This window comes from Styela clava, chromosome 3 (assembly GCF_964204865.1).
Source record: "Styela clava chromosome 3, kaStyClav1.hap1.2, whole genome shotgun sequence".
Classification (NCBI taxonomy): domain Eukaryota; kingdom Metazoa; phylum Chordata; class Ascidiacea; order Stolidobranchia; family Styelidae; genus Styela; species Styela clava.
Genome location: NC_135252.1, coordinates 19,239,582 through 19,342,370, shown reverse-complemented (window position 1 = coordinate 19,342,370; position 102,789 = coordinate 19,239,582). Strand labels below are relative to the sequence as shown.

Here is a 102,789-nt window from a genome sequence, read left to right as displayed (position 1 = left end):
AAAATCACATACTGTACAAACTTGTTCGTTTACTGAATACTAATCCAAGTAACATTTGTTCAATTATTTACGTGATACAATATTTATCATATAAAAAAATAAATTTAAAATTTCTGTTTGATTGTTTTGCTTTAATAAAATAACGATCTCATCACGATCGCAATAACGAGAATATGATAATCAATCTATCCGGATTCGTTGACTATACAATCGTTATTTTTCCATCCAGAAGATGGTCGTGGCTCGGAATACTTTTTTTCGACAATTTGCCAAGCTTTGTGGAGTTTGTTCCACTTTTCTGTAAAATCCTTTAGATTTTTCTAAAGAAATAAGATAACGATAAATCAAAACTTATTTTTATTATAACTAAGTTCAAATTTTAATATTACTTACGTTCTTGAGCCCCTCTTTGGCTTGATGGCATTTCCCCCAAAGATTTCCTTTATCTGCCTTATCGTACTGATTGAACTTTCCTTCGATACCAAAGACGAGAATTTCCAGATCCTATTTAAAATTATCAAGTTGTTGTTTTTAAGAATGCAACATGTTGAATGTAAAAAGGAAAACGATTTTTACCCGATTATTCTCAAACAAAGAAAATGATTCTAAGCAAGTAATTTTCTAACAAGACATTGATCTCGGATGCAATCTCGTCCTTCCTTATTTCATAAATTTAATAAACTATTAGCAGGACCGGTGCAAAAAAAAACGATATAACCACTAGCTACCTACTTATTGGCTTCTTCTTGGTTAGATCATTGGTTTAAAAAGTGTGAAAAATCTTATGGGAATTACGCCAATAAAACTATAAAACATTAACTCGCAAACCTGTCGATCGCGTTTTTTACGATAATCTTCATCCTTTCTCAATGGCGTCGATGTTACTTCTGATTTATGCTTGGCTGTACCCATCTTTGTTCCCTGCATTGACAATTTATATTTGTGAATTGCTATGAACTTCACTTTATAAGCTGGACTCACTAGAAGCTCTTAGTACAAATAAGTCAAGTCATTGAACTTCTTGAATCTTATTATTGTGGATTTTTGTGAACTAGCGAATTTGGTAGTATTATTCTATTTATATAAGCTCGTTCAAGATGACCCAACCTCTCAAGTAAAAGTGTAAAGAGTACTGAGAGAATGTTGCATCGATATGGTTGTGAAATTTATACAATAGATCGTTTGGTCGTTTCATACGAATTTCATGAAGGGTTAGTAACTTCATGAATTTCTAATGGTCAATAAGTCTATATCAAATCCAGCGACTCAGGGACGAACAGTTCGACAATCAGATAAACGACCTAAAATAAGGTGCAAACGGCATGAAGATGAATGAGATGAACCAATAAACCAATGTTTAAGGTATAAATGACTGGTGATTTGTATGATTGCGAAATTGTTTGTTCTAGATAAGCAGACGAGTCTAAACAGGATATCGACAATAACATCAATAGTTCCTAGTAATCCCAAATTGAATCTCAGACGTTTTTATGCTTTCATCATTTGGTGAGGTAAAAAAAAATTGGCTTATTTTGACGGAAATTGTCTCGCCGTGAGGTGAAATTACCGTGTAAGAAGGATCTTGATTTGTTTTTTTTGCGGTGATGTTGTTGAATATTGGTGGCGATTGATTGCTCTTGCTGTCAATAATGAATATAGAATTTATTTAAATATGTTTCCGCAATATTCCTTGCAATTCTGAGCCTCTTTGAGTAATCAGTTGAAAATTTATACAAATACGTAATGACTCAGTGTTTAGACTAGAGCGTTGACTGTTTGAACTAGGTCGTCATCGCAAGTTCTACATCTGGGTTTAAAATCCTACGTTCACAACTAATCCGGTGTGTAATAAATTGAGTATGTAATACCGAACAGGCACGATTCCGTTCTTTTTTCATATCTTCATTTATTAGCAGCTTCTGCTTGTTGTTGTTATATGTTTTACGGTACTCGTAACGTCAGTGGTCTGTTGCGCCATTGATCAACTTTATTTAAAAATCATATACTAACATATTATACATTATTTACAATAAATAATTATACAATTGAATCAATTAAACTATAACTAACTAATGCTAAGGGCTTTGCTGGGAGCAAATGGCGTAAATAAGCGTCATACTAAATATGATATATTACAACAAAGCCTAGCGGTGTTGTACTGACGATGTTTGTAAACTATCTCTATGCCTATGAAAGATCTGTGGTTCAGATTCATTGCCTTTGCAAACCCGGTATTCCAAGCTATATCAAGTGTCTACATAACAAATGGCTCCGTCATATGAATTTAAAAAAAATGGTTACAGTACATTTAAACTCATGTGTATATATCCGCGGGTTCACTCTATATGCGGGTGCTAAAACTCATGGGTTAGGGTTAGTATGGGGTCAAATATTCGCAAAACAAAAAAAAAATTCCATAGGTGCAATAGTATATATGCAAGTGCAATTGTCGAGGGTTCAAATGCACGGGAACCAAAAAAAAAAATAGTTAAACTAGCTGTTACTTTGTATAAGGTTACTTTTTCCCGTAGTTTTTCCGAAATCTTATTTTGATTCAGTTCTGAAGTTTGTACGCGAGCTGCGTTCTTCTTAGTATTTCCAATTTTAGCAGGATTTGCCTATAGATAAATATCATAAGAATCATATTCATAGAAAATGAACGACATGAGCAGACATGGACGCGATAGTCCAGCGTTCAGTACGTGAGTTGATCAGTTTCGGAGATTTTATATATTTAACCAAGGAATAATAGATGTGTTAGACGATACATGTTTTGCACAAAAAAAATTTTCTCCCACAAAAGCTTGGCAGTTTAATACATGCCTGGGGCTGCTCGCACATAGCGACGTTTAGAGCCAAGACGAACAATAGTTCAAGACGAGCAATGTGGATTAAAGAATTAGAAGACATAAAGACGAGGAAACAGGACGCTATTTTTGTTGATGGGTTTCTATTTATTTCAGTAAGAAATTTAATTATAACATACTGAAAATATATTTCATGTGATCTTTCATGGGTGAAAATTTCAAAAAGTATTCTTTTGTTTCTTGAATAGTTAGCCTTCGACGCCGTCTCAAGCGACATGCTTGGATTTGTATGAAAGCTTACGTAATTGTCTAATACGAGAGACTTTGTTGTCGAGTTGGTTTCGCTAAACAAACCGCTAAACCGATAAACAAAACAAAACTTGAAAAAAAAAAAAAATTATCTCATTTACAACGCACTACATAGGGATTTATACTTTGCTTTAATATTTTTCAGTAGCGTAGAAGTGGAGCGCAGAACCAATATGGAGGTAACTAACTTTATTCGCACATCTAGTTGTATAAAAGGACTGAAACCTAAGGGTATATTTTCATGGCTAACACGAACAGTTCTCAAACTCTTAATATAACTAAAATAACGAAATTCGGAATAAAATTATGGCCTAACCCTAACCCGGTACACACACTACGGGAGTACCCATTTTCCGTATCGTTTCTTGTTCCCATTGGTGAAAGTAATTTTGATCTTTTTGGCTTGATACAGTCGTTTTTCAAGATTGGGAGGAAAGGCAAAAAACTGATATATTGATTTAAAGACACTATATTTTCAAATCCATCAGACATGCTTTTGAGATATCAGTCGTGAAGTCATTTTGAAAGCGTTCAGATATCTACGTCTATCAATAATTTCGCCAAAATTTCCTGATAAAAATATTAATTGAATAATTATCAATTAAATATTTCAAAAAGCACGGACTTTACGAATGAGAAGAGGAAGAAATGCGATCAAAGAAAATATAAAATAAATTAATTTCATTGGCACCTTTGTTAGAGTTTCCTTTTCAATTTTTTTCTGAAATTGGGGGTTTACAGAAGTAGATTTGCCATTTGCGCCTTCTGATTTTGCATCCTGAAAAATGAAAAATATCTTGCGCTATTCTTTTGTGAAAGTTAAATACAAAAAATATATTTCATGCGACCCCGATTGAATGAAAATTTCAAGAACTATACTAATATAATACAATACACTATACTGCTTCTAAGCAAATATTCATATTGCAGACTATACTAATTTCATACGTTTTTAGAATCACGAATTACTTACCAAAGCAGCTCTTCGTGCAGCTATTTTTGACTTAGATTGGCTTTGATCAATGTCAATGTCGGATTTTTGTCCATTTACGCCGTGCGCTGATACATGCTGGAAAAAATTTATTTTATTTCCTAAAAGAAAATTTGCCCAACGCAATGTCATACGCATTCACTCGGACGCAAAGGAGACTGATTTCTGAACAAAGTTATGGGTAATTTCTGTAACATTTTTCATACAAATATCACAACCCTTTATAAAAGTAGGATGATAAATTTATGTAAATTTAAAGTAAAAGTAATATAAATTGATGATGGACCATGAAAAAAAAGTAAATATAGATAAGGTGTGATAACATTCTAGGCTACTGTGAGAAGGATATACAGGTTGTCCGTAAACTCTTTTTACAATTTCAATTTTGTTTTGAAGTCAGTTCTCAATATATCTTGACCAGATTTCTTTTTTTTTAGTTATTTATTACATTATTTTTGAGTCAAGGTATTTTTTCAACTATAATATTTTATTAATGCTAATCTGCAAATAGCAATCATTCCTAATATTTATATTGAAATTTTGTAGGATAATTCATAAATCAAGCTAGATTTTACTTTGTACTTATTCTGCAGCTGGTTTTGTCTGTTTATTTTCGAAAAATAAATTATAACCGAATAACTTTTTCAACCAGAAACCTTGAAAAAAAAAAAAAAATAATTGAAATACCTGTTTATCCCTGCATATTCGTATGAATATTGGGTGGCAGCAATTCTGAAATTCAATTTGTTGTTGAAATAGAGTTTCCTTTGAAGCATTCTGAAAGAAATGTATGAGATTTCAATACTCCTTTAAACCTCTCGTACTCAAGACTGGTTAAATTTAACTGAATTTGTAATTTTTGAAGAATTTGGCATTTATATAAGAAAAAAGTCAAATTGTTTTTGTTACCAACAAAAATTAAAAAATCACCTTGTTTTTGTTTAGCCAGTGAGAAACTGATTCACATTTATTCAATAATATACATTTATCTTCTTTGTTCAAATTTCCCTGTGAATCAAGAAAAATGGCGGATTCCTCTGCGTTGAAAACCAAAGTTTCCAGATTTATTCTCATGTCTGCGATGTTTCCGAGCTCAATATCATCCAATTTATATTTTTCAGCCTCTTGCACCTAAGAAGAGTAACACTACAATTTCAAATTTTAAATTATTTTGCTCGATGTGGAATTTTATGCATTGCCATTTAACCACAAAGCTCAAGGAATAAATCAATAATGTTTTATATCAGGTCCAAGGTTCAAGGTTGGCGGGCCCCAAAAACTTTCGAGAAGGTCTCGCGGGCCGCAGTCGTAGCGAACCCAAATATGATCAAAACATCGCAAATTTGATCACTTCACATATATTTAGAAATGAGAAATCACTGTTCCAATCAGTTTTTAAAAAAAACTATAAAAAGACTTTAGTTATTTTAAAATTGCTTTCCGTGGTATTTTCGGTATCTTTTCTCGTGTTTGGTTTTGCAATGACGCTTCAAATAATATTCTTTCGTGATAGATATTACTCGAAAAAAATGTTCGCGACTTGTTTCTTCACAGTTTACGTTTTTTATACTCATTGTATGATGAATTGGTATATTTGACTAATTTTATTACTTGTGGCGTGAGCATGCCTGGTGCTATCGTCAAAGAACAACCATGTCCGTCTAAGTTGGGACCCCGGACCCAGATAAAAAAAAGACTGGATCGCGTGGCGCTAACTCAGTTCTGCGGTTCACAACGGCTGTCACATGGCCGACGCTTGAAAATAGAGTGTTTTCACTAAAATAAAGGCACAAAACGTCTCTACAAATGAGGAGTTTCTTGACGCGAGCTTGAGATGCGAAGTTTAGATGAAAAGCGCAACCCATCTCATCGACTTAGTTCTGTCTGCACCACACAATTCATTCCCCTTGTACCGAACACAGGAGGTCATTCTCACATTGGCACCGTCTTAACGTTTATAGATACAACATTGAAATTCCATGATTTAACAAACATGAATCCCGGCATTTGAATTAGGAAAAGGGCTATTCCCAGTTGGAATAGTTTAAATATAACTCAAAAATGTTCTACCAATGGATAAAAATATCTGCCAATGATTTAATGCACGCTAAAATTGTTTTGTGGGCCGCGGGGCCGCACGGAACGTGTCGGCGGGCCCATGCTGCTCGCGGGCCGCGGTTTGGAACAACCTGTTTTATATATTGAAGCGTTTTAACACTAATATTGGTTAGGTTAGAAAATGTCTCACATCTGTGCTACTTTTTTTTTATAGCAAGGTAATACCAGAGGTTTTGTGGTTTATGATAAACTTCAAACCTCACCATAAGTTCTATTTCTTCCATGGTAAGTTTCAATTTAGCAGCTTCAAGTTGTAAATTGTTTTTGTTCCCAGTAATTTTATCTTTTGCTGTAACAGTTAAAATACTACTGGAATCGATATCAAAGCAGACATCTATACGGGGTACACGTCGTGGGGCAGGAGAAATTCCAGATAAACTGAAGGAGCCCAAGTGTTTGTTGTGCATGGTCGACGTTCTTTCGCCTTGGTAAACCTGTATTATAAATATTGAACAAAATTGTGAATAAATTTTGATATTATGCCACTACATTGTCAAACACACACATATACATACATATATATATATATATATAAATGAGCCTTCTTTTGTGGAGACCACAACGTTACGCCTATCTTGGCCAACTTCTCAAGTACAAAAGATATACATATACCAATAGAAGTAAACGATTTAATTCAATCAATTTGTCAAAGGCTAATTTTAAATTATACCGACTAGAAATGATAACAATACTAACCGAAAAGCTAATTACTGTTTGATTATCAGCAACAGTGGTGACTGTTTTGTAGTGTTTAGAAGGAATTTTCGAATTTTTGGTAACAACCACCGACATGATATCACCGACAACGTTGATGCCGAGTGGCAAAGGCACAATATCATAAAGAGTAAACTCTTTTATCTGAAATAGATAATAAATAATATATTCATCTTTTTACATCGCATATATGACGGCACAATCAAGAAATCAATTATCATTCTAAATTTACGCAATTTCTATTGCTGCAGAGATCTTGAAATTTTAATTTTAGGATTTCACATAGTATTGCTATAGCACACTTTCTGAATTAGTCGTTACCAAATAAGGCAATCGAATTACAAAAATATACAAAATTCTAGACAAGTCTTGTTGATTAGTATTCGACAAATTTGTTTTATATAGTTAATGTTGCTTTACAATGAAGTGGTCCCCAGAATATAAAATATTACTCTGTCCCCATAAAAAAACTTCTAAAAATTTTATAAAAATGCCTCATGTAAATAAGTGCAGTTTTTTCTTTAATTTTTTCATGTCCATAACGCATTCATTAAAATTTTGTATTGAAAATGTAACAAAAACTGTATTTACTTTTGCAGATGCATCTGTGCTAAGATCACCAGCAAGCGGCAGCCCCATGTGCCACAGCTTCATCCGGATTTATGGTTTTATACAATTCTTTGCCATTGAAATACTCTTGGATCATATTACGCAGTTTTGGGATTCGAGTTGATCCACCAACCAATACGACTTCGTCAACCTGAAATTATGATGAATACTAAGAAAATGCAATATATTGAGAGTTTTTAAGCAATATTCGTTCATCACACTTGAGAAAATTTTAAAATGCTTTCGTCTAGTCAATATCTTTAATCATTGAAATCATAAATAGACAGAAATGACCAAAATATATTTAAAAAATATGTGTGTAAAGGGGGGAATAAGACTAACATTTTGTTTTATTAATTTTTCCACCAAAAACTGTTTATTTTTTACTAATCGGTCATGGCATTTGATATTTACTATCTTCTTTTCATGAAATGCTTTCTAAAAATTTACAATACAAAAAGAAGGTATTAAGTTCTAAAGAATCGACCGTCGGTATCTTTGTTTTACTAGACTTTTTCGCCGAGGCCTAATATTCCTGGGCAACATTTCTCGGTTAAAGTTATAGAATTGCTATTGGTCCCTTTAATTTATTTCAGCACCTTTTCTTTATTAAACTTTGCGTCAGATAGTGTAACATCCACTGCTTCGAGCATTTGCTCGAAGTAATCGTAGTTCAATTTTTCAAATTTAGCTCTACTAATAGTTGTTTTGTAATCTTTCCCGTTGTGAAAGCCGTCGACTTGAACTCTATAATGTAAAAGTTTACTTTTTATCTGCATGATGTAGTTCCGCAGAGTATATTAGTGTATCTTCATGATAAATTTTACACAAACGCAAGAATAAAAAACAATGCTGTGATCGACGAAGAATAGCATGACGAGTTAATTGAATACCTTCACCTCAGCTGTGAATTTGGTTAATGATGCAGGCTTAAAAAGATTGCTTCTTAAACTTACTTTGCTATCATATTTACGGATAATTTTCGTTTAGCTGCTTCACATTGAATTCTAAGTCGGCTCATTGCTCTTTTGTTTTCTGATATATCAACTTTATTTTGTTCGTTAAATTCTTCAACAAAGTGTTTTATCATCCTGTCGTCAAAATCTTCCCCTGCAAATTTGTTATGCCTAGTAATTATTGGAGTAACGAGTAGTAAGAGTAAAGTTGAGTTTAAAAAGGAGAAAATATGTATATAGTCTAAACATCTTCATACTTCTAGTAAATGAATAGACTATTAATTCGTAGCTGATGACGTAGTCGATCAATGCAATTCTTAGATGTTTTACCAATAATCAGAAATATTACATTACCTCCCAAGTGGGTATCTCCTCCTGTTGCTTTGACATCAAACACTCGATCTTTTATTGTAATCAGTGTCACATCAAATGTTCCACCACCGAGATCAAAAATCAAAACGTGGCGCTCGTCTTTTTTCTGTAGTCAAAAAAATTGTTACAGATGTTGAAAAAGTAATATATTATTAATAAATTCACATCAATATGCCATATAGTACTGCATTTAACAAGAAATCTAACATGAAACCTTTTGTATTCATTGGAGATGATTATTTTACCTCTCTATCTAATCCATAGGCAATTGCCGCAGCCGTTGGTTCATTTATCATTTGTAAAACATTGAGACCGGCTATTCTTCCAGCTTCTCTTGTAGCCTTACGTTGAGAATCATTGAAATAAGCTGGTACTGTTATAACAGCGTCGGTGAATTTGGAACCCATGTAATTCTCAGCGGATTCTTTTAGCTGCTTTAATATCAGCGCACTAATTTCCTCTGGGTAAAATGTTTTTGCTTTATGTTTGTAATTCACCTAAATATGGGGAATTGTTTAAAGACATTAGTTATTGATTAAGCAAAATAAACATTGACATGATAATGATTGCCGAAGTGGCCTTATAGTGTAATATTAAAAAGCTTTATGTTAAATAAAAAACAAGCGTGCACTTGGTAATATAGTTGAAACTTGAATGTAATTTCATGAGATCAATGCATACCTGTATTTTGAGTCTATTATCTTGATTAATAATCTTGAATCCCCAATATTTTGAATCTTGTTGGACATTTGGATCATCGAATTTTCTGCCGATAAGTCGCTTGATTTCTATGAAAAATATAGGATGATAATGGAATATATAGTTTAAAGAAATAAGTGTTTCAGATATGTGTTTTAAGATAAGTATCAAGTGACATGCACATTTATTTATTGTTTAAATTTTTTAATACTAACTTTAGGAGAATATTTTTTTAATTATTTGTGCCAATCTGTGGAAATTATTTTTTGTCAATTTGCATTCATTCATTTTGGAAGGTTTTTTATTTTTTCCAAATTATATCTGATTTTCAATGAGGTCTAACAATAGCAATACGAGAATGAAATAACTATTAATTCATCGCGATTTTAGAGAAAAGTATATTAATAATTACTTACGATACAAAGTATTTTCAAAATTAAATGGTATTTCTTCCTTTGCCGCCTTCCCAGTCAATACCTCGATGTCGGAATAAGAAACACATGATGGTGTTAATCTGTCTCCTTCGTCGTTTGGAACAATTTCGATCTGAAATCAATAATAGATTAACATAATGATTGTAATACAATTTTAATATTTAGCCAAGTTTTGCTGAATGCTATAACTGAAACCTAAAATGGATTTTATACTAAACAAGGAAACGTTGTTTTGACTGTTTTGTCTGTTTCTCGAAAGAAAACTCGAAAGAAATAGACATGATGTATGATTTAAAATTTTGAAATAAACTACTATACTAACTTTTACTAAAATGGAATACCTACTCTTTCATTCCTAAGGACAGCGACACATGAATATGTTGTCCCAAGATCAATTCCAATAGCCGACATGCCTTCGTAGACTATTTTAGGTCATCTAAACTCTAAAGTATCGTATTTAATTATGTTAAACATAACCAACTTATACAAACACGTTGCAAGTTTCTATCATCTATCGACAAATTCACAGCATGTGCCTGAAGATTCTGAAATTTGTGAACAAATATCTGGTATACCTGAACTCAAATCCTTACATAAATTATGAAAAAGGCTGACAGGCAATTAATTCTACTGCTATCGTTTTCTTGGTAACTCTTTGCTAGGTTATAAACTGATACAATAAAGAAGATTTATAAAAAAAATTCTATTATACTTACTCGACACTCATTTCCTCTTATAATTTATGTAACAATAGCTTTTAGTCGTCCCTTGCGTCATATAGTATATACTATGCGACTCTGTGTATTTGTTCAATAAACAACGCTCGTCCATGCTCGATACAAGTATACCGTGCCGAGTGAAATGCGCAATATGTTAAATCGTGTGTGGCAACATTAAACAAATAAGCTCCTATATTTGTGTATTGATATGAATAAAAAAAGGTTCAAACTTGAATTAATGAAAAATAAAATAATTTAAATTACTTGCAAATTCTTAGTCGTGAAACAACAAGCTTGAACGAAACAAAACTAGTTACCTCCATATTGGTACACACACTTCTGGAGCGCTGAGTTTTGTACATAAATGCATGGACTTAAAATATCATATCGTATTGTCCCCGTATATATATATAAAGTTATCATTCCCCCTTTTGAGGTTTTCTCGAATAGTTAACGAACGTGATACGCCGAATGATTAAAATTTTAGCTTCAATATATGTTATAACGGCAAAATTCGAATTTATTATTGGATATATTTAAGTAATAGGAAGTTTTTCTGAGTAACGGTTTAATCTTCGCTGTTACTTAGAGTTACTTCCACCTGCATTATATCAGTACAAATGATTGGAGCTTTGAATTATCAGTAAGAAAATATAGACACAATACTATTATAGCAAACACTTCCAATCCTTGCCAATGCACATGCATCTGTAATTGTATTATTCTTGACCAGGGATACTGACTTTGGTCACGTCGTCGCCTCACCTTTCCTATTTTTACGTGTAGTTCTACAGCAAAACACTATAAACTATCGCAATCACTGTTATATCTAATCCTTGTATAAATGGTACTAGACTATTTGAGCTTTCACGATAGACTGTTCCGATTCGCTTCAATATTAAACTTCCCTTTTTCTCGCAAAGCGAACTGAAACACTCATTCCAGATAAGCGAAGCATGTCGCATATGAAGCAAAGGTTTTCGTTTTGTGAGTCAGGGTTTCCCTATTGTGTATGTCCCAACACTACAAACAATTCATTCAAGCGATGCGCTCAGGTATTTGGTGACAGCTCTATTTACAGTAACTATCTCTGAGCCGTGCCGTGTTTTTTATTTAACGAGCAAACAGACCTCTGTATGTAAGTCGCTTCGTTTGCACAAATTTATCATTATTTACTTGAGTTGGGATTTAAAATGTAATGTTGCGTTGTACAGCGATCTATTGGTAATTGTAAACGATCTTTCCCGAGTAAGTAATGCTGGACGAAGTGCTCGCAATAATGTGTCGCTATCGAACGCAAATACCTGATCAAACTTTGAAACATAAATGTGAATTCAATTTTGACAAAATCATATTTTATGTATAATATATTCAATTCGAACATTTTAGAATATCTATTGCAAAAATAACATACAAAAATAACACATTATTAGCGCTAAATTTCAAATAATATAAACAAGAATGCAATGCTCAAATAAATGGACAAGAAATCCAAAAAGCAGTAGCTCGGGTATGCAATCTGTTACTGCGAGACTTTTGGTACTAACCGTCACGGTGTCATAAAACAAGTTGCACTAATTAAAAAAATTAAACAACGCATTTTGAATACAATATCAGATCTCACATAAATTTAGGAAATAAAAGTAATAGCCTTCTAGTGAAAAATACAATCTTTAACCACTGAAAATTTTATTCTCGATTCATTTAGGCTACGCTAGCCTTCAAATATGCATACATATGAACAAGATGAAATTCCCAGAAGCCGGCGACGTCTGGGTGGACCTAGATCCGACCGCCAGGATATCTGTTACTCAATCTGTTGAATACAGAAGCGCTCAGAAACTATCACTTTTACACCATGGTCCATAATAGCCAGCAGACTGAGAATAGCATGTTTATCATTAACCCAAAATTATTTTATGTGTGTATTTTAGCGCAACAAGTGTGGTAGACTTGATTTGTGTGAAGTTCAGATTTGCGAACATTGCAATTTTAGCAACAAACCCAGATTTATTGCTATAAATTTGAATTACCAACCAAGAAGTACCAATAAAATATTTCGAGAAAGAACGTATGTTATTCCCAATATTTTTTGAGAACCATAAGTTTCTGATCAGCGTATGTCTTGTCCAACCAATTTCTATGGTGGACCATCTTGCCAGATTTCAGTGTTTGTCAAACGACTTTCATTATTATTGTTTTTAATTACTCTTAACAATCTTATTGTACAGTGGTTTATTATTTCATCTTTAGGGGTTTTATGCGTTTAAACGTGCTGCGTCGTTTGACAGTCCTCATGCCCAATACAACAGAATACAGAAAGTTTAAGACAGTAATAACATGCGCTCCGGAAATGTGTGTACTAATATGGAGGTAATTAATTTTGTTCGCCTATTTTTCATCAATTTTTGTGAAGGGATTGAAACCTATGGGCACGGGGTATATCACTTGGCTAACACAGACAGTCTTTTAACCCGAAATAGAACTTTAATAAGGAAAATATGAATAAAATTATAACTTAACCTTCACATGGTACACATACTACGGGAGTACCCAAGAACATGAAAAACTCTTCTGCCTTTAATTTATGAAACGAAATCATTTTTTCAGGGGTACTTACTTCCTATTACGTCATCAACGGACTGTACTAATTTGCTGTCGACTCATGCTGATGGGTTATTTAAAAAAGATTAGGCCTTGCAAACCCAAATAAAGTCTTCTATTATAGAAGCAGTCAGAAAATGGAGTTATTTGTTACATGGAAGAAAGTTTTGCTTAATTACAGATCAACGGGCCCTGTCTTTCATTTTCCAAAAAAAACATAAAAGCAAAATTAAAAACACTAAATTGTCATTGTGGAAATTGGAACTTAGTTGCTACAATTATACTGTTGTTCATCGAGCCGGGATTGATAATGTAGCCCCTGATACTGTGTCTCGAATAAGTTGCCTTTTTGGCAATCCTGATTTTGACCTCAAAAGTATTCATGAACAACTTGGTCACCCGGGTGCTAGGAGATTGTCACATTTCATCAGATCTAAGAATCTGCCTTTCTCTACTGAAGATGTAAAACACATTTGCTCCAACTGTCAGCAATGTGCGAAGCTAAAGCCGCGATATTTTAAAGGCAATTACAAGCATGAATTAATTAGAGCAACTCGTCCGCTGGAACGAATCAGCATTGATTTCAAGGGTCCCGTTTGCGGTAAAAAGCAGTATATTCTGATAATTGTTGACGAATACAGTCGTTTTCCATTCGCCTATCCTTGTAAAGATATGACTTCTACAACTGTGATACAGTGCCCTTCTTCCTTATTTTCACTGGTGGGATTACCTGAATACGTACATAGCGATAGAGGCCTGTCATTCTTATCAAGAGATGTTACGGAGTTTCTTGCAAGAAGGGGCGTTGCTAACAGCAATTCCACTCCGTACCATCCAACAGGAAATGCTCAGTGTGAAAGGATCAATCAAACGTTATGGAAGACTATAAAGCTACTTTTGGCTTCTCAAAAATTATCAGAGGCTGCCTGGCAAATTGTTTTACCTGATGCCTTGCATAACGTAAGATCTTTATTATGTACGTCTACTAACTCGACTCCACATGAACGGTTGTTTGGTTTTCAACGACGATCGATGCTGGGCCAATTGCTCCCCGATTGGCTACTTTCAACGGGTATTGTGTTGCTTCGAAAATTCGTTCGGACAAAGACCGAACCTCTCTGCGACCTGGTGGATTTATTGGATGCCAATTCCAAATATGCACTGGTACGCCACTCAGATGGAAGACAAACTACAGTTTCTGTGAAAGACTTGGCGCCATGTCCCGACCAATCTAAAGCTAAACCAACCGAGACTCCAAATGATTTGAATGACGCTGGTTTGCCAGAAGCTCAGGATGAATTAAATTCTACTTCGGATGAAAAGTCGGAAACTCCCGTAGAAGATACTGAAAGCCCTCAACGTCGTCGCTCTGGTAGAATATGTAAGAGCCCGGATTGGTACGGAGATAGAATCTCTTAGCTTTATTCTACGAAGTGCTATTTTCATTTTGTAATTTCCGTGCATACTTTATATTCTGTTATATATATACATGATTTTTCTGGGTGGGGTGATTGTGATGAAATTGAATTAGCGCCACCTAATGTGGCCAACGTGGCACCATCGTTAATAGTCTCGTGGCTATGCGAAGGTTTTATTTGGTCAGCGTGCGTCAGGATGGCTACATCTTGTAACTTGTTCTTTTTCTTGTTTTAGTATAGTAGTAATCTTTAAGTTAATAAAAGCCTAGAAAACAGTCTAAATGAGTTTTCCTCGAATGGTTTCACTACAGCCTGTCTTCAAGTAAACATCTGAAACAAACGGCTCGGGTTCCAAATAGCGACGATCATAATGGCGACTTCGTAATAGCAACGTATTCAAGTGAGCGACTGTCAAAACAGCGACTGTCATAATGGCGACCGCCCTAAAACAGCGTCTGTTATGATAATACATGACAAATTCATCAATTGAAAATTCTAGTTTTCACATGAATATTTACCTCTATTGTTTTTCTATGTTCTGGCAATAGCGCTGTGAAGGCAATGTACAATTATGTATATATGCTAAAATATGCCTGAAATTTTCAGGCAATTCTGAACAATTTTTTTCGTATTGCTGAAATGAAAATGTCAACACATGAAAATTGGTATTGCATTATTCAAAATCATCTGCATCATCTATCCCACGATTTATTACCTAATTTAAATAAGGGTACTGCCGTAGTATGTGTACCAGGTTCGGGTCAGGCCATAATTATATCCCGATTTTCTCTATTTTAGTTCCATTACGAGTTCGGTGACCGTCTGTATTAGCCAAGTAAATATACCCCCTGCCCATAGGTTTCAGTCTCGTACCACAACTTGATGTAAAATAGACGAACAAACTTAGTTACCCCCATATTGGTACTTAACAGACTTCTGGAGCGCCTAAAAATATCATAATAGAATTTTTACCTGAAATTCTCATGGATATCACACAATTTTTTATTTTCAATATAAATATAGTTTTAGAAGTAGTAAGCTCTGGTTAAAATTGTTTCTCTATTTTAACAGAAAAATACAAATGACGAGGAAAAAGATTTTTGAGATTTATCTTGAACATTCTTGAGAATTCCTAAATAGATTTCCAAAATTCATTACTTGAATTTATTATGCTGAACATTAAAGACGTTCACATAACAATTTGTAAAATGATTTACATACCGTAACTGGTTATTTCGTTTGAATTTGTAACTATAAATATACGTTTTATTAATTTTAATGAATTTCTATTATAAGCAACTATGTATGTGTGATTAGATATGCCTGGAATAATTAATTGATGATCGTTGATTGCAAAATGAAATGCAAATGATTTCCATTCTCAGTGCTATAAAGCAGGCCCCATTAAATGACTCTACCTAGCCTAGCAAATTGAAATACCGCAATCTGCATTTCCAAATAATCTTTATGTAAATTTTGACTTTAATTTTTGAGGTAAAATATTTGTATATTACGAAGCATTGTATAAGTACAAAATCTATTCGATTGAAACGAGCAATTTTTGAAGTCGATTTAAAATAAAAGACAATTCACTTGTAAGTAGAGGTTACGCGTGACTAACTCTCAATACTTTCTCAATTCCTTTGCGCTAGTGAATCCGTATGCGTATAATGCAAGGATGCCGTAGCGAGAATAAACATGACCATACTATAAAATTTAAGAGTCCTGTTGCACACTAACACAAATTATTTCTGTAACGTTTCGTCTGACGAAAATCAGACTTTCTCAGTCAAAGAGTTACGACAATCACAATAAACTGTTCGTCTGAGGAAATTTGATTTTTGTCAGACGAAACGTTACAGAAGTATATTTGTGTTGGTGAACAGCAGGACCTTTGAACTGCATAGTAAATTCACAGACAATTCTTTATTTTGGGCCTTATCGTGGTATGATTTGCAAATATTTCCAAGAAAGATATTTTATTGGTATTTTGGTTCTGGTGTTATTATTATCATATTAACTGATACCCGACTAAATTTTTAGCTCTGAAAGTTAGACAATGTCACTCAAAAATATTTACTTTTTCATGTACCTTTGGATCATACTGGACGTGATATCTCACTCATATATTTGGCGCTCCTGAAGTATGAGTACCAATATGAAGGTAACTAATTTTGTTGGCCTATTTTACATCAACTTGTGTAAAGGGACTGAAACCTATGGACAGGGAATATTCACTTGAATAACACTGGCAGTCCCCGAGCTCGTAATAGAACTGAAACAGGTAAAATCGGAACTAAATCATGGCCTAACCCTAAACTGGTACTCATACTTTGAGAGTACCGAAAATGTTGCGGTTCATGCAGGAACACGATATTTTTCTGTTTCTGACGACTATTTTCAGCATATTCGATGCTCAACTAAAGCTTTACCGCTACTGGTAAACGAGCATGGTGTGCATATATTTGAGATTTTACATTTGAATGAACATGTATATATATATTTTGTGTGAATTTTATCGAACTCGAAACACTCACCTTTTAGATGATTAAGTAAAGGAAAGTATGAGAGATATCGTAGAGTAGAAGTATCTTTTTGATTGCAATAATTTTGTACAAAAATAGAAAAGGAACTTTTCAAACTAATTTTTTTTTACTCAACCTACTTGTTGTCAGCCCTCTTAGCGGTTGTTAAATAGCCTCACCATCGCATTAGGATTTCCCAAACTTGTGGTAATTACCTCCAAATGGGGGTAATTTGGCATTTTTTGGGGTAATCTGGACATTCACTCTTCAACAAGTTTTTTTGTAATCTACGTAATTTTGACAAGTGTGCGGAAAAGCTGGACATTCATTGCTCGCATCTAGGCAATGAGCCTAGTCATCCAGTCAAACGGTTCGTAGGGACATAAAAAATGGAACCTTGCAACAGAATGTAGGCTAAAATACTAATCTAGCATCTTAAAATCGGATCAGAAGATTCAATAGGTGTTACTATTATCACAATTTCTGGTCAAGATGAATTGGACAACGATATGACTGTTATAGTTTTATGTTGCGGGTGATTGAGCTTTTAGTAATTCGATTTAGGGGTGACGATACTAAAAAGTTTGGGAACCACTGCACCAGACAAACTATATTTGCGCTTTTATTTATACCACGCACCAAAGAAATGTGTAAATCAAAGATCGCTCATATCACTTAGGCTTTATTGAACATTTATTGATTGTAATTGCTTTCTAATACTGGATTTTTTTTTGTATAAAAAAAAACCTTCATTTTTGCCATGTCTATTTGAGTTTAAAAATATCTATTGTATAGATTTGTAGTAATTTTCTCATATTGCTTGACTTATCACATCATTTGAATTGACATATCTTGTGACTTATAATTTTATTCTTGGGCGTTATAATTTTAGCAGTACTGAATACTGAATTGAGGGCGCTCTAGAAGTATGTGTACCAATATGGAGGTAACTAATTTTGTTCGGCAATTTTACATCAAGTTGTGTAAAGGTACTCAAACCTATGAACAGAGGGATATTCACTTGGCTAACACAGACTGTCCCCGAACACATGATAGAGCTAAAATAAGAAAAATCGTGAACAAATTATGGTCTAACCCTAACCTGGTACACATATTACTGGAGTACCCAATTTTTATACAAATTCAATATAGCATTTTGTTTAAAATTATTGTAAAGTTCTAGGCGTGTGTAACGCACTAATTCTGTAGCAATTAAACGCAGTAATCTTTTTGCACACTAAAATTATTTTTATTCTTACAGTCGTGTTTCTTCTTATAACTGAAATATATTTGCTTAAGTTAGACTGATCTAGAATATTATATATATATACAATGACCCGATAAAGAGCTAATATTTGTGTTCTTTTATACGTCTTGCATCATTGAGTTGATAGTTGATAAAACAGAACTGGTCAATGTGATGAAGGTTTGACTAAAAGATCATTTCATTGTATAAATAAGCATCTGAAATATTAAATGTATTCATGTACGTCACGCGTTCCAGAAAGCAATATCAGAATAAATATTTCCGTTAGATAGCGAACAAGATTCAGGTTTATTCAGTCCTGTTGGGCACGCTCTGCTGAGTATCGAACGACTGACTGGAAACAAATAAGGTATTATTGTATTGAGTCCGCCAATAAAGGTTGTGAATAGAAGGTATACATACCCAGTGGTAATAACGTTTAACTAAAAGAAAGGAAATACATTGTAAATTGGTGAGTTGATTAATATTAAATTACGTATTTTAAAGATACATGGACTATTAGAGGCATAGAATTGAGTCCTACAATGCGGAACATTTACGCAGTGGTGTTCCTTCTATGATAATAATGACAGCTAATATGAAGAATGGTGAGGTAGGCCTACATGTTATTATGAAGAATTTCGAAAACAGGAACGTGACAACAATAATAACAATGTCGCTCTCAAAAATAATTTTCACCTCGATGAGTTTACATTCGATATTACATTCATAGTGAACTACTTCGTATTACTGATCATTGTTAGTTATATATTTATATTGATGGAATTCTAACGAAAGTAACTCACTGTACGCTGAATGAATCAGATGTAGGCCCGGGCAAACAATTTAACGATTCAATATCCAATCAGATTTGTAAATATTTTGATGCTCATCTTGTGTCGCTATCATACCTATGAATCTAGAATCTAGATGGTCATATAAACAAGCATTAATGGAGTCTGTCCAAACCATGGGTGAGCACAACTGGGTATGCCAAGTCATTTAGAGGGGCCCTCATCAACACTCAGATTTTCCCTTCAAGTATAAAATACGTATCCTTTATGTTTAAAAATGCGCTCACATGGGTACAAATTCATAATTTTTTTACTCTTGTCACTGTGATAATCTTTCGCCGTTTTGTCCAGTGCATATATTATTATAAGGCTAGGCGAAAACGCATTACCTTGATTAGGAGGGCCCAGTTAGATGTCTGTCGTTGATTATATGGCCCACCGACAAAATGTTACACCCCGGGTTTAAACGATATATTTGTGTTTGGTCACGTTTTCCCAAAATAATGAATAATTTTATTTCGAAAGCTCACAAAACGTGTTTAATTTTTGCATTTCCTACATTAAATTGAAGGCTGCTTTGGAAATGTATTATTGCTATTAATTTTGGTAAAAAGATTCGAAAAATCAATTCTAAAAAATAGTCTTCTTGACATTAGTATTAGCATTAAGTTTTAGCTAAAAGTGATAATAATGAATCATGAATAAAAAACTATATCATAATTGACTAACTGATGTCACTCAGAGACCTTCTAATATGACGTATTTAGGTCATCTTAAATTAAATTTGAATGATAAGTATGTATGCTTGCTGATTGCGCATTGCAATAATGGGTACTCCCGAAGTATGTAAACCAAGATGTCGGATACCGGAATGTAATATGTATATCAGGTTAGGGTTAGACCATAATTTTAGGTGAAAATACTACGTGACTTGGCTAGTCCCCAAACTCGCAATAAAACTAAAATAAGAGAAATTGGAATAAAATTATGGCCTAACCCTAACCTGGTAATCACACTACGTTCCAGTGTCTGCCATCTTGGCTCAAATACTTCAGGAGCGCCCATTATTGTTATAATTCTGTATTACCAACTTCTTTGTATAGTATTGGCTCATTTTCTGAACCAACCGGAGAATCGCCCAGACTGATTTTGTCATTTTATCGGCATTCCGAATAACTTGTCTAAAAAACATAATGTGTGTGATACAAAAATTAGAATAAATAAAATCATTCTCTGGTAAAACATATATTATAGTAGAAAATGCAAAACTATAAGCAATGAGCAAATGCGCTTGCAAAACGTCAATTTCACAATATTCACAAATTATTTTAGCGTTAATAAAGTAAACTGACATAATTAAGCTTCAGAATATCCAGTTTCCAGTAATTGTTTTTTTAAACGAAGAGATTAAATAAGTTTAGTATCTATTTCTCCATTCATTTTTGAAAAAAAGAGGTTAATTATATATCGATAAAAAACTGATCTCTTTGCTTTGTGCTTGTAATATTATCCGTGGAATTGAGAGAAAATAACCTCGAGAAAATGACTTGAGCAAGGTTTTAATACAAAAATAAATAGCGAGTCTATTTATTGGTTGGCTTCATATGCGTAGTTATTATTTTTAGAACCTAGAAATTTTAGCATGAATGAAGACTGCGCAATTGGAATTGATCTAGGAACGAACTTTGTTTGTGTCGGAGCATTCATAAATGGAATGGTAAGTGTGTTAAAGTTTACCACATTAGCATTAATTTATTTTATATTCAAAATACCAAATAGATACTGCGCAACGTACAACACTTTTTACTTGCTATTAAAATTGAAAACAAGAGAACTATTCTCAAATATATGGACACAAAGTTCAAGAACGCCCTAGTACGGATAAGCAATCTGTCACAGTGGACTATTGGCACCAGCCGCCACGATGCCATAATAAAGTGGGAGGCAGCCAACACGATGACATAAAAGCGTATCACGATGTCATAAAAGCGTGTTGGGAACAAATAAAAGTAATATCCTTCTAGCGAAAAATACGATCATCCACCACTGAAAAGTTTCGAATCAATTGGTCCATCAGCGAATAAAAAGATCGATCTTTTCGAGTCCTATAAAACGGAAAATTCTAACAACAACAACAACAACAACAACAACAACCCAATTACAAAACGATTCATATGTCCACTTCATGTACAATAATTCAAATGCATGAAGCAATGGCGCGGTGGTGTGGCTCATCGTGCTAAGCGTTAGGAATATGCTTGCCACCGTTCGAATCCCACGCGGGATGGTTATGTGCTAGAAGATTGCTGGACTCCTCGGCGCCGTAGGATGGTTCATGTAACTGCTGATCAGCTACCCTCACCCCCCCCCCCCCCCCACCATCGAGTCCATGCTTCCGAAAACAAATAACTAACTAATTCCATACCCGTCATGGAATGGTAACCGGACGAGAGGCAGTGGTCCATATGGCTAAGTCGTCAAAGCGGCTTTCCTCTCCCCTGGATAAATATGTAAATCCTATCCTATCCTAAATATTATTCAGGTGAGGATTATTCCAAATGAACATGACAAACGGACAACTCCAGCTTATGTCGCGTTTACTGAAGAAGAACGTTTATTTGGTGAATCTGCGAAACATCAAGCTCCTCTCAATTTGGGTAACACCATATATGGTGAGGACATGTATTTAATTAATCACCTTTAATTAGGTTCAATGAATAAATTAGGAAATAGGAATAGGAATCATCGATGACACCGTCGATGCAACGGTATTTAACAATGCCGTTTAAATAAGTTAAGTCTATGCTTTCGAAAAAAATAACTGGCTAACTAAGCCCATAACCGACTTGGAGGCCGTTGTTCGCCATATGATTGGGCCGTCTTATCGGGTTTTCTCTCATCCGAAATAAATATGTAAATCATATCCTATCCTATTTTAAATATTCTCAGAAGTTTTGCGTTTCGTTTTGCTACAGATGTGAAACGTTTAATTGGAAAAAAGCAAGAAGATAATGGAACGCTAATTCCGATAGATGAAACATGGGGATTTTCAACCGAAATAGATGATAACAACCGAATCCGTATACCGGTAATTTTTGTTTTTTTGTAGCGTATATGCTTGACCAATATAGGAAAATAGTTGTAATATTAGAGCTTTTAGTTGCTGTGACAATGTGCTAAAAGTTACTAAATTTTTTGGAAAATTACTGACCTCTGTCAATGTATTTATAGATCGAATTATTTTAGATATCTTATATCAAGAATGAAATAAAAGTAGAAGAAAAATTATATCCCGAACAAATAACGGCCATGATATTGGGCAGAATGAAAAAAATAGCTGAATCGCACCTCAAAACTGAAGTAAAAAAAGCTGTTATATCCGTCCCTGCAAGCTTTGAGAATGCACAAAGATTGGCTACAATTGACGCAGGAAGAATTGTCGGTTTGGAAGTGCTTGAGTTAATAAACGAACCAACAGCTGCAGCAATTGCTTATTGTTACGACAACGAGGTAGGTTATTGTTTTTATTTAACGCTATTGAGCAACAACAGGTCAGACGGAGACCACGAAAAATTCATCAAACATATCAAACTTGATCTATTCGGGATATACAAAGAGAAATTTCAAACTAATGACATCTTCATAGAAATCTATATTTCGCTATCGAGCGCATTCACTGTATAATTAATATACACTATATATAGCATTGAGTATACTGTATATATATATATTTATACTTTGTAAACATTAGTATCTGATATCTATAGCAGTAATTTTCAACCTTATTTCTTCCATGACACATTTGTATTTTCATGCAAGACAAAAACTACAAGAAAAGCAATAAAAAAAATTTCGCAATATTAAACAACTCCAGTTTAATTATTAGAATGAAAATTACTTCTCAGTAACAAAAAACAGCTATTCATTGCTATCACAATCAAAATTTAACCGTAGTGACACAAATAAAACCAAATTAATCAATAACTCCAGCAATTTTTATTATGTTTGTGGCCCATCTAAAATGCTTCTGTAGCCCAGCGGTGGGCCATGGCCCTGGTTGAGAACCAACCGGTGGTCTAGCTAGAGCCTTGTCCATGAAGTCAAGGACATTGCTTTTGAAAAAGTAGAATTCCTGAAAATGTTATCGGCGGCAATGATGATTTAAATTGTACCTTTTATTGTAAAACTGCTTTTGTTTTATTTTGTATAAAATTTATCTTACACCTTCGTTTCCCATTTTATTTACTAAATACTCTAACTTTTATATACTATATACTGTATTGAATATTTTACTATTAGGTAAAAATGAAGAAACAAATCGTTATTGTTGACTTCGGAGGAGGTTTTCTTGACATAAGTATAGCATTAGTGCACAAAAATGACATTAAAATAACAACAACAGATGGAGATTCAATTATAGGAGGTATGAGCATTATTCTATCACGTGATTCATTAAAATACCATAATAAAACATTTTGTTTGGAACTTGCATGTATGTTACGTTATTCAAGAGTCACGTAACGTGGTCATTATTATCATTGCTCATCATCCTTTTATATGCGGATCTACCAGCCTTAACTTATCGCACGTATCCCCAACATATTGCTAAAATAAACTTATGTTAAAACGATCGATAAGTTATTTCGGTACTCCAGCAGTGTATATACCAGGATAGGGTTAGGGCCTAATTTTATTCAGATTTACCATATTTCAGTCCTATTACGAGTTCGGGGAATGTCTGTGTTAGCCAAGTCAATATACTCCCTGCTCATAGGTTTTAGTCCCTTGACACAACTTTTAAAATGGGAGAACAAAATCAGTTACCTCCATATTGGTACACGTACTTCTGGAGCACCGTTATTTCACCTGACAATTTTTAGTTATCTGATATATATATATATATTATTTCGCTGAATACTTGCAATCGAAGTCTACACTTTCATTTAGGTGAAATGATTGACAACAATATATTTACCCATTACATCAATAAATTGAAAAAGCAAAACATTGACTTGTCAAAAAGCAAAAAGAACAAGACAAGATTGAAAGAAGCTTGCGAAAAAATAAAAAGAAATTTGTCTGCATCTTCCCGAGCTCGGTTAGTTATAAAACAAAGCTTTTATGGGACACGGAATGGATATTTTTGTTATTATTATTTCTTATTTTTATTTTTTTATTTTATTTTTATGTTATTATTTTAACCTTCTGGCGACCGGGAGTAATTTACGTAAGATGTGAGCTGTTCCAAGAAGAACGGTTTTTTGAAGCTGTTCTGCATTAATATTTCCTGGAATATGTTGTACATCTTTTTCAAATTCTTTTCCGATAAGTCCAAGCGCCCCCACCACAACTGGTATTGTTGAAGTTTGGAGTCCCCACATCTTTTGTATCTCGATTTCTAGATCTTTGTATTGTGAGAGTTTTTCAAATATTTTTTTAGAGGTGTTTCTTTCGGATGGTATAGCCACATCAATTAGCAGACAGGATTTTTTTGTGAAATCTTTTACTATAATATGAGGTCGATTTGCTCCTATAGTTTTGTCAGTGTGAACAGTAAAATCCCATAAAATTGTTACATTTTCATTTTCTGTTACCGGTTCAGGCTTGTGATTGTACCACCTGTCTTCTGTAGGTATATGGCAGTGTTTGCAAATTTTCCAGTGCAAATAGGATGCGGTTTTGTTATGCCTTTCTGTATATTCTGTCGGTGCCGAAACTTTACACCCGGATACAATGTGGTCAACGATTTATCAAACGATTGGCATATTCTGAATTTTGGATCAATGTTTAGTTTCATAATTCTATTCTTGTGAGCGTTGGTCGGGAGACTTTGGTCCTGGGCATCAATTATAAATCCTTCCGTTGTGGGTTTCAGATCTGAACTTTTAGCCATTTATGCGTTTGTTGTTCATTTTCATCCAGTGCACATGTTCTAGTGGTATATTTTCCATGCAATGGTTTATCATGCCAAATTCTTAGTCTCTGCATTAGTGGATCTTCTGTTTCGGTCAAATATATTTTCAGTCCTACAGTAGATGCTTTGTAACTTTCCTCAATTTGAACCAGACCTCGTCCACCCTTGCTTCGTGATAAGTACAAACGTTCAGTGTCTGCTCGAGGATGATGTATTTTATTTATCGTCATTAGTTTTCTTGTTTTGGTATCAAATTGTTTGATTTCTTGCTTAGTCCACTTGATGATATTGAAACTGTACGAAACTACTACCCATACTGCAAAACTGTTAATTGCCTTCATGTCTGATTCTATCAGCTTCATGTACTCCAAGGTAACGATATGTTGGATCGCTACCGAGTTCTTTTATCGAGGTTTCTTGATCTAATTGTAAATTTGATTCTCTAAATAATTTACCTTTGCGAAAAGATGCTTTTGCGCATTTCTCGAGGCCAATTTTCATTTTGATGTCATCACTGAATGATTTCACAGTTTTCAATAACATTTCAAGTTGGTTATTATTTTTAGAATACAGCTTCAAATCATCCATATAAAATAAATGAGATATTTTTTGTTTCAAAATTTCGTAGCCACAACCGGTTTCTTTCAGCAAAGGGCTAAGCGGGGCCAAGGCAAGGCAGAACGCAAGAGGTGAATATGAGTCTCCTTGGAAAATTCCGCATGAAATCGAAATGGTGTCACTTTGTATCATTCCGTCATTGTGCCTCAGGATCAAATTTGTTTGCAAATTTTTTATTGTAATTTTGAAAAAAGAGATTAGGATAGGTGACAACTTGTAAATTTCGAATATCTTTAAAAGCCAAGAATGCGGTACACTGTCAAACGCTTTTCTGTAATCAATCCATGCGGTACTCATGTGTTTTTGATAAGTTCTACAATTTTCCAAAATCATTTTATTTACTAGTAATTGGTCTTTGCATCCATAAGATCCACGCCTGCAGCCTTTCTGTTCACTAGGTAACACTCCCTCTTCTTCAGGATGGATGTATGTCCTATTAGTAATTATGAACGTTAGTATTTTGTACATGGTAGGCAAACATGTGATTGGCCGGAAGTTTTGGGCAGATTCTGTTTCTGGGGACTTTGGTAAAAGATAGGTCAAACCCTAAGTTTACCATTTTGGTGTTAGTTCAGGTTGCTTAAGATACTTTCTAAATACCCCTGCCAAATCTTTGTGTAACGCCGAAAAGTACTTCAAATAGAAATTTGGTATTTTGTCTATTCCCGGGTGATTTTCAGTTTAAGGTGCCTCTGATTACACCACATATTTCTTCATCACTAATGTCGCTCCATTGTTGTTCGGGTAAAATGGCGTTTTCAATTTTGATGTCAGTGATCCACGTTGCCTCAGTATTATGGGACTCATTTTTACTCCATATTCCTGCCCAATATGTTTCCAATTCCGATATTGACGGGTAACGTTTTACGTCGATATCACGCTTATTCAATTCTCTATAAAACCAACTGGCATCCTCGTATGTTTTGTTTTGCATGAACTGTTTTTGTCGTTTGGTGTATCGTCGAAGCCTTTGCGCCTTGAGTTGTATTTTCTGCTTTAGAGTTTCTCTGATTACCGCAATATTACTGTGTAACCCATCTAATTTGTACCGATTTGTTATTTTCTTCATTGTTCGTTTATTAAGAACACTACCGTTTTGTATTTCTGATAAGATAGACAAATCTGCTCTCATTAGTTTAATTTGGCTCTCAATTCTTACTTTCCATTTTGCTTTGTAATTATTCCTTGGTCCATTAGGTTTCCTATTTATTGCTCCAACTTTTTCAGTGACCATAGTTGAACATGCATGAATAATGTTTGATATTTCAATAACATCCAGATCAAATTCAAAATCTTGCTTCAAAAGGGCAATAGCTTTGTTGCCTTCTGCTAGCCAGATTTTAGTTTCTTTCGTTAATTGTAATTTTGGCAATTTGAGTCTGTTTCTAAAATCTTGTTCTCTGACAGAAAAATATCTTGATTTTAATTCCTTTAAGAATTGTTCAGTTTCTTCTTTTGGTTTATCTGGTAGAGGAGTTGGTGTTTGAGGTGAGTTTATGCATGGCAGTTGTAATATTTCTTGTACATTGTCACATGGGCCATTTTCGTCATGTACATTGTCATTTTGACTCATATCCCTTGATTCCAAGTATTTCTGTTTGATGGATTTGAGTTCTATATCTGTCATATTTTGGACATTCAAAGATTGGGGTCCTTCAAGCCAATTTGTAAGTGTTTGTTTAGTAATACATTTTGAGGAAGAGCTCACAGCTTTGTAGTACGCTTCCATCACTTGTATATACTCCTCACGTTTCCAACGATGTTTTTTAATTTTTTCTTTTTTCCGATATTTCACGTATGGGGCTCGGTTGAGGAATATCCTTTGTTGAGGGACTTATATCGTGATGTGAGAGTGTGTCAGTAGAAATACTGACAATGTTTTTATTATTATTATTAATATTATTATTATGTTGTTGTTGTTTTTGTTGTATTTTTCTTCTTCTTATCGTTCTGAAAAATACGTTTTTCTTTTCTATCTACTGGATCAATTGCTTTGAAATTTCCAGTAGTTAAACATTGTATTTTTTGATTGAAGGCTATTACTGTTTTTTTTTATTTCTTTAATACTCCATGTCCATATATTTGAGCGTCGCTATCTTGTTTTAAATGTATATACTTTTAAACATTTGGTATATCAATAGAATACCAGAAGACTTGGCTGCTGATTTGGGAGTGGAATCATCGTCTCTAATTCTTACCAGAAGTGATTTTAACCAGCTCAACAAAAGTTTGTTTAAAACATTTGAACGTATTGTCGACAAAGTTATCAAAAGTGTTCCAGATGCTAAAAAACAGGTGAATATAGGAGAAACTACAATAAACTATTGACATAAAAGCACTGCTTACATATTTAGGTACGAAGTTTGTGCACCAGCGCTTGTGCGGCTCACAGTACCGTTTATTAGATATGCGAGGCGCAGGCTTTAATAAAGAGTGACGAAATGTGGAATATTTTTTCTTATCAAAATAAAAGTAGAAAAGTCAGATGTTAGTTTGAATATATATCCCACAAAATTTGAAAATAAATTTGAAAATAATAAAATAGGATTTCTAGCGAAATTTCCCTATTATATTATTTAGATGTTGATTCTGATTTTTTAGTTGCATTGAACAGCTACACCAACGGTCCCCCAAGCATGATAAGATAATTAACAACAACAATTTTAATTTAAAACAAGGGTGTGCAATATTCATTATCGGTGGGCCATATAACCAACTTCAGACATCCAGCTGGGCTACACAAAAAATTTAGCGGGAAGGCACGAGAAAAGAATGCGTCTAAAGATTTAACGCTGCAATAAAAACAAAAACATTATGTATTTCATCCACGTGAGCGTCTTTTTAAACTTAACATAAACCAGTCGGATTAGGATTTATTTTCTGGTGGGGAATAAGTTGAATGTGGCCAAGGACTAAATGGCTTGGCGGGCGGAGTTGTGGCCCGCAGGCCGCTTGTTTTACACTCCTAATTTAAAACAATACATACTAACATAGGTACACTTCTTATCAAATCATCATAACTATATAATATTTTAAATCCATATATATGATAGTACATTGATTTTATAGAATAAATTTCAATTGAATATATAAATTAATTAAATCATTGTTTTCAATTTTATTCAAAATGATAATTTTATCATATTCAAACAATATTTTACATTTTTTTTCTGAATTAAGTGTGTTGATATATTTTAGTTTGACGACATCGTTCTTGTGGGAGGATCAACTCGTATTAGAGAGATCAGAAATATTCTTTCAGATTATTTCAACGTGGTGGAGTTAAACAGAACTATCAACCCGGATGAAGCTGTAGCGTTTGGCGCTACATTATACGCAGCAAGTCTGACTGGTGCTCAAGAGGTTTTTTGTAGTTATTGAACACGGGGTGGACATATGATCCTTTTGTTATCACGTTGTTGTTCCCGTTCTTGATGTTAAAATTTTTTTCTATCGTTATGGAAAATCTCTTTTCTCTTTAATTACTTGACCAATTTCTTTAAAATTTTCAGTGGTGAAAGATTGTATTTTTCGTTTTATCGTTTTTGTTTTCGTAAGGTTTTATTACTTTCATTTATTTCAAAATTTTCTGTGGGATTAATGAGATTTGTTTTCTGTGTGCGATGATGTCACCAAAAATAAAAATTGCCCTCCTTGTGGCGATTTCGTCTTCGCGTCAGCGATTTTGGTTCCGGAAAGTCGTGAACACGGCGGGTACCGGTAGTCTACTGTGACAGACTGTATACCCGTACTACTCCGTGTCAATATATTTAAAAACTGCTCTTTTGTTTTTTATATATGTATGTATATATATTTTGGTCAGTATATCATTTTTCAATAAAAGTGGAAAAAATATACTAAATGTGATTGATTGGTATATTATTTGGTATGTGCTAAAAAGCATGGACTAATTAACAATCATAGGTACTCCTGAAGTATGCGCACCAAGATGGCGCACAACCTAAACTCAGGTTGTGTACCAGGTTAGATTCGATTGTGCGACATCTTGGTGCGCACACTTCAGGAGTACCTATGATTGGTAATTGGTCTATGCTTTTTAGCACATACCAAAAAAATATGTATGCAAGCAATATCGCTTTTGTAATATACAGAACAAACAATCTTACGCATTTATTATTTACGCATTTAGGTATTTGCAGATATACAAGATTTTTTTAACTTTATACTCTTTATTCCAAACTTGAGCTTGTCAAAAGTGATTCATAAAAAATATTTTTTTTATCGTTTGTCGCGGTGCACTTTTATGCATCGTAAAATAATTAACTTTTCACTAAATTGTATATTTTGTTTTATGAACAGAGTCTCAGATACAACATCCATGATCGCGTTATAAACGATGGTGTCAAACAAAATAATGAAGAGGAAATTAAGCGAATGGTAAGAATGATTTATGTGCGACTAATTTTTGTCGCCGACTTTACATCAAGGTAATATATTTTCTTGGCTAACACAGACAGTCCCCGAACTTGTAATAAAACTAAAATAAGGAAAATCGGAATCAAATTATGGCCCATCACTAACCTGGTACACATTCTACGGGAGTACCGATTTATGATATATATTTTCTAGTATATGCTTAAAGTCGTTCAAAATTAATTTAGTATTAAATATCTTGCTTAATTGGACATGAGTAACGGTTTGAAAAATTTCGGTTAAGATAAATTCAAACGGTTGCCTGTAATTTAACAACAAAATATTCAATCTTTTCTTGACTCGCCGTTTTTAACGTGCTTGTAAATAGTTGATCCTTTGCTTTTCCTGCACAATGTATTGCTTATTTTAAGGTGAACAAAAACAAAGAATTCGATGAATATGACGAAACAATAAAAATGCAAAACAACGCCAGGAACAGCTTGGAAAATACAGCATATTCAATAAAGTTAGAAATAAAATCTTCGAATTTATCGGAAGATGACAAAAAATCAGCATTACAGGAGTGCGATGACGCGTTGAAATGTCTGGAAAGCAATAAAGTAAACAATTTTATTATGTGAAATATAACATTTTTGACATTAAATAGAATTATACCAGTTATTTATTGAAAACCTCGATTGGATTATATAGGGATAGGTGATAAAAGTGCAAAATTTTGATGACGTTTGATAAGATTTTTAAAAGAATTTATTTGCTTTATTGGACACCACGCAAAGCGCGTCTGTGGACTAGAGATGTACCGATACCACTTTTTTAGTCGATACCGATACCGATCCGATACCAGCTAAAAACGCCGATACCGATACCGATACGCCGATACTACAAAAAGGCCGATACTACCGATATTCCGATACCAATACTATGTAAATATTACCTAATTAGGTGTGCTGTGTAGGGCAGACGGGTTAAAACAATGGTCTTTGAGCGTTGTTCATAGCACACATTATTTCAGATCGAAAAAGGGATATATCACATAATATGAAATTGATGTTTGGCATCCAGATGCTTTAACTGATTAAGAAACACGCTTGTAATCTCGGTGTTCAATTAGAAAAATCCTGAGCCGGGATGTCCAATTCGAATTTATTGTTAATATCGCGACTTTCGAATATCGTTATTCATGTTTAAAAGAATACCACCCACACATTCTAGCGCCGCCGTCCTACGTTCAAATTAAAACCTTTTTACAAATATTTTATTTTGTGGTTAATCGTAATGATCGCCGCAATAAAACAAAGCCAACATTAAAGAATATCAATCAGCACCGACAAGAAGAAGGCCTACCCATAACCGTCGAGGAGGATTTTTTACTTTAATATTTTATTTATAATATTTTACAATTGCTATCATATATTTTGAGACAATCTAGTCTAACTCTCGGCGGTCATGTCAAAATATCTATAAAGAAATTGTGTAGTTAAACAAAATTAAAATTAATATCTGCGTAGACTGATAATTGTGTCGGAATTTAGTTTATCAATGTTGACGGACTAAATGACAGTCGTAATTGACGACAAGCAGTCAGAATTTATTACCGTGCCAAAAGTGCATGTGCCGTTATTAAGGACCCCAATTCCACTGTATGATTTAAAACTGGGCGCCTTTTGTTATGTGCTGTGTTGATATATTTCTCATAATTACTATGTAATATTAAAAATGTCAATATAAAAATTTGACAGCAAAAATAGCCAAATTAGTTAAGCTAGTTTGGCTGATGAATAGCTAAAAACAGGTGAATCCTATTCCCTCGCGGGGGTGGGGACAAGTATGGCTCATAGCTCACGATCTCTCCAGACAAAAAATAAATTGAAAAGTAGTCTCCAACTTATCTTCTAACACATTCTGGACCAAATCAAAAAGATAAATATATCGGAAATATCGGCCTTAATCTAACCGATACCGATACATGGCCGATACCGAAAAATAACCGATATTGCCTATACCGATACCCGATACCTATACATTGGTACATCTCTACTGCGGACACGACAAATACTGTTTATACACTTACATTGAATTTAACTGAACTATGCTTTGTAGTTTAATTTGGACTTTTTGACAGTAAACAATTTATCAAAACTAATTTCAATGTTCAAGCATGTTGATATTAGCAGCTCAAAATTATGGCGCTCCAGAAGTATTCGTACCCGGCGTTTTCCTTTAGGATACTTTGCCTTATCTAATCCCCACATTGGGCGGTCCAGAAATATTCATACCAATGTGGGGATTAAGTAAGTCAATGTAAAGCAAAGTATTCTAAGGAAAAATGGCCTGGTACGAATGCCTCGCGAGCAAAGTATCCTAAGGCTTAAATGCTCTGGTACGAATACTACGGAAGCAAAATATGCTGAGGGAAATTGCCCTGGTACAAATACTACGGGAGCAAAGTATCCTGAGGGAAAATGCCCTGGAAAGAATATTTCAAGAACAAATATCCTAAGGATTAAATGCCCTTGTACTAAAACTACGGAAACAAAGTATCCTAAGAAAGAATGCCCTGGTACGAATACTACGGGAGTAAAGTATTCTAAGGGAAAATTCCCTACGGGAGCGAGGAGGGTTGGGGAAATGCCCTGGTACGAATACTACGGGATCTCAAAATTATAACATATTTTAGATCGCTACAGTGAAGGACTGCAATAAAAAGCAGGAAGAGTTAACAACAGTAATTCAAAAAAGTGTAAAGGTATGTAGGACGTTTTATACCACCCTTCACTGTGCACCAGCGTTAGGTTTTGTTTATCGGACATGAAATGGACTATGAATCGTTTTGTTAATTATGTTGGGCGCTCCCGTACTATGTGAACTAAGATGGCGGACACCAGAATATTGTATGCGTACCAGGTTAGGCCATAATTTTATTCCAATTTTTCTTATTTTAGTTCTATTACGAGTTCGGGGACTAGCCGAGTGACTCCCGTAGTATTTAGATTTGAAATGATGGCCTAGCCTTAACCTGGTACATATACTACAATCCGGTGTTTGCCCTCTTGGTTCACATACTTCGGGAGTACCAAATATCAAATAGTAAAAGTAAATGTAGTGAAACCATTCGAGGAAAACTCATTTAGACTGTTTTCTAGGCTTTTATTAACTTAAAGATTACTACTATACTAAAACAAGAAAAAGAACAAGTTACAAGATGTAGCAATCCTGACGCACGCTAACCAAATAAAACCTTCGACTATAGCCACGAGACTATTAACGATGGTGCCACGTTGGCCACATTAGGTGGCGCTAATTCGATTTCATCACAATCACCCCACCCAGAAAGATCATGTATATATATATATAACAGAATATAAAGTATGCACGAAAATTACAAAATGAAAATAGCACTTCGTAGAATAAAGCTAAGAGATTCTATCTCCGTACCAATCCGGGCTCTTACGTATTCTACCAGAGCGACGAAGTTGAGGGCTTTCAGTATCTTCTACGGGAGTTTCCGAATTTTCATCCGAAGTAGAATTTAATTCATCCTGAGCTTCTGGCAAATCAGCGTCATTCAAATCATTTGGAGTCTCGGTTGGTTTAGCTTTAGATTGGTCGGGACATGGCGCCAAGTCTTTCACAGAAACTGTAGTTTGTCTTCCATCTGAGTGGCGTACCAGTGCATATTTGGAATTGGCATCCAATAGATCCACCACGTCGCAGAGAGGTTCGGTCTTTGTCCGAACGAATTTTCGAAGCAACACACTACCCCTTGAAAGTAGCCAATTGGGGAGCGATTGGCCCAGCATCGATCGTCGTTGAAAACCAAACAACCGTTCATGTGGAGTCGAGTTAGTAGACGTACATAATAAAGATCTTACGTTATGCAAGGCATCAGGTAAGAAAATTTCCCAGGCAGCCTCTGGTAATTTTTGAGAAGCCAAATATAGCTTTATAGTCTTCCATAACGTTTGATTGATCCTCTCACACTGAGCATTTCCTGTTGGATGGTACGGAGTGGAATTGCTGTTAGCAACGCCCCTTCTTGCAAGAAACTCCGTAACATCTCTTGATAAGAATGACCGGCCTCTATCGCTATGTACGTATTCAGGTAATCCCACCAGTGAAAATAAGGAAGAAAGGCACTGTATCACAGTTGTAGAAGTCATATCTTTACAAGGATAGGCGAATGGAAAACGACTGTATTCGTCAACAATTATCAGAATATACTGCTTTTTACCGCAAACGGGACCCTTGAAATCAATGCTGATTCGTTCCAGCGGACGAGTTGCTCTAATTAATTCATGCTTGTAATTGCCTTTAAAATATCGCGGCTTTAGCTCCGCACATTGCTGACAGTTGGAGCAAATGTGTTTTACATCTTCAGTAGAGAAAGGCAGATTCTTAGATCTGATGAAATGTGACAATCTCCTAACACCCGGGTGACCAAGTTGTTCATGAATACTTTTGAGGTCAAAATCAGGATTGCCAAAAAGGCAACTTATTCGAGACATAGTATCAGGGGCTACATTATCAATCCCGGCTCGATGAACAACAGTATAATTGTAGCAACTAAGTTCCAATTTCCACAATGACAATTTAGTGTTTTTAATTTTGCTTTTATGGTTTTTTTGGAAAATGAAAGACAGGGCCCGTTGATCTGTAATTAAGCAAAACTTTCTTCCATGTAACAAATAACTCCATTTTCTGACTGCTTCTATAATGGAAGTAGCTTCTTTTTCAATTGAAGGGTACTTTATTATTTACTTACTTTTAGATAGTGTACGGGAAGTAAAAGCTACCGGACGACCACACTGATTTAAAATAGCAGCTATTGCGTTATTAGACGCATCACATTCAATGGTGAAAGTCTTGCTTTCGTCTATACTCCCGAAGCAGGCATTTAGTAGATCGCTTTTCAAAATTTCAAAACATCTCATAGCATTGTTTGAAAGTGGAAACCCCGAATTTCTAGACAAGGGAATTATTTTATCAGAAAATTTAGGAATCCATTTGGAATAGTAAGCAAACATTCCAAGGCAACGCTTTAAACTCTTAGAATCACGAGGAGGCTTCATGTCGAGCAACGGTTTGAAATGCTGAGGATCCGGTTTAATAGTGTTATGTGATACTAGATGACCCAACAGTGATAGTTCAGTAGCAGAATAAAAGGATTTATCTTGGTTTAAAGTTAACTCACAATTGGCAGCAGAGAGAAATGCTTTCAGTCGTTCATCGTGTTCTTCCTTGTTCGTACCATAAATAGTGACATTATCCAAGTAAGCCAAAGTTCCCTTCAAGTCGTATTTGGCAATGATAGAGTCAATATACCGCTGAAATGCAGCTACACCATTAGTAACACCAAATGGAAGCCTGCAAAATTGATAAAGGGAGCCAGAAGCTTCAAATGCAGTTAAAGGTCTATCACTTATTGCCAATGGCACTTGGTGGTAGGCCGATTTCAAATCTATAGTAGAAAATACACGTCCTTTAGCTACCTCATTTACTATCTTGTCAATTTTGGGCAATGGGTAGGCGTCTAAATAGGTGTATCGATTTACCGTTTGAGAATAATCAATAACGAGACGTTTCTTATGCCGGGCATCTTTGGTCACAATAACTTGTGCTCTCCATGGGGATCTTGAAGGCTCTATTATACCTTCCCCAAGAAGACGAGATATCTCGCTTTTAATAAATCGACGATCGTCTGAACAATAATTTCTAGACGGAGCTGCTATCGGTTTGCAGTTAGGTTCAATAAACTGAAAAATCTGAATAGGTTCACTAACCTTTGCAGCAGTTAGGTTACAGGTTTTCTCGACATTTAGATCCTCATAAGCGCCATCAAACCGAAATATAACTCTTCTGTGCTTGCTCATGAAGTTATGCCCCAATATAACATCCACACACAAGTTATTTATTACGCCAAAGTTGACATCTTTGTATGTTCGGGAATTAGCCCTAATATCGGCTGTCACAGATCCCAATATACGAGCTTCGGACTTCTTTGATGCTAGTGAAATTTTAGACATCGGTCCTTTTAGAGTAAGCCCAAGAGAAGACGCGAAATTGCTAGCCATATAATTATCAGAAGAACCCGAGTCGAGAAGAGCATCAACTTGCCTGCCAGAGATTATTACAGAAACAAGAGCTAGTTTTAGACTGCTAGGTACAACAGCAGCTAAATGTGGGTTTTCAACTTTGTCACGATTTTCATTAGAAGATCTACATACTCTTGCAAAGTGTCCACGTCGACCACACTTGAAGCAATACACATTTCTGGCTGGGCAATTTTGACGTTTTAAGCGATGCACACCTCTACAATAACCACACCTTTTGACAGCAAAATCGAAGTTTGAAGTTCTCGATGTCACAGCTATAGATTTGAAATTGTCATCACGTCTTTCTTCGGTGTCTGATACAGTTTCAGATGCTTCTTTTTCTGACAATGTGGTCATTAATTGGCCATTGCCATTCGTACATCCTTAATAGGAGTTAGCAAACTTTTCGACTCTCTCTAATGAATCTGCAATCTGAAGAGCTTTGTCAAGTGTTAATACTTCGTTCTCCAACAACCGTTGACGAATTTCGGCGGATTTTAATCCAGTTCGGAAAGCATCTCTTATAGCTTCTTCTCTATACTTATCAGCAGATACGGCTTCGAAGTTGCATTCTTTAGCTAACGAAGACAATTGTTGGAAAAATTCTGTTACGCATTCGCCACTTCTTTGCTTATTCGTCGCCAATTTATGCATGGCAAAAACGTCATTTTTCTTCTTCTTGTACAACTTCTCTAATTTGGCCATAGCAGTGTCATATGTTGTTATTTCTTCAATATAAACAAACACATCAGGAGACATGTAGCCCACAATAATTGCCAATTTGTCAATCACAGGCAATGTTGTTGTCGTCGGAGACGAAGCTCTAGCAGTTTCTGCAGAATTCAAAAAGCTCTTGATCATGCGTTCCCAATGACTGAAAACCTTTTGAGCATATGGCGAATTCGGCGGAGTGTCCAAGACTGGTACACGGATAAACTTTTCCAATTGTTGAGCCATCACGCTTTGTAGTGGTAAAACCGAAGCTAATTTTTAAGTTAATAAAATTGTAGTGTAACCATTCGAGGAAAACTCATTTAGACTGTTTTCTAGGCTTTTATTAACTTAAAGATTACTACTATACTAAAACAAGAAAAAGAACAAGTTACAAGATGTAGCAATTCTGACGCACGCTAACCAAATAAAACCTTCGACTATAGCCACGAGACTATTAACGATGGTGCCACGTTGGCCACATTAGGTGGCGCTAATTCAATTTCATCACAGTAAATAAAAGTTTTCATGCGTAGTGGGGAGGAAAGAGGAGCTTAAAAATAGGCCAAAGGAGAAATCCGTCAAAAAGGTTGAAAAGCACTCAGCTATTACATTCATATTCATGTCAATTTAGAATGGCGTGTAGACCTCTGCACGTCATTCTAAACATAACATTATATTGCAATTGCAGTCAACTAGATTCTAACAATATTTATCTTTACGAAGTAAACTAAGTAAACCACTTTGTTTTAAATTCTTTTTTTCATTCGATTTTCTATTTTTTTAGTTATTTATAGCAACAGATATTTAATTTGTATGAATAAGTTCAAATTTATAAATGGTAATTTTTTTCTAATGTTTTAATTTCATTAAAGGACATTGCATGAAAAATTTCAATAATTGACTAAGTCAATTATATTTTTTTTTACTTATTCAAACAATATTATAAACATATTATATTATTTGTAATCTTTGATAAAATGTTATTTTTATCTGCATTTCAATTTTATATATGAGGAAAATGACTCAGCGAGTACCACACCAGAAGAAATCACAACAGATACAAAAACGCATAAAAATGAAAAGCAGGTTGCATATTATATTTGGTACTCCCGAAGTATGTGAACCAAGCTGGCGGACAGCGGAACGTAGTATATGTACCAGATTAGGGTCAGGCCTTAATTTTATTCCAATTTTCCTTATTTCAGTTCTTGTACGAGTTCCGGAAATAACCAAGTGACTCCAGTAGTATTTGTACCTAGAATTAGGGCCTAGCCCTAACCTAGTACACATTCTACGTTCCGATGACCGCCATCTTAGTTCACATACTTCGGAAGTATATTATATTTTACTCGGAATAAAATCAATACTAATAATATCTTCTTGAGGTAATTTCATTGTTTAGATTCCAAACGTGTCCGAAAACCTCGCCGCAGGAAATTTCGCCGTATACGAAAAGTCGCTAGAGCATTTTGCCGTAAAACAAGTATTTGTGATTAAAACAGTTAGGTTTATAGAGTTATGGTTACGGTATGCTCTTAAATAACGAATCTTTTTTTAAATAAGGCGATTTTTCATAAGGAAATTTTTCCTATGCGGCGAAATTTCCTACGGCGAAATTTCCTGCGTCGAATTTTCCTAGAACCCCTTACACCAGGGATGGGCAACTTCTCTAGTCGGCGGGCCAGATGTGGGGGAATGATGTCCTCGGCAGGCCGGATTATACCAAAATAGAATTCAATATCTTAATCACATATTTATTCGCTAATGCAAAAAAGAAAATTATAAATCGCGTTTAAAGTAAAGTTTAAACTACAAAAAACACATAATGAATTCATCATAATGTACTAAAAGTGTAATAATGTAATATCATAATGTACTGTGGTACAGTCAGCGGGCCGGTCAAAATCTCGTCGCGGCCGGACTCGGCCGCGGGCCGTATGTTGCCCACCGATGCCTTACACAGTACAATTTTCGAAATCGTAATTCACAGTTTGACTTATCGTCTACTAAATTAATATTGTAACATTATTTGAATCCTTGAATGCATGAAAACCAAAAAATACAATCTAGCAAAGTAAATTAATCAGGTATTTATATTATAGGTCTCAACAACGAAACAAATGTTATAGATATAAAAATTAATTTTGAATGATAAAAACCCATCACTCAAAAGTTTTCTTAATAAAAAATTGACTCTAATGAATACAGTCTTGTGGGTAACTCCAACTTTTTGATCGGATAACAAAGAAAAACATTTTAATCGGCTTTAATGTTGATTTCATTACAATGTTAACAAACCACAATATAACATAAAAATACAAATATATAAAGGGAGTACAACACATACAAAAGAAATTTCAAATAAGCAGAACGCAACAATCAAAAATAACGATCAAACTAATATAAAAAAACAATTTTTGATACGATTAATACAATACTTGCAGGATTTCTTACTTACTAATATTCAAATTTGATTTTATAGCTAGAACAATCCGACAGAAAAGAGAGAAAAAGTGACAACACGAATATGAAAGTTGAACAACCAAACTCTTCATCCAAGAACACAAATCCAACTTCAACTGAGGTAAAATTCTAGAATGTTGTCTTCGTAATAAAGTCTCAAACTCAAGCTAACTTTCAACTGTAAGACATTTTCTGGGTTCTATACCTCTCTTTCGATATATTCTATCCGAAATTACTTTACTCAAGAGGCAAAGAGTTTAGTATAGAATTCGAGGCTTTGAAGAACCTCATCAAAAAAGAAACCAAAATAATCTTAAAAAAATGCATTTTTTTCAATTTAAATTGGGAAATAGATAATAATACTCTGATATTAACGCTATTACGATATCTATACACTTACAAACAATGTTTTACATGTCTAGTGCAAATATTGAATCAGTAAAAGAAGAATCTATAAATATTAATATGTTATGTACTTCGTGCAATAAGAAAAAATTGTAAAACATTAATAGAATATCAATTTTACCAAATTGTATTAATTTCCTCTATCAAATCGAACACCTAACAAACTATAATTTAGATGACAGAAAACCTAAAACAACTAAAAGAAGTCGCAAAAGAAAGAAAAATTGAAGCTAAAAAAAAAGAAGAACAACAAAACTTCAAATCTAAGGTAGTGTTTTTATAACAATACAAATTATTATAATTTGTAATTTGAAGCAAAACATAATTATGTGTAAAATAAATAGCGAATTGTTCATGGGAAAGATATTATTAGAGTAATTTGAAACGACTCACCTCAAAGATAAATTTTGATAAATTTGAACAGCTCTCTTCTTCAATAAAGTGAGAACAGAAAACTACTCAAGAATTCATTTATTATTTTTATTTTATTGTATGTTACAATTAATATCAATTTATCAATGATTAAAAAACGAAAAATTTGCACCGAATAACTGTGTTACGTGGTTCTAATAAAACAAAGTAGTACAAGCATCAGAATTTTGTGTTAATATTTTATTAAATTTTGGTATATGGTAGTAAATTGTTTTATACTATTGAAAAGTTTATTAACTACATAATTTACGAGCAAATTTAGGTTCCTTAATTATGCACAATACCTCAAGGAGCTGAATAAAAAAAACTTAAGATACCATAGTGGCAGGGAAACTCGCTGAAAAAGAAGAAAGTCAGAAAATCAAATGGCACGGTCTCTGTTGCATCGAGTCAACATGACATGAGCAAACCAAGTACAGACCGGACAAGTGTAAAACAAAAGCCAACCCAAAAGGTCTTATTTTTCGTGGTTTAAAAGTGTGTTAATATTTTGAATTTTTTCCTGGCTTGCTATCAAAAATTCTTTTTCCAAACGAATATTAAGTTAATATACAGAAAAAAAGTTGGCCTCATAAAAAAAAATCGGGGGTGGCTACGCTACTGGTATGGTTGCATGCTTACGTAGGTTTCATGGGCTCAACGAGAAAAATATTTGCGATTTTATCTACAGTGAGCTTAAGCACAAAACTGGCAACAACATAATAAGCAAAAATAGATTTTAAGTAAATACTAAATGGCTTTATACACAAATTAAGCTAACGCAAGCATAAACGCTTCCGAATTTAAAATTACATCCACACGCAAAACGCATGTGAACTTTAATTTCATTGGATTACTACGACCATTTTAATGAAAATATACAGCATACCGTGTTTTCCCCCAAAATAAGACATACTCTGAAAATAAGACCTAGCCTGAATTTTGAAAATGATTTTAATATAAGCTCTCCCCTTACAATTCAAGACCTGGTCAATAATGTGAAATCATTTTTGACCTAGTCGATAGCAAGAAATCTCTCCTACTTGTTTTGATAGATTGATAATCCATGTTTTGCAGTTTTTTTTTAAATGAATATCAAGTAAATGGATATCAATTTTCATATTTTATATATTTGAAAATCTGGTAATTCTTTACCTAATTTTGTTTTTGATAAATGAAAATATAAGACATCCCCCGAAAATAAGCCCAAGTGTTATTTTTCGGAAGAAATTTGAAATAAGACCCAGTCTTATTTTTGGAGAAACGCAGTATTGATCAAAGTACACTTCTACCCAATTTATTTGGTAATTGAGATTGTCATTATAAATTGTATAAAATTTTATCATGAACCATTTTCTCTTGTATCAAAATTTTATTTACAGCGTTTTGAATGGGAATAAGCTAATAATAAAAAACTCCTTAATTAATTAAAAAATTAACTAATATAAGATTCAACATATGGCAATGAAACACTTATTTGAAAAAAAAAAGATTCCGAATTCAAAAGAACTAAAACATAAAATTTAAGGTTCTCCCGTAGTACACCGGAACGTAGAATGTGTACCAGGTCAGAGTTAGGCCATCATTTTATTTCAATTTAACTTATTTTAGTTGTATTACGAGTTCGGGTACAAGTTCACACTACGGTTCGCATACTACGGGAGTACCAAATTTAATATCAGTAGAATTTATTTGTATGTTTTTTGTTAAATTGTTTTTCTGATATATCAAAAAATGTCAGATTTTATAATATCATTATAATTTATTTTTTTCAGTTTTTAAAATTATTTTAGAAGTCACTAAATATTGTCTGTCATTTGAAGTATTGACTTCAAAAGAAGAATTCAAAAGAACTAAAACCTAAAATTTAAGGTTCTCCCGTAGTATATGCCCCAAGATGGCCGACACCGAAACGTAGTATATATGTGTACCAGGTTAGAGTTAGGTCATAATTTTATTCCAATTTACCTTATTTTAGTTGTATTACGAGTTCGGGTACGAGTTCACACTACGTTTCACATACTACGGGAGTACCAAATTTAATATAAGTAGAATAGTAGAATTTATTTGTATGTTTTGTCATGATGTCATGATGTTAGATTTTGTAATATCATTCATATTAATTTTTTTTCAGTTTTTAAAATTATTCCAGAAGTCACTAAATATTGTCTGTTATTCGAAGTATTGATTTTATTGTTACCAGAAAGGTGAAATAGTCAAGAAAAAGGACGGAAAGGCAAAAAAAGACCAAACACCTTTAAAAGAAGTGGAATTTGAATCGACACGATTGTAGTTTTAACACTTAAAATACAACAGAACGTTTCAAAATTGTATATTAAAACAAATATGATTTGGAAATATTATGTAATCAGTATTGTATGTGCTTATTACTTGAAATATAGAAATAAACGACGTTCAAATGTTTTGTGTTGAAAAGTTCCAGATAACAAAGCATTTAATAAAAAAATTAGTCTTGTATTTTTTTAAATTGTATAATTGTTATAGATTTTTTAAGTTGTTATGTTTTTTAACAATAGAAAAATATTGATCAGTTTTTAAATTAAAATTTGTAAAATTCCCCACTACTTCCAATCAAAGGTCATATATGCTGACAAAGGTGTGAGGGTTGTGTTTTTACGACCACAGAATGATATTTAAAGATCTCCTGTATGTCGGCACTTTCCAATTTGAGATCTTTCATAATATTTTATTTAAATAGACATCAGCATACAGAATAGTAGCAATAATTGGGTTTGTGTCAGAGATTGCATAAATTTCAAAGGGGGCAGCGCGATGGCCGAGCGTAAACGCAACTGCGTTGGAATAGCAGATTAACCATCTTGGGTTCAAGTCTCACGGCACTACCTCATCCAGAGTGTATAAAATGGCCTTTCAAATAATAGTACCTCCTAACGCATCGTTAGATGACAGTGGATGACAGTACACGACCTATTTCGTAGCGAAAGGAACGAGTAAGCTTGTAAAAATAATCCAGGCGTTGCTATGCTTGTGCAATATTTCACTCTTATACAAATTGCAGTTTAGCTAGGAAGTATTTATACAAGCACAAATAGCAAATAGATCGCTATGTACCGCCCAACTTTCGGACCGAGGTAACATCGTTATTCGGTTACAAATCATCCAAAAGATCATACAACTGCATATACTTGATAGAATTACCACAAAACCGACTATAAATAAAACAATGTCTTTAATTTGCTAGCTCTCCTAAATTAACATTAAGGATAGTATGGGCAATTATTGCTACCGCGCGGACTTTATCATTCCTATTTTCCTGTCTAACTTTTAGTGAAATATCCTTCTTTCTGCTCAATTATGCCTTAAAATGCATAAACCTGTCCGGATAAGCCCTGTTGTGGCATTTGTGAAAACAGCCAACCCGCTCTTGATTTTGAAGCTATAGATCCGGCGTGTTTTTCTGAGGGAACCTATGTTAGTGAGTTAGATACAACTGAGAACCTGTTGTTGAAATTTTGAAGGAAGGCCTAGGACTAGGGCTGGGCATTTTCGAATACCTGATGATTTCGGAATCGAATCGAATATTTTTTTCGAATCGAATCGAATATCGAATACTCAGGTGATATAAAATTGTATGTAACTTCCTTATTATATTAGGTCTTCCAGACACATAAATTACTGAAAACATAGAATACATCACTCAGGCAGATTACTGAGCGTTCACACACAATAAAAAAACACGTTTTCATCAATAACTCACTACAGAAAAGAGTTATATGTCACAATTGCGTTGAAAAAAATATGGCTTCAATAAATAAAATTGGGAAATTTACCTCGACTATTGTCGGAAAGAAAAAAACAATTTGTTATCATCATACTTTTACCGAATTTAGACAATGAGAGGCCCTACCTAGGCTATGCCATTGAGTGAAATATGAGATTTCAATTATCTTCATAAAAACTGTCTAATTAGTCTAAATTAGCATAATATGTTTTAAAGGTTAATGGGTGGAGATTTCCAAATTTAGACAAAATCAGTTTTTCGAACTTACTTAATTTTTATCCTTTAATTCAACGGAAAATATTTGGTGCACCCATTATTATCTGAATGGTTCAAAATTAGATTTCAAGGCCCCTAAGCTTCCGCCTACTTTGCCTAATGGTAAATCCGGCCCTGCTTTTAATTATACATTAGCTGAGGCGTCACATATTAGCATGTGCACGTATCCTATCCTTGTAGTCGTTTTCGATCATGAAACCACATAGTGTACAAACTTGTTCGTTTACTGAATAGCATATGTTATTAGAACTTGGGAGCTCTGTCAAGTACGATCGTTATTTTCTCCATCCAGAAGATGGTCGCGGTTTTGAGTACTTTTTTTCGACAATTTGCCAAGCTTTGTGGAGTTTGTTCCACTTTTCTGTGAACTCCTTTCGTTTTTTCTGAAGCAATAAGACAACGATGAGGTATAGTTTAGTGTTGTCAAAACTTGAAATAAATTCGACGTCGTCTTACGTTTTCGAGCAAGATTCTAGCCTGGTTGCATCCATCCCAAAGATTTCGCTTTTCTGCCGCATTGTACTGATCATACTTTTTTTCGATATCGGTAAGGAGAATTTCCAGATCCTAATTGTAAATGTCAAGTTTGTTTAATAGCTGCAACATGTTAAATGTAAAAAAGGAAGAATAATTTTTACCAAATTATTCTCAAACAAAGAAAAGAACTAAAGTAAGTAATTTAAAAACAATTTAAAAGATCTCGAGTGGAAACCCCATCGCCTTTCCTATTTTTATAAATTTAATAGACTATATGCCGGACCGATACAAAAACAGATATAACCAGTAGCTCCTTACATATCAGTTGCATCTTGGTTAGATTATTGGTTTAAAAAATTGTGAAAATCTCATTGAAATAACGACACCTTACTGCAGTCAATAAAACTATAAAATATTAATCCACAAACCTGTCGATCGCGTTTTTTATCGTAATCTGCATCATTTCTCAATGGCGTCGATGTTGCTGATGGTTTAGATCTCTCTGTCCCCATCTTTCTTCCCTACATTAACAATTTATATTTGTAGATTTCTATGAAACATACTTTATACGATAGACTAGAAGCTCATAGTACGAATAGGAAAGACTTTGAACTTCTTGAATCTTTGTGGGATGGATTTTTGTGAAGTAGTGAATTTAGTAGTTTTATTTTGTTTTTATAGTTATGAAATTTTAATATAGAGCGCTTGGCCGCTTCAAAATTTCCCGAAACGTTAGTGCGATAGTGATTTCATGAATCACTGATGCTCTCTCTATAAGTCTATATCGAATCCAGCGTCTCAGGGCCGAACAGTTTTATAGATGATATATGTCTGTATCTGTTGGGCATTAGATAAATGACTTGAAATAGGGTGCACATGGCATGAATATATTAAGAAATGGGTACTCCCGTAGAATGTGTACCAGGTTAGGGTTAGGGTTAGATCGAAATTTTATACGATTTTCCTTATTTCAGTTCTATTACGACTGTCATCAATCGACTGTCGACAATAACATCAATATTTTCTAGTAATCCCAATTTGAATCTTAGAAGTTTTGAGGCTTTCCTTATTTCGTGAGGTAATAATAGAGCGGCTTACTTTGACGGAAATTTTCACGCCTTCAGGGGAGAATACCGGGTAAGGAGGATTCAATTGATATTGATTCGTATTTTTGCCGTGGTGTTGTTGAATATTGGTGGCGGGTAATTGTTTTTGCTGTAAATAATAAATAGAGATTGTAATTGAAAATATTTCTGCATTATTTATTGGAATTCTCTTTTGAGTAACCAGTTGAAAATTAATACCAATTCGTAATGACTCAGTAATTAGAGCGCTAGACTTTTTTAAACTAGGTCGTCATCGCAAGTTACACATCTGGGTTTCAAATCCCACGTCCACAACTAATCCGGTGTGTAACAAATTACAATAACCAAATGCTAAGATTGTGTTTTTGTCAAAAGATCTGACTTCTTACATGCCGTTAGTTATTAGCAGCTGTACAGGGCTTTGCCTGGATCAAAAGGAGTGAATTAGCAATATATATATACAGTATACAATATGATATATTACAAAAAGCCTAGCGGTGTCAGTTCTGACAATGTTTGTAAAATATTTCTATGACTGGTAAGGACCTCTAGTTCGAATCTGTTGTCTTCACCTTCTCAAAATTAACTATTCCAAGCTATAACAAGTTTCTACATATCATATAGCTCTGTCATTAGAATTTAAAAATAATAGTAAAACCAGCTGTTACTTTGTATAAGGTTACTTACAGAAAGTTTTTCGCATAGTTTTCCCGAAAGTACAATATTATTCAGTACCGGAGTTTGGACGCGAGCTGCGTTCTTCTTAGTATTTCCAATTTTAGCAGGATTTGCCTATAGATAAATATCATAAGAATTATATTCATAGAAAATGAACGACATGAGCAGACATGGTCGCGATGGCCAAGCGATTGGTGTGTGAGTTACTCAGTTTCGAAGTTTTGAAATATTTAACTAAGGAATGATAGAAGTGTTATGCGAAACATGTTTTTCACTGAAATATTTTTGCTTCTACAAAAGCCTAGCCGCTTACACATGTCAGGGTTTCATGTGCAGATCCTTGTTCAGGGCGAGTGCGAGCAGTAATTCATAAAACAGGAAATAAATTTCAAGTTAAAATGAATCTTTCATTTAAGGATGCAGATTGAGGAATTAAAAGACATGAAGATGAGGAAACAGGACGCTATTTCTGTTGATGGATTTCTATTTATTTCAGTTAAGAAATTTAATTATAACATACTGAAAATATATTCTATGTGATCTTTCATGGGTAAAAATTTCAAAAAACTATTAGACTATTACAATGAATTTTATAGTCTTGTTGCGCACAAACACAAATATATTTCAACGTTTCATCTGAGCAAAAACATTCATCAGACATGAAAGAATAGAATACTACACCATCCTTGCATTTTATACATACTGACCCATCGGCGCAAAAGCATTGAAGAAGAATAAGGAGTTAGGCACGCAGAAATCCAACAGATAGAACTATAATACTATTTGTATAGTCTAAAGGGATGCCAAGAAATCTTTTCAAATGAATTTGAATTTTTGAATTCTGAATTTTACAATCATACCTTGGGTTGCTGTGGGTTGTCTCTTCCTAGCAATCGATTATTCAGTTTACCTAAAGCAGCATCCTTTAAAAAAGAAATAGTACATTAAAACTTTTTCATAATAATATTTTTTAAATCGTTTAGTGACCGCATTCTTTCATCTATTTTACGGAACAAAAAATTATAACAATATATTAATTTAGAAAAACAATTGTATTTTATCCAACAGATGTCTTGCGAAGCTACCTGTAGTATCGCCACAATTTGCTGATAAAAATATTAATAATATTAAAATATTCACAAATTAAAGATCTAAAAAGCACAGACGTACAAGGAAGATACGTAACCAAAATAAAAATAAAATGAATCAATTTGATTGCAACCTTCGTTGAAGTTTTCGCTTCGAAGTTTGACTGAACTTGTGAGTTTCCGGGTATAACCTTGTCTTTCACGCCTTTTGACTTTGCACTCTGAAAAAGGAAATATATATCGCGCTTTATAAGAAAATCATCACAATAAGACCCTGGTTGGATGAAAACCACTTTGCCCATGCTCGAGTCTTTATAATCAAATGATAATTTTTTCTGAATTGTAAAAATATTTATAGTCAACCTATATTGGATAGGACGTTATAGATGTTGGATGTTGTAATTCTCATTTATCGTCCAATAAATTTATTTAAAGTTACAAGTGTTATTACTATAAAATCGGGAGAAACTTTTCGGACATCTCTGTATACAAAACTCGATGATGCTGCTGAGCAAAACTTTTCTATTACAGCCTATTAAATTTACACGTTTTGTGCATCACGAATTACTCACCAAAGGATGTCTTCGTGCAGCTACTTTTGATTTATGCTGACTTTGATTCATGCCAACTTTTTCTGCACTTACGCTTGGCACTGATACTGGCTGCAAAAAAATTTAACTTATGTTTTATATAAGAATAGATGCTCAAAAGTATCACGCACTCACTTAGAAGTAAAGGTGGTCGATGGCCAAGCACGGAGAGGGCAAGAGCTACTGAAACTCTCAATACAAAATACCACGAAGTCAATGTGAAGGAAAATGGTATATATTGTCGGCGGACAATTATGTAAACTTACTAAAACAGTCACAAGTCGGTAGGCGTTCAGCGGCTCTCACTCCAGCAATCCGTTACCATCATCTCAAAAGTGCGCTAAATACGAAAGCGGGTGACCGTTTTAGCGAAACTGCCAGTTTATTTGGAGCGCTGCTCGACTAGTCCGAATTCTTGCATACGTGTTCAGATAAACTGTGACTGATAACTAGAACATGTACACTAAACTTCCCAAGTCTTCCCCAGTTTATGGATTATCGAGATCAAGAATGGCTTGTTCGAAAGAGAATTTCCTTCTTCGGAATGTAGCGTTGTCGAAACTTTAATTTTCGAAATATTTATCGAGAAAGGGGTGATAAAATATTAGTAAATTCGAAATTTCCCCAAAATCGGCGATATTTTGCTGGTGAAATGGAAACGTAACACCAATCCGGACTTTCAGTGGAACGCAACTCACTAGGGTGAAAAGGATGACCCAGATCCAGATAGTCCCAACCTTTTAGACGCTACAGCTAGACACACAGACATACATAACGACTGACAATAAGGGTCTACTATAGCGGAGATCCAATAACAGCCTTGGGCGAATAGGAGATATTGTTGATGACAAATTGGATAAAAAAAAAACGAATATTTATAAAAAGGTATTGGATGTGTCCAAGGCGAGCAGGAAAAATGAGGCCTAAGAGGCTGGTATTTAACTAAGTCTGACCTCTTTAATCTCATGTTCATCTTCTATCTTTTGTTCTGAAAGTTGTTCTTGTTCGGTAAGTTTGTGTACCTCGTCTTCTGGATCTGGCCGCTGAAAATTAAATAATTTGAAACTTAAATAATACAACTGTCAGTATTAGAGGTTGCGCAAGATTAACTCCCACTCCTTTTTCAGTGCTTTGCGTTAGTGGATCCGTATGCTTATAATGCAAGGAGGCTGAATAAGAATAAAAATTGCATATTAAATAATAAAGCTACGTTTTCTACAAAACTGTTACCAATGAATTTGTCTTAAATAATACCTTGGAAGGTTGTAAGCCTTCAAATGCGCGTTTTATGTTGTTTAACCGCCTTTCTACTTCATTCAAGTTAGCAGCATCCTAAAATAAATAAAAGAAGCAATGACTGATACTTTAAAATAATAGAAATAATGATTAGAATGAGTCCTTTAGAAGGGGATTTTTTTTTTTTTTTGGGGGGGGGGGAATACATAAATATTGCTTTGTATTCGTTGTAATGTTAAGATAAAATAATTTAGTTATTTAGTGTCACAGTAAAAAATATGCATGCACAATTTTTAGACTAATCAAACTGTACAAAATCTTGAGTGCAAGTTGTGCGCAGAGTTAGCTAAAAGTTTGGTAATAAAGACAGGACCGGACAGCAAACGGAAACAGAATTGTGACACATAGGAGGAATATGTAGAAAATATATAATAGGAGGAATTTGACGAAAAAAAAATGATTCTAGAAGATATTGTAACCAAGAACGCTTCACCTGACGTTTGTTAAGCCAGATCAATGTTTTATCGCAGTGTTTCAAAAATCTTTCAGCTTCTTCGCGATTATTTTCATTGTTGCTGCTTGTTTGGACGTTTGGTTTGACACGATAGATATAATTTTTTAATTCGTTTCTTTTCTCGGTAAGTAACCGTGAATCTTCATCTTCTTGGTTAAATATAGCGTTTTGTTGAATCTGGTGAAATATATTAAAATTAGTAACTGGTATTCACTCATATGTAATGTGCCAAAATTTATTAGTACCGTGTTTCCCCCAAAATAGGAAAAAATCCTTTTTTAATTTTCTCTCGAAAAATACCACTAGATCATATTTTTAAGGGATGGCTCCTATTTTCATTTACCAAAAACAAAATTATGAGGTAGAGAATTACGTGATTTCCAAATATACAAACCCATATCCACTTACCTATAAATACCACGTTCAGGTCTAATTTTAATTAGAGGAGGGATTAAATCCTAATTATTTTAAAATTCAGACTCGGTCTTATTTCCCGGTTAGGCATAGAATTGCAAAAACACACAATTGCAAGAAAATGGAATAGGAAATATTAGATCAAAAAGCGTTAGTGAGTTCATACAAAATATAATGAAATGATCCATTAGAAAGATAAAATTCAATATATCTATAAATTGATAGCAAGCAGTTCAAAGTGAACAGAAAAAAATATGACCGAGTGTACATATCCCGTGTTATTCTGTCTAAATCCAACCTTTTTATTCTTATGCATATCTTCTTTCTTCGGCTCGTAATGTTGCACAGTACTTTTGTTTGTACGTTTTGTCGTCTGAATAAAAACAAAATAAAAATTGTAAATTTAGTTTTTAACAAATCTTCATGATTGAATTTTTAAATTCATACCTCAGGTAGACTTTTGCTTTCGGCTGAACTTTCTATTCTTTCTGGTTCCGAAACCCGTTTATTCGCATTAGGTAAAGCGGCACCCTGACAAATGAAATACATCAGCATGAATTCATTGGACGCTGCCGTAGTATGTGAACCAAGATGGCGGACACTGGAGCGTAGTATGTTTACCAGGTTAGGGTTGGGACAAAATTTTATTCCACTTTTTCTTATTTTAGTCATATTAAGAGTTCGGGGACTAGCCAAGTGACTCCCGTAGTATTTGTACCCGAAATAATGGGCTTACCCTAACCTGGTACTCGTAGCCTACTACGTTCCGGTGTCCGCCATCGTTGTTCACATGCTACATGAGTACCATTCATTGTTATAATAAAAATATCTTAATGTTTCATTTAATAGCCGTCTTTTTTCAACTTCTTTGCTAAATATTATTAAATTAAGATAGACCACGTTGCCAATGTCCAGAAGGTTTTAGAAGCTTTCTGCTTGTGGGAAATATCTTAGGTTGTTATAACAAACCTTCAAGCTTTTAAGCTAAATATTTGTGTGATTAACAATTTATACATGATCTGCACATAAAATATAACTAGGTTCTACAGCAGGGGTAGGCAACCCCTGGCACGCGAGGCCATTTATTCGGCACGCGAGCGAGGCCTCGGAAATGAGATCATTTTTCTTCAGAAAAAAATGGTTCAAGACTCTGAATAATCTGATGAAACTAGGTGTTTGTTTATTACATATCGATCTTTAGATCGGTAAGTATGTTGATAGGTATTTGTCTGTTCGTCTGTTGGTCTGTTCGTCTGTTCGTCTGTTCGTCTGTTCGTCTGTTCGTGTGTTTGTCTGTTTGTCTGTTTGTCTGTTTGTCTGTTTGTCTGTTTGTCTGTTTGTCTGTTTGTCTGTTTGTCTGTTTGTCTGTTTGTCTGTTTGTCTGTTTGTCTGTTTGTCTGTTTGTCTGTTTGTCTGTTTGTCTGTTTGTCTGTTTGTCTGTTTGTCTGTTTGTCTGTTTGTCTGTTTGTCTGTTTGTCTGTTTGTCTGTTTGTCTGTTTGTCTGTTTGTCTGTTTGTCTGTTTGTCTGTTTGTCTGTTTGTCTGTTTGTCTGTTTGTCTGTTTGTCTGTTTGTCTGTTTGTCTGTTTGTCTGTTTGTCTGTTTGTCTGTTTGTCTGTTTGTCTGTTTGTCTGTTTGTCTGTTTGTCTGTTTGTCTGTTTGTCTGTTTGTCTGTTTGTCTGTTTGTCTGTTTGTCTGTTTGTCTGTTTGTCTGTTTGTCTGTTTGTCTGTTTGTCTGTTTGCCTGTTTGCCTGTTTGCCTGTTTGCCTGTTTGCCTGTTTGCCTGTTTGCCTGTTTGCCTGTTTGCCTGTTTGCCTGTTTGCCTGTTTGCCTGTTTGCCTGTTTGCCTGTTTGCCTGTTTGCCTGTTTGCCTGTTTGCCTGTTTGCCTGTTTGTCTGTTTGTCTGTTTGTCTGTTTGTCTGTTTGTCTGTTTGTCTGTTTGTCTGTTTGTCTGTTTGTCTGTTTGTCTGTTTGTCTGTTTGTCTGTTTGTCTGTTTGTCTGTTTGTCTGTTTGTCTGTTTGTCTGTTTGTCTGTTTGTCTGTTTGTCTGTTTGTCTGTTTGTCTGTTTGTCTGTTTGTCTGTTTGTCTGTTTGTCTGTTTGTCTGTTTGTCTGTTTGTCTGTTTGTCTGTTTGTCTGTTTGTCTGTTTGTCTGTTTGTCTGTTTGTCTGTTTGTCTGTTAGATGCACGCGATATCTCACGAACGCGTGGTTAATTCTGCTCCAAATTTTGCATGTGCATTCATCATACCAGAAGCCTATTGATTTTGGATGAATTATGTCGCATAATTAGCGAATTATTTTTTAATCAGTGATGGGACACGCGGTGTCGCTATTGAGCAGAAGCGAAGGATATGCGCCGCTAGATCGATAATCCGCAGTCTCTGATCGCTATCTCGTTTGACTACATTATTACGTAATATACTGTGCCACCACTTTTCTTCATTTCTACTTGTTTCATGAGGTTGTACAACGCACGTTGGTTAGAGTTACTTGCTAACTTACTGCTATAAAATGATTTCGAAAAAATATAAAGTTCATGGCATCAGATGCGTAAAAGGTTTATTAAACTTTAATTACAGCTGTTTTTTGGTACTACCTTTTATTTACAGTAGAAGCACTTCACATATACTTTTAATAATGAGTAGTCTGTTCTCAAAAATTTTGCTCGGCACGCGGAATAATTTTGTCATTAAATTGAGCCGATTCTGGAACGCGAGCCGAAAAAGATTGCCCATCCCTATTCTACGGCCACGTCGAAGACTGGGTACTGCCGTAGTGTGTGTACCAGGCTAGGGTTGGGCCATATTTTATTCCAGTTTTTCTTCTTTTATCTCTATTTCGAGTTCGGGGACTGCCTGTGTTAGCCAAGTGAATATACCCCCTGCCCATAGGTTTTAGTTCCTTTACACAACTTGATGTAAAATAGACGAACTAAATTAGTTAACAAAGTTATAAGTTTTACACGAGTTTAGAGAGATATTTTCACCAATATTAAAACCGCAATTCTCCGATAAAATAGAAAATGTGGCAATATATTATAACCTTATTGTAAAAGTAGAAAATTTATAAAACATAAAACGAGCCAAAAGAAAGATAACCGATTTCAACAACCTTCGTTGAAGTTGTTTTCTTTTCGGAGTTGTTTTGAAATTGTTTTTCGGGTGTAGATGTGCCTTTTGCGGGTTTTGACTTTTCTCCCTAAAAATGAAAAATAGATTACACTATCTTAATTATTTTGTGAAAAACGTAAAATACAAGAGGTATATTTCATGTTTTTCCTGATAAAAATCTCAAGAGCTATACTTCTGTATATACGATACTCTGCAGCAGGGGTCGGAAACCTTTTGTCACTCGCGGGCCAAAATTAAGAGTTGCAAATCTTGGCGGGCCGCCCATATTTTTTGAAAAAAATTAAAAAGAAGAACAATAATAAGAACAACAACAACATAATATAACTCCATGCTCAATGATCTGCTCCTCGAGCGTATAGAATATAAAGCTTAATTATAGTTAAATTCGCAGCCGCCGTTTTGTCTCTAAATTTCAGTGAAGCAGGATTATTTTACTCCGCTGGCTGGATATGGCCCACGAGCCGTAGGTTACGACCACTGCTCTACAATCTACTAACTTTTTACGTTTTTCCAATTACTAATTACTTACCAAAGGAGCTCTCCATGTTGATACTTTTGGCTTAGATTTTGACTTGATTATATAAGAAGGTATTCGGGGACTTAAGAGCGAGTAAGAAAAAAATGCCTATTGTTCGCTTGTACTGGTATTTAACAAAGTCTGACCTTTTTAAGTTCATCTTCTATCTTTTGTTCTGAAAGTTGTTTTTGTTCAGTAAGTTGGGGTACCTTGTCTTCTTGATTTGGCCTCTGAAAATAAAAAAAATTTAAAACCTAAATAATAAAGATACGTTTTCAACAGAATTGTCACTATTGAATTTGTCTTAATTCATACCTTAGGTTGTTGTAAGCCTTCAACTGCATGTTTTAGGTTGTTTAACCGCCTTTCCACTTCATCCAAGATAGCGGCATCCTTAGACAATAGAGTGATACTTTATAACAATAGAAAACTTCAGAATACGAAAATGATTAGAATGAGTCGATTGACTGCTTTATAACTTTTGATCTTGGACAGCATTTCATAACCAGAAAAAAAATCCCTTCCCAAGGGTAAGAGCGGAGGATTTTCGAGGGATGAAATACATAAATATTACTTTGTATCGGTGTAGTGTTTGAATAAAATAGTTCCCTTATTTAGTTTTATTGTATTAAATATTCATGCACACATGAATACACATATAACACATGAATACACAGGAACTATTCAAACAGCTAATAAAGATAGGACAGCAAACCTAGTTGTAATACACGGTGAGGGAGGAATAAAGAGATGTAAAATATGCGGAGGAAGGAATAAGCCGAAAATGACTGGAAACCATTGATCTAGGAGGTTAGATATAGGATCGCTCTACCTGGTTATCGCCAAGCCAAATCAATGTATTATCGCAGTTTTCAAGATATATTTTTGCTTCTTCGCGATTAATTTTATTGTTGCTGCTTGATTCGACGTTTTGTTTGACACGATAGATATAATTTTCTAATTCGTTTCTTTTTTCGTTTAGTAACCTTAAATCTGCATCTTCTTTGCTAAATACAGCATTTTGTTGAATCTGAGTGAAATATATTAAATTAATAGAGAAACCGATTTATCAATATATTTTTTTTATATGACACTAGCTCGCAAATTTCGCTCTGAACAAGGACACTTTATTCTGAAAAATAACACTAGGGCCTATTTTGGAGGATGTATTTTATTTTCATTTATCCAAAACAAAATAACAAAGTAGAGAATTACGAGATTTTAAAACATACAAAATATGAAAACTCATATCCATTTACATATAAATAACACGTTAAGCTCTTATTTCAAGAGAAGGTCTTATGTTAAAATCATTTTTAAATTCAGGCTAGGTTTTATTTCCGTGTAAACACGGTGTGGAACGGAACTTGATAGATTCAGCATTGTCTACAATTTTTTCTACACTTTGGGGTTGGGCATGGAATTTGAATCCAAGATATGCAACTTCCCATGCCATCTTAGTTGATCCTGATGTTTTAACCACCTGGCCTAATCTCCCATAAATTCGAATCAACACGACATAGGCGGTCTATAAACGGAATACAAATTTGATACTGAATGATTACTATGTTGAGTTTTAAAATATATAGAATTACCATTTTACGGATGTCATCGCTGTTTGTTCGGGGATCCTGGAATGAAAAAATCGAAGGTTACATTTTTTTGAACCAAAATTCATCACAAAATTAGAGAAACTTCCATCGAGAAACTTCATTATATCACAATCGAAAGAAATCTTGATTTCTACTTCCAACTTTGAAAGGCTTCAACAATTCGTCTCCAACAATGTTGGAAGCATTACTATGTTATTAGAACAAAATTGTGTTTTGATTTTGAACCCCTCTGGACCCCGGAGTCAAATGAAAAAATATCGGAACTTAGGGCGAAAAACTGCGATCGCTACCTACATTTCTTACCAAATCATATCAAAGTAACTCTCATAGCCCTTCCCACTAAATAGGTTGTACATCACTAAATTATATTTGGCACAAAACATATTATCCCGACTTGACTTCTAACCTTAACGAACATTCTTGCAAAATAATGGAATGTAATATTAGAACCGATAAAAGCTAAAAGCTAGTGAGCGTTATTCGCTTTTCTAACCATTTCACTAAATTAGTTCAAGACATATCGTCCATCTTAGTATGTAGGCTAGTTGGCTTATTTATTATTATGCCAAAGACTACGCATTCGTTTTAAATGTAAAATATAGTAACCGTAACATCAAAAAAACAACAGGAAACCCTGTGTCATAATTTGTCTGGTATACAATGTTTAAAATAAAGCAACCCAAATCGAGATTTTAAATATGAAATAGGACCTCTTCTATTTCGCTGTTTTTGAAAAATTTATCTGCATAAATAGCAGCACCACATGCTACGGCTTCGTCAGGATTAACTGTTTGATTTAGAGTTTTTCCGTCAAAAAAGTCCGAGAGGTTTTTCCTTATTTTTGGTATTCGTGTCGATCCTCCCACCAGAACGATGTCATTGACCTAATAATGAATGATTTACACAGATATTAGAATTATTCTAATAACATCGATTATATACATTCAGTAATATATTTAATACTAAATATATATCCGTGTATTTTGTGAACTTCACATATATGGAATTCACTACTGAAGCTAATTAAAAATAAAAATATTTGTTAGATTTGATCTTGTTCGCCTTATGAAATTTGAATTTTTTTTAGAAATTTCAACTACTGCATTATCTATTTTCAATCCGCGTATTCCCAACGTGTTTTTGAATAAAACTGACTTCGCTTTACTACTTTTCATTTGTAGCTTTTTGTTTATTAGTTATCTTTGAAGTGGGGCGCAAGACTTGACATATTCTATAAGGGGGGCTTAAAAAAAGTATTCCCAACGTGGATGGAATCGATATCTCTAAGCAACAAAGAAATGTAAATATCCAAAATAAAGCCGGCAAGAACAAATCTTACAAATATTTTTATTTTTCATCAGCTTCACACCCCCTCAAAAAATGTCTTCGACACCCCCAAAAGCCCCCCCCCCCCTCATTGTTGTGGGACGTGCCCCACCGATTGATAACAAATGCCGTAAAACAGTTTATAGGTCCACTTCGTGGTCATTACACTGATGAGACGAAAAATATTTTAAATAAAACAAAGATATCAGTAAATTTGATTAACGATATGCTTCAATTACGCAAAGTTAGAACACACAGATAAACGCTAAGCGTTGCTCATATCATTTATTAACTGGAGTGTAGTTCTGTGGAAGAACGACATTCAGCTAAAATGTAACGACATTTCATACCTGCTCTTTTGTTATATCTGCCACTTTAAGTACATCTGAGAGAACTTTTTCAATTTCTTCGAATTCTGTCGAGCTGACTTTTTCAAATTCATCAACCATAAGGACTTGGTTGTAAGAGTCATCTCCGACGAAACGATCAATTTGAAGACTTGAAAAATAAAACTAAGTGAATTTGAGAAAATTAAAAAGTCCCTGTTTAGAAACCTAAAACGGGATTACCCTTACGACGTATCTATACGTATTTCGTTCCAAACAAGGCTCTGCACAAGCAAGGTAGGAATCTACTACTATAGTTTAGAAGGGGCAGAATCATTCCAGTTCAGCAATGGCTGACCAAATAAAATAAAAAACTTTTTATTACATGATTTAGCATATAAATGATATTATTGGTTGATTGTGACGGGAATGTCGTTCAATGGCGTTTTATTTAACCGTTTCTTTCATTCGTGGTAAAATTCGTAAGTTTTGGGCCTTGATTTCGCCCTCCAACCCTATCCTCTCTCCCAGAGATCTGACAAAAATTTCATGCTTTTCTCAAGCAAGGCGCTGAATGTTGTACTCACTCGGTAAGATATCAATTCGCATGATGTTTGGCTACATCAAATGCGTTAGTGTAATTGTTGTTTGTAAAATAACACTTATAATATGAGACGACCAGTGCGTGGTGTTAAAAATTTCCTGAAAATATGATCGTGTAAAAAAAAGGGTTCTCAAACGGCCCCATAAGGGGACGAATAGAATTTTTTGATGAGGCGTGAAACTAATTAGATTTGATATCGACCACCTTATTTTAAATATTTATATTTTTTATCGTTTAGAGATTGCGATTCCATCCACGTAGTTCCAACTTGTTTTTAAATAAAACATACTTTTGCCTTACTATCTGTTATGTGTAGCTTGTTGTTTGCTAGTTATTTTTGAGACGAGGAGCGAAACTTGACATTTTCTAAAAAGGGGGGGGGGGGGGGGCGAGGCCTAAAGAGTTTGAGAACCACTGGTGTAAATGTATATTAATAGTAAATACCGTGCACGTTTTGCAGATGATAAACTCTTCTTTGCTTTTTCACAGCTTTTTTTTAAACGGTAGATTGCTTTTTTGTCAGGTGTGATATTACCAGCGCTTTGTAAAATATAATCGACCAATTCATAATCAAAATCATCACCTAAAACACAGAATGGATAAATTTTTATTATCTACGTCTTACTGTTGGTTGGACTCGTCCAACCGTTGAAGCAGAACGTTTTGCAAATTCTGCATCGAATTTCGTAACATATCTCATAGTTACCTCACTCTTGCTATACATCAACCTTTCATTAAATGCAAAAGGATCTACCAACGCAAAAGGGTACTCCCGGAGTACCAAGATGGCGTACACCGGAACGTAATATGTTTACCAGGTTAGGGTTAGGCAATAATTTAATTTCATTATCCAATATTTTAGTTTTATTACGAGTTAGGGGACTAAACAAGTGACTCCCGTAGTATTCGTATCTAGAATTATGGTCTAACCCTAATCTGGTACACATGCTACCATGCAGTGTCCGCCATCTTGGTTCACATACTTCGGGACTACCCGCAAAAGCATAGAAGAAGGATAAGTAGGTAGCACCGTAGAAACCCAAGCGATTGCTTATATACTATGTATGAAAAATTCTTTTATTTTACTTCAAATCAAAATAGTCCAACCTCCAAAACTGGAATTTCCTGTTTCGCCCAATACTCTCTTAATACTTTCGCCGTTAACATCAACATCATATATGCCGGTATCGAACTTCCCTGCTCCGATGTCAAATATAAGAACAACACGTTTTGCTGGATTCTAAAATTTATATTTTGAACAATTTTGAAAGTGGGAAGACAAATGAAATTGTGGGTGAGATGTTTCAGCATTTGAGAGCATTTGGGGAGAAACGCGTGTATGAGCGTCGTATAGAAAACGTGCGGTTATTCCAGCAAGATGTAATGCCTTGTAACTTAGGCTGAAAATTTCAAGGAAACACCTTTAACCCTTAATAACCGGGTAAAATGAACCGGTTAACTGTAGCATAACGTTTGACACGATAATTTACAATTTTAGCTGGATACATCACAATGGTACCAAGCAATTTCGCGTGATCTTGTCCCAGTATCGTTGGAAATTATTCACCAAACGAGATAGTTAATCGGTTTACCACTCCCAGTTCTAAAATTTATACATAGGTTAACACCAGTAATGTAATATGCGTGATCCAATCTACAAACAAGATGGGTAAACTAACAAGATTCCCGTCCTACCCTTAAAAGCTGGTACCTCATACTATTCACTTACGTTTTGATTGCTTGAGAATGCTAATGCAGCGGCTCTAGGTTCCTTTATAAGTTCGACATTCTTGAACCCAGACACAAATCCTGCATCTCGAATAGCGTTGTGTTGAAACTTGTTGAAGCAAACCGGAACAGATATAACAGCATTATCAACTTTTTCTCCGATGTAATTATTCGCCATTTCTTTTAGGTTTTCAAATATCATTGCAGTGACTTGCACTGGATTTAGTTCAAAATTCTTTCCTCTGAATGTGATCTGAAAGTATCATAAAGAATTCAAGTATAACACGTACATTTGTGCGACAGCCATGGCCCGTGCCATGCTGGGCGACGTTGTGTTTAGGTGTAAAACGTTTCAATAAAATTGTAAATAATTAAATCTGCATTTTTATTTAAATAATAACGTAAAAGTTTTAACAAAACACATTTTAACAAAAGCTGTTACCAAAAACTGTCAACCAATGAGAAAGGGGCGCATTTTTAAACTTTGCCTTGGGTGCCATTTTACGTATATTATATAAGATTTCAATATTGCGTTCATCACAATTCAGTCTCCTATTTAATGTTTTTCATATCATAAAATAAGTCTCAGTTACGTGTGACATTGAAAATATCTGTTTATGCAAAATTCTCATCATTAAACCAACCAGCATGAAAACAAGCGCTATCTGAATTCATTTCAGCTCCAGGACGCTACATATAGTGTTAATTGTTCTCTACAATGAAAATGCATACGGGAGTTTGATGGAAAATATTCTATCTTTCTTCCAAGCTAGTTATTGTTACCTTATATTTATTAATAGGTGCAAAAGTATTTCTGTTTTCTTTACTACAATATTTCTCACCGGAATTTTAATCTCATTTTTACTAGAGTTGTGAATAACGTCAAAGCCCCAGTATTTCTTATGTTTTCGTACGATATCGTCGTCAACTGTTCGGCCAACCAAACTTTTAATTTCTGAAATAAAAAGTTATCTTTACTATCTTTTTATTAAGTTATAAAAACAAAATATAGGAATTTTTGATCACTAGTATTATAAGTATTATAAACGCGATCTCTTTTCCGACAAAGATCGCTTTATTCTTGTTTATCACTCTAATAGTATCTCGTCCAAGCATCTTTGCATCAATTGCTAAATACAGATCCGTCGTAGGAAGCAAACAAAGCAAAAACGAACTTGCACCTCAACAGACAATGTCTAGTGTCCTCTGTATCAGGGGTGGGCAAGGTTTTTGGACCAGGGGCCAAAAAAAATTTTCAACCTAGACTGGCGGGCCATGTAATTATAACATAAAAAGTTGCATTTTTTGAACAATATTTACAGTGTTACCAAAGCAAAAGTGGAAAAACAATGAACTTCGTGACGAAACTAAATTTAATTGCAATCAATTTCAACAAATTCCTTGAGTTATTTTTATCTAAAACATCACAATTTGGTTTCAGTTTGATTGTGGCAACATCAGGCGGGCCAGATTGAATTACCCAAAGGCTGGATTTAGCCCGCGGGCCGTAGTTTGCCCATGTCAGTTTTATAAGTAGGATATTTATTTGGCCTAGAAAATAAGCAAAAATACATTACGATATTTTTAATAACGGAGTAAAAAATTCAAGCTTAAGTGCTACATACGATAGAGTGTATTCTTTAAATTTAACGGAGTTTGATGCTGAGCTGCGTCTCCGAACAAGCGTTCATCTTCAGTAAATGCAATGTAAGAAGACGTCAATCGTTGGTCATGTTCATTAGGTATCACTTCCGTCTAAAGGATGTAAAACAACGTCGTTATTGAAATATAATCAGCTTTTCAACTATGTAATAACAGTACAGTGATATTTTCTTTTTGAGACGGATTTCTCGACAAAGAGAACTCGTCTCCGTAAATAGACAGTCGAGTTGTCCGCTTATTTGTATATATATTATAAAATAAAAAGAACGAGTGTTGTGTTTGCCTGAGGGCGTTAATCTATAGCAATGTTTCTCAACCCGAGTCCGCGGTCTCAAATGAGTCCGCGGAGCGTTTGTATGAGTCCGCAATGAGCCATAAATTCACTGCGGGCCGCAAACGTTTTTGCAAAACTTAGCCCCCAACAAAGTTATGATTTACGTTAGAATTTACATAAAACAGAAAAAGCAAGTTCATTCACATAACATTAATCGAGTCAATAATTACTGGTTACTAAGTAGGCCTGATTATATATATTCAAATTTTCAACTATTAAAATAGCAATTTAATATTTGAAAATTTGGTAACAGGTCACTTGCATGTCGCTTAATTAAATGATTGTATTTTACAACTCACTTGCGGATTTCCGACGAAAACACAGTCGGCACACGCTTGGATAGATACCTAAGTGGTGTTTCTCGCGAGCTCAAACAACGAAAAATATTTTTTTTTTCTGGTAGGTGTCAATGGTGGCAACCGAAATTTTCCAAATTGAAAAGCGGCAATACAAAATACTAAACTTGAAACGGAGAACTCCGTAAGTTTTGTTTAATGATGATCCGCGACCGATTAAAAACGATTAAAAACGCAACGTCTCTTAGGATTCTTTTCTTTACTGTCTCCACATTGGTACGTACAGTGCTGGAGCGCCGTAACTGTTGTGCGAACAGCTCAGATTTGTCGACTTCAAACAAAAAATACGAATCAAAACAAAATATAATCCGACACTTTACCACGCATTTTTGTGTCCACGGATTGTCATAATATTTGCTGAGTAGTATTGCTTTTATTGCGTCAATTCACCCGCAGATTAAAATGATCACAATTAAATTTATATTAAAGCAAGACAATGAGTATTTTTTTTTTTGATTTACTAATTTATAGGCTTTAATTATAATTTAATTAGTACTGTACTAAATCAAGTTGTACTCTCTGAAAATTTATAGCAGATAGTAGGATTTTTCTAACAGCGATGAAAATTCACAAGATCGCAAAAAATATGTATCAAAACTAAATTTAATCGGGCAATATATTCTAAAATTTTTATGTTCGCAGACTGCCGTGGAATTCTAAAAAAGAAATGCTTTTATTATAAGTCGACGCAACCGCGAGTGACCATGAACACAATTAAAGTAAAGTAGAAAAACATTTTAAATTCTCGTCGTTGTCATGGATTGAATATTGTGCGACAGAAATGCCATTTATACACTAAAAAAGTCGGCTCTTTTACCAAACGCGTAATTGCGGCGAATTTACGATTTTAAAATTCGTTAAAATCTTTTGTTTGGTTTTATTAATTATTCACACAGGGTCCACGACCAAAAAAGGTTGGGAAACGCTGATCTATAGTGATAACTTGCTTGCGGATAAGGACAGACGAATCGACGAATTATCCTCGATTTAATTTGTTTTTGTTTGTAGAAAACAGAAAGTGAGGTGGTTGGAATATGGATAGGAAATAGAGTAGTTGGGATGATAGAAAGCACAAGAGTGGAGGATTTAATAAAAGAGAGGCTTAAAATTAATGGAATTACCTTTCCATTGCGATGTATAGCAACACAGCAATAAGAAGTTCCGAAATCTATTCCGATGCTGGTCATCTTAAACGTGTATCTTTCAAATCTGGAATGAATTAAATGCGGCAACAGATTAGCCAAATCTAATCACTGGAATAATTAAACTCATGGGTGTGTAACAGACGGCCCGCGGGCCACAACACGTTCCACCAAGCCATTTAGTGTGACCCTTGTTAACACTCATATTTTCCCTATCAAGCTCAAAATCCTATTCTGGCAGTTCATGTTTACAACTTCTATCAAAGCTGGTGTTAACAAACTATGCAAGAATTCGAAATTTTAAATGCCCCGCTAAATTGTTGGATAAATAAAATTTAGCATAGTTAGTATTTTTATTTCGTTGTGTACATGGAAAAACTAATTTTTTGGGTGGCCCAGATAGATGTCTGAAGATGGTTATATGGCCCACCGACAAGAAATGTTGTACACCCCTGATTTAGAGCATTTAGATTTAGAGTGGTGGAATTTCACAAGAACTCGACGTCGTAATTAATAATGATTACACCATATCCTTTTTGGTGCCACGACCCAAAAAATAGCTGTTACTCGACTTATTTCATGGACTTATTTCAATACTACGGCCTCAACAAATATGCTAAGTATTAAATGCAAACTTTCCAGGCTTAGTATGGAATTTAGGTATCTACAACGGTCCTCTATTTGAAGGTATGGTCCAGTGAGTCTATTGTCTCATACTGAATCAAAAAATCGGTACTCTGTAATTGAATCGCATGAAAAGTTGAAAAGTTGACTTCCTCGTTTAACATCACTTACCGAGGTAACAATTTCCCGATTCTCTCTAATGATGTAACTGCTATTTTTCGATAAAATTTCAGCTGGCATAACGCACAATTTCTATGTATTTGTAATAGTAAACACCACTACACATTTCCGTGTGTAAGTTTATGGGTTTCTATTTTTTAAACGATCATTTTGCTTGTTGTGAGCGCTTATCATAGTAAACTATACTGAATAATTTCTGAAATAAAAATATATTTAATACAACGTCGATAAAAGAGGTCAGGTTCAGGTGATATTCAGGTATTTGTGAGGTCAGGTGATATTCAGGTATTTCAAAATTGCGATCGAAAAAAATTTGTTCCAGTTGGAAGACGATTGGTTATTCTATAAGTAGCTATAAATATCTTCAGTATATATATGAGAATGCAATTTTGCCTGTAAGTTTCGGGATTTAAAAATACATTTAATATATATAATTGTTATATGTACGCCGAGGCGTGTCGAAATAATTTTATGCTGCCAAGAGCGAGTTTCTGATATTGATCCCCTTGTGCCTTCAAAAATATTTTAAGTGATGAACAAATTATAGATGTTGTTATACGAGAATAAATAAATTAAAGGCCAAGTAGGAGTGAAATGTTTGTAATATTAATATTTAAATTATCAAAATAAGCAACAAAATCACCCCTATAACATGCTGCCCGTGGCGCCTGCCCATATGGTCGCCTTTACACACACCCCTGCATATAATCCTCTGTCCTATTCAATTCACAAGATAGAGATTTCATATAAGTAACCGAATAAGCCATAAAGCCATGTTCGCTTTCCTTCAGCTACTAAAGATACATAAATTACCTCAACGCTTATAAAACGGTTGGCAAAGACTCGGTCATTCTGCTATTTCGAAACGATCTTGCTATATAACACTTTAAATAGTAAGTGGCCTCGACTGCCAACACACAATACGCCTTTTGTGTAACCAACCCACTGACGAACTGACATTATCTTAGCTTGAAAAGATTATTTGATCAAATAAATTCGTGTGCGCACCGGTATCTCATCACCTGAGCACAGGCAAACAAATACTTTGTGGATGGCTTATGCTTTTACGATATGGCCTAAGCAAATCTGATCCGAACGACGTCTGCTCAAGAAGGCAAAGTAAATACAAACAAACAAGTGCAGTGATACCTCGATAGTCCAACATAATTCGTTCGGGATTGGTGTTCGATTACCGATTACCTTTTTGGTCGAGAACCGAAACTTTTTTGCCATAAGAAACAATGGTAATTATTTTAATTCTTTCTTACGCATTCGAAAATACCCAAAATATTAACAAAACGTGTATCTAAACTACAATAATTGTTTAAATCTGTACGTAGCATACACAATGAAGATTAAGCATAATAAAGATTAGATTATAAAAATCACCGAATTTTCGTTTCGAGTATCGCAGCATTTTTGAATTGTCGAGGTATCACTGTATATATGCTACCTCAGTCAAACGAAACGTTACCGAAATACATTTAGTTAGTGTGCAGCAAGACCCTTGAATCAAATAGAATAGTCATCTTTATTCTTACTACAGCATCCTTGCATCATACGCATACGGATCCACTTACGCAAAAGCATACAGCAAGGAAAGTGAGTTAGTCTCGCGTAACCCCAACTAACATTCGCTTTAAAGCTTATTTTTCAGTCAGGCATCTGCAAAGGTTCCGTATTTGAAGATATGGTCCAATGCGTCTATTGTTTTCGATTAAAATACAATATCGGCCTTTTATAGTTGAACAATCACGACACCAAGAATGTATCCCACTAAATTATCTTTAATTTGAATGACTTCGAAAATAATGAGTCTTGCAGAATTCACAGTTGTATAACTTGTAAAATGCCATTCATTTTAACGTGTTTGTTTCGTTCTGTTGATTTCATAACCATAAAAGAGACAGCGTTGTTATTTAGACGCAACTCTTTTACGAGCCCTGGTATGCACGAGATGTTTGTTCAGTGACTGAAGGCGAGAGTGACGTCTAGTAAAGAGTAAACAAGACACAATAGGACGATGCCAATAGTAATGTTGCCATGGACAGCAAAATGCTCGCAGAGATGATTTGTACCTTCATAAAGCAAAAGTGCGGAAGTACCGTAATTTGGTTTATTACAACTCGTATTGCACCGCAAACATATGTAATCACGAAACCTAACCTATATGTAATACATTTATACTATTCACACCTATAATAGGATATGATTTTACATATTTGTCCCAGGGAAGAAGAAAGCCAATAAACCGACTAAATCATAACCACGATCACGGGTCGTATTTATGGTAATAATGTAAAATTTTAATTATTTAATTTGATATTTTTAAATTTATATATTATTATTAAAATTCAGAATTTATTTACGTCATTATTGGTATATATTGGAAATTTTCGATCGGGTAACTAATGCCACCAAATAATGAAGAAATAACTAAAACATATTTGCAATGTAAATAAACCCTAAAATATTATCGGATATTTATGGAATTTTGATTCAATAAATTTAACGAATCCGATACAAAAATGACAATGATATTTAATCTTGCCATTGTCATTTACGCAGTTATTTTATTTCCACATCTTTCCGAATCTAATTGACTATATTTTGGCAGAATTGACCATGGGAACTGATCTGTTCTATTTTTCGTACCACAGACTTTATAATAGAATTTACAACCTTCACCTCCATTGGTGAAGTTGTACGCTGTATATTAGCAAACGCCATCAAATTTTTTTCTGATGAAATATACATTCGAATTCATAATTAACAACATAATAAATGCGTTTCAAGAGAGTTTCTGTATTCACAAAGATACATTTGTGTTAGTGTGAAGCAGGACTCTTGAATTGTATAGACTGATAACTATAATAGCTAAAGTATGATTCAGTTACAAAGTTCTGCCCTTTATGCAGTGAGTATGAATAAAAACAAGCAAGCAAATAAATGTGGATTAGAACTAATAATGAATTTACAATAATAGGTTACATTGTACATGTCATTTGCCAAATTTAGTGATTTACCACTATAAATTTGCAATACCGTTTGTTTAATTAGACAAATAATACAATTCTATGCACGAAAGCATAGAAGAGGGATAAGTATTTAGTCTCGCAGAAACCAAACCCTTAAATACAACTTTGACAGCATTTTTATCTCTAGTTATAGGTCATGTATATAAATCAAAAATCATTATTGCATGATTCAGAAAACTACAGAAGTAACATAATCTTTTAAGATGTGCCCCAGAAACGAAATTTTGAAAGGTTATCTAAATTGCTGTGTTGGCAATACATTTACTCCGACACGATGTCTATCAGATGGATTGATTCTGTTCTTCTGCTACTACTCGGTTGAGACGTTACAGGTGTCGACTGTAAAAAAATAATTTTAGGTTGAAATAAAGTTATGTTTTGCACAAACATTTTCCCATTAATATTGCTGGATGATTCTATATTGGCAAGAATTGAGTGGTGAGGTTTTGGAAAGCACACGAGAAAGATGTAATTGTCTGACAGAAAGTATTCAAGACAATGAATCTGAATTTATTTTAATTCCTATTTGGTCCCATTATTTTGCCCCAATCATTGAGTTTTACTGTTACGGTAGCGTTTGTGTTAATATTTCTGTCCATGAAAATAATCGGAATTTAGAATTGTACAGCATGTAACGTGGCGGGGTTTTTATGCGATGGCGTTTGACGGTAATATGAGTATATTGTGTAGAAAGAAGACAATTTACTTGACTTTTGAAAACTGGGACTCAGAACTATTAACGGTGCACTTTTGTATTCCATGCACGGATACGATAACAAGACATCAAATTCAGAAAATAATGAGCACAAAGCAACAGACACGACCTAAAAGGGACAAGCAATTAAAAACACGTGGCAACACAACAAACGCGCAAAGCCAAAGCGATATGTATTACGTATTACTTACATACAATGTCAGTATTGATGTACATTACCGCTGACACAAACTTTATTTGGGTTTGCAAGGCCTAATCTTTTTTAAATAACCCATCAGCATGAGTCGACAGCAAATTAGTACAGTCCGTTGATGACGTAATAGGAAGTAAGTACCCCTGAAAAAATGATTTCGTTTCATAAATTCAAGGCAGAAGAGTTTTTCATGTTCTTGGGTACTCCCGTAGTATGTGTACCATGTGAGGGTTAAGCTATAATTTTATTCATATTTTCCTTATTTGAGTTCTATTTCGGGTTAAAAGACTGTCTGTGTTAGCCAAGTGATATACCCCGTGCCCATAGGTTTCAATCCCTTCACAAAACTTGATGAAAAATAGGCGAACAAAATTAGTTACCTCCATATTAGTACACACACTTCTGGAGCGCATGTTATTACTGTATTAAACTTTGTGTATTCTGTTGTATTGGGCATGAGGACTGTCAAACGACGCAGCATGTTCAAACGCATAAAATCCCTAAAGATGAAATAATAAACGATTGTACAATAAGATTGTTAAGAGTAATTAAAAACAATAATATTGAAAGTCGTTTGACAAACACTGAAATCTGGCAAGCTGGTCCAGCATAGAAATTGGTTGGACAAGACATACGCTGATCAGAAACTTATGGTTCTCAAAAAATATTGGGAATTACATACGTGCTTTTTCGAAATATTTTATTGGTACTTCTTGGTTGGTAATTCAAATTTATAGCAATAAATCTGGGTTTGTTGCTAAAATTGCAATGTTCGCAAATCTGAACTTCACACAAATCAAGTCTACCACACTTGTTGCGCTAAAATACACACATAAATCATTTTGGGTTAATGATAAACATGCTATTCTCAGTCTGCTGGCTATTATGAACCATGGTGTAAAAGTGATAGTTGATGAGCGCTTCTGTATTTAACAGATTGAGTAACAGATATTCTGGCGGTCGGATCTAGGTCCACCCAGACGTCGCAGGCTTCTGAGAATTTCATCTTGTTCATATGTATGAATATTTGAAGGCTAGCGTAGCCTAAATGAATCGAGGATAAAATTTTCAGTGGTTAAAGATTGTATTTTTCACTAGAAGGCTATTACTTTTATTAGTTCATAAATTTTATGTGAGATCTGATATTGTATTCAAAATGCGTTGTTTAATTTTTTTAATTAGTGGAACTTGTTTTATGACATCGTGACGGCTAGTACCAAAAGTTTCGCAGTAACAGATTGCATACCCGAGTTACGGCTTTTTGGATTTCTTGTCCATTTATTTGAGCATTGCATTCTTGTTTATATTATTTGAAATTTAGCGCTAATAATGTGTTATTTTTTTATGTAATTTTTCCAATAGGTATTCTAAAATGTTCGAATTGAATATATTATACATAAAATATGAAGGCGGCAAAGGAAGAAATACCATTTAATTTTGAAAATACTTTGTTTCGTAAGTAATTATTAATATACTTTTCTCTAAAATCGCGATGAATTAATAGGTATTTCATTCTCGTATTGCTATTGTTAGACCTCATTTAAAATCAGATATAATTTGGAAAAAATGAAAAACCCTCCAAAATGAATGAATGCAAATTGACAAAAAATAATTTTCACAGATTGGCACAAATAATTAAAAAAATATTCTCCTAAAGTTAGTATTAAAAAATTTAAACAATAAATAAATGTGCATGTCACTTGATACTTATCTTAAAACACATATCTGAAACACTTATTTCTTTAAACTATATATTCCATCATCATCCTATATTTTTCATAGAAATCAAGCGACTTATCGGCAGAAAATTCGATGATCCAAATGTCCAACAAGATTCAAAATATTGGGGATTCAAGATTATTAATCAAGATAATAGACTCAAAATACAGGTATGCATTGATCTCATGAAATTACATTCAAGTTTCAACTATATTACCAAGTGCACGCTTGTTTTTTATTTAACATGAAGCTTTTTAATATTACACTATAAGGCCACTTCGGCAATCATTATCATGTCAATGTTTATTTTGCTTAATCAATAACTAATGTCTTTAAACAATTCCCCATATTTAGGTGAATTACAAACATAAAGCAAAAACATTTTACCCAGAGGAAATTAGTGCGCTGACATTAAAGCAGCTAAAAGAATCCGCTGAGAATTACATGGGTTCCAAATTCACCGACGCTGTTATAACAGTACCAGCTTATTTCAATGTTTCTCAACGTAAGGCTACAAGAGAAGCTGGAAGAATAGCCGGTCTCAATGTTTTACGAATGATAAATGAACCAAAGGCTGCGGCAATTGCCTATGGATTAGATAGAGAGGTAAAATAATCATCTCCAATGAATACAAAAGGTTTCATGTTTGATGTCAAAGCAACAGGAGGAGATACCCACTTGGGAGGTAATGTAATATTTCTGATTATTGGTAAAACATCTGAGAATTGCATTGATTGACTACGTCATCAGCTACGAATTAATAGTCTATTCATTTACTAAAAGTATGAAGATTTTTAGACTATATACATATTTTCTCCTTTTTAAACTCATTTTTACTCTTACTACTTGTTACTCCAATAATTACTAGGCATAACAAATTTGCAGGTGAAGATTTTGACGACAGGATGGTGAAACACTTTGTTAAAAAATTTACCGAACAAAATAAAGTTGATATATCAGAAAACAAAAGAGCAATGAGCCGACTTAGAATTCAATGTGAAGCAGCTAAACGAAAATTATCCGTAAATATGATAGCAAAGTAAGTTTAAGAAGCAATCTTTCTAAGCCTGCATCATTAACCAAATTCACAGCTGAGGTGAAGGTCTATTCAATTAACTCGTCATGCTAATCTTCGTCGATCACAGCATTGTTTTTTATTCTTGCGTTTGTGTAACATTTATCATGAAGATACCCTAAATGAGCAAATGCTCGAAGCAGTGGATGTTACACTATCTGACGCAAAGTTTAATAAAGAAAAGGTGCTGAAATAAATTAAAGGGTCCAACAGCAATTCTATAATTTTAACCGCATTAGCAGAGAAATGTTGCCCAGGAATATTAGGCCTCGGCGAAAAAGTCTAGTAAAACAAAGATACCGACGGTCGATTCTTTAGAACTTAATACTTTTTTTTTTTGTATTGTAAATTTTTAGAAAGCATTACATAAAAAGAAGATAGTAAATATCAAATGCCATGACCGATTAGTAAAAAATAAACAGTTTTTGGTGGAAAAATTAATGAAACAAAATGTTAGTCTTATTCCCCCCTTTACACACATATTTTTTAAATATATTTTGGTCATTTCTGTCTATTTATGATTTCAATGATTAAAGTTATTGACTAGACGAAAGCGTTTTAAAATGTTCTCAAGTGTGATGAACGAATATTGCTTAAAAACTCTCAATATATTGCATTTTCTTAGTATTCATCATAATTTCAGGTTGACGAAGTCGTATTGGTTGGTGGATCAACTCGAATCCCAAAACTGCGTAATATGATCCAAGAGTATTTCAATGGCAAAGAATTGTATAAAACCATAAATCCGGATGAAGCTGTGGCACATGGGGCTGCCGCACTTGCTGTTGATCTTAGCACAGATGCATCTGCAAAAGTAAATACAGTTTTTTTTACATTTTCAATATAAAATTTTATTGAATGCGTTATGGACATGAAAAAATTAAAGAAAAAACTGCACTTATTTATACATGAGGCATTTTTATAAAATTTTTAGAAGTTTTTTTATGGGGACAGAGTAATATTTTATATTCTGGGGACCACTTCATTGTAAAGCAACATTAACTCTATAAAACAAATTTGTCGAATACTAATCAACAAGACTTGTCTAGAATTTTGTATATTTTTGTAATTCGATTGCCTTATTTGGTGACGACTAATTCAGAAAGTGTGCTATAGCAATACTATGTGAAATCCTAAAATTAAAATTTCAAGATCTCTGCAGCAATAGAAATTGCGTATAATTAGAATGATAATTGATTTCTTGATTGTGCCCTCATATATGCGCTGTAAAAAGATGAATATATTATTTATTATCTATTTCAGATAAAAGAGTTTACTCTTTATGATATTGTGCCTTTGCCACTCGGCATCAACGTTGTCGGTGATATCATGTCGGTGGTTGTTAACAAAAATTCGAAAATTCCCTCTAAACACTACAAAACAGTCACCACTGTTGCTGATAATCAAACAGTAATTAGCTTTTCGGTTAGTATTGTTATCATTTCTAGTCGGTATAATTTAAAATTAGCCTTTGACAAATTGATTGAATTAAATCGTTTACTTCTATTGGTATATGTATATCTTTTGTACTTGAGAAGTTGGCCAAGATAGGCGTAACGTTGTGGTCTCCACAAAAGAAGGCTCATTTATATATATATATATGTATGTCTATGTGTGTGTTTGACAATGTAATGGCATAATATCAAAATTTATTCACAATTTTGTTCAATATTTATAATACAGGTTTACCAAGGCGAAAAAACGTCGACCATGCACAACAAACACTTGGGCTCCTTCAGTTTATCGGGAATTTCTCCTGCCCCACGACGTGTACCCCGTATAGATGTCTGCTTTGATATCGATTCCAGTAGTATTTTAACTGTTACAGCAAAAGATAAAATTACTGGAAACAAAAACAATTTACAACTTGAAGCTGCTAAATTGAAACTTACCATGGAAGAAATAGAACTTATGGTGAGGTTTGAAGTTTCATTAAACCACAAAACCTCTGCTATTACCTTGCTATAAAAAAAAGTAGCACAGATGTGAGACATTTTCTAACCTAACCAATATTAGCGTTAAAACGCTTCAATATATAAAACAGGTTGTTCCAAACCGCGGCCCGCGAGCAGCATGGGCCCGCCGACACGTTCCGTGCGGCCCCGCGGCCCACAAAACATTTTAGCGTGCATTAAATCATTGGCAGGTATTTTTAGCCATTGGTAGAACATTTTTGAGTTATATTTAAACTATTCCAACTGGGAATAGCCCTTTTCCTAATTCAAATGCCGGGATTCATGTTTGTTAAAATCATGGAATTTCAATGTTGTATCTATAAACGTTAAGACGGTGCCAATGTGAGAATGACCTCCTGTGTTCGGTACAAGGGGAATGAATTGTGTGGTGCAGACAGAACTAAGTCGATGAGATGGGTTGCGCTTTTCATCTAAACTTCGCATCTCAAGCTCGCGTCAAGAAACTCCTCATTTGTAGAGACGTTTTGTGCCTTTATTTTAGTGAAAACACTTTATTTTCAAGCGTCGGCCATGTGACAGCCGTTGTGAACCGCAGAACTGAGTTAGCGCCACGCGATCCAGTCTTTTTTTTATCTGGGTCCGGGGTCCCAACTTAGACGGACATGGTTGTTCTTTGACGATAGCACCAGGCATGCTCACGCCACAAGTAATAAAATTAGTCAAATATAACAATTCATCATACAATGAGTATAAAAAACGTAAACTGTGAAGAAACAAGTCGCGAACTTTTTTTTCGAGTAATATCTATCACGAAAGAATATTATTTGAAGCGTCATTGCAAAACCAAACACGAGAAAAGATACCGAAAATACCACGGAAAGCAATTTTAAAATAACTAAAGTCTTTTTATAGTTTTTTTAAAAACTGATTGGAACAGTGATTTCTCATTTCTAAATATATGTGAAGTGATCAAATTTGCGATGTTTTGATCATATTTGGGTTCTCTACGACTGCGGCCCGCGAGACCTTCTCGAAAGTTTTTGGGGCCCGCCAACCTTGAACCTTGGACCTGATATAAAACATTATTGATTTATTCCTTGAGCTTTGTGGTTAAATGGCAATGCATAAAATTCCACATCGAGCAAAATAATTTAAAATTTGAAATTGCAGTGTTACACTTCTTAGGTGCAAGAGGCTGAAAAATATAAATTGGATGATATTGAGCTCGGAAACATCGCAGACATGAGAATAAATCTGGAAACTTTGGTTTTCAACGCAGAGGAATCCGCCATTTTTCTTGATTCACAGGGAAATTTGAACAAAGAAGATAAATGTATATTATTGAATAAATGTGAATCAGTTTCTCACTGGCTAAACAAAAACAAGGTGATTTTTGATTTTTGTTGGTAACAAAAACAATTTGACTTTTTTCTTATATAAATGCCAAATTCTTCAAAAATTACAAATTCAGTTAAATTTAACCAGTCTTGAGTACGAGAGGTTTAAAGGAGTATTGAAATCTTATACATTTCTTTCAGAATGCTTCAAAGGAAACTCTATTTCAACAACAAATTGAATTTCAGAATTGCTGCCACCCAATATTCATACGAATATGCAGGGATAAACAGGTATTTCGATTATTTTTTTTTTTTTAAGGTTTCTGGTTGAAAAAGTTATTCGGTTATAATTTATTTTTCGAAAATAAACAGACAAAACCAGCTTCAGAATAAGTACAAAGTAAAATCTAAAGTAAAAATTTCAATATAAATATTAGGAATGATTGCTATTTGCAGATTAGCATTAATAAAATATTATAGTTGAAAAAATAACTTGACTCACAAATGTCACAATAATTGTTTTCGAGAACTTTTAATATAAATTATGTTTATATAATTTGTGTAGGACTGTGCGTACATAAATAATCAGGGGCGCAGCCAAAATTATAGAGGGTGAAAAGTTGTAGAGAAAAGTTTAATGTAAGGGCCCATGGTACATTTTTCGCGTTTGCGCCAATTCTTCAAATAGCTAACAAGTTTGCTAATAATGATTATTTTCTTACACAAAATGTTTAATCCATGGTCAAAACGAGCATTTGAAATGTATTGCTATAATAATTTTTTTATGTTTAATTTAACTGGCGGCTACGTTGGCTTACGCCAGAGCTGCCGCAATACTAATTATAGATAACACTGAAATCTACGGACAAATAAATTGTTAACTTGTTTCCATCAAAAGTTCAAGCGGTATGCATAATTTGTCTAATTAATATTTATTTCAGATTGCAGATGGTATTGCATCTGAAATCAAGAAGATAGAATTCAATCAAATTCGCATAGAACAAGACAAGGTACAATTACACACCGCCAAATACAAATCGATTAACGATTATTCATGATTATTACGATTTAGAGGTGGCAAATATTTTGGCATTTAGTTTGAAACTATTTGACTATTTTACTGCATGCATGCAAAATTTGTTATACTCGTGTTTCACATAAAATTGCAAAAACAAAAATTAGAACAATATTCAAAATATTAGATAAACTCGTCTAGGTTTTTCCGATATTTGGATTTATTTGAAAATTGAAAGTATTTGTAAAAACACCACTTAATATTAAACAGACTGCTCTCTGTGAAATATTGTTCAGATATGCTTTTAGGATTTCTGACTTAACTTAATATAGATTCAAATACGGTAATGATTGAGACTAAATAGCTATAATTAAAGATATAAAATTTTATTGTTAATTTGTGCATCGTTTCTTTGAATTTATTTTGAATTTATTACCTAATTCAAATTCAAGATCTTTCGTGAGCAGCTTCAAAAGTTGGCGCAAAGTATAGATAGCAATATCAGTAAGGTGAAAAAAAGAGACGAAGAATTGAATAAACTGCAAAATGAATTCATTATAATCAAACAATGGATATCTGCTAATAAGGTAAAAGCGATAGCATGAAAAAAATTTGACGCTCAAATAGATGAATATTATTTTTTGTTAAACGGCAATCACAAAGCGTTGCGTTATTTGTTTTAAATGACTAAAACATTTTCTGCGTTATACTTTGAAAATATGCGCTGCTTTTTATTCGCGATGAGTTTTGCGTTTGCCTCTCTTTTTATGGAACAACTGCATGCAGTTATTCGTATGTATCGTATTTATCTTTAGACTATGTAAACATCAGAATAATTTTTGTTAATTCTTATTCAGTTTTATAATAGATATGTTGTAATGTACTGATTTATGAAACAAATGGATAAAAATCGTGCATGAAAAGGGTTCAGGTTAGATAATTTTCACAAAACATTTTAATATAGGTGTCAGTCAAAAGCGAGTATGAGGTAAAAATACAACAGTTGAAAAACATTCAACAATCCGTTTCAAACAAACTAAGCGATGAAGGAAAAGTAAGTTTTTTTCTGTTTCTGAGTTTTCTACCAATGTGCTATTAAATGTAAATCACGAAATATAAAACATTTGGGTTTTAGAAAAACATGTATGAACTTATTGATCTAAATATATAGGTTATTATTAAATCTTAGAGTCTTGCAAAAATTAAAACGGAGTATCATGACCAATTGAAACAAAACATTCAGTTTTTTTATACTTTAATTCGTTTAAATAATGGAATTTGTGTGTTGTATGTGAATATGATAGACAAAAAAGAAACAACTGAATTATCAATATTGATAATACCTGCACAAATTAATATATATGCTATATTTTTTTACTTGCCTTTTTGGCGTTATTCAATTAAAATTAATTAAAATTACTCATGGTTTAAGGCATAAACAACAATATAACAAAAATTAAATGCTATTGTTTTGATATGATGCCTTTTAAGCATGGCCAAAGAAAATTTCAATTCCGTACAACAGAATTTACAATCAGACGTGAAAAAATATGTGGGACGAATTAGGCATTTTGTCGAAGATTATCCATACTCAGAAATGCTCTCTTCCGAAGAAAGAAAGGCGCTATTGGAGCAATACAGTGACGCCCTTTGGATTGAAAATTACCGGGTATTTTCTTGTGTCCTCAATTTATTTAGGACAAATAGTATAAAGAGGTCAGAGAGCCATCCAATTTTGACAATTCTTGAATGCGGCATTATGTAAACGTGGATAGCGCGAATAGAAAAATTATATGATCGGTCATATTTTAGGCACTATAAATCAAATTGATTAAATATTTTTTATAGCAAATTCGAAGCTGTTATTTTATCTTGTGTGAAAAACGTTATTTTAAAAAAAAACTGAAAATGTCTAAAGTAATAAATGATTGGCAAATGTGGTGAATGAACAATATAAATATTAGTGATAATTTAGAACGTTACAAGCATAGAAATACGCGAAAAGCTGCAACAGATAATTGAAGTTTGTGAACCCATATTTGAAAGATTACTTCAGGTAAATTATCCTATTATTTAGCTTTAATTTATGTCAACCTTTTGTTTCGCTTGTACGATTTAGAATCAGCAATCATACAATAACCAACGCTATTGATAACTTTATATATTATAATTATAATTATAATTATACGCTAATAATAAAATTTGAATACATTTTTGGAACTGATAAAACATTTTTGTTTTAATATATGTGGAGGGCATAACGATGCAGTATAATTGCCCTTTTTTATTTTTTATCTACAAATACATAGGAAATATTTCGGGTAAATATTTCACGTTTTATATCTTATGGACTTATAATTGTTTTTATCTTTTATTTGAAACATCTTAAACAGACATAGAATATGACATTGAATAAATTTACCTAGCTTTAGCCTGAATCGCGGTCAATGCATTTGAAGAGATTTCGATTTGAAATATTAAACAATACTATCAATATTATCGCCAAATAAACTTACATTTATCATTCTTTATTTTATTCAGATGAGTGAGAGAGAAAGACAAAAACACCCCAGTACGATCACACCGGTAAAATGATAAGGCAATATAATAAAATTGAAAAAAATTATTAAATAATAATTCCATAGTTTGGAACGATTATTTGAATATTTGGAAGTTGATTGCTGTTTTTGCAGTACAAAATTTGCTTACAAACAATTAAAATTCTGAAAAACGAAAAATATATTACACTATTACTACTAATTTGTGGAAAGCGTAGAATACAAGAAATATATTTCATGTGATTCCCTGCTTGGATGAAAATCTCAGACTTTTGTATATAAAATATTCTACAGCAGGGGTCGGCAGCCTTCTGTCGTATACGGGCGAAAATTGAAGGCTGCAGAGGTATATTGAGGTATATGTAAAAAAAAAAAGTTAACAACAAGAACAATAACAACAACAACATAATAAAATTCTAAAAAAGGAAAAATATATTACACTATTACTATTAAGTTACAGTTTGAGTCAGTCAGACTGAGTGGAATTATCGTGCGGAATTTTGCCAGGGAATTATTATTTGACTAGTAGAATTGTCATTATTGCCGACTTATTTAATCACAATTTGAACTCAAAATAGCATTCAAGATTTACGCAATGACTTTGCATGGTTTTTATTCACTATTCAATACGAAAATAAAACAGCCACAATAAAAAAGTAAAATCAAGAAGGTCAACTATCGTCTTCAAAAATATCCGCATTCCGGCGTCAGAAACGATAATATTTTCAGCTCAAAAATAAGACAGTTAATTTACAAACGGTGACAGAAAGATCGAAGTCGATCCAAAAAGATAAACATCGAAATAAAATCCCGAATTCAACCCGATATTCGACAATTTGTTAAAATTATTCGATTCGATGGAAATATACTATTTTGCCCACCCGATCTGTAATCACACCAGCAATTTGGCGAAACGCGTGGTAGTCCAAACACTGATGCAATGAAACTCAATAAAACCTTCATAGATTTGATAAATTGCACTACTTCACGAAAGCGTGGTGGAATTGACGATTATTTCATATCTCGAACACAAAAACGGTTATTATTTTCGGATAGTTTCTGCAGTCTGAAAAGTCGAATAAGCGTTTCGAAATGGTAAATGATATGATCTTTGCCATCAAATTATGCCCGGGCCTTGCACGAAATTCATAACGTGAAAAGATACGTCCAGCGGTGAAAATTTTTTATAACAATTTTAAACCTATTTAGCGTTTTTAGCGACAATAAAATATTGTTGTAATGAAATACAGTTTATTTGCCTCTTTCATTTCTGTCGCAAGTACCGACAATAACACTATTGAATGATTTTGGAAATGGGAGAAACTTATTGAATTGTAACATAAATGAATAAGTTGTGAAAAATTGACAATACATATGATAGTAATAAAGGCGTAACGTGGAACGACGAGCAAAACCCAAGCGCGTGATCGGCGGCGCATTTGAGGGCCACGTATTATCCGTGCGGTCGCGCAACGTTTACAACAATGTGAGGTGCTCCGAAGACGCTCTCGTTTACATTAACGTAAGAAAACGGTTGTAATATCGGTAACTATTAACCATTTGTTCGCGTTCGACTATCGCACTCTTTATGAGTAGAAAATGTTCGTGTTTTGTGATATGTGTGCCGCGATATAGAAAAGGTTGGGAACCTTTCTTGTTAGAAGAATACCGGTACTACAAATCAATGAGAGTTAAAAAATCATAAAATTAATGGACATGAAGTCAATACTTTGTATTTTGCAGTTAATATATTTATATTGGGATATATTTGGCGGACCGGCAGCAAGGTTGTCGCGGACCGGCGGTTGAGAACCACTGCTCCAACTGATGACTCGCAAGCGTATATCCTAACTTACAAGTCTTCGGCTCCAAAAGTATGTTTACCAATATGAAAGTAACTAATTTTTTCAGCCTACTTTGCATCAAGCTGTGTAAAGTGACTGAAACTTACGGGCAGGGGATATATTCACTTGGCCAATATAGAAAGTCCCAGTACTTTTAACAAAATAAAATTAAAAAAAAATGGAATAAAATTATGATATAACCCAAATCGTTACACATACTACGGGAGTACTCAGTCGTCGTTGTCATTCAAACAAACATTTAGTTTAAAACTGCAAGGTTGGTCATAACAAGCTAAGATATTTCTATCCCACAAGCAGAAAGCTTCTAAAACCTTTATCATGTGCGATTAACAATTTCAACGTAATTTACCTTAATTTAATAATATTTAGCAAAGAAGCTGTAAAAATACAGTTAATAAATGAAACACAGCACATACGAGGAAAATTTTATTATAACAATGCATTAATGCTATATTTCATTTGTCAGAATGCCGTTTTAGATAAAGTAAATAAACGGTTTTCGGAACCAGAAAGAAAGGAAAGTTTATCCGAAAGAAAAATACGACCCGAGGTATGATTTTAAAAATTCAATCATGACGTTTGTTAGAAAATAAATTTACGATTTTCATTCTGATACATTTTCAGACGCCAAAACGATTAAATAAAAGTACCAGGCACATACAATATCACGAGCCCAAAAGAGAAGATATACATCAGGATAAAAAGGTAACACAGACAAAATAACGAGGCAAAGGTAAACTTGGTCTCATTTATTTCCTATTCGATATGGACTGCTTGCTATAAATGTTTCTATATATCAAATTATATTTTCCTATGGCATCATTTTTACGTTATATTATTATGCATTTTCTTTGAAAGTCGGTAAAAATAGATTTATTTGTTTCTTTTGCAGTCAATGTCAGCTGAAAACAGAAACAGGCAGATAGTCGGCAATGGTCAGAGTCAGTATAAGTCAAAGATATCTTCGCTTCCGAATTCTGTAAGTTATAAGTCGAAAATGAATAAGTGCATTTTCAAAACGTAGAAAAGTGATAAAATGCATTTGAAAGGTTTTTTCGGTAACATTGTCTCATCATTATCTTCTTGAATTTCTGCTCACTAACTCCTCATTCTTCTTCTTTGGTATTCGCCGATGGGTCCGTATGCATAGAGTGTAAGAATGATGTAATACTATTTAATGTCTAATGAACGTCTTTGCTCAGATGAAACGTTAACTATTTATATTTGTGTTAGTGCGCAGCCAGAATTTTGAATCCCTCGTAATAGTCAAAATAGTTTTCAAAATTTCCATTCATGGAAGATCATATGAAATATATTTCCAGCGTGTTAAGATTGAATTTCTTTCCGGAATGAAAAAACCCATAAACTGAAATAGCGTACTGTTTCCTCGTCTTCATGTCTTATAATTCTTTGATTCGCATCCTCACTTGAAAAAGTCATTTTAACTTCACATTTATTTCCTGTTTTAGTAACTATTGCTTGCCTTCGCTCTGAATGAGGCTATGTGCAAGAAGACGCTGACATGTATTATGGTGCCAAGCTTCTGTGCAAAATATGTATCGCCTAACAAATCTATTATCCCTGAGTTAGATATTTCAAATCTTCGAATCACATACGCCAACCGCTGGACATGTCGTTGTTAATTTTCCATGGACATAATTCTTATAATATTTAACTTTAGCCAAAGCCTTCTAATATTGGAAATACGAAGAGGAACGCAACTCCAGTACTGAATAAAAATAACTATTCGGAAAAACTTCATGTAAGTAATCAAGCAAACTAACAACGAGTTGAACAATTTTATTTTAAATTCTTATGACAGAGTTGTTTATTTGTAGAAATTTGATACAGCTTGGAGTTCCGGATTTTGTGAAGGCGATAGATTTCAACCAGAGGCCTTACACATAAATTGAGATTTGTCATTCGTCAGTATCAAATTCTCTAGGCTTTGTTGTAATTGATTCAAGCAAAGCCCTTAAAATTAATTATGCATAATTATTTATTCGCAAATATTGTATAATATTTTAGTAAAGGAATTTCAAATTTGTTAATTTGTTAAATATGTTAAATTTTAAATCAATATTGCTGCAGAACCATGGAGTTATAAGCGCCATAAAACATATAACAACAACAAGCATCTTCCAATAACTAATGGTAAGCAAGAAGCGGAATCTTTTGAAAGAACCGAAACTTTGACAGCTGGGTGTTGCATATTCGATTTGTTACACGCCAGACTAGTGGCCGTGGTATTTTAAATCAAGATGTAAAACTTGCAATGATGGGGAAGTTCAAACAAGTTTAGTGCTTTAACTACTGAGTCATTATGTAGTGGTTGGTATAAAAAAATTTAACTGATCAATCAAAGGCGTTCAGAATTTCAAGAAATATTGCGGAAACATTTTCAAATCAATTTTTCTATTTAATATTAACAGCAAGAGCAATCAACCGCCACCAACCGCCAACAACTCCCCAGCAGAATTAAAAATCAAAATCAATCGGATCTGTCTAATTACACGGTAATCACACCTGAAGACCAGAACTTTTCTGTCCAAGTAAGCCGGCTGCACATATATATCTATGAAACTATTCGGCCATAAGATGCTGGATTTGATATAGACCTATGGAGCATCAGTGATTCATGAAGCCACTCAGGCATCAATCTATAGACCAGTGGTTCTCAACCGGGGACCGATAGCTCCCCCAATGGGGACACAGAGTAGTTCAAGGGGACCACGACACAAGGCTAATAATTTTCAAAAAACGAATTTGTTTGCATACTCATCTTTCCCCGTTTAGGTGTTCACTGAGTTTCATTATCTAAATAGGTTAATTGCGATCACAGAGTGCATTCACTTTCTTGTGCATGAACCGTTGAATTGGCTTTACCAAAATGAATCGAATTGAGAGAGAATGTGCTCAATACCTGCATTGCTCGTATGTAATGAGCAATGGGTAATTACGTCCATCTAAACTCCAAAACCACCGTGATAAAAAACATACTCAGGGTAATGAGGTTGACGTCGTCTTCTTGGCTGCCAAGCGAGTAAGATTTGACAAGAACGCAAAATTGGCCAAGTCTGTTTTTTTGTCGAACAAAAACGGTCTTCAATGCAGCGATGAAGTGGCATATCGGATTTTTACACACTACTTAGCAATTCAGTTTGTCACAGCCTATCTATGCGTCTATATCAAAACAAAATATAGAAACTGTCCTGATGTTGACAGTTCCAAATATGAGAAATCTCGTCAGACAGTCCCAAGCGCAAGATTCCCATTCATTTTATACTAAAAAGTTTGGACTTTTTTGTCTGTGGCTTGTTTTTGCATTTCATAAAAGTTCATAAAATATAATACAATCCAACACGTTTAGTTTTTTTTGCAAGCGTGAACAGGTGGGCCACGAGTTCAAAAAGACGCTGGAAGGGGGCCACGAGGCATGAAAGGTTGGAAACCACTGCCCTAGACTTGGAGCCAAAAACATTTTATTAACAATATTCCCAGTATTACAAAAGCAAAAAAGGAAAACAATGTGACGAAACTAAATTTATTCGCAATTTTACCAAATTTCTCGAGTTATATTTTCTTTTAGTTTGGTTTTAGTTTGGTTGTCGCTGCTTCAGGCGGCCAGATTGAATTACCAAACGGACTGGATTTAGCCCGCGGGACGTAGTTTGCCCATACCAGCTCTAGAATATGGTGAGTCCCGAGTACAAAGTTCATTACAATTTACAAATATAAATTGTTAATGTAGGGAAAACAGATGCCGAAAATGAGACATAAACCAGCAGCAACACCGGCGCCACTGAGAAATGATGCAGATTATGATAAAAAACGCAATCGACAGGTTATTTTTTATAATATTAATATAGTTTTATTGACCTCCGTAAGGTGTCGTAATTCCAATGAGATGTTTCACACTTTTCTAAATAAATAATTCAACCAATAGCCAACTAATAAGTGGAGAGCTACTAATTATACCAGCTTTTGTAACGGCCCGGCATATAAAAATATTAAAATAAGATACACAACGTGGTATGCAATCGAGATCTTTTAAATAAAATCCATGTTTTGGTTAAAAAAAAATTACCTACATGGAATTTTTCTCTTTTCTTGAGAATAATCTGGTAATTAATATTCTTGCTTTTTACATTTAACATGTTGCATTTATAAAATAAGCTTGACAATTTCAATTAGGATCTGAGAAGCCTCGTCTCTATTATTGAAGGAATGTTTGAACAGTACGATACGGCAGATAGACAAAAACTTTGCGTGAAATGCAACGATACCAAAAACTGGCTCAAGAACGTAAGTCATATAAAAATTTGATCTAAAATATATTAATACGAATTCTTGCTTCATTGTTATCTTATTGCTTTAGAAAAATCTAAAAGAGTACACAAAAAAGTGGAACAAACTCCACAAAGATTGGCAAATTGTCGAAAAAAAGTATTCCGAGCCACGACCATCTTCTGGATGGAAAAAATAACGATTGTATAGTCAACGAATCCGGATAGATCGAATATCATATGATTGGTATTGAGATTGTGATGAGATCGTTATTTTATTAAAGCAAAACAATCAAACAGAAATCTTATATTTATTTCTTTAAATGATAAATATTGTTTTACGTAAATAATTTAATAAATGAACAAATGTTACTTGGAGTAGTATTCAGTAAACGAACAGGTTTGTACAGTATGTGATTTTAAGGATAGGGAAAGTACAAGAATAGAAGAAGTGCACACGCAAATATGTGACGACTTGCTAATAATTTGTAAAAAGCAGGGTCCGATTTACCATTAGGCAAAGTAGGCGGATGCATAGGGGCATCGACATCCAATTTTGAACTATTCAATTAATAAGGGTTGCAACGAATATTTACCGTATAATTTGAAGGATAAAAATTAAGTAAGTTTGAATATTTACCGTATAATTTAAAGGATAAAAATTAAGTAAGTTCGAATAACTGATTTTGTCTAAATTTGGAAATCTCCACCTATTAACCTTTGAAACATAATATGCTAATTTAGACTAATTGGACAGTTTTTATGAAAATAATTAGTATCTCATATTTCACTTAATGGCATAGCCTAGGTAGGGCCTCTTATTGTCTAAATCCGGCCCTGGTAAAAGTATGATGATAACAAACCCTCGTGTCATGATATCGGTTGTTCTGCAATATTGAATAGATGACCGCAAAAATAGCATTTCAGTAATTGACATGATGCCCTAGGCCTTCCTATATTGCCATGGGGCCCATGAGTGATAGGATTCAAAATTTCAACAACGGGTTCTCAGTTGTATCTAACTCACTAACATAGGTTCCCTCAGAAAAAACACGCCGGATAGCTATAGCTTCAAAATCAAGAGCGGGTTGGCTGTTTTCACATATGCCACAACAGGGCTCATCCGGACAGGTTTATGCATTTTTAGGCATAATTGAGCAGAAAAAAGGATATTTCACTAAAGGTTAGACAGGAACATAGGAATGATAAAGTCCGCGCGGTAGCAATTATTGCCCATACTAAACTTAATGTTAATTTAAGAGAGCTAGCAAATTAAATACATTGTTTTATTCATAGTCGGTGTTGTGATAATTCTATCAAGTATATGCAGTTGTATGATCTTTTGGATGGTTTGTAACCGTATAACGATGTAACTTCGGTCCGAAAGTTGGGCGGTACACAGCGATCTATTTGCTCTTTATGCTTGTATAAATACTTCTTAGCTAAACTTCAATTTGTATAAGATTGAAATATCGCACAAGTATAGCAACGCCTGAATTATTTTTACAAGCTTACTCATTCCTTTCGCTCCGAAATAGGTCGTGTACAGGCATCCACTGTTATCTAACGATATGTTAGGAGGTACTATTATTTGAAAGGCCATTTCATACACTCTGGATGAGGTAGTGTCGTGAGACTTGAACCCAAGATGGTTAATCTGCTATTCCAACGCAGTTGCGTTTACGCTCGGCCGCCGCGCCGCCCCCTTTGAAATTTATGCAATCTCTGAAACAAACCTAATTATTGCTACTGTTCTGTATGCTGACGACTATTTAAATAAAATATTATGGAAGATCTCAAATTGGAAAGTGCCGACATACAGGAGATCTCTAAATATCAATCTGTTGTCGTAAAAACACAACCCTCACACCTGTCAGCATATATGACCTTTGATTGGAAGTAGTGGGGTATTTTACAAATTTTAATTTATAAACTGATCAATATTTTTTTATTGTTAAAAAAAATAATAACTTAAAAAATCTATAACAATTACATAATTTAAAAAAATACAAGACTAATTTTTTCATTAATTGCTTTGTTATCTGAAACTTTTCAATACAAAACATTTGAATGTCGTTTATTTCTATATTTCAAGTAATAAGCACATATAATACTGATTACATAATATTTCCAAATCATATTTGTTTTAATATACAATTTTGAAACGTTCTGTTGTATTTTAAGTGTTAAAACTACAATCGTGTCGACTCAAATTCCACTTCTTTTGAAGGTGTTTGGTCTTCTTTTGCCTTTCCGTCTTTTTTTTTGACTATTTCACTTTTCTGGTAACAATAAAATCAATACTTCGAATAACAGACAATATTTAGTGACTTCTGGAATAATTTTAAAAACTGAAAATAATTAATATGAATGATATTACAAAATCTGACATTTTTTGATATATCAGAAAAACAATTTGACAAAAAACATACAAATAAATTCTACTATTCTACTGATATTAAATTTGGTACTCCCGTAGTATGTGAATAGTAGTGTGAATTTGTACCCGAACTTGTAATACAACTAAAATAAGATAAATTGGAATAAAATTATGACCTAACTCTAACCTGGTACACATACTACGTTTCGGTGTCGGCCATCTTGGTTCATATACTACGGGAGAACCTTAAATTTTATGTTTTAGTTATTTTGAATTCTTTTTTTGGAGTCAATACTTCAAATAACAGACAATATTTAGTCACTTCTAAAATAATTTTAAAAACTGAAAAAAATTAATTAGATTGATATTACAAAATCTGACATTTTTTGATATATCAGAAAAACAATTTGACAAAAAACATACAAATAAATTCTACTGATATTATATTTGGTACTCCCGTAGTATGCAAACCGTAGTGTGAACTTGTACCCGAACTCGTAATACAACTAAAATAAGTTAAATTGGAATAAAATGAAATTATGGCCTAACTCTAACCTGGTACACATTCTACGTTCCGGTGTACTACGGGAGAACCTTAAATTTTATGTTTTAGTTCTTTTGAATTCGTAATCTTTTTTTTTTTCAAATAAGTGTTCCATTGCCATATGTTGAATCCTATATTAGATAATTTTTTAATTAATTAAGGAGCTTTTTATTATTAGGTTATTTTCATTCAAAACGCTTTAAATAAAATTTTGATACAAGAGAAAATGGTTCATGATGAAATTTTTTACAATTTATAATGTCAATCTCAATTACCAAATAAATTGGGTAGGAGCGTACTTTGATCAATACTGCGTTTCTCCAAAAATAAGACTGGGTCTTATTACAATTTTCTTTCAAAAAATAACACTTGGGCCTATTTTCGGGGGATGTCTTTCGGGGGATTAGGTAGAAAATTACGAGATTTTTAAATATACAAAATATGAAAACCGATATCCATTTACTTGATATCGATTTAAAAGAACTGCAAAACATAGATTATCAATCTATCAAAACGAGTAGAGATTTATTGCTATCGACTAGATCAAAAATAATTACACGTTATTGACCAGGTCTTGAATTTTAAGGGGAGAGCTTATATTAAAATCCTTTTTAAAATTCAGGCTAGATCTTATTCTCAGAGTATGTCTTATTTTCGAGGTAAACACGGTATGCTATATATTTTCATTAAAATGGTCGTAGTAATACCATAAAATTAAAGTTTACAGGAGTTTTGCGTGTGGATGTAATTTTGTATACGGAAGCGCTTATGCTTGCATTGGCTTAATTTGTGTATAAAGCTATTTAGTATTTACTTATATGCTATTTTTGCTTATTATGTTGTTGCCAGTTTTGTGCTTCAGCTCACTGTAGATAAAAATCAAAATTATTTTTCTCGTTGAGCACACGAAACCTACGTAAGCATGCAACGATACCAGTGGCGTATATAGGCACTCCCGATTTTTGTTTTGACGCGGGCAATTTTTTTTTTGTATATTAACTTAATATGACGCTAACTTGTGTCTTTTGATACTAAAAATGCTGGATAAAAGTAACCACACTCATCTGCTTTGATTAGTTCGTTTGGAAAAAGAATTATTGAAAGCGAGCCAGAAAAAAATTCAAAATATTAATAAAATACAAATACGTTTTAAACCACGAAATATAAGACCTTTTTGGTTGGCTTTTGTTTTACACTTGTCCGGTCTGTCCGGTTGAGGATTCCTTCTTATGGTATTTTAAGTTTTTTTTTATTCAGCTCCTTGAGGTATTGTGCATAACTAAGGAAGCTAAATTTGCTCGTAAATTATGTAGATAATAAACTGTTCAATATTATAAAACAATTTACTACCATATACCAAAATTTAATAAAATATTAACCAAAAATTCTAATGCTTGTACTACTTTGTTTTATTAGAACCACGTAACACAATTATTCGGTGCAACTTTTTCATTTTTTAATCATTGATAAATTGATATTAATTGTAACATACAATAAAATAAAAATAATAAATGAATTCTTGAGTAGTTTTCTGTTCTCACTTTATTGAAGAAGAGAGCTGTTCAAATTTATCAAAATTTATCTTTGAGGTGAGTCGTTTCAAATTACTCTAATAATATCTTTCCCATGAACAATTCGCTATTTATTTTACACACAATTGTTTTGCTTTGAATTAAAAATTATAATAATTTGTATTGTTACAAAAACACTACCTTCGACTTGGAGTTTTGTTGTTCTTCTTTTTTTTTAGCTTCAAATTTTTTTTCTTTTGCGACTTCTTTTAGTTGTTTTAGGTTTTCTGTCATCTAAATTATAGTTTGTTAGGAGTTCGATTTGATATAGGAAATTAATACAATTCGGTAAAATTGATATTCTATTAATGTTTTACAATTTTTTCTCATTGCACGAAGTACATAACATACTAATATTTATAGATTCTTCTTCTTCTGATTCAATATTTGCACTAGACATGTAAAACATTGTTTATAAGTGTATAGATATTGTAACAGCGTTAATATCAGAGTATTATTATCTATTTCCCAATTTAAATTTTAAAAAAATGCATTTTTTTAAGATTATTTTGGTTTCTTTTTGGATGAGGTTCTTCCAAGCCTCAAATTCTTTACTAAACCCTTTGCCTCTTGAGTGAAGTAATTTCGGATAGAATATATCAAAAGAGAGATATAGAACCAAGAAAATATCTTACAGTTGAAAGTTAGCTTGAGTTTGAGACTTTATCACAAGGACAACATTCTAGTATTTTACCTCAGTTGAAGTTGAATTTGTGTTCTTGGATGAAGAGTTTGGTTGTTCAATTTTCATATTCGTGTTGTCACTTTTTCTCTCTTTTCTGTCAGATTGTTCTAGCTATAAAATCAAATTTGAATATTAGTAATTAAGTAAGAAATCCTGCAAGTATTGTATTAATCGTATCAAAAAATGAAAACTCCGAATTTGAATATTTTATATTAGTTTGATCGTTATTTTTGATTGTTGCGTTCTGCTTATTTGAAATTTCTTTTGTATGTGTTGTACTCCCTTTATATATTTGTATTCTTATGTTATATTGTGGTTTGTTAACACTGTAATAAAATCAACATTAAAGCCGATTGAATTGTTTTTCTTTGTTTTCCGATCAAAAAGTTGGAGTTACCCACAAGACTGTATTCATTAGAGTCAATTTTTTATTAAGACAACTTTTGAGTGATGGGTTTTTATCATTCAAAATTAATTTTTATATCTATAACATTTGTTGCGTTGTTGAGACCTTTAATATAAATACCTGATTAATTTACTTTGCTAGCTTGTATTTTTTGGTTTCATGCATTCAAGGATTGAAATAATGTTACAATATTAATTTTGTAGCCGATGAGTCAAACTGTGAATTACGATTTCGAGAATTGTACTGTGCAAGGGGTTTTAGGAAAATTCGCAGGATAGAAAAAATTGCCGTATGAAAAATCGTCTTATATAAAAAAAGATTCGTTATTTAAGAGCTTACCGTAACCCTAGCCATATAAATCTAAATGTTTTAATCACAAATATTTGTTTTACGGCAAAATGATCTAGCTACTTTTCGTATACGGCAAAATTTCCTGCGGCGAGGTTTTCGGCACGTTTGGAATCTAAACAATGAAATTACCCCAAGAAGATATTATTATTGATTTTATTCCGAGTAAAATATAATATACTTCCGAAGTATGTGAACTACGATGGCGGACACCGGAACGTAAAATGTGTACTAGGTTAGGGCTAGGCCTTAATTTTAGGTACAAATACAACGGGAATCACTTGGTTAGTCCCCGAACTCGTAAAGGAACTGAGATAAGGAAAATTGGAATAAAATTATGGCCTAACCCTATTCTGGTACATATACTACGTTCCGCTGTCCGCCATCTTGGTTCACATACTTCGGGAGTACCAACTATAATATGCAAGCTTATCTGTTTTTCATTTTTAGGCGTTTTCGTGTCTGTTGTGATTTCTTCTCTCGTGGTACTCGCTGAGTCATTTCCCTCGTATTTAAGTTTGGAATACAGATAAAAATAACATTTTATCAAAGACTACAAATTATATAATATGTTTATAATATTTATTACAATTAATATACAATTTTGAAAATTTCTGTTGTATTAAGAGTTGAAACTACAATCGTGTCAATTCAAATTCCGTTGCTTTTATTGGTGTTTGGTCTTCTCTTTCCTTTCCATCCATTTTCTTGACTTTTTCACTTTTCTGGAAACAATAAAATCAATGCTTTGAATAACAGACAATATTAAGTGGCTTTCAAAATAATTTTGAAAACTGAAAAAAATTTATATGAATTATATAATAAAATCTGACATTTTTTGATATATCAGAAAAACAATTTGGTAAAAAAACATACTAATAAATTCTACTGATATTAAATTTTATGTTTTAGTTCTTTCGTTTTCGTAATCTTTTTTTTTCAAATAAGTGTTTCATTGCCATATGTTGAATTTTTTAATTAGTTTAGGAGATTTTTTATTATTAGTTTATTATTCAAAACCTTGAAAATAAAATTTTGATACAAGAGAAAATGGTTCATATGAAAATTTGATATAATTTTATAATGTCAATTACCAATTACCAGATAAATTGGGTATGATACTTTAATCTGCTATGTATTTATATTAAAATGGTCGCAGTAATAGCAGGAATTTAAAGTTTACCGGCGTTTTTCCTGTGGATGTAATTTTAAAAAACTTAAGCGTTAGCTTAATTTATGTATAATACCATTTTGTATTTACTTATATTCTATTTTCGCTTGTTATGTTATTGTCAGTTTTGTGCCTCAGTACACTGTAGATAAAATCGCAACTATTTTTATCGTTGAGCAAACGAAACACGTAGGCATGCAACGATACCAGCGGCGTAACCACTTCCAAGATCCAATATGACGCTTACTCGTGCATTTTGCTCCTAAAATGGCTGGATAAAAGCAGCCACACTAATCTGTTTTGGTTCGTTCGTTTGGAGAAAGGATTATTAATAGCTAGCCAGGCAAAAATGGTATTGGAAAAGGCGTAAGACTTTATGTTTCACTCCAAATGCACGACCCCCATGAATTATTAAGTAGCTTTCGGTTACTACTTTATTGAAAAAGAGAGCAGTTAAAATATCTCAAAATTAAACTTTGAGGTGAGTCGTTTCAAATCGATCTAATAAAACATTTCCCATAAACAACTCGATATTTATTTTACACACAATTGGGTACTCCTGGAGTAGCTTACCAAGATGTCGCACAACCTGAACCTTAACCTGGTACACAACCTGAGTTTAGGTTTAGCATACTCCTGAAGTATGCTCACCAAGATGTCGCACAACCTGAACCTTGAACTGGTACACAACCTGAGTTTAGGTTGTGCGCCATCTTGGTAAGCATACTTCAGGAGGTCCTACAATTGTTTTGCTTTAAATTAAAAATTGTAATAATTTTTATTGTTACAAAAGAGATACCTTTGATTTGGAGTTTTGTGTTTCTTTATTCTTTTTAGCTTTTAATTTTTTTTTCTTTTGCAACTTCTTTTATTTTTTTTGTGTTTTCTGTCATCTAAATTATAGTTTGTTAAGAGTTCGATTTGATAGAGGAAATTAATACAATTCGGTAAAATTGATATTCTATTGATGTTTTACAATTTTTTCTCATTGCACGAAATACATAACATACTAATATTTATAGATTCTTCTTCTTCTGATTCAATATTTGCACATGTAAAACAAGTAAAACATTGTTTATAAGTGTATAGATATTGTAACAACGTACAATACACATGATTATTACGATTTAGAGGTGGCAAATATTTTGACAATTAGTTTGAAACTATTTGACTATTTTAATGCATGCATGCAAAATTTGTTATACTCGTGTTTTACATAAAATTGCAAAAACAAAAATTAGAACAATATTCAAAATATTAGATAAACTCGTCTAGGTTTTTCCAATATTTGGATTTATTTGAAAATTGAAAGTATTTGTAAAAACACCACTTAATATTAAACAGACTGCTCTCTGTGAAATATTGTTCAGATATGCTTTTAGGATTTCTGACTTAACTTAATATAGATTCATATACGGTAATGATTGAGACTAAATAGCTATAATTAAAGATATAAAATTTTATTGTTAATTTGTGCATCGTTTCTTTGAATTTATTTTGAATTTATTACCTAATTTAAATTCAAGATCTTTCGTGAGCAGCTTCAAAAGTTGGCGCAAAGTGTAGATAGCAATATCAGTAAGGTGAAAAAAAGAGACGAAGAATTGAATAAACTGCAAAATGAATTCATTATAATCAAACAATGGATATCTGCTAATAAGGTAAAAGCGATAGCATGAAAAAAATTTGACGCTCAAATAGATGAATATTATTTTTGGTTAAACGGCAATCACAAAGCGTTGCGTTTTTTGTTTTAAATGACTAAAACATTTTCTGCGTTATACTTTTACAATATGCGCTGCTTTTTATCCGCGATGAGTTTTGCGTTTGCCTCTCTCCTTTTATTGAACAACTGCATGCAGTTATTCGTATGTATCGTAATTATCTTTAGACTATGTAAACATCAGAATAATTTTTGTTTTTGTTAATTCTTATTCAGTTTTATAATAGATATGTTGTAATGTACTGATTTATGAAACAAATGAATAAAAATCGTGCATGAAAAGGGTTCAGGTTAGATAATTTTTACAAAACATTTTAATATAGGTGTCAGTCAAAAGCGAGTATGAAGTAAAAATACAACAGTTGAAAAACATTCAACAATCCGTTTCAAACAAACTAAGCGATGAAGAAAAAGTAAGTTTTTTTTTTGTTTCTGAGTTTTCTCCCAATGTGCTATTAAATGTAAATCTCGAAATATAAAACATTTAGGTTTTAGAAAAACATGTCTGAACTTATTAATCTGAATATATAGGTTATTATTAATACTTAGGGTCACAATTATGCAAATACAAGTTTGAGTCTATTGATCAGACAATGAATTATTGGTTTCGATTTAGCCAAAATTGTATTTTGCTACAGTTTGGTATTTCAAACATTTTTCGTTTAGATATCCCGAAAAAATTGTGAAGAGGAAAATGAGCAACTGCAAGAAGCACAAAGATATTTTGAAAACTATGTTTTGAATGTCTACGATTACTTCACCGCCATTTCGGAGTATAGATTATCCTCAGAAAAGAGAAACGCGTATCTCAATCAGTGCGTAGATGAATTGAAGTGGATGCGCAATTATCGAGTACGATATTTGCCTACCCACTCTTGTATTATCGATTCATAAATGGGAATATTTTTTTAGATTTTCTGCTTCAGCCCAAAATAACTAGATAAAACTTTAGGATAAAACTTAGTAATTTAGAATTTTGTTTATAAGAATTTTTTTTTTATAGAATATGGTGTAATTTACCTTTTAGATTTGCAAATTCAACGAGTTGGAAGCAAGACAGAATCAATTCAAAAGCATCGTTGGCCAAGTTTTCAACAAAATGACAGAGGAAGATATGGTATGCTATTGATATCAACTAGAAGTTAAACTTTTAAATTATGTCTATAATCACTTTTCAAAAATATTTTTTTCTATAAATAAACAGTATTTGTATTATTGTGCAAATTCAAATCGAGATTGTTTCGCTTCTGTGGCTGATTTAAAATACAATAAACATATATTTTAAAAACGGTTCCATTACATTTGAACCCACGTACATTTGAACCCATGACAATTGCACCTGTATGCTATTGCACCTATGGAATTTTTTTTGTTTCACGGATAGTTAAACTCATACTAACCCTAACCCATGGGTTTTAGCACCCGCATATAGATTGAACCCGTGGATATATGCATGGGTTCAAATGTACATGGGTTCAAATGTACGGTCACCTTTAAAAACATATGATTTAAAACATACATAATATCAAAAACACCATATTGTTAATTTTAATGCAGTTTAGAATTTATATCAACCAGTTAAACTTATTCCAGGAACTTGTATATATTTCTTTTAGTCTTACTATGTACACATTCGCTATTCTATTACTCAACAGCAAAATTATTCTAATACTATAGGATTTACATTTCAATTTCCAAACGAGTTTATAAAAAATATTCAAGCAGCAATTCTAAATTATAAAGCAATTCTACGCCAATGTTAGTGTAAAAGTCTTCTTGACAGTTTTCCGTCTAATTTAAATTTGTTCCACATGCATCATAATGTTAACTACGGCATGACATTACCACTTAAAATTGGGTGGGTGTTTTAAGCATCATTCATTTTATTTGCTGCCGGATTACGACTACATTTTATGTAATGTCACTAGTTCGCCAAATTTAGGACCAATGCATACAGTGACGGTGATTTTTCACGTATTTAGAACACTAAGCAAAACCTTTTGGAATCTCATGGAAAGATTTTATCAATGATTAATGAAACAGAAAACGATGGACTGTTAGACAAAGAAGAGCTACGCAAAAAATGCTATAAAGTACAAATCTGGATCGTTGAACATCCGGTGAGAAAATAGTAACGACATTGCACCAAAATATTGTTTTATTATTTCAATAAACAAAACATGATAATTATACATAGAAAATAAATAGTTTTCCTTTAGGTAAATAAAAAAAATAATTTTGTTCAGAATGCATACATGACTGACTATGAATATCTACAAAAAAGTCTTGCAAAAATTAAAACGGAGTATCATGACCAATTGAAACAAAAAATTCAGGTTTTTTATACTTTAATTTGTTTGAATAATGGTATTTGTGTGTTGTATCTAAATATGATAGACAAAAAAGAAACAACTGAATTATCAATATTGATAATACCTGCACAAATTAATATATATGCTATATTTTTTTACTTGCCTTTTTGGCGTTATTCATTCAAAATTAATTAAAATTACTCATGGTTTAAGGCAGGGGTGGGCAACCTTTTTCGCAGGCGGGCCAAATATCAATAACCGGGTCAAACCGCGGGCCGCACCTACATTTCACACTGGTTTTCTATTAGTTGCAGGCACAAAATGGTGTCTCTTTGTTATTGATCTCATGGTCCTTACAGAAATGATGAGTTAAAACGCATTAAGTTCTTAGAACTGTAATTTCAAGATATATATTGTTGCACCCAATTTAAACGAATTCAGTGAGAAATTTGCTGCTGGATTCTTTTCCCGACTACTTTTATCCAAATTTGCTTAAATGGAAGTGCTAGCAATTTGATGCGACGCCCATTTTAGAGCAGAAATATATTACCAAAAAGTGCCATATTTGAAGCCATGACTTTTTCAAATGTGGGAAGTAACTTGATTGAGAAGTTTTCAGTAAAATGCGTTTCATTTTTCATTTCCAAAAAATTTGCTGTCAAATCTTATTCTAGGTTCGATTTAGACAACATCAACTGATAGGCTGGAACCAAAACTGCTATTCAGTTGCCTCCGCGGGCCGCACAATTTTCCCTTGCGGGCCGCATTTGGCCCGCGGGCCGCACTTTGCACACCCCTGGTTTAAGGCATAAACAACAAAAATTAAATGCTATTGTTTTGATATGATGCCTTTTAAGCATGGCCAAAGAAAATTTCAATTCTGTACAACAGAATTTACAATCAGACGTGAAAAAATATGTGGGACGAATTAGGCATTTTGTCGAAGATTTTCCATACTCAGAAATGCTCTCTTCCGAAGAAAGAAAGGCGCTATTGGAGCAATACAGTGAAGGAACCCTTTGGATTGAAAATTAACGGGTATTTTCTTGTGTCCACAATTTATTTAGGACAAATAGTATAAAGAGGTAAGAGAGCCATCCAATTTTGACAATTCTTGAATCTGGCATTATGTAAACGTGAATAGCGCGAATAGGAAGATTATATGATCGGTCATATTTTAGGCACTATAAATCAAGTTAATTAAATAATTTTTTTATAGCAAATTCGAAGCTGTTATTTTATCTTGTGTGAAAATCATTATTTAAAAAAAAACTGGAAAAGGCTGAAGTAATAAAGGATTGGCAAACGTGGTAAATGAACAATGTAAATATTTGTGATAATTTAGAACGTTACAAGCATAGAAATACGCAAAAAGCTGCAACAGATAATTGAAGTTTGTGAACCCATATTTGAAAGATTACTTCAAGTAAGTTATTCTATTATTTAGCTTTAATTTATGTCAACCTTTTGTTTCGCTTGTACGATTTAGTATCAGCAATCATACAATAACCAACGCTTTTGATAACTATATATTATGATTATAATTATACGCTAATAATAAAAATTGAATACATTTTTTGAACTGATAAAACATTTTTGTTTTAATATATGTGGAGGGCATAACGATGCAGTATAATTGCCCTTTTTTATTTTTTATCTACAAATACATAGGAAATATTTCGGGTAAATATTTCACGTTTTATATCTTATGGACTTATAATTGTTTCTATGTTTTATTTGAAACATCTAAAAAAGACATAGAATATGACATTAAATAAATTTACCTAGCTTTAGCCTGAATCGCGGTCAATGTATTTGAAGAGATTTCGATTTGAAATATTAAACAATACTATCAATATTATCGCCAAATAAACTTACATTTATCATTCTTTATTTTATTCAGATGAGTGAGAGAGAAAGACAAAAACACTCCAGTACGATCACACCGGTAAAACGATAAGGCAATATAATAAAACTGAAAAAAGTTATTAAATAATAATTCCATAGTTTGGAACGATTATTTGAATATTTGGAAGTTGATTGCTGTTTTTGCAGTACGAAATTTGCTTACAAACAAGTTTTAGAAAATCTTTAGAACAAAAAAAAATGTAAATCAATTATAGTTGTGTGAAATTAATAATTTTATTGTTTCAATAATTATGCTTCAACTCTATGTTGCCGACATTTGCCTGGTGCATTTTGTATAGCCCTCCTAAAAAATGTCCTAACTTTTTGTTCAAACGTGCGAGAACCTTCACTTAGATATCAATGGAAATCGGTATTTCGCCGGTTTATGCAAGCTGTTTCTCGAAACGCGTGTGCTATCCGCTCAACAGTGTTGCGTTGAAAATGAGATAAAAAAAAATTCTTGAAAAAAGTTTCGTTTTGGTATCGTTGTGATCAATCCGAGCGAAACCGACTTGACAACAATGTCTCTTGAAAAAGACAATTACGACAGCTTCCAGACAAGTTTAAACTTGCCTTTTGAGACGGCGTGGAACTCTAGATATTCAAGATACAAAAAGCGCATGTTTTCGCGAGAAATATCGGGCAAGCGCAATCATTGTTTGTTTATTATTGTGCTAGTAATCATTGTTAGCTCGTTTACGCGCCGAAAACGATTGCTCGCGCGCTCGAATTTTTTTCTTTCAAGTCATAACAGACTCTTCGTATGTTACTTATCTTTCGAATACTTACAGACATAAAACTCGAAGATTTGAAAATATGATAAAGAGAAATGACGTGCTACCCGTGAACACGAACAATCGGACAAGCACTTATCATGCTCGAAAACGACGCAAAAGTTTCTTCTAGCTTTTGTTTTGACTTAGTCCACGATAAGACGTATATTTAAAGGATATTAATTTTTACTCAATCTCTTACTCTTACTCTCACCAATCATATTAGAGCCATATTTTGAAAAGCACTTAAGTACTCTCCCGGCTACATCATGTATCATTTTGGTTATAACTTTCTAGGTATATTTGTTTTTTTTTCTCCAATTAAGCATTAACAATATATCTATTTCGCCCTAGCCTAGATTGTCATAATCCCTTTGATTGTCATAATCCGCTTTTTACAAAATATTAGAAATAGTGTTATATATTTTTCGTTTTTCAGAGTGCAAAGTCAAAAGCAGCAGAAGGCAAATCTACACCCGAAAACAAATTTCAAAGGACATCCGGAAAGGAAAAAACCTCTACAAAGGTAATTGTTGAAATCAATTATCTTTGGTATGCTTGTTTTATGTTTTATAAATTCTCTATTTTTACAATAAGGTATATTAATATATTATCTATTTTATCGGATAATCGCGGTATTACTATTGGAGGAAATATCTCGCTAAACTCGTGTAAAACTTAAGTCACAACTGAAGACTCGCAAGCGTATATACTAACTTATAGTCTAAAAATTGACCGTTTAACCGAGTTACATTTTATTGGTAGTTCATGAATAAATTGTCGTTCACACAAATATTTAGCTTAAAACTTCTAGATAACAATAACAACCTAAGATATTTCTTTCCCACAAGCAGAAAGCTTCTAAAACTTCTATCATAAATGTGATGGACATTGGCAACTTGGTTCATCCTAATTTCAAAATATGTAGCGAAGAAGCTGAAAAAATACGGTTATTAAATGAAACCAAAAAAATTAAGGAATTTTGTATTATTTTTGTTATAACATTGAATGAATGCAATATTTCATTTGTCAGGATGCCGCCTTACATAAAGTGAATAATCGGTTTTCGGAACCAGATAGAATAGAAAGTTTCTTCGCAAGCAAAAGACGACCCAAGGTATGATTTTGAAAACTCAATCATGGCAATTTGGTAAAAACTAAATTTACGATTTTTGTTTTGTTTCCTTTTCTGACGCCAAATCGAGCAAACAAAAGTTCCGGACAAATACAACATTACGAGCCGAAGAGAGAAGATATGCCTAAATATAAAGAGGTTAGACTCAGGGCATAATAACAGAGCAAACGTATACCTGGTCTCATTTTTTCATATTCGCTTTGAACAGCTTGCTAATACTTCTTAAATGTATTAAATTGATCTTTCTGTAGTATAATTTTTACGTTATTATTTGTATGAATTCATCAATATTCAATAATAGTCGGTTTTTGAGGCTTATTAACTTGTAATATTTCTTATAAATAGATTTATTTGTTCCTTTTGCAGCCAATGTCAGCGCAGAGCAGAAACGGGCCGAAAGTTGGCATTGATACTAGTCAAACTCAGACCACGTCAAAGACACATTCACCTTCATTTTCGGTATGTTATAAAAGTATTATTGGATGTGCACTTGCAAATCGTAGAAAACTGGCAGAATGCATTTGAAAGGTTTTTCTCATCATTTTAGACTACACAATTAGTTTATAGTGCTATTTATCGGATTTATGCGTGACTAACCCTTTTCTATACTTTTTGGTCGGTGGATCGGTATGCACATGATGCAAGGGTGGTGTAGTAACAGTGAAGACTATATATTTTAATGTAGGGTAAATGTCTTTGCTCAGATGAAACGTTACATAATTATATTTGTGTTAGTGCGCAGCAAGACACTTGAATCTCTTGTAATAGTCTAACAGTTTTTGAAATTTTCATCCGCGAAAGATCATATAAAATATATTTTCAGCATGTTATAATTAAATTTCTTTCTGAAATGTAAAAGCCCATAAACAATACTAGCGTCCTGTTTCCTCGTCTTCTAATTTTGTAATCTGCATGATTTTGACGTCCCATTTATTTCCCGTTTTATGAATTATTGCTTGGCTTTGCCCTGAACGAAACTGCACAAGTAATTCCTGGAATGTATTAAGCGGCTAATAGCAGAGGTCGGGAACCCATGTCTCGCGAGCCATATATGGCTCTTTTAACAACGAGATATGGCTTCCAGAAAAATAGTATAAAATAGTATTCTAAGGCTAAGCTTACTATTGTTATGAGATTTTAAACTCCTTTATAACCAAATTTGGCAGAATTGGCCAATACGTGAGAATGTGTGCCCAGCGCATGTCTACGTTATCTAAGAAATTACCAGACAGGCATTGTGATAAGACTAGGGGATTCTGGAATATATTCTATGACATCGCAATACGAAATGGTCACAGAGCAACACAATAAAGCGTTTCGTCCATTTATACGTCCTAGTTACAGTATTATAACCAATTAAAGAGTCCAGTTGCACACTAACACAAATGTATCCGACATTTCGTCCGACCAAAGTCAGACTTTCTCAGACAAGCAGTTTACAACAATGGCAAGAAATGAAAAATCATGCAGTTCAAATATAGCGATACATGAATTTTTCTTAAAATGAAATCTCAAATCAATTATGACGAAACAATAAACAAACATTTAATTCATATTTAGCCGTGGAAGTAATGATGGAAATTAGAACCACAGATATCAGTCAAGTTCATTTCGGATGTAATTCAAAAACTTAGTTACAGTATTTGTCGTATATAAATTGAACTAGCAGAGATAGTTTTTAAAATACTACGGAGATGCCTAAACTAACGAAGGGTGATGACTTGATGAGTATCGTATATGTCAACTTGTGCTACATGTGAGTACCCGTAGGCCCGCAGCGACAACATGTAGCATCAGAAGTCACATTAAATGTATATCGACAATGTATGTGTTGACTTTTAAGTAAAAAATTCAGGCCTGATTATGTGAAAAAATGCTATATGGCTAGCACGGAAATACAGTTGAAAATATGTACCTTTTATGGCTTTCTTGATCAAAAATGTTTCCGACCCCTGGGCTATAGTTTTGTAGAAGCAAAAATATTTTTGTGCAAAATATGTATCGCCTAACACATCTAATATTCCTGAGGTAAATATTTCAAACCTCCGCAACTGACCAACTCACGCATTGACCGCTGGGAATACCGGATTTTGTGAAGCTGAAGACAACAGATTCAAACCAGAGGCCTTTCACATACTTAGAGATAGTTTACAAACTTCCTCAGTGCCAACACTGCTCAGCTTTGTAATATATCATACTATATATGACGCATTCGCACCTTTTGCTACGAGCAAAGTTCTGTAGAAGATTCCAAAAGAAATCTTGCCAGTTGGGTGTTGCATATTCAATTTAATACACACCGGATTAGCTGCGGACATGGGATTTTAAACCGAGCTGTAGAACTTGCAATGACAACCAAGTCCAGCGCTCTAAACAATGAGTCATTACGTATTGGTATTTATTTTTCAACTAGTTAATCAAAAGAGTTCAGAATTACAAGAAATATTGCGGAAACAATTTCGATTAAATTCTCTATTTAGTATTTACAGCAAGAGTAATCAACCGCCACCAATATTCAACAACACCACGGCAAAAATACAAAGCAATATCCATTGGAACCTTCTTACGCGGTAATTTCACCTCATGGCGAGACAATTTTTGTCAAAGTAAGTCGAATCTTTATTACACTAGTTCACAAAATCTATAATACAAAGATACAAGAAGTTCGAAGACTTAGCCTATTTGTACTATGAACCTCTAGTAAGTCCAACGTATAAAGTAAAGTTAGAAGCAATATACAAATATAAATTGTTAATGTAGGGAACAAAGATGGGAACAGAGAGACATAAATCAGCATCAACATTGACGCTACTGAGAAATGATGCAGATTATGGTAAAAAACGCAATCGTCAGGTTTGTAGATAAATTCTTTTTAGATTTATTGACTCCCATACAGAAAAGAAGACGTAGTTTGCACCCGAGATCTCTTAAATGAAATCAATGTTTTGTTATAAAATTTCTTACTCAGAATCTTTTTTTTTTAGAATAATCTGGTAAACCTATTTTTGCTTTTTACATTCAACATGTTGCATTCTTGAAATAAACTTGACAATTTCATTTAGGATCTGGAAATTCTTGTCTCTGTTATTGAAGGATATTTATATCATTACGATGCGGCAGATAAACGAAAACTTTGGGGGAAATGCGGTCAGGCCAAAAACTGGCTCACGAACGTAAGTCATATAGAAATTTGATTTGAGTTATATTAATACGAAACTCTACTTTATCGTTATCTTATTGTTTCAGAAAAATCTAAAGGAGTTTACAGAAAAGTGGAACAAACTACACAAAGCTTGGCAAATTGTCGAAAGAAAGTACTCTGAGCCGCGACCATCTTCTGGATGGAGAAAATAACGATCGTACTCAACGAATCCGCATAGTTCGAATAATGTGTTCATTATTGAGAGCCTAATTGAATGATGGAATTCCCTTAGTATTTTATCGTTCACCATATCGTCAGGCTAATAACCGAATTGCGTAAGTCATTTTTGGCAGTTTTGAGTTTTCCATGAAAAAGGTATTTATGTAATGCTGCGCACCTGTCTGTTAACTTAGATTTTATTTTAAGAATTCCGAAACCCATAAAAATAGAGATTTTGTTTGATATGCAAATTAGTTCTATTGTTTCGTCATAAAGAATTATCAATGTTAAGGCAGGGCTATTGTGACGTCACATGGGCAAAATAACCTCGGCGAAGGATTTTCGAGTTTTTGCATCTCAGATTCTAACTTAGCGCTTATAGATTTCAATTTATACTCAGTATAGAAAGGCGTGCACTTGTGATATTCACTGTCTGAGTCCAATTCACCTTGGTTGGCTTCTATATGAAGATACATTGCTGTTTTAATCTTTATATTTAACTTTAGTCTTATTTCGGTGGATGTGCAGAGCGTGCTATATTGATGAAATATATATTTTTAAACATAAAAAATAATGTAATTGAAACAGATTAGCTATTTTGAGGATTAGACATCGTATATACAAAGGATTACATTAGTTTTTGAATTGTTTGGTTTTCAGGACTGGTTCATACAGTCAAGTTTCAAAATTGCGTATGTCCCCTAGTCATAGACACATTTCTGCTTAAGTCTCAGTACGCCATTATGACGTCACATGACTGCGTCA

The 102,789-nt window shown here is 33.6% G+C and overlaps 8 protein-coding genes across 11 annotated transcripts; 5 read left to right on the top strand and 3 right to left on the bottom strand.

Moving 5' to 3' along the window:
- Positions 1 to 393: 393 nt before the first annotated feature.
- On the bottom strand, positions 394 to 7,077 carry LOC144420782 (heat shock cognate 71 kDa protein-like). The gene is made up of 10 exons (XM_078110429.1): positions 6,922 to 7,077; positions 6,429 to 6,659; positions 5,038 to 5,238; positions 4,795 to 4,884; positions 4,090 to 4,185; positions 3,808 to 3,894; positions 2,505 to 2,618; positions 1,532 to 1,640; positions 829 to 921; positions 394 to 504 (listed from the first exon to the last, which is right to left on the bottom strand). The coding sequence occupies exons 1-9, from the start codon at positions 7,015 to 7,017 to the stop codon at positions 893 to 895; spliced, it is 1,053 nt and encodes a 350-aa protein (XP_077966555.1). The 5' UTR covers positions 7,018 to 7,077; the 3' UTR covers positions 394 to 504; positions 829 to 892.
- LOC120342404 (heat shock 70 kDa protein 1-like) lies at positions 6,946 to 10,991 on the bottom strand. 2 transcript variants are annotated; one of them, XM_078110428.1, is made up of 9 exons: positions 10,355 to 10,991; positions 9,992 to 10,121; positions 9,558 to 9,664; positions 9,122 to 9,373; positions 8,859 to 8,982; positions 8,505 to 8,658; positions 8,148 to 8,295; positions 7,531 to 7,699; positions 6,946 to 7,083 (listed from the first exon to the last, which is right to left on the bottom strand). In XM_078110428.1, the coding sequence occupies exons 1-8, from the start codon at positions 10,418 to 10,420 to the stop codon at positions 7,556 to 7,558; spliced, it is 1,125 nt and encodes a 374-aa protein (XP_077966554.1). In that variant the 5' UTR covers positions 10,421 to 10,991; the 3' UTR covers positions 6,946 to 7,083; positions 7,531 to 7,555. The 2 variants fall into 2 exon arrangements, 1 of the variants encoding a protein (XP_077966554.1); XR_013474739.1 differs by lacking the exon at positions 8,148 to 8,295 and having other exon boundaries at positions 10,355 to 10,986.
- A 2,898-nt stretch (positions 10,992 to 13,889) lies between these two features.
- On the top strand, positions 13,890 to 14,751 carry LOC144420910 (uncharacterized). The gene has a single exon (XM_078110748.1). It carries the CDS (start codon positions 14,005 to 14,007, stop codon positions 14,749 to 14,751), a length of 747 nt encoding a protein of 248 aa, XP_077966874.1. The 5' UTR covers positions 13,890 to 14,004.
- A 4,094-nt stretch (positions 14,752 to 18,845) lies between these two features.
- LOC120343250 (heat shock cognate 71 kDa protein-like) lies at positions 18,846 to 42,922 on the top strand. Of its 3 annotated transcripts, XM_078110425.1 has the most exons (17): positions 18,846 to 18,993; positions 20,941 to 21,032; positions 21,858 to 21,987; positions 22,291 to 22,403; positions 22,562 to 22,825; positions 23,615 to 23,738; positions 24,263 to 24,413; positions 27,989 to 28,142; positions 29,046 to 29,210; positions 30,168 to 30,245; positions 30,653 to 30,841; positions 32,920 to 32,988; positions 38,063 to 38,134; positions 39,531 to 39,632; positions 40,092 to 40,184; positions 40,671 to 40,802; positions 42,531 to 42,917. In XM_078110425.1, the coding sequence occupies exons 2-17, from the start codon at positions 20,958 to 20,960 to the stop codon at positions 42,618 to 42,620; spliced, it is 2,001 nt and encodes a 666-aa protein (XP_077966551.1). In that variant the 5' UTR covers positions 18,846 to 18,993; positions 20,941 to 20,957; the 3' UTR covers positions 42,621 to 42,917. The 3 variants fall into 3 exon arrangements, with proteins under 3 accessions (XP_077966551.1, XP_077966552.1, XP_077966553.1); XM_078110426.1 differs by lacking the exon at positions 38,063 to 38,134 and having other exon boundaries at positions 42,531 to 42,916; XM_078110427.1 differs by lacking the exons at positions 20,941 to 21,032; positions 21,858 to 21,987; positions 22,291 to 22,403 and having other exon boundaries at positions 42,531 to 42,922.
- Positions 42,923 to 43,313: 391 nt separating this feature from the next.
- LOC120343266 (uncharacterized) lies at positions 43,314 to 64,185 on the bottom strand. The gene is made up of 27 exons (XM_078110419.1): positions 63,982 to 64,185; positions 63,166 to 63,253; positions 61,318 to 61,447; positions 60,535 to 60,647; positions 59,694 to 59,945; positions 59,072 to 59,204; positions 58,409 to 58,547; positions 57,385 to 57,532; positions 56,419 to 56,592; positions 55,691 to 55,726; positions 54,928 to 55,125; positions 54,411 to 54,488; positions 54,242 to 54,325; positions 53,559 to 53,645; positions 50,896 to 50,979; positions 50,747 to 50,821; positions 50,014 to 50,211; positions 49,539 to 49,616; positions 49,238 to 49,327; positions 48,267 to 48,356; positions 47,829 to 47,915; positions 47,467 to 47,529; positions 46,616 to 46,720; positions 45,942 to 46,058; positions 45,272 to 45,364; positions 44,823 to 44,933; positions 43,314 to 44,749 (listed from the first exon to the last, which is right to left on the bottom strand). Exons 2-27 carry the CDS (start codon positions 63,229 to 63,231, stop codon positions 44,642 to 44,644), a joined length of 2,937 nt encoding a protein of 978 aa, XP_077966545.1. The 5' UTR covers positions 63,232 to 63,253; positions 63,982 to 64,185; the 3' UTR covers positions 43,314 to 44,641.
- Positions 64,186 to 69,339: 5,154 nt separating this feature from the next.
- Positions 69,340 to 70,333, top strand: LOC144420909 (uncharacterized). The gene is made up of 3 exons (XM_078110747.1): positions 69,340 to 69,391; positions 69,719 to 69,825; positions 70,010 to 70,333. The coding sequence occupies exons 1-3, from the start codon at positions 69,340 to 69,342 to the stop codon at positions 70,268 to 70,270; spliced, it is 420 nt and encodes a 139-aa protein (XP_077966873.1). The 3' UTR covers positions 70,271 to 70,333.
- A 527-nt stretch (positions 70,334 to 70,860) lies between these two features.
- On the top strand, positions 70,861 to 84,007 carry LOC120343262 (heat shock cognate 71 kDa protein-like). Its single transcript, XM_078110746.1, has 15 exons — positions 70,861 to 70,914; positions 71,374 to 71,544; positions 71,994 to 72,155; positions 72,414 to 72,644; positions 73,832 to 74,032; positions 74,185 to 74,274; positions 74,925 to 74,993; positions 79,888 to 79,971; positions 80,046 to 80,126; positions 80,314 to 80,400; positions 81,103 to 81,183; positions 81,854 to 81,973; positions 83,173 to 83,265; positions 83,616 to 83,726; positions 83,800 to 84,007. Exons 1-15 carry the CDS (start codon positions 70,861 to 70,863, stop codon positions 83,905 to 83,907), a joined length of 1,743 nt encoding a protein of 580 aa, XP_077966872.1. The 3' UTR covers positions 83,908 to 84,007.
- Positions 75,108 to 77,593, top strand: LOC120342999 (uncharacterized). Its single transcript, XM_078110415.1, has 6 exons — positions 75,108 to 75,122; positions 75,451 to 75,585; positions 75,963 to 76,052; positions 76,524 to 76,667; positions 76,974 to 77,054; positions 77,540 to 77,593. The coding sequence occupies exons 1-6, from the start codon at positions 75,108 to 75,110 to the stop codon at positions 77,591 to 77,593; spliced, it is 519 nt and encodes a 172-aa protein (XP_077966541.1).
- Positions 84,008 to 102,789: the final 18,782 nt, after the last annotated feature.

Bases quoted from the DNA above. Each gene is read 5' to 3' on its own strand.
- LOC144420782 (XM_078110429.1), bottom strand. From the start codon at position 7,017: ATGTCGGTGGTTGTTACCAAAAATTCGAAAATTCCTTCTAAACACTAC. The intron at 4,885-5,037 runs GTGATTTTTTAA...CATTTCTTTCAG, and splicing joins ACTGGCTAAACAAAAACAAG to AATGCTTCAAAGGAAACTCT. The intron at 1,641-2,504 runs GTAACAGCTAGT...CATTATTGACAG, and splicing joins AAAAAGTAACCTTATACAAA to CAAGAGCAATCAATCGCCAC.
- LOC120342404 (XM_078110428.1), bottom strand. From the start codon at position 10,420: ATGTCGGCTATTGGAATTGATCTTGGGACAACATATTCATGTGTCGCT. The intron at 9,665-9,991 runs GTAAGTAATTAT...TATTTTTCATAG, and splicing joins TTTTGAAAATACTTTGTATC to AAATCAAGCGACTTATCGGC. The intron at 7,700-8,147 runs GTGCTGAAATAA...TCATAATTTCAG, and splicing joins CAAAGTTTAATAAAGAAAAG to GTTGACGAAGTCGTATTGGT.
- LOC144420910 (XM_078110748.1), top strand. From the start codon at position 14,005: ATGACTTCTACAACTGTGATACAGTGCCCTTCTTCCTTATTTTCACTG.
- LOC120343250 (XM_078110425.1), top strand. From the start codon at position 20,958: ATGAATGAAGACTGCGCAATTGGAATTGATCTAGGAACGAACTTTGTT. The intron at 21,033-21,857 runs GTAAGTGTGTTA...AATATTATTCAG, and splicing joins GAGCATTCATAAATGGAATG to GTGAGGATTATTCCAAATGA. The intron at 40,185-40,670 runs GTAGTGTTTTTA...AAGATACCATAG, and splicing joins AACAAAACTTCAAATCTAAG to TGGCAGGGAAACTCGCTGAA.
- LOC120343266 (XM_078110419.1), bottom strand. From the start codon at position 63,231: ATGACCAGCATCGGAATAGATTTCGGAACTTCTTATTGCTGTGTTGCT. The intron at 61,448-63,165 runs GTAATTCCATTA...TACATCCTTTAG, and splicing joins CTATACATCGCAATGGAAAG to ACGGAAGTGATACCTAATGA. The intron at 54,326-54,410 runs GTATGAATTAAG...TTTTATTTTCAG, and splicing joins AAGGCTTACAACAACCTAAG to AGGCCAAATCAAGAAGACAA.
- LOC144420909 (XM_078110747.1), top strand. From the start codon at position 69,340: ATGAAGGCGGCAAAGGAAGAAATACCATTTAATTTTGAAAATACTTTG. The intron at 69,392-69,718 runs GTAAGTAATTAT...TATTTTTCATAG, and splicing joins TTTTGAAAATACTTTGTTTC to AAATCAAGCGACTTATCGGC. The intron at 69,826-70,009 runs GTATGCATTGAT...CCCCATATTTAG, and splicing joins ATAATAGACTCAAAATACAG to GTGAATTACAAACATAAAGC.
- LOC120343262 (XM_078110746.1), top strand. From the start codon at position 70,861: ATGCTCGAAGCAGTGGATGTTACACTATCTGACGCAAAGTTTAATAAA. The intron at 74,275-74,924 runs GTATTTCGATTA...TATTTATTTCAG, and splicing joins GAATATGCAGGGATAAACAG to ATTGCAGATGGTATTGCATC. The intron at 80,401-81,102 runs GTAAGTTATAAG...ATTTAACTTTAG, and splicing joins TATCTTCGCTTCCGAATTCT to CCAAAGCCTTCTAATATTGG.
- LOC120342999 (XM_078110415.1), top strand. The intron at 75,586-75,962 runs GTAAAAGCGATA...ATTTTAATATAG, and splicing joins AATGGATATCTGCTAATAAG to GTGTCAGTCAAAAGCGAGTA. The intron at 77,055-77,539 runs GTAAATTATCCT...TATTTTATTCAG, and splicing joins TATTTGAAAGATTACTTCAG to ATGAGTGAGAGAGAAAGACA.